The 123,857-nt window shown below is 39.3% G+C and overlaps 15 protein-coding genes and 1 long non-coding RNA gene across 28 annotated transcripts; 5 read left to right on the top strand and 11 right to left on the bottom strand.

Moving 5' to 3' along the window:
* Positions 1–8,565: 8,565 nt before the first annotated feature.
* Positions 8,566–30,190, bottom strand: LOC140349506 (calcium-independent phospholipase A2-gamma-like). 2 transcript variants are annotated; one of them, XM_072435865.1, is made up of 10 exons: positions 30,136–30,190; positions 28,603–29,665; positions 28,021–28,170; positions 27,232–27,383; positions 27,038–27,132; positions 25,818–25,989; positions 25,488–25,545; positions 24,924–25,118; positions 12,811–13,006; positions 8,566–9,106 (listed from the first exon to the last, which is right to left on the bottom strand). In XM_072435865.1, exons 2-10 carry the CDS (start codon positions 29,476–29,478, stop codon positions 8,832–8,834), a joined length of 2,169 nt encoding a protein of 722 aa, XP_072291966.1. In that variant the 5' UTR covers positions 29,479–29,665; positions 30,136–30,190; the 3' UTR covers positions 8,566–8,831. The 2 variants fall into 2 exon arrangements, with proteins under 2 accessions (XP_072291966.1, XP_072291964.1); XM_072435863.1 differs by lacking the exon at positions 30,136–30,190 and having other exon boundaries at positions 28,603–29,820.
* A 1,098-nt stretch (positions 30,191–31,288) lies between these two features.
* On the top strand, positions 31,289–32,498 carry dnajb9a (DnaJ heat shock protein family (Hsp40) member B9a). Of its 4 annotated transcripts, none has more exons than XM_072435870.1 (3): positions 31,289–31,417; positions 31,692–31,909; positions 31,993–32,498. In XM_072435870.1, exons 1-3 carry the CDS (start codon positions 31,395–31,397, stop codon positions 32,421–32,423), a joined length of 672 nt encoding a protein of 223 aa, XP_072291971.1. In that variant the 5' UTR covers positions 31,289–31,394; the 3' UTR covers positions 32,424–32,498. The 4 variants fall into 4 exon arrangements, with proteins under 4 accessions (XP_072291971.1, XP_072291973.1, XP_072291974.1 ...); XM_072435872.1 differs by having other exon boundaries at positions 31,292–31,419; positions 31,684–31,909; XM_072435873.1 differs by having other exon boundaries at positions 31,307–31,431; positions 31,690–31,909.
* Positions 32,499–33,518: 1,020 nt separating this feature from the next.
* Positions 33,519–40,144, top strand: dnm1l (dynamin 1-like). 4 transcript variants are annotated; one of them, XM_072435867.1, is made up of 20 exons: positions 33,519–33,714; positions 34,845–34,989; positions 35,112–35,141; positions 36,013–36,059; positions 36,442–36,513; positions 36,589–36,675; positions 36,755–36,917; positions 36,991–37,111; positions 37,203–37,334; positions 37,423–37,629; positions 37,743–37,863; positions 37,944–38,099; positions 38,173–38,262; positions 38,353–38,445; positions 38,535–38,588; positions 38,720–38,789; positions 39,070–39,218; positions 39,357–39,466; positions 39,554–39,713; positions 39,791–40,144. In XM_072435867.1, the coding sequence occupies exons 1-20, from the start codon at positions 33,613–33,615 to the stop codon at positions 39,845–39,847; spliced, it is 2,166 nt and encodes a 721-aa protein (XP_072291968.1). In that variant the 5' UTR covers positions 33,519–33,612; the 3' UTR covers positions 39,848–40,144. The 4 variants fall into 4 exon arrangements, with proteins under 4 accessions (XP_072291968.1, XP_072291967.1, XP_072291970.1 ...); XM_072435866.1 differs by having other exon boundaries at positions 38,720–38,785; positions 39,063–39,218; XM_072435869.1 differs by lacking the exon at positions 38,720–38,789 and having other exon boundaries at positions 39,063–39,218.
* Positions 40,145–40,981: 837 nt separating this feature from the next.
* tnnt2d (troponin T2d, cardiac) lies at positions 40,982–44,119 on the bottom strand. Its single transcript, XM_072434478.1, has 10 exons — positions 44,030–44,119; positions 43,178–43,437; positions 43,056–43,113; positions 42,862–42,978; positions 42,709–42,786; positions 42,107–42,199; positions 41,930–42,042; positions 41,773–41,863; positions 41,661–41,698; positions 40,982–41,587 (listed from the first exon to the last, which is right to left on the bottom strand). The coding sequence occupies exons 2-10, from the start codon at positions 43,240–43,242 to the stop codon at positions 41,542–41,544; spliced, it is 699 nt and encodes a 232-aa protein (XP_072290579.1). The 5' UTR covers positions 43,243–43,437; positions 44,030–44,119; the 3' UTR covers positions 40,982–41,541.
* A 266-nt stretch (positions 44,120–44,385) lies between these two features.
* Positions 44,386–56,675, bottom strand: LOC140348544 (uncharacterized). Its single transcript, XM_072434479.1, has 17 exons — positions 56,559–56,675; positions 53,008–53,110; positions 51,911–52,042; positions 51,201–51,510; positions 50,932–50,976; positions 50,212–50,865; positions 50,088–50,123; positions 49,930–49,991; positions 49,459–49,711; positions 48,368–48,493; positions 48,251–48,294; positions 48,099–48,177; positions 47,886–48,017; positions 47,670–47,810; positions 46,567–46,638; positions 45,512–45,546; positions 44,386–44,686 (listed from the first exon to the last, which is right to left on the bottom strand). Exons 2-16 carry the CDS (start codon positions 53,079–53,081, stop codon positions 45,520–45,522), a joined length of 2,187 nt encoding a protein of 728 aa, XP_072290580.1. The 5' UTR covers positions 53,082–53,110; positions 56,559–56,675; the 3' UTR covers positions 44,386–44,686; positions 45,512–45,519.
* A 1,327-nt stretch (positions 56,676–58,002) lies between these two features.
* bpgm (2,3-bisphosphoglycerate mutase) lies at positions 58,003–59,861 on the bottom strand. Its single transcript, XM_072435596.1, has 3 exons — positions 59,763–59,861; positions 58,665–59,286; positions 58,003–58,204 (listed from the first exon to the last, which is right to left on the bottom strand). The coding sequence occupies exons 2-3, from the start codon at positions 59,263–59,265 to the stop codon at positions 58,029–58,031; spliced, it is 777 nt and encodes a 258-aa protein (XP_072291697.1). The 5' UTR covers positions 59,266–59,286; positions 59,763–59,861; the 3' UTR covers positions 58,003–58,028.
* Positions 59,862–60,386: 525 nt separating this feature from the next.
* LOC140349200 (troponin I, slow skeletal muscle-like) lies at positions 60,387–61,920 on the bottom strand. Of its 4 annotated transcripts, none has more exons than XM_072435453.1 (7): positions 61,856–61,920; positions 61,625–61,654; positions 61,360–61,404; positions 61,107–61,238; positions 60,931–61,020; positions 60,692–60,865; positions 60,387–60,574 (listed from the first exon to the last, which is right to left on the bottom strand). In XM_072435453.1, the coding sequence occupies exons 2-7, from the start codon at positions 61,634–61,636 to the stop codon at positions 60,491–60,493; spliced, it is 537 nt and encodes a 178-aa protein (XP_072291554.1). In that variant the 5' UTR covers positions 61,637–61,654; positions 61,856–61,920; the 3' UTR covers positions 60,387–60,490. The 4 variants fall into 4 exon arrangements, with proteins under 4 accessions (XP_072291554.1, XP_072291553.1, XP_072291555.1 ...); XM_072435452.1 differs by having other exon boundaries at positions 60,387–60,577; XM_072435454.1 differs by lacking the exon at positions 61,856–61,920 and having other exon boundaries at positions 60,387–60,577; positions 61,626–61,646.
* A 389-nt stretch (positions 61,921–62,309) lies between these two features.
* Positions 62,310–68,233, bottom strand: LOC140349201 (troponin I, slow skeletal muscle-like). The gene is made up of 4 exons (XM_072435455.1): positions 68,102–68,233; positions 67,944–68,033; positions 62,983–63,159; positions 62,310–62,884 (listed from the first exon to the last, which is right to left on the bottom strand). The coding sequence occupies exons 1-4, from the start codon at positions 68,198–68,200 to the stop codon at positions 62,798–62,800; spliced, it is 453 nt and encodes a 150-aa protein (XP_072291556.1). The 5' UTR covers positions 68,201–68,233; the 3' UTR covers positions 62,310–62,797.
* Positions 68,234–68,450: 217 nt separating this feature from the next.
* Positions 68,451–69,591, bottom strand: LOC140349202 (uncharacterized). Its single transcript, XR_011924522.1, has 3 exons — positions 69,470–69,591; positions 68,661–68,686; positions 68,451–68,492 (listed from the first exon to the last, which is right to left on the bottom strand). It is a non-coding gene; the product is annotated as an uncharacterized lncRNA (long non-coding RNA).
* A 3,314-nt stretch (positions 69,592–72,905) lies between these two features.
* LOC140348494 (interleukin-17 receptor A) lies at positions 72,906–75,210 on the top strand. The gene is made up of 9 exons (XM_072434430.1): positions 72,906–73,033; positions 73,100–73,218; positions 73,294–73,414; positions 73,485–73,532; positions 73,611–73,768; positions 73,856–73,921; positions 73,989–74,058; positions 74,123–74,233; positions 74,346–75,210. The coding sequence occupies exons 1-9, from the start codon at positions 72,910–72,912 to the stop codon at positions 75,185–75,187; spliced, it is 1,659 nt and encodes a 552-aa protein (XP_072290531.1). The 5' UTR covers positions 72,906–72,909; the 3' UTR covers positions 75,188–75,210.
* Positions 75,211–76,056: 846 nt separating this feature from the next.
* Positions 76,057–80,076, top strand: LOC140349353 (uncharacterized). 2 transcript variants are annotated; one of them, XM_072435651.1, is made up of 18 exons: positions 76,057–76,166; positions 76,243–76,357; positions 76,422–76,596; positions 76,663–76,774; positions 76,881–76,987; positions 77,087–77,213; positions 77,288–77,408; positions 77,478–77,563; positions 77,657–77,784; positions 77,850–77,909; positions 77,984–78,047; positions 78,114–78,208; positions 78,285–78,413; positions 79,027–79,141; positions 79,204–79,341; positions 79,440–79,606; positions 79,699–79,781; positions 79,870–80,076. In XM_072435651.1, exons 1-18 carry the CDS (start codon positions 76,085–76,087, stop codon positions 80,057–80,059), a joined length of 2,094 nt encoding a protein of 697 aa, XP_072291752.1. In that variant the 5' UTR covers positions 76,057–76,084; the 3' UTR covers positions 80,060–80,076. The 2 variants fall into 2 exon arrangements, with proteins under 2 accessions (XP_072291752.1, XP_072291753.1); XM_072435652.1 differs by lacking the exon at positions 76,057–76,166 and having other exon boundaries at positions 76,427–76,596.
* A 161-nt stretch (positions 80,077–80,237) lies between these two features.
* On the top strand, positions 80,238–87,840 carry cnot4a (CCR4-NOT transcription complex, subunit 4a). Of its 2 annotated transcripts, none has more exons than XM_072436023.1 (12): positions 80,238–80,485; positions 81,608–81,809; positions 81,980–82,177; positions 82,309–82,395; positions 82,488–82,589; positions 82,662–82,909; positions 82,984–83,193; positions 84,337–84,394; positions 84,472–84,727; positions 84,909–85,403; positions 85,502–85,735; positions 86,080–87,840. In XM_072436023.1, the coding sequence occupies exons 2-12, from the start codon at positions 81,636–81,638 to the stop codon at positions 86,397–86,399; spliced, it is 2,382 nt and encodes a 793-aa protein (XP_072292124.1). In that variant the 5' UTR covers positions 80,238–80,485; positions 81,608–81,635; the 3' UTR covers positions 86,400–87,840. The 2 variants fall into 2 exon arrangements, with proteins under 2 accessions (XP_072292124.1, XP_072292123.1); XM_072436022.1 differs by having other exon boundaries at positions 80,239–80,485; positions 81,589–81,809.
* A 5,529-nt stretch (positions 87,841–93,369) lies between these two features.
* LOC140348456 (potassium voltage-gated channel subfamily A member 1-like) lies at positions 93,370–100,221 on the bottom strand. The gene is made up of 2 exons (XM_072434390.1): positions 99,489–100,221; positions 93,370–98,968 (listed from the first exon to the last, which is right to left on the bottom strand). Exon 2 carries the CDS (start codon positions 98,763–98,765, stop codon positions 97,287–97,289), a length of 1,479 nt encoding a protein of 492 aa, XP_072290491.1. The 5' UTR covers positions 98,766–98,968; positions 99,489–100,221; the 3' UTR covers positions 93,370–97,286.
* A 433-nt stretch (positions 100,222–100,654) lies between these two features.
* Positions 100,655–103,667, bottom strand: LOC140348457 (shaker-related potassium channel tsha2-like). Its single transcript, XM_072434392.1, has one exon. The coding sequence runs from the start codon at positions 103,181–103,183 to the stop codon at positions 101,747–101,749; it is 1,437 nt and encodes a 478-aa protein (XP_072290493.1). The 5' UTR covers positions 103,184–103,667; the 3' UTR covers positions 100,655–101,746.
* A 9,340-nt stretch (positions 103,668–113,007) lies between these two features.
* Positions 113,008–114,406, bottom strand: LOC140349484 (galanin receptor 2a). Its single transcript, XM_072435835.1, has 2 exons — positions 114,300–114,406; positions 113,008–113,932 (listed from the first exon to the last, which is right to left on the bottom strand). The coding sequence occupies exon 2, from the start codon at positions 113,914–113,916 to the stop codon at positions 113,008–113,010; it is 909 nt and encodes a 302-aa protein (XP_072291936.1). The 5' UTR covers positions 113,917–113,932; positions 114,300–114,406.
* Positions 114,407–116,396: 1,990 nt separating this feature from the next.
* On the bottom strand, positions 116,397–117,760 carry pthlhb (parathyroid hormone-like hormone b). The gene is made up of 3 exons (XM_072435507.1): positions 117,395–117,760; positions 117,118–117,222; positions 116,397–116,781 (listed from the first exon to the last, which is right to left on the bottom strand). Coding segments are annotated over exons 1-3 (492 nt in total). The 5' UTR covers positions 117,397–117,760.
* Positions 117,761–123,857: the final 6,097 nt, after the last annotated feature.

The raw sequence follows: 123,857 nt of genomic DNA on the forward strand, positions 1-123,857 counted from the left end.
GTGCAACAGAGTTTCCTTCTTTTTCCCCATTTACTTTTGATGTAGAATTGTCAAGATCTGAAACAGTTTTGAGATTTCCCCTGGACATTTCTGATTTATATGTGTGATAAAATGTGAATATATGATTATATTTCTGTGATGTATTTTATCTGCATAATAGTGATATTTTATCTGCATCATTAGTCTAAGAGAAGAACGGGTGTGTGACAGCATTTGTTTGTGAAGGGGTCGTAAAGATGGGCCAAAGGATGTTTACCCTAGGGGGGGGTGATAACCCAGAGGAGTCTGGGTAATGTTTACCCAAGGCTTGATCTCTACGGAAAAATACCAAGTGCTTTGATGTGAGGCTGACCAATGAGAAATGTGACCCGCCTATTCCAGAATATCTAATAAAACCAACCAGCATGGGAAAAAACGAGGTGAGACGCGGGGGTGAGACGCAGGAGGGTCAGCCAGGCTCCTTACAACGGCTTGGCTGACACAGTCCCCGCGTTTTCTCCCATGCATGCCACACAAATGTCTGATGTTTCTGTGTCGTTTCATATTCTAGGTTGAATTGTGTTCTCTATGTGTTAAGGAATAGCATCGGTGTATGTCTAATTCCATGACATTTTCTGGTCCTTCGAGCCGGATGACAAGCTGCCCTTTGCGGAGATTGACGGGTGAATCGGTGAAGTCTGTGCACAGCTGAAAGAAGTCCACTTTTCCCGTGGCCGCCCATCGCACCTCATTCTCCGCGAGGAGAGCACGTCGTTTCGAAGCAGCAGGAGAACACAGGCGACAAAGAAGGTCAGACAAAATTTTGTGTGTGAAAAAGAGTTAGCAATAAAACGTTTTTATGCATTAGTTTGATATTTACTGGAAAAATATTGTATGCTTTTATGCGCAGTTAGGTATTACTGAGGAAATACCCAGTTTCATATTACTGAGGAAATATTTTAGGCAGTTAGGTATTACTGAGGAAATACCCAGTTTAGGTATTACTGAGGAAATACCCAGTTTCATATTACTGAGGAAATATTGTAGGCTTATGGACGAGATAAGTTTCTCACATAAGCAAGGCAGTTAGGTATTACTGAGGAAATACCCAGTTCAATATTACTGAGGAAATATGAGTGAATGTAAGCGCTGTGCACGAGCGAAGTAAGTAAGAGAGAAGTGTGAATGTGTGAATGAGGATTAATAGTGATTAACTAACGAGTGTGAGAATCACAATTAATCATACAAGGGTCACAAGGCGTTATTCTGAGAGATCTAAAATTTGCAGTCACGGGTGAATCTTAAACACCACGTTTATGTCCGGAGGAATCTAATAAGGAATTTTCTCTAGAAGCTTGACATTAACCGTGACTGTAAAGCAAGTAGCATTTCTCTCAGACGACCGAGGCCACATAATGCCAGAATTATCACCCCAAACTGTAAAAAGACAAAGGAAAAGTCATAAGAGGATTTTGGAGGGAGACTTCCAGCATGCTCAGATGACGTGGCAGAGAGGGGGAGATAAGGGGGGTCAACAAGGCAGGAGAAAGGGAAGAAAGCAGTTCAGAGGACGCTCTGAACTGATGAAATAAGTAAAACTAAACTCAGCTGGTTTTAAATTTTAGTATTTCAACAAATTTAGGGTTTTGTTTGATTGACAACAATCAATTATAAAGATTGTATTAAACTTGATAAGAGATGAAGATTAATTCAGATTTTCATAGATGGCCAATTTTTTGGGGAATGTGATCACAGACAGGACACTTCCTGTCCCCGACATAGAAGACAAAAGTCGTGTTTTTTGTGTGCACAGAACAAAGCCACGTTTTGTTTTGTTTTATTTTTGGACTTGACAAAATTATCTTTTGGACTTATTATGTAACCATAATGCATGACTAGATGAAAGTACAGGACGAAAAGACAGAAGGGTTTTTAAATTTAGGATCAAATACAGGCACAGGCCTGGAAGTGATAATGTGGGTAAATGGGTGACTACTGATGTTTTTGGACATAGAACGGGCAGTAAGTAAAGTGATAGTAAAAGTTATATCAGTAACTTATTTATTTGTATTATCATGAGGAAACCTCGTATTGCATGTAGACGTAAGCAGGGAATAAGTTAAATAGTGACGTCAAATGCCCTCCCAGGAAAGACATGACTGTGTGTCATTAACTAAGGCAATTGATGCAGAAGTGGGGGGACATGGGAGGATATGGGTCATAAAGATAGCCAGAGATAACAGGGGCTATTGACTGGCAAAGAATCTGGAGAGGACTCAGGATGGAGCAGATGTTGTTATCTTTACGGATCACAGGGACACCAAGAGGTTACACCTCAGGGGGAGGGTTGATTGATGAGTAATAGGGAAAAGTTAAAATTAACAGCGAAAGAATTTGACATTCTAAAGTAAATATCTGAAGGATTGTGGAGATTCAATCAAGAATTGAATAGATTTAAATTAGACAATATCATCTAAATTTAGACGTTATAGAAGTTATGAAAACCAGTGATAACAGGACTTAAACATTATAGGACTCAGGACGGAGGCAAGAGATGGTTAGACTGATAAAATGATGTGCCTTATGTACAAGGGGAAGGTTTAGGATCATTTTGATTTTTAATACACATATAGACTTGCTAGAACAAACTAATGCACAATGTTTGTAAAGCAGCACATGAGCAGGTGTGAGAGATTGAGTTTGAAACTCACCTGAAGCACATATAGAAGATTAGCACATATTACATTAGATGTGTGACTTTATGCAGGCCACACAAACAGAGGAGATGTGAAATTATTAATTATGTGAAGAATTCTAAGTTGTGAACTGACCCTTATGGCCAGCTCAACGGGGGAATTATTGAGATAATTATTATTGTTTGATGTATTTGAATCACACACACACACACACATACATACACACACACACACACACACACATACATACGCGCGCACACGTGGAGACCAAACATTTAGAGTTTGAGACATTTAGAGTTTGAGACATTTAGAGTTTGAAACTTTTAGAGTTTGAAACATTTAGAGTTTGAAACATTTGGAGTTTGAAACAAATGGTGGTAAAACAGATAGGTTAGGGCAGTGTCGGATAACAGACACATAGACGGATTACAGACAGGGATGTGACCACTGAACTGTGAAAGGTCAAGAGGTGACATTGCGGAGTGGAAGACAGACGCAATTCCATCTCTTCCTTGATTACATCCTGGATTAGTGAACGTTGTAAACTATCTGGATTATTGAATTTTGTTTAAATGTAGAATTGTGTAGAAGTTTGAGAAATGGGCAAAGCCATTTATCAAATGGAGGGATATACGTGTAAACAAATATTCCGAATCAATAATTACTAAAAAAAAAAATTCAAAAAAAAATTGTAAACAAGAAAACTGTTTGAAATACACTGAATTGTCGAAAAGACTTTGTTTATCACCACAGCAGAACGTGTTGGAGATGTGGTGTTTACAGAGACGAGCCAGGTGGACGAGCAAAGTGGACGGAGCCACACCGTGTCGTCCTCACACCGACCATTGGAGGGACGAGAACATGGGTGCTCTCATGGGAAAGTGAGAGAAATGTCTGGACAACACAGCGGCAGATCCATAACATCGCAGACGCAGGACTTCGTTTGTATGAGTTTTGTCCAGAGTCTACGGTAGAGTACGATACTCTGCTACGATGAACGAGAGCCAGAGGCTACGGTGCGCAGAGTACCATACTCTGCGAAAAAGAATCAACAGTTATCATCATCACAGCGATGACGGTAATATGGGTGCTGAACACCTGTATTATACAATCGGGACAATCGGGACAATCGATCAACATACACAGACATGGGAATATAGAGGGAAGAAAATAAGTGATCAACTTGAAGGAAGGTTATGAAATGTATAATGTATAATGTACAATTGACATGACAGTAGCTGAAGAAACACAATGGCATATTACACCACAGCCACAGTTGTTTGCACTAACTAAGAGAGTTTTTTTTATCTGCTACAACATAACTACATGTAATGTTAATGAGATTATGAATTGAGATGGGAAATGTACCAGTTCATATGTGTCATAGGTGTGACCGAAGCGAGCAGCGGGAGGAGGTCTCTTAAGGAACCAAGCGAGGACGTATGGTGGTGTGGGGACACTTGTGGGACGTTGTGCCTATGTCTCTTTTGTGATCAGCATCACCCAGAACCATACCGCAGGGTCAAGGTCGAGAGGTTAGTGGACAGTCTGGTCCCAGTAGCACCTGATACTACGTATTTGATTCTATTGGGGTGTCCAGAGAGGTCCCTGACAAGAACTGACTGACCAGAGAGCAGTGGGTTTAAGGGCTTTCCGCTTGTACTTCTATATTTCCCATCACACCGCACCAAATTATAGACAAGATAAATTGTCTGTTCGTCAAATTACAGAGATTGACCAATCTGACTCAAAATTTAGGACAGTAATGCTGTAGAAATGTTGTGGGCCGAGAGAAAAGAAGTGTGTTCAATGTTGAGAAATGTGCATAAACTTTTTGTGTGTAAAAGTGTCATTTTAACACCAATATGAAAGACATGTTGAAAACTGAAAAGAATAATGTGTTTGGCATATGATACAGTAGACTAATGCTTTGATAAACAGGAGGGAAATGTGATAAAATGTGAATATATGATTATATTTCTGTGATGTATTTTATCTGCATAATAGTGATATTTTATCTGCATCATTAGTCTAAGAGAAGAACGGGTGTGTGACAAACTGCATTTGTTTGTGAAGGGGTCGTAAAGATGGGCCAAAGGATGTTTACCCTAGGGGGGGGTGATAACCCAGAGGAGTCTGGGTAATGTTTACCCAAGGCTTGATCTCTACGGAAAAATACCAAGTGCCTTGATGTGAGGCTGACCAATGAGAAATGTGACCCGCCTATTCCAGAATATCTAATAAAACCAACCAGCATGGGAAAAAAGGGTGTGAGACGCAGGAGGGTCAGCCAGGCTCCTTACAACGGCTTGGCTGACACAGTCCCCGCGTTTTCTCCCATGCATGCCACACAAATGTCTGATGTTTCTGTGTCGTTTCATATTCTAGGTTGAATTGTGTTCTCTATGTGTTAAGGAATAGCATCGGTGTATGTCTAATTCCATGACAATATGCTTCACTCAGAGAGCTAGCGCTGTTTTGTTTAATTTCCTGGTTGGAAGTACCTGTAAAAGTCTTGTTGCTCAAAATCTAATTTTAGTAGTTTACTAATTTTAGCTAGTTTTTGACCCTATAACCTGGATAAATGGAATGCATCAAGGTTGTGATGAAAAACAAAAACAAAAACAGATTTTAAAAGTGATTGAGGACAACAACCGTGTCTTTTCAAAAATGGATTTCAAAGTAATCAGAGCAAACAGGAACAAGGCTAAGATACAGATGATCACAAATAAGCTACACCTTTTGTGGCCAACAAAACAACACATTCTAGCTTTGTATTTAGAAAACCGCTCTTTACTAATGCAACTTTATCAACCTTATCCAAGTTAACATATCAATGGTTCATTATGATCCTCTTGCATTCTAATGGCCATAATCTCTGTGCATTTATGATAACAGCTCATGATAGTGTGGAGGGCCGTGTGCTTTCATAGGCCTTTGTGGTGAGCTCAGGCGTGTAAGCAGTGCAGAGCGGTAATACAGGCTGCTGTAGATAGGACAGTGTCTGAGCACCGCCTGGCCAAGTCATTTCATCTGGTTGTACGAGGTTGGCAGTTAAGGTTTTACATTAGCTGTTATACACAAAATAGTGCCTTTTCTGGAGGTGTAGGACAATAAATGTTGATGTGGAGTGTTATTAAAGTGATGGTCGCATAAGGCCAGAAATGTAAGTATCAAAGCAAAGACCAAGGTTCAAGAATCAGTTTATACAAATTATTTTATGCTGTCACAACACCAAACTTTTAAACTTGATTTCAATGCTAAGGATTATTTTGATAGCCTACTACAATAAAACACTAATATACAATGTAATTTATATAAAATACTAGTTGTTTATCTATATCACCATGTTCATACAGTAGATTAAAAAAAGGTCCAAATTAGTTTTAAATATTTTTTTTAAATTGTTGTTATCTGCTCAACTCTAGCTTTGGCGTTGCATTAGTATCAATTAATTACTTGGAATGCAACAATATCGATACTGTTTATTATCAGATATTGGCACCGATGCAGAAACATTTGCCGGAGCAGGTATCGATCGATTCCACAATACCGGTTCAGTTGATGAATATTTTTGGGATATAAGAAGACATTTACTAGCTAATATGGGCTCAGAAAGTCTCACAAAGTTTGAATTTCTTATTTATACAGAGCTGTTACAAAGTAATTACTTGCAGGATCAATAAAAGTTACATAACACAACTGGATTCAAGTGTATTGAGGAAAATAATTCAGTCCCTACACAGGTATCGGTTAACAGCAGGTATTAACACATAATCAAAGTATTGTATCGGAACTGAAAAATCTGGATCTGTACATGCCTCTAATAAGTATGCATATACATTTTTTACTAATTACACCTTGTGATTTCCAATAATTCAAACGAGTTGCTAATTAACAGTCAAATTGAGCTGCAGCAACACTCTGTTCTAACAATTAGACCTTTTTTAATTGAGCTAGCAAACTAATTAACAATACTCCCCTCCACAGAATGGATGTGAACAACAAGTGTATCAAAACAAGGCGAGAAGATGCAGAAGATACGACATGACAAGTTTTAATTATGTACAGTTTTCAAAGGGCAAAAGGAAAAACAGTTGCGTTGTGCTTGTGGGTGTGCGTGTTTGAGTCCATTCTCTTAACAGTACTTCACCAGGTGGTTCGGGACATTAACATCTGCAGTGCAATTCAAAAATAAAATTAAATTATAAATACATGTGCCCATTTGAAGTATGGTTAATCAAAAAGCGGCAGTCTGTCTGAACTAGTCCTTTCAGAAGAGTGTCGGAAAATGAAAGAGTGGCCACCTCCAGGAACAAAGGGGAGAAATAAAAGGCTTTTGAGACGAATGCATCAAAAGAGGAAGTGGCCGGTGAACAAGAGCAGAAATGTGTAGTGCCTGGAGGGGGAAAAGAATCAAATAATAAAGAGGTTTAAATCTATGTAGAGTAAAATACAGTACAATACAATTTCAGCTACTATAAAATATACTGTGACAGTGGTACAAGCACTAATACAGTACAAATATAAGCTTTTTTTTCCAATTCACAAAGAAATACTTAGATAAAGGGATGTTAAGTGAGTGTACTTCCAGGGCCCCTCCAAAGCCTGGATGAACAAACACAAACATTCACTTATTGATTTGACCGAAATATAGGCAAAATCTGTATGTACATCATTACTTGTCAAGAGGTTTACTGTGGTCAAAACAGAAATGAAATGACACGCCGCTCATGAAATATTAAATCATAAACACTCATCTTGTTCAAACTTTGAATTGATAGCACCAGCAGCATTTCAATTTCAAAAGCAGTGTCCAGATGACTACCTTTGAAGCCTTTTCTAATTTGAACAGAACAAACAACTGAGGTGAGACTATTATAAGTTGTGTATTCTTATAAAATGCAAAGTTAAATAAATCAAGTATTATATAAACAATGGATGCCTGATAACACAATAGCGCAATATACGCAGCTGCAGGATTAAAAAGTGCAATATTCAGTCCTCAGAGCTAAAATGTGCCAGCAGGAAGTGCTTGAATTACCTTGATAAGACCGTTTACAAAAGTAGGAACAGTTACTAGTCTGTGGCTGCTCTATGTAACGTTTACTGAACAAAAATATAAATGCTTTTGTTTTTGCTCCCATTTTTCTTTTCTTTTTAAACTTTTTTTAAGAAGGCTTTATTAGACAGGAAATGAAAGTGTGAAATGGTGGATGAGAGAAAGGAGGACATGCAGTAAAGTCGGGATTCGAACTCACGACATTAATATCAATAATCCATCCCACCTCACACGTTGTAGAGTATGGCATGAATATTGCACAGATGGTGCCTTAGGCTGGCCACAATAAAAGGTCACCCTGAAATGTTCAGTTATGCTTTATTGGGAGGACCTGGAGAGGTCAGAAAACCATTATCAGGCACGAGCACCAAAATGGCCACCTTAGTTTTCTGGATATTGGCAGGAAATGGAAAACTCTGTAGTTTACGTTGATCCTGAGCATCCTAAAACATGCTGTTAATAATAATATGAATTGCTCAGTAAGAGAGATTTAGTCAAATTTGTGAACATTTGAGAGATACCGAAACATAGAAAAAGTTTCATATCTGAAAAATGGGAGAAAAATCAGAAGGGTTGGGTTTATATTTTTGTTCAGTCTCTGCCTTATGGTCTAATGATCTAATTAAATCAAACGGTTTAGAGCATTTACTGGCTGTCACATTGTTATGTATAGTACCAGTTTCTAAAATGTTCAATATTTCATTCTTAAATATTTAAACTTTCTACATATTTACTGTACGGTTCAATTACATTATGTTCAATTGTGTCGTTAGCTTCATAACAGCAAACACAATAACCAACCATAACTCAATAAATTGCTATAATCAATTTATATTCATTGTTGAAGTAAAACTTCAATGTGACTGACCAAATTAAATGATTAAAAAGGTTTTAGGATTAGGCTCAGTCTTAGGTAAATCACAACTTACAATCCAATTTAAATTTGATGAAATTTACAGGATCAAAAAGACGATGTCATTCATTCAACATCACATATCTTAAAATTCTACATCACATAATTTAGCCCTACTTGGATCATTTCTAAAAAATCACAAGACTCACATACAAATAAATATGAGGTATAGTTGTGTGACTTATGCTTTGGACGAATAGGGAAACCCATTGAACATGTCGGCCCTGAGCTTGGCCCACTCGGACAACCTCTGCACAGAGCCCTTCTCTCGGCTGAGGATGTGAGCCACCTTTTTGAGTTTCTCCTCGTTCCTTTCGAGGTAACGCGCACACTGTGTCTGCAGCAGGTTCAGCTTCTCCTGCCTGTTCTCATCCAAGGAGACGTCTTCACTGATGTGGGGGTTGAATCTAAAGTAGGTATCTGGAGGCAGGAAGGCATCCATCATGACGTGGACTTCTGCGAGACGAAAGCGTGAGAGGTTAGATCAAATTTGAAGTGAAAAAAAGACAAGTTTGACATTTAACGAGCCCAAAATAATAAACAAATAATAGGGCCGTTAATAATCACAACGTGTACAAACATTTACAGATTATGTTAAGAGTGAGTGGAGCGTGAAAAGTCAAAACTTCAAATGCGACGCAGTGTGAGAATGAAGCAGACAGAAGGCTCGGGGCTCAGAGTGCAGTTACACCCTGTGAAAATGTGTTTTACAGCAGATTTTAGCTTCATACTCCCAGAGGTGTAAACATCAACAACATAGATTTATACAAAGTTCCAAATTATACCAAAACATGCTGCAAGGAACTAAAAAGATGTGTAGCCTCAATGAAAACAAATAAAAGGTTGACTAGAAGACCATCAATGTCTAGTGGCAAATCAGTGTTTGAAAATCATGTCGTCTGTTTCAATATTGATGTTTTGATAAAATGTCAAGATATTGAGGTTATAATGTGGACATTCTAAATTATAAGCAGCCAGTTCTCACATACAAACGGCTACAGATGTTGAGCTTCTCTTTGGGATTTAAAGTTCATGAATGAGTGTATTGGATGGACAGCTCATGTTGTTTGGAGGAGGTCAGAGGTCAGAGGTCAGGTTCAGAGGGTTCTGGTCAGAGACATGAAGAGAGATGAGGTGGGAAACACAAATGCAGTAGGAGGAGGTGAACTTTACTGATCCTTTACCGATTGCTTTGCCTTGAATATTCCACATAATATGGCATTAAACTCTTCTATCTCTATGGAGACAACCAGGTGGCGCTACCAGGCCATATTGCATGTCAGATCTGTGGGGAAGATGTATGTATGACGTATGCTATTTGAAAGCATTAACACACCTGCCACATTTAATGAGACATTCCAGGCAAAGCCACAAAATCACAAGCAGGTGGCGGACCCTCCACTGGAAAAGTTGCATAATGTACCTTTAAATGTGACCGAGCAGTGAGTTAGGCTTGTCCTGGAACACCAAGCTGGAGGAGTCACGCTTCATGCATGTTTTGGCTACATGACACAGGTAGAATTTGATTTGGCAGTAAGGTGCTACATACGACAATGAATACGGTAATAGGAGAAACAAATCTAGAATGATAAAATAGGGGCATGCAAAATAAAATATGTGTACGACGAAAAAAGATTGGCTAAAATCCATATACTGTAAATAGCAGAAGTGTTCTTGATGTGAGAATGCCACTGTGCAGCGCAGATGTGGGTAAAGTAGACAATCCAAACGTTACTTCAAAATAATATTAAGATAAGATAAGATAAGATATTCCTTTATTGTCCCACATGGGGAAATTTCATTGGTGCAACGCAGGTAGATACAGAGGTAGATACAGAAGAACAGATCACTTATAGGAAGTCTGAAAAACACTTTCAGTAGAAGATCTCCTATAAATAAATAAAAAACTCCCATAGACAAATAAATAAATACATAAATACCATTGCATGTATTACGGTACTCGAATATAAGTGATGGTAATGGTCAAAGATATCAATTAAGTAAGAGTAACTTTAAGAGTAACTGTCTGGAAGTAACATCTGATTTATAAATTGAAGCTAATATAATTGGAGTGAGAGAGCCTTGAATAAAGCACAAAATCTGGTAATGTCTAAGAATAGAGAGAAAAGAGAGAACAAAAATCATAAAACGTTTTACTAGAGTAAGAGACTTTACTTCAATAAATATATAACTCAAATAGGGAAAAGAAGTATAGAGTCAAAAAGTTAATCCAAGAAGTAAATGTCATGTAAATGTAACAGTGTGCTGCCCGGTGGTTGAGTGTTTAAGGTGTCAAAAGTTCAAGTCCCAGCTCTCTCTTGCTGCATGCACTCCTCTTCTCTCATCCCCATTTCATGCTAAAACTGTCCTGTCTTATAAAGCCTACAGGCAGGAAAACTCCAAAGAGTACTACCCACCCGGTGCAGAGTGACACCAACCAGTGAAAAAGTAGTAAATTGGTGTTATAACAACAGAAATAAGCTATCTCACAGCATACTTGGAGCTACGTTTTAAAAAAGGAAATTTGTATATAAAATCTTTAATTAGTTCCCTGCAGACATATTATTGAAATGCAGCCGCCTTGACCTGATGTAGGGTGTTGAAAATTATGCACATAACATACAGCATCAATATTTCCAGAAATGCATCTATATTTCATCAGCCATTTACATAATATCATTTATAAAATATAAATGCCGTTTATGTATACTATATACTCTAAAAATCTATAAAAAGGTTGAATCAAAATAGAAAAATGTCTGGACATTTTTTTTGTAAAATGTAATTGTGAACCACATGTTTTTGTTTTTATTTTCTTTTGCGTAAAGCCCACTTCAAGAGACTTATCTCACCGCCAAAACAAACTAAGTTTTCTGATAGAGAAATAAAGCCAAACCAGAATGTCGCAACAGTGAAACAAGGGAACGTTTGAAGGGGGTAAATCTGTGATAGACACACTTTGCTAATCTGCTCCTGCTAAATAACAAAGCGGTTTGGAGAGCTGGGAGGGATTAATCCTAAATACAGACGGAATAGCATCTAGGTCAGACTCCACACCCCACAGCAGTGGCGCTAACGGTAACAGTGAGGGGCCTGAGCCAAATGTGAGCCCAGGAGAAGTCCCCGTGTCCAGAGATGATAAGGACATGCAACTGTCCCACAACAGAGGCACAATGGGAGACATCAGAATATAGTGGACATACAGTGAAGAAACATGTCTAGAAAGAAAATACAAGCGTTGACAAGCTTAAGGGACATTATGCCAAATGGCTTTATAAGAGCGTTTAACCATGTTATAATTATTTTCCCTTCTCATTTACACACTTGAAGTTGTATTTAGAGTTATTCATGCATGTTTGAGTAATGCTAATTACGCCGTTGCTCCAACAATTATGGTTTTCCCCTACCCCCATGCACGCAATTATTATTTTTTAACAAGGATAAACGTAGGATTCAGCAGTGTTGCGTAGTTACGTTGGCACAAATGGAAATAAATCTGCTGCTCCCTACTGTGAACTGTAGACTGCTATATAAGGATTTGGCAGAACTGCACTTTGTTGTGATGACGTTTAATCAGCGGCGCACATTTCAATCAGAAGTCAGCTGACTTGTTTCTGTTTCTGTGAAGTCATTTTAGAGTATTCCAATTGATGCCCAAAATGTAAAATAATAATCCATGGGTGTCACAGACAATAACTATATAGTAGACAAAAGTCTTTGTTAAATACTTTACAGTTTTTTTCTAATAACAGTGCATTATTCTAATATAACGATTAACTCAGATAGGACAGTTTGTTTACCAGCTTTACATGTTGTAAAAAGAAACATATGCAAAAAGCAGGTAGACAAACTAATCCATCTGACAAAAATAAACAGTTGTTAATATCCCGATAAGCTATAACTCAATGTTTTACAATCAAGAAAAGAATATTCAACCAAAAATGTGTACAATTTTAATTGCCGTGTAAATATAGATGTAGAGGAGTCTAAAGATGTATATGCATGAATAGAAAGTGTAGTCTTTCTTTGTGAAGGGTTAGTGGTTTCTAAAATGCTTGTTATGGTGAAAAAGGACTTGAAGGACTAAACCATATATTTTGAAAGAACATTAGTTTTATTCAGCCACCTAAAAACAAAGAGAAGTTGTTGCAGTGTCTTACCCTCTGTGTCCGTAGCGCTGCTGATAACATTGGTGAGTTTGGTTCTGAGGCTGGTGTAGGTGACGTTATTCTTGTTGGGATTCTCAAAGCGTCCCGTCCCGAGTGAGACCACACATTCAAGGGGCGTGTCAGGCCACAGACAATTTGACTCATGCACCGCCAGCGAAGTGGGGTTGTTAATCAGCAGACCACCGTCCTGCACAGAAAACAGAACAACATAAGAAACCCCAAATAACCTGATACGAAATAGCTGGCAAAACATTGCATGGATTTTAACGTTTAACAAATTGCAAAAAGCATGGCGAGTTAACTGTTCCTTTAGTTCTTCCCCATCATGGTTTGAGTGAGGCTGCCTTTGATATTGACAACTGCCCAAGAGTGCTTTTTCTTTGAGTCTATAGTCGTCCCAAGGTGCAGGGAGTGTAACTGGAGCGACTGGAGGGGACTGTTGAATAGACATGAGGCAGAGGGGCCGTGGGCTGAGGGCTGGCAGCGAGATCAAACACAAGGGCCTCCTCTCATTAAAGAGGCCAGATTTAGGGGAGGGATGCACGAAGGGGCCCCCCAAAATATCTAGAGATTCACTCAGTGCCTGTTTATGGGACATTTGAGCATGTGGTATTGACCGTTTCTGCTTTAGAATCATGATAATAATAAGGATGAATGGATCTTTGCCTGATAAGCTCCAAGGTTACGGAAGAAAACAGCAACAACTTTATTGTTTTTAAGCCGGCGGAGGAGGTAGGATGTAGAAGGAGGTAGAAGAGCTGAAGATAGATTCTTGTGAATAGATAGAATCGATAAGAAATGGCCGAGGTTTTAGAGAAATCCTGCACTGCACAAGTTAAGAACCGTCAGCACCACTGAGCAACATTAGCCTTCTACTATCGCAAACACAAGCCCTGCGCTGATATCCTTTGTGAATTATGAAAACATTTATTGTCACATCAGTCAGAAGATGAATATAGTTGGCAGTTAATGTGCCTCCTTAAGGTGAACTCCTTGCTGGTTGCGAAGAGCTTCCTGGAGTGCCAAAAAATGAGACACGGCGCTGTTCAGTGGTATAGGTTTATGTATCGGTACTACACTGATGAGTACAAGTCAAGCACAAGGTATAGAGCCGATAAACAACACTGATACCTGTGCATCCCCAGTCGGCGCAGCCATGCAAAAAGAAATAACAAGGTAGCCATATACAGTCTATAAGAGGGCTGCCCTGATTATTCAACTGAAAGAAGTGTGGCAAAAACAATCAAAACTACAACGTATCACCATGTATCTAACCCAAACTGAACTCAAAAGACTTTAACTACACTGTTTTTGTTCATGCAAAACATACAGGGAGGTACTAGTATGTTGCATGTGTATGAATTAAAATAATGATGCACTCCAAAATCTACAGCTAACTCACTTCATTCTATTTTTTGATGCGGTCTCATAGGAATCCTTTTAAATCAAATACTTTAAAAAATGTCAACTAATACCAACTTTGGTTGACAAAGACACCATCGACTAAATGAGTAAAGGAGTACAGCCTTAGTCTATAAGAGAAGAGAACGATCAAGGACTGTTTTTTGCAGTGACAACAACGAAAGCGAAAAACAAAAGATGATAATATATGTATGCATGGGGGTTTCTTTAAGAAGCTTTAGGACAGCAAGACAACTAGATCCCACCGGTTTCAGTCCTCGCCAGGTGTGTCACAATGATTTCACATACCTTTACTGTACATTTGGAGGAACACACAGTGTAATGGGGCCACCTACAAAAGCAGGCGCCTGGTAATTGTCAGGGGAGCAAGACAAAGAAACTGCAAAATCAATTCAAGAACCATGACAAAGGAAGTTGGATATGGAGTCATGTGTCATGACTGGTAAATGGAGACTATCTACAAAGTCAGATATTCCAGGCATTTGAGACAGAATAAATAAAAATGATAAGTTGTATTAATCATTCAAAACCTCAGCTCATTCTGACTGATGAGCTCTACAGGGACTATATACTCAGAGGGCATGGAGAGAATGAATGTAGCACAATTCACAGTTTAATACTGCCACAGACCGAAGGGAACGGCTGAGGTGGCCATTTGTCCAAATCAGGTCATTATACAGCGGCACAGACTGTCAAACCACAAAATGAATCACAGACAAAGTGTCGGTAATGAACGAGCCTGCTAAATGACTTAGGATCAAGTTGTACCCAGGCTAAAATAGATAAGCCGTTGTCATCCATATCATCCTGCAGAAAAAGTGTTCAACTGTCCAGACTGCTAGTTATGAGTGCTTTGTGTGGATCGCTGCAGGCAAGATTCTGCTGCACAGAGCGGCCAGAGCACAAATAACTGAAGCATATAACGCTAAAGGCAGTCAATGCTCTGGTACAGCTGCGGATAATTCCCAAGTAAGTCACCTGCTAAGTACATAAGTATTTAGTATACGATCAATTCAGTGTGCTCTAATAATATGTTTTACACATACTGTCATCACTCAATTCAATAGACAAGCATGGAAGTTCACAAGGCAATGCACTTCCTCAGCTCAGCCTGAATAAATGAACAAAGTATCTGAAGAAGGTTTTGTGTCAGAGCTACATTTAACCGTGCAAAAGATGAATAGACAATTAGAAGACATATGACGTACTGGTGATCTGAAGGATAGACTAAAATGAAAGAATAATTCCGCAGTCAATGAGTTCTAAAGCTCTAAACATGTCAGTAAAAGCATGTGATTTGGAGAAAAGGGCAATCGAGGCTCTTAATTGTTTTTAGTTCAGTAAATTTATATCACAAACCATTTTAAATAGTTGATAATAAAGTGTTTTTTTGGACACTCAAAGATGACTTAAATTGCATCATTCTCTTACACTTGGTGGTGCTACTTTTATAACTTATAAAGGGCATGAAGCAAGTTTTTTGGTGGGAGATTCAAAACCATTTAATAAAAAATATTTGTTATATATTGTTTGTTAATTAATCCTGCCACCAAGCGAAAACATAATATATTTAAGGTTTATTGCAATGGCATATACAAAGACAGTAATTTGACACTATGAGTTGTTCTAAAAGCTACGGAAAGTCTTGGTGTGAGGCAGTCACAGCGTTAGCTTTAAGTTTGAATTATTTAGAGGTTAATTTGCATCCATCATCTTTTCCACAGTCGTCAAGAAAAAAAAAGTGAAAAAAGACTCTGACACTGAGGATAAGCTGGAGCATTGGGATGTTTTTGGCAGATGCTGCGACTCTGCGAGTGTCTTCAAACTTGGCCCAGTGCCACATTCAGTCACAATGAAATGCAGAGTCCAGAGCATATTTGAATGTCAAGCCAGAGACGCAGCAACAGGGACAAGATGGAAATAAGTTGTGCAAAACTAAAAGGGGCTGAAGCTGTCTGTCAAACACGCAGCACGACGCCAGGCAAAGGTCACTCAGATTTGCGGGGGATTTGAGTTGTAATGCTGCTCCAACTTACTGGCTCTACAGTGTAAAAGAGGCCATATGTTAAACAGAAGATAACCACCATCACACAGCAACACGAAGTCCAAGTGATTACTGCATACAGTGACCAGAACGCCATCACCACTTCTGTAATAGTGGTGGTGGTTATCATAATTTGCTAAATATAAAACGCTACACGAAGTGACATTGCATCCATTCTAAAAGATACAATAATTTAAGCTACAGTTGTTAAGTCAAATCTGCACAGGCCTTCACTCCCCTTTCATTAACTGTAGAATGCATGGTTGTCAGAAAAAAGATACACAGATTCTAGTCAATTATGATACTAGTATTAAATCATATTAAATAAATGATACTGAATAAATTATATTTTTAGTGGTGAAAATTATAGTCTATTGTTGAGAGTGTTTTAATCATCATTGTGGTATCAAAATCTGTATGTTGCTTTTAGAATAGTATTTGAATGTGATCCTATGTACAGTAATATCTGTTTCATTTGTTCATGGTATTTTTTCAATATACATTTAATCTGCATTTCCATTATTTACATCAACTGGTTCAGGCACTACATGCTATAATCTGGCACCATCATATTTCCTATGACTTGTGTATTGGACAATATATTGTTGTGCACTGTCACAGTACAAATAAATGCATAATAAAAGCATATCATACCATACTGAGCCTTTTCCTTGGTATAGAAATAGTTTGAAAATTTCAGAATTGTGAAACGAGTGGTAAACCTCTGTTCCTTACTTGGGACAACTTTTGATAGACAAGAAAACCCAACAAGAATGTGTGCCATCGCAATTTGACCCAGAAGTCAGAAAATGTATTTGTCAGTGACCATAATCTATAGTCTAATAAAACACATCTGAATAGACAGTGTTCTTGGTAAATGGTGAATTGTTGCAGTAATTGTTGTGAAGCTAGTCTATTCTCCTGAGGATTAGACCTTTTCTAGTCTAGCCTTTACCCTTCAGGGTCTAGTGCTGAATCACAAACTACACTACACTTTCCTGTGGCTAGAATAAAACATATTTTCATCCAATTAAGAGTTTTTACACTTCAGGGAGTACATTTCAACAGCCAATTAAACCAAAATACAGAAACCACATCCAAAATAAACTGCTGAGCTGATAAATGACAGAAAAAACACAATAGTTTTCAAATAAAGGCAATATTGTGTTTCAAACGTCTCATTGTTGTCATTAACTTAGAGGGTTTATCTATATTGTAGCCGTGTTTAGGGGAGTGTTGATTTGAATAAGAAAGAGCTACTATCGTCAGAATCACTAAAAGTCATTTCACGCGCCAGTGTATGTCAGCTCCCATTAGCAAGGACAGCAAACTTCATCATCTCCATGCAGCTCATGCCCCTGGCTACTCGCTCCAATATGGATGCTAAGTCGAGTCTTGTGAAATGATCATTAAGTCCGATGTGGCCCTAAACACATACTGTATCAGTAGCATTTAGCATTAGCAGTTCAATTTTAACATTGACTGTAGGTTGTTGTGGCATTGTTTAAAAGTTCTGCCATTGGGTATCATGAGTGCTTGTCGATGAGGCTCTCATCTCTCAAATTATAAATAAGGGAAAGCACTGTATAAGTCAAAGTCAGGCTATTGCTGTCACAATGATTCAATATTTGCGTGCCATTTTTAATAGATGAAGATCACAAATTGTCTCTGTCTTTAATACAGAAAATAATAATCATTGTATAAAGGCACTTATTCCATTGTATGTTCTGTCACACAACTGGGGTAAATTCTTAAATACTATAAAATGGCTAATTGGTAATACATTACAAGCTAGAAATATAAGATTTAGGCCTGTCACGATGATTATCTTGACTTTCTGGGGCTCAATGTAAGGTATGTACAAATAAGTAACTTTGGCTTTGTATTTGTTGCAGCTCAAGATATTGTGCATTTAGAAAATAGGTTCACGATTATGAAAAAAGGTTAATGTGTAGTTTCAATCTTATGTCGATGTAACAATATATTGTACTTCACTCGTTATTGTGACAGGCCTATTCAGACCAAATGCAAAAAAAACAGAATGTATAGTTGCAATTGACTGGTTCAAGGTGAAAGACTACAACAATTCTCTATATTCAAATTGGCACATCTTAAAACATCGTCAGCATATCTTACTGCATTAGATGACCTAAAAGACAGGTTTTGGTGAACTCACAATTCATTCCCAAATCTCAAGATAACTCACTCCATGGCTTCTCCGGTCTGTTGTTGTGAATATACATATTTTAAAATCCCCCCATAAGAAAAAAAAGACCTATGCATCCAATGTTGTAGTAAATAGTTGGCATATGTAGAGGTTGTTGTCACAGAAGTGCAGCTACAACTGTGTCAGTTCGAGCAGATGTGGAGTACAAAGCGAATAAATAATGCTTTATAAAGTGTCTTGAAAAGCTGAAGCCTAAAATGGTGGTAACTAGCAAGCATATTTCCATTAATTAAACCAATTGGGATGACAGCAACCAGTCAACATAAAGGCTAGTACTGTCAGCAACAACCTATAGGTCGTCTGGTCAAGGTTAAAGGTTGTCATGGTATGTTTTCACCATTAGAACGACCAGTTTTCTTCACTTTATACAGCCCCAAAGGTCACATTGAAGTTCAGGCTGTCAATAGAAGTGGGACCCATCTGTGCGACTGCAGCATTCGCCTCTGGGGCAGGTAGCAAATGAAGATCTACAGCACACAGTTGGCCGTTCCCACGCATTTTTATGACTACATGACCACAAGTGTTCAGCGGTATTGAGTCAATGAATCACCCCAGCTGGCTGACTACCGAAAATTATACTGTGACAATTCAATCTAGTGTTATAAACTGACTCAAATTCTCTGATTCATATTTACTCTTACTATTTAAGCTACAATGTAAATATTTGACAAAAATCATAATTTTGCTGTCTATACAAAACCAAGGGCCAATTTAAAACAATTTTCCTTTTGTGCGTGAGATATAAGTGACTAGACGCCCACATGCATATCAATACAGCATGATTTATTCAGAGGGGTTTCAGCCAGAGCCCGCTGCAGTGAGAAGCCTGCTAATTTGCAGTGTGCGCTCTGGGAAGACAAGGGGGTTAAGGGAAAGGCAGAAAGTCAGGCTCTTAAACAGTGCTCGGTCAGTAAGTGGACACAGGCCTAATCCCAAACGAGAACGTCGCCACAGACCAATCACATAAGATCATGGAGAAAACGGAGCCATGGTAACAATGGGAGTCCGCAGTTGAGTGATTAGAATCCAGGGACAAAAAAAAAAACAGTGGCAGTGAGGAAAGGGGCAGCCGGGGCTAAAGGGTACGCTACATCCTCCATCAGTCCCAAGGCCGAGCTCTGAGGGCTGGACACAAGAGGAGGAAGGAGAGAGGAGGAAGCTGCTAAAAGCTCAGGTTGTGTCCATCTGCCCTTTTCATAACAATCCATGAAGAGCAATTACGCAAAGTGGAAAAATAATAAGAAGGCCGCAGTTTGAGATCTTGACATCAAAATAGGAAAAAGTTATGCAAATTACAGAAATAAATACACATTGACAAAAAGACAATTTCCTTGCGATTTAAAATGGGAAAATGCAAAGTAAAAAATTGCCACATTGTATTGTATACTGTACTTTAGGGAAGGACATGTACTGTATACTGTAATTTAGGGAAGGACAATTTATCAGTTCCATTACAGATATTGGCAGAGATATTTTGTGGGCAGTGCCGCAGACTGTGTGTCCATGTGTCATTCCCAGTATGTCCTCAGTGCTTCAGATTTGTCTTTTTGAACAGACTATGGAGTAAAATAAAAACAGAAGGGCAATTTATTTATTTAAGGATAGCCCCTTGAGATGGGTCATCTCTTCGAGGGGGGCATAACAGAAATTATTTTATATCCCAGATAAATACATTGTTATTACCGTACTTTAATTTTAGTTAATTTGTGATTTTACTTCAACTACAAGTTTAGATTTATAGACCTTGCTATAGATTTAAAAATTTAAATATCAAAAAATCCATATTGGTCCATCCCTATTTGATATTTAACCATGTCCAAAATGTGATGCAGGTCAAATAATCTGAGCAGATAATTAAAAATTATAAGAACAAAACTGACACAGGACAGTCAGCACTGCCTTGACGAATCCATAGTCATGTACGCAAGTCCAAATGTTAAATCTATATTATATTGAAGTGGTGTCAAAGTAACTCACCAAAGAGTTGGCTCAGCTCACTCTACAGCAGCCCCAGGTGCATAATAAAAGATGAGTAGCACAAAATTCACTAGTGAATCCAAAAAGCCAAATGGCTTATTTTAGGGGATCAGTGGTTAGAGCATAAATATTGGTTAAAGATAAAAAGTGGCCCTCATAAACTTTCTATTACATGCTAAAAGTTTCCATGTGTATTTAGGCCATCTGAACTACTCAACTACTGAAGAAAAGTTCACTAAAAATGAACACCACTTGGTCACACATCATTTATCTTCATTTCAGAAGTGAATTTGATTTGCCTGGAAATAATAGAGTTGTATTAAGCCACACAATCTGAGGTGATCAGGACCTCAGACCTCACACTGGGCAGGACTGACAGATGGATCTTGTGTCTTTTATCAAACACGGGCAGAGACAGTTACAAAGCATTCCCTCACATTCCTTACCATCGATTCGGGAGATGCCATAGCTACCGGATCAAAAACCTGGGCCTCCACAGTTAAACATCGGACCACTTCACAGGTTAAGATCGATTTGGACACAAAGGGATTGCAAGAAAATGAATCCAATTATAATCATTGTGCAAAAAGTATTCAATTTAATACTCAAAAAGTATTAAATTGGTCATATCATCCAATTTATTTACCCTTAACACATTTCTGGTCTAGTCTAACAAATAACACACACAACATCAGACCACAATCCTGAAATTGTGTTCGAAAATGGTGGCATTTGCTCAGTGCATAGTGCAACGGCTTTCTAGCACTCACCGGTACAAAAGGCGGATTGTCTGAAACTTGAATTAAGTGGAAAATTCAGTGGGCGTCGGTGGAAAAAAAGAGAAATGACTCGCTCTCAAGGGAATCCTGACATCATGCAAACAGCATGTTATACTCGCGACCTGTGGAGTGCTGTGATGCCCAGTAAATAATTACCTCGGGCTGGGTGGCATTTTGGGTCAGCCACATAAAAGAGTCACGATCAAAAAGGGTATTTGATATTAAACAATATAGTCAGAATTCTATTGTATTCTGTCCATGTAAATATTTGGACTTCTTTGGCTTTTCATGTCAAAACAATATGTTCTGGGGGAATAAAAACCAGACTGACGTCATTACCTGGCAGCTGAAGTGAAACAGGTTATTGCTTCTTCTTCAAACCTATTGATGATAGATTGAGGTGAATAGATCAAAAGAACACCTGAAAACGCAATACAATAATTGTGGAGAGTCACTCATCCATTAATTTATCAAAAGGAGTTTCTTCAGTGAAAGGGTGGGCATGAACTTACATTTATTTTTTATTCAATTCACCTTTATTCCGGACACAAGATATATATATAGATATAGATATAGATATAGATATAATAGAAGAATAAACAATTATGTTTTAAAACGAGAGCCATACTCACATCTTCCACTGGTGGCGTATTGCACTGAATCTTACATTAGTGAGTGCACAGGATTTATGTTTCCGTCTTATTCAGGTTACACATAAAAATTGTACATTTGAGTTCTTAATACAGCTTGTAAAGATTTCACACGAGCAGTGACAAACATTGCTGTTGCACTTACTATTCCATTGTCAGTGTTGTGCCTGAACATAATTTTGGTGAACGTGAACTGAACGAACGGTATTACTGCTGAAGAACGATAATGTGAACGCGTTCCTTCTGGTGTCTGTGAACGGCACGTTCGTTCTTTTTAATTTCGTTCAATAATGTGTCAGATTTCTAGATACTTCTAGGCGAAAAAGACACCGTTATGTTGCCCAACAAGAGCCTAGCAAGTGTGAGAGCTCCGAAGTTGTAGAAGCCGACAGCGCAGACAGAGCTTTTGCATGTTGCACCACACTGCGAATGCGCATCAAAACAAAAAGCAGCATGGACGCGACAGCAACAGAGCAGCAAGAGTCGCCCTACGACCAGTTACGTGAGTTTTATGATAGGCCGTGGCTGCAGAGCCGCGGCACGGTCAAATGGCCCAGCAGTTTCAGGAACCGCGGCACTGCCATATAGCCTCATGGCTAACCCCAACCTTAACCTTAACCCTAACCCTAACCTTAACCCGGCGCGGTCTAAAACGGCGCAGTCAAATAGCGCAGCAGTTTCAGGAGCCGCGGCACAAAATAACATGGCAGTTTCGGCCGCGCGCCGCGGCTCTGTAGACACTCCCTTTATGATAAGGTCGGTGAGGATGGAACAATCTGCATTTCTGTGTAAACTTTGCCTCTATCTGGGGAAGTCTGTCCCTTCAATGTGAATGTAAATCCTGGTTGTGTAAGGATTCAAAATTGGATATGAAGATGAAATCTGACACATAGTTTCAGCATTAAACTAATACAATAATTGCTGCCTGTGGTTGTATTTGGGCTGTGGAAATAATTTAGAAACATTATAGCATAATATTGAAAAAAATAACTGAACTAGTTCATTTTTTGGAGCTGTGAACTTAGTTAAAAATTTCGAATTATGAACTATGAACTGAACTAGTTCATTTTAAAATGTGTGAACTATGAACTGAACTAGTTCATGTAGAAAGTGAACTTTCCCAAAACTGTCCATTGTGGTCTCAAGAGCACTATGTGATTAAATGTTTTTATCTTTTCTACAAACTTTTCACGTAATGTTCTTAAAATGTTCTGATAATATTAGTTTTTTTTAACATCTCACAAATATTTTTGTCTTCCTTCTTTTTTAATGTTGTTAAATTGATCAGATTTGTTTTTAAATGCGCACACAAAACATGAGCAGAAATAAATTTTAAAGTAGTAGGACTCGATATCGGTCTTCAGTTTATTCTTCTTCCACATTAAATTACATTTAAATATGTCGGTCACATTACTGCATTTAACACATATTACGCATCTAATGCGGCCTCATCTTCTCACAGTATGAGGCTTCCTGCCGTTAGCTACTGCCATGGCTACTGCGCACAGTTAGCATAGCACTTCCATGTCTGTCTTGTGTTTTTATAATTAGGCAGATGTAGCAGCAGTTCGCATAAGAAGATAAAATTAATTTATTCATCTCAGAGTCAGAAAAGACAGCGAGCTGCAGAAATCTGGCCCTCCACAGGGGTTTCATCAGCCAGTCTGTTTCATTCAGTCCCCCTTCACTTTTCTCTCACCTACACATCTCCCAATTAAGAAAACGGGTAACGAGTCGGTGCGGTGTAGTTCCTTTGATGCAAACACGTGCTCAGTGATGCGTTTTAGAGACATCTGTGCAGTGAATGTCAATCCAAGGAGCTACTGACAAAATGTGATGGGTCAATGACAAAAACTGAACACTCAACTGTAATGATTTATTGGCCTCGTTTCTCTATTATTCATTGCTCATCTGACAACCATTTTTAATCAAGCTCAACATTTCAGACTTCAATTATTGTTTTGAACCAATCTGTTTTTTGAGGTGTGCAGATTGTGTTATTAACGTGCCGGTCAGAGACTGGAGACACGTATAGTGAAGATGCATTTAAAAGTGCATCACCGCCAAGGAGCTCTCAATGTCAGAATAAAACCACCTGAAAATGAACACTGACAGGAAGGAAGTGTCTGTTCTGTTTGCCAGAACTTTTCTCATTAAGTCCACAAAATCCTTGAAACTTCAGGCCTCCTATACAAACTGGAAAGATCCAACTGTTCTACAGCTAAATTATTTATTACTGAGTTAAGAGTACAAAAATTTTAAACAAAGCTAACTTTCAGACACAATTCAACATTTACTCATGTGACGATGTAACAATACAAGTGAAGTGCTGTTCATTAAACTGCTTTTTCTAAACCACTAAGAAAATTGAACAAGTGCTAGAAATGTTCAGCACTGCCAATGATTGATCTCTAACTAGCATTTGAAGATATTATGATCCTATTGTTAAGTCACACCAAAATCCTTAGACTTGGGAATGTTTTCAAATATTTTGGACAAACGTTCACCGTCTCCTTCTTAAGATGCTGATCTTAATTAAAAGGAGACATAATGTAAAATGTATTTTCATGGGCTTTTAACCATGTTATTACTGTGTTGTCGAATCATTAACTTTCTCAAAAGTTGTAATTTGTCTGTGAGTAATCATTCACTGTCTTGCATTTGAGGCTTGAGTGCTCATCATTTGATTTTTCGAAAATGTCACATGGCTATTTTTCAAAAATAAAAATAAGTGAATTAATACCAGCAAAAGCAATTGTGCAGTTTAAAACAATGGTCTTGTTTCGACTAAAAATCCTTTTTGCAGTTGCAGTGTCCAAGTAACAAAATGTCAAATCAATACCAACATCAAAAGGTACAGTTAAATACTAAATATCCAAAAAGCATGTTATAGTTAAGTAATGTAGCAACTGAACTGAACAGTTAAAGCTAAGCCAATCTTTTTTCAATCTTTTATAAAGAAAGGCGAGTCGGCCTCATCTTGTTTATCAGCTGACTTGACTGACCTGGTGGAGATCCTGGCCCAGAGTGAACTCCTGGAAATAGCCTGGGGCGGCTGATGTGGCGCGGATGGCCTGCCACACCCGGTGATGACAGCCTCCCAGGTAATGAGAACGCACCCCGGGCAGCAGGTTGTAGTTCCTGAACACATAGGCCTTCAGGGGAATGCCCCTGTTCACGATGGTGCTCACGGCTGACACCTACAGGCAATAACAGAAGGTAATCAATGGATATCAATTCAATTTGTGGCCCTTGCTTAGAAGATATTGGGAAGATATTGGAGAGATATTGGGATTCTCCTTTTAGCCATTTCAGCAGCTATAAATACATGTTTTTTTAATAGAACGCATCACAAATATATGTTACTCTTTTGTAATACACCTAAATACTGTACAAGAGCCATGCAAAGACCTTCTAAAGATCTTCTAAATTCTACATTTCAGAGCAGCAGAGCGCTGACTGAGATGGATAAAAGTATTAGAGATGTGACTTCCTCGTAAATTAACTGAACATCCACAGCAAGAAACAGCACGGGAGAGCAGAGAGTCAGCCCATCTTTGAACACTCACCTTGGGGCATAGGGGGTTTCTCGCCGTCTCCACCAGGATATTAGAGCCCATTTTCTCTCTGCAGAGGCCAAATGGATGTCATGTCATTTTCCGCTTTTGTGCTTTCACTTTGTACATTTAACCTTTTGCATATTAGTAATGAAAGAGAAAGGCTATAATATACAGTAGTGTGCATGTGAGTGTGTGATGTAAAAAAACACAACACTGTAAAATAAGGTTTGATTTTTGTTATAACATTAAAACATGATCAATTCTACTCTTCCTTGAGTGGTGCAAGCGTACCGAACAACAACAAAATAATTTATCACTGGTCACTGTTGTCAAACTTACTTGAGCAAATTCTCCCAGGCCTCGCTGTCATAGAAAGCGTGGTTCCATCCCATCTTCATCGTGCCAACAATGACATTCTGTTTAAAAACGTCCGAGCCCAGCTTTCGATAAAGGCTATCACATTCACTTAGAGGAACTTGGAAAATACCTAATAAATATCCAAGAACGGCACCTGCAGAAATGGGTAAATTGCATAACTTACTACAAAATAATAATTGTTAGAACGTCTTAGAGAAGCAAAAATAAGTCATTTCAATTCAATGTATCCACTAATAATGTAAACTTAAACGTTAGGCTTAGCCCAAGTGCTTTTTTGTTATATAATCTTATTGTGTCAGCTTTACTTAATTATTCAGAAAGTATGGTTTCATTAAGTTAGTCACACACTAGAATGGTGATCTGTTTGACAGTGTTAATTAATGTGAATTAAGGATTTCCCTGTTCTTGTGTCATGGTTGTGGTGTTTTATGATTGCCCCTCACATTATTTGTAAATTCATATTGTGACATTCCTAGTTTTAGTATTTGTTTATTTAACACTGCCATCTTGTGGTAGTTCAAACTATATCCAGTGGCTTGGATTGAACAGTGCTCCATGAGATGTTCAAAGCTTGGGATCCTTGTTTAACTCTTCTCTTTCATGTCTTAAACTGTTTTGTGATTTTTGTCATGTCTTTGTGATTTTAATACATTACTTTCCTGTTCTGTGAAGCACTTTGAATTGAAATGTATATGAATTATGCTCTACAAATAACCTTGCCTTGCCTATAACTTCACACTGCTTAAAACTTCTCCACAACTTCAGCCCTGACCTGGTGTGTTCCTTGGACTTCATGATGCCGTTTGTGCCCCAACCTTCTCTTTTCAGGGAAACTAGGCAGAATACTTACATACTGCACTTTTCAGGTTTTTTAAATATGGAAATCACCTATAATTTTCCTTCCACTTTGTGCGGCCCTTTTAAACAAAATACCAATATAATTTATTTACGTTTATTGTTGTGATGTGACCAAAGGTGGAAAACTTTTTACAGCCACAATAAATAAATGTACTTATTTTTAATTCAGTACATTCATGACATCAAAATCCATTATTAATGGTCCACACCTGACAATGTTATATACTACAGAATATTTAATTATGGACACTGTGCTACATGATTAAATTGTCCAAATTGATATACTGCACACTAAAAACGGTATGAAATATAGAACAACATACCTGTACTGACACCACATATGTAGTCAAAGAGTTTGTGAACGGGTTTGCCAGTCAGAGCTTCCAGTTTGAACAAAGTTTGCAGGGCAACTAGTCCTCTGAAATCAAACAAAATATGTTTTTGTCAGACAACAGCAAAACCTAAAAATAACTAAACAGAAAATATAAGAACACAGAGTTAGGAGTGGAAAAAGGACCTTAAACCTCCTCCATCAATAGACAGGATCCTTATTCCACGGCCTTTAACAGCTTTATGGTATCCCATTAGAGCCAAGGCTGCACGAACAGCAGAGCGTAGGCCGGGGTCACTGGCCTGTTTCAGTCGAAGCAGACAAGGGATCACCTTCTCCTGGAATAAAACACACACAAAATGTGCCCAATTAACGGTATATACATTTTGCAAGGTAATAGTTGCAAACTATCACAAACAATATCATGCGATTTTAGAATCAGAATCAGAAAAAAGGTTTGCTGCTATTGTCAGTGACCAAAAATTCACAAACTAGGAACTTGCTTCAGCGATAAGATACAATATTTACCACTTCATAGCACATAGTTTCATTGGAAGAGCAGTAAGTGAGAAATGTGTAGGATGTGTACAGTATAATCAGTGTCAATGGTATTTCACAACATGTACCACACATGTGACTATGTGGCCTCTGTTTAAAATAGAAGCAGGCTGAATAAGGCTTTCACACCACCTCAGATAAGGTAGAAACATAAATAAATGTTATGCAGACACCAGACAGCCTGTATTGTTGTGTCTGACTTTGACACAGAACAGACGGTGGCCTTTAGCTCCAGAGATATGTCGGCTGACAAAACTGCCATTAAATGTGCATGTGATATACTGAACATTCTGATACTCCTTGTGATTCTAAAACGTTGTGATATAATCTGTCATTGCACCAATGACATATTGTGCACAGTAGGTACATTACTAACAAAGCCGCTGAAAACATTGCAAACCCTATTGGCAAGCTCACCTTGATCGCGACCCCACGAGTCTCTGGAAACTGAAGGAGGTGATAGCTGAGGTCTTCTACTCTGCTGATATACACTCTCACATCTGAAGCTCTATGGAGGGCCTGCACCAGAGCTCGGGTCCGATTATCAACACTCACCCTGGCTATGATCTAACATTCAGGAAAAAGAGGGGACATTAAAGTAAAACATGTTCTAGGGACTCGTGCAATACAGAGAGTCACAAAGGATAATGTTTATTATGTTCATGTCCGCACATAAAAGGCTGTGTCCATACAGTATTATCTTCAGCTTTATGTAGGCTGTGTTTATAAACCATAAACACTTACAGGTCTCCGAGCTATGTGGTCCCAGAAGCGGGAACATAGCGGCGGGCTATTTTAAAAATCAGATTCCTAGAAGGCAATACTATTACATGTACAGAGTATCAAAGGTTCTGATGAGCGTGTGGACAGCAGCCAGCTTCATATTCAGAATGACAGGTGTCCGAGGAGGATAATGTTTCTCTCCATTATAGACACGGTTTATGGAATATGGATAATCAGAACAATATTAGTATAAAACAAAATATATATGCCACAAACCTTTTCTCTTTGGAGCAGAAGTCTCTTGGCTTTCTCATCTTCTGCTTTCTGCTCTTGACTTATTATTTTAGCATCAACTTGTTTAGCCGGTGTCACATCAGGAGTCTGCTCTTCCACTGGGCTTTTGGATTCTGCAGTCCTAAACCGAGGGACCAAAGGGGCTATGTAGCTACCAACAAAGGCCTGCACAGTCGGAGCCGAGTAGGATAAATAATGCCCAATGCTCTTTTTGGATGGGGTCACATCTGTTTTATCAACAACTGATATGGCGTTATTGTTTAGTTTACTATCATGATCTGTCTTTTTGTCTTTGTGTTTTGTCTTGCTGCCAAAGTATGAGTTGATGTGGTGAGCCAAGCTGTTGTACGTTTCATCCAGGCTGACTGAAAATGTACTTGCATGGAAAAGTGGGGTTGATTGACTCTCGGTTGCGCTTTTGATTTGAGTATCAGTCGTGGAAGATATTGTTTCTTCATGTTTTTTAGCAGAACCATTTTGAGCAGTGGCGACGACACGTTTTAATTTTGGGAGCTCCCTGGGATTTTGCACTTTTGTCGTTTTGGCAATTTGTGTAGAGATGGTAGATTGTGTAGGAGTGGTGTTTTTTTCAGATGTAGCAGCCGACACAGAGGTAGTAGAGGACTTTCTTACAGGTTTAACTGTGCTCTCTCCAGTTGTACAAGAAGCTTCTTTTGGACTGCCCACTTGTGGCTCTTTAATTTGCTCAATAATTGGCCCAGATTCCACAATTTCAGCATTGCTCTTGCCATTTTTAGTTGCTTTCGGTTTTAGCCTGGCAATTTTAGAGAGTATTTCTGTATGAGTCACACTGACAGCTTTAGAAACTGTTCCTAGAGTATTCTTGACTCTTGACATGTTGAAACCAGTGAACCAACGTGAAATAGAAGAATTAAAATGCAAATTACTCGTGTAGAGTAGTGTCCGTTCAGTCTGGGTAACTCCAAAAATCCATTCTTTTTGAGTCTTGACTCTTGAATGATGGTAGATCCGTCTTCGGCTGAGAAAGGCAAATTTGCAGCTGCCAGAATGTTGCACATAGACCCTGCAGTGAGAAGTACCAGAGAGAGATGATGGCCCAGACGGATAAGCATGAAGATGACGCCACAACACAAAACCTCTACTTAAAGACGCCAGCCTACGAATCATTCTTTCAGATGGTGGTGCCGTTTATCCCATCCAAACCATTATAAAGCTGACCGGTTAACCAAGCCTGATGATAAAAAAAATAAAGACAAACATTGAAGAATGAACAAGATAAATGAAAACAACAACAATAAATAACGTTAAAAACGTAAGTCGTCTGAATATAAAGTCTGTTATGCCACATTACGGTGACTAACGGGCCAACTCAAGATCCAAACCGTTTTTTCTCTTTTTCTGTCAAAGACTAGAGCCTTCTGCATATGATTCTATAGTTATAGTATCTTCTAGCTTTGACGTTAGCTCAGCCAGCACCGAGAAGCTAACCCTATACGCTAAGGGTCTTAGAACAAGAACAGAGAACAAACATACCTTTTATTGAACTCGCATCTTCTTAGAAGGAGTACCTAATCCCTCGGGTTATTCGTTCTTTCACTTGATGTGTGATGGCAAAAGTAGGCTCAGTGTCACTTGACCTGACTTGATTTCCAAAATAACGTGACGACGTCAGGCGTGAGGTAGAAGAAAAACAAGCATCACGTGTCTTTTGTGTGTACTGTGATTGGCTGTTGGGTGCGTGCCTCTCGAGGGTGAATGTTCATTGGTTGAAGATATTCCCACCATTGAAGCCTGAAGAATTAAGACTAGATGTACAACTACAGTAGGTGGCGGTAATGTGCCACTTGGATACCAGCAGCCATAAAACACCAAAGGAGAAGAAGAAGAAGAAGAAGAAGAAGAAGAAGAAGAAGAAGAAGAAGAAGAAGAAGAAGAAGAAGAAGAAGAAGAAGAAGAAGAAGAAGAAGAAGAAGAAGAAGAAGAAGAAGAAGAAGAAGAAGAAGAAGAAGAAGAAGAAGAAGAAGAAGAAGAAGAAGAAGAAGAAGAAGAAGAAGAAGAAAATGAAAATTAATGCAGGGTAATTTCCTAATGTGATGTATGGTGTGCTGTCATCAATTTTAAACATGAAGTGAAATTACAAACCTAAAAAATGTGCAATTATTTTCTATTCTTCTTCAATTCTTCAATTTTATGACTGCATTTTAGTTCAATGAGTGTTCCAATCTGCCATAGGCACTTTAAGTCCAGGCAAGAATCAGAAGATTGCTTATATTTACCGAAGGGCATGCAGGGATTTGGATTTTGGACCGTTTGAAAGCAAAAATATAAGACACATGGGGCGTGGGCATAATAATAGCTCCATGGGTGTGGGGGGCTTCAAGACAAGTGAAGTACAAGGACCTTTCCATGGGTTGTTGTTATGTTTGTATTGTCCACCAGAGGACGACATATCCATCACTACAGTTTGTGCCGGTGATTTTCATTGCATAATAATGCTTGAAGAAGAAATATCATCGGTGCACTTTATTTTCATTTCCGTATAACACTCATTGATTTTATAAACTAACTCATCTCTCGATTATAACATTCTCAAAGGTATAAATAATTTACTCCGATACAATAGGTGGCGGCACGCCTCTTTTGTTGGCTTGTAGCCCACCAATAAACCCATAGAAGAAGAAATTATATATCCGATCTCTCCCTTTACCATTCATCAGTTAACTAGTTTTTCACCATGGATGTATAATATAACCTTACAAACTATACCAAGTCCCATGACTCTTGGGCGCTAAATGTATCATCGGAAGAGGGAGTGCTCTGCAAAGGTAGGTTGTCTGGCGCTATAGTTTATTTTAGCTAGCTCCGTCTAAAGTAACATTTACTTTTATTTGCTTTTTCTGATTTTATTATAAAAACTTCCCAGTCATTAAGTATTAAAACGGACCGGTACGATACATGTATTTAGCTATGTGATTGTATTTTGTCTACATGGAGTAAAAACAAAAAACGTTATAGGTGTATATGTGTTATGCTTATGTATGTTGGTGAGGAAAATGACTGCTTCTTTCCTTTCTGTTTCACAGGGAGACCATGGCAGCTGCACAGTCTGCTGTAACAGTTGCAGTTTGCATCCTGGTGATAACTGAACTGATACTTGCAAAGAAGGACTACTATGACATACTGGGTGTACCAAAGGATGCCTCTGAGAGACAGATAAAAAAGGCTTTCCACAAGCTTGCGATTAAATATCACCCGGATAAAAACAAGAATCCAGATGCAGAGGCAAAATTCAGGGAAATGGCAGAAGGTATTTTTTTTTTCAAAATTGTTATGTTGTTGATATTGAAAATGATTATTGGTGTGTAGTTTTATGTGTCAATCTTGTCCCAGCTTATGAAACGTTATCAGATGAATCCAAAAGAAGAGAATACGACCAGTTTGGCTCTACATACTTCTCTGGAGAATCCCAAAGTCGGCAAAGGTCCAACTCGCATCAACCTTTCAGCTTTAACTTTGATGACATGTTCAAGGACTTTAATATCTACAGTCAGAACAGACATGCTCGTCAGAGAAGACATTTTGATGAGCACTCCCGATTCCATAAGGAAAGCCACAGCAGGCACAAGAGACACTTTCAAGGAAGTTTTGGAGGAGGTGTTTTTAGCGATGTGTTGGAGGACATGGAGAAGATGTTCACATTCGAAAGACATAATAAGCAAACTGGAAGAAGATTTCATGGACCCTCAAAACAGCATTGTAGAACGGTAACACAGCGTAGAGGAAATATGGTAACAACATACACAGACTGCACAGCATCCTGAACTTCTACATACATAATAACTCCAATATTAGATCGCTTTAAGAAAATCATGCTAATTTCTTGTGGTGATATTTTTTTTAGAAGACACAAATACCTAATATTACACTGGTGTCATAATTGGCTTGACTAAACTTATGAACCACAAAGTTTTTGGTCTTTAATGTTATTGTATGCTCCAGGTTATTTCAAACAATACTGTAAATATTTTGACAGTATTTCCAAGTTCACTTTTCAATGTGCATTCACTCTTATAGGTCCCTTTGTTTGTTTTGTAGGGATCACAATGATGTTAGGACAAAACCAGCTTTTGTGTAAAAATGTACGCACAGTGTCATCACTTCTGGTGGTATCTTTTGCGGATTTAACAAAGGGTTTTAGAATATAAATTGTTGTAATACGTTTAAAAAACAAATGCCCTTTGAATCCGATGATGTAAAATTATATGTATGCAAATATGTCTGAATGTTTATGGTAATTCTTTTGTACATACATTTTCTATATGAAACATAGTTATAATATAATAGATATTGTATTGAAATGTTATTCCAAAACAACATTTAGATTGAATGTACTGACATAATGTAACATAGTTTTTTTTTATCGAAAACAAACATCTTGGACATTGTTGATGTTTTAAAATGCAAAGCATATCTTCAGTGACCTCTTACCTGATTTGCGTTGTAGTAGTTTATTGATATGTATACAAGTACTGTTCAAGTCTTTGTGTTCTATAGTTTCTGCACTTATACTTTTGTATTGCCTTAACAATGGTGTATGAAAAGTGTTTTCTTTTGTAAAATACTTTTCATCTATATTTGTAATTGTATGGTTACTTGTGTTATCTTCCAAACAGCTAAATATTTAGCTTCGTACCTTGGTTACTGTTGCGAGGCTGTTGACGTCATGGATCTATTAAACGTACATAAACCACTGATAATATAATACATCCATCCCACTGAGTCATAAAAGACTCTTCTTCTGGTTCTTCTTCTTTGGTGTTTTATGGCGGTATCCAAGCGTTAAATTACCGCTATTTAGACTTGATTCTTCAGAAGACTCATTTTCCCATGATGCAACTGTGGAGCGTCAGTGTACGCAGTTAGCCGATCCAGTAGCCGTGGCACATTGAATGACTTTGTACTCTGAGCTGCGCGGATTTTTTTGATAGATTTGGAAACTTAAAGTTGCTCATGGAGGCCCTCATTCCAGTTATCAACAAACTACAAGATGTTTTTAACACGGTCGGCGCGGATATCATCCATTTACCACAGATAGTTGTAGTGGGAAACCAGGTGAGATAGAATGTCACTTGCTTCAAGGCTAGCAAGTTATTAGCCTGCACCAAGTTACTATATCCTCTTCTTCTGATTTAGTATCGCTTTTATTTTCTATTTTGTACAGCTATTGTTAATGTATGACCTATTATTAACGACAAAATATGATTTTGTAAAACGTTGCGTGGTCATGTCATTGTCAGGATCAAATTAACTTCAGTATCAGGCATGTAAACAATGTTAGGGTTTTGGTTTTGACCGTCTTTATTAATAGTCGCCCTACCTAAGTGCTTCAAACTAATAATGCAATTGGTGAAGCATTTGAATCTAAACTGCTGTACTGCCAATTTAATTGTTTGGTTGTCTGACCAGCAAAGACCACACGCTTTGAAAATAATTTACAAAGAAGTTTTCTGCCTTCGAACAGAATGTAGGAGGGACTGGCTGGTCAGGCAAGCACATTTGTCATGTTTTACCCAAGTTCGATACAATGTCCCCTTGACCTGATTAATCACAAGTTGAGTGTTCATTTATAGCCTTACTGCTGCGCCATGTTGTGTAATTTAGAGTTAAAGGGGTTTTAAGAAGTGGCAGACTTGTTTACTATTACGATCATACTAATAGGATGTGACTGCTCTGGACCTTTTGGGCAAGTTCAACATTTTAGAGTCTGCATGCAGTCTGATGTAGAGGGGAGCAGATGACACAAATATGGAGAATATCATCAATATACTTTGTTTTAAGATATGCAAATATTTAATATATAGGACATTGTTTAATGCTGCAAAAATGGCTGACTAAAAATGAAATGGAAATGGAAATTTTAAACTTCCAGATAAGGGTATAAAGTGATATTTCTTTCTTCACATTTGTTGATCATTATCAGGATACTTTAAAAATATTGAGATTCTTGCCAATATTGCTAATCCCTGTTGTGGTACCAGAGATTGACAGTGACCTTCTAGGGAATGGTGACATAACAAACTGGCTTGCAATTCCTAGAGAAGTATCTAACAAGGATTGCCAATTTTACATAAATAGTTTGTATTGGCAGAACACACAAATTTGAACATGAAGAAATAAACATTTTCCGTCCATCTATTTTTGAGTTAGTTTGTTTAATGTCCATCGTCACTTTTTTTCCACAGAGCAGTGGAAAGAGCTCTGTTTTGGAGAGCCTGGTTGGGAGGGACATCTTGCCCCGAGGCACTGGCATTGTCACACGGCGACCCCTCATTCTTCAACTGGTGCACATAGACTCAGATGATCGCAGGAAAAGCAATGAAGAAAATGGTAAAATTATGATAATACTGCTGATTATGACTTTAACATACGATTTCTTCATTGTGTGTTTATACAAGCAGGCTCTTATAGGTGCTTTAACTTTATCTTTTGTCATCTCTCTCTAACAACAGAATCAAAGGAAAATGGACGACTTTACAAAGGTCTCCCTTTCTCAAATGTATACTTCTTGTACATCCCCAATATTATTTTAGAACTTTCCTTTTCACATTCTTTTGTCCACTGCACTTTGGCTTGTTTCGTTGAACTATTGGGGGGAAAATAGAGAGAATTTGGTGATTTATTGTTAAGTTATATTCCATTATCCTTTTTTTTTAGCTTATACGAATCTCAAAACGACCATGACTTTATAAGGAGACACATTATGCTTTTAAGGGCACTTAGTTTTCTACAACATAATAAAGACAGGTCCACTGACTTCTAGTTCAAATGTGCAGAACTGAAGAGCCCTGCCGCTTCATAGTGAATTCACTGTAAGAAACAGCCGTGTTTTTGAAAAGTAGCTACGTTTTAGACATTTAAAAACCCAACATGTGTCAATTGGAGTCTAAACTTTTAAAATAATCCCATCGAAATTCAGGGATATGGGCAAAATACGGGATAGGTGAGAACAGGAATTTTCTGAGAACTCAATCCTCTGTTGCAGGACAATACAGGATTACTTAAACATGGAGGAATCAATCAAAATACAACTCTGAGTAAACTAATAATGTGGAAACACTGTTTTTACAAGCTCAAGTTGTATAATGTGTCCCCTTTTAATATTTAGATCATTGAGTGCTGTTTTATTATTTTTGCTTTGTCTGTGCATAATTAATTTGCTTACAATTTTGTTTTCCCATGTTGTCTTTTTCACTTTGACCAAAAGCAGTGCACCTCTGGGGAGTTTTGCTTCCTGTAAAAGGGCAACACAAACATCCCCTCATGAAACATTATCACAGCAAAGATATTTAATGTAAAACTGATAGAAAGGCTACTCTGAACCAGTTTTCGTTTGCATGTGTTGTGTTACAGGTATTGATGGGGAAGAATGGGGCAAATTTCTACACACTAAGAATAAGGTACTCATTTTAATTCAGCTTTTATGTTTAAATATTGCTCTAAATGTGCGTCTTCCTTGGTTATATATCCTGCATTGACCTACTCATTGGCTGAAGAACATTGGTCCATCTGCAGCTTGTTTTCAGCAGTCTGTGTTGCACGTAACAAGATATGACACAGCCCTCTGTAGCTAAAAATATTTATAGTCCTGTAGGTAAATGTCTCTAAGGCACACATGACCTAAAGTGGTTCCACAAAGAAGTGATTATGTACACTATGAACAAGATTATTTTGTGATTATATTGTTTTTATTGTAGGTTTTTGTGTCATTGTTGTTTTTACAGTGGATATTAATGATTATTAATATAAAAAATATATAAAAAATTGTTCCCTTTTTCTTAGCTCTACACAAACTTTGATGAAATCCGACAAGAAATTGAAGCAGAAACTGAAAGAGTATCTGGTATTAACAAGGTAGGTGATTTGAGGGTTGTCATAGGCCCATTATTGACAGTATAACAGTAAATGTAACTTGTAATTTTGCTTTAGGGCATTAGTGATGAACCCATTCACTTGAAAATCTTCTCGCCACATGTTGTAAACCTTACATTAGTGGATCTACCTGGTATTACTAAGGTACAAATCTGTTTCAATTACTTTTTTGTTCAGAAATGTTTTCAAGCTTCATAGTTTTATCTGTATTTGCCATTTACAGGTTCCTGTAGGAGACCAGCCCAAAGACATTGAGTTTCAGATCAAAGATTTGATCTTCAAGTACATTTCCAACCCAAACTCTATTATTTTAGCCGTGACAGCGGCCAACACAGACATGGCAACGTCAGAGTCCTTAAAAGTGGCTCGAGAGGTTGATCCTGATGGTAATGTGATTTGTTTGTTCCCATATCTGCTTTGTTTAACATTATTATAGGTGTTTGGTCTGTATTTTCACAGGCAGGAGGACATTGGCTGTTGTCACAAAGCTGGACTTGATGGATGCGGGGACAGATGCCATGGATGTCTTGATGGGCCGCGTCATACCTGTCAAACTTGGCATTATCGGGGTGGTCAATAGGTATCACAATGTTGTTTTTTTACTGTTGATACAGTAAATAAAGATACTGTTGGTACAGTACCTCTAACCTACAATGTTACTGTCTCATTAGGAGTCAGCTGGATATCAATCAAAAAAAGGTAGTAGCAGATTCAATCCGGGATGAATATGCCTTTCTACAAAAGAAATACCCATCCCTCGCAAACAGAAATGGGACCAAATATCTGGCCCGAACGCTGAACAGGTTCGGTGTATGAATCATCCACTGCTGAGGTATTCACCTCAGACTTATTCATCGTAGAGATTGTGCAACATTGTTTACACTGTTACAGGTTACTCATGCATCACATCAGAGACTGCCTCCCTGAGCTAAAGGCCAGGATCAATGTGTTGTCAGCTCAGTACCAGTCCCTGCTAAACGGCTACGGTGAACCTGTAGGAGACCACAGCGCCACGCTGCTGCAGCTCATTACCAAGTTTGCTGCAGAGTACTGCAACACAATAGAGGGCACAGCCAAGTACATTGAGACCACTGAGCTGTGAGTTATACTGTTGTAATACCAACCAAGGACCACCTAGGGGTTCTCTTGGATCTAAATGACTACAACATTTTGTCTCAACTGTGTTTAGTCATACATTTGATGTGTTTCAGATGTGGTGGAGCAAGAATCTGTTACATTTTCCATGAGACATTTGGTCGCACACTGGAGTCTGTGGATCCTCTGGGCGGTTTAACCACAATTGATGTACTCACAGCAATCCGAAATGCAACTGTATGTTTATGTTAAACCTTTATTTATAGTGTTTGTTCAAATTTATGTTGGAAGCTTAACATCAGTTTGTGCTTTGATAGGGCCCTAGACCTGCTTTATTTGTGCCAGAGATTTCCTTTGAGCTGCTTGTGAAGAGGCAGATCAAGCGCCTGGAGGAGCCCAGTCTGCGCTGTGTGGAGCTGGTCCATGAGGAGATGCAGCGGATCATCCAGCACTGCAGCAACTACAGCACACAGGTGCCATAAAAATACATCTCAAGTCGATGTAATAGCGGAAAATGGCAGTAAATAATCATGCCCATTTCTTCAGGAGTTGCTGAGGTTTCCAAAGCTCCATGATGCCATTGTCGAGGTGGTCACGTCACTCCTTAGAAAGAGGCTCCCTGTCACCAACGAAATGGTTGGGAAAAGTGCTTTACTGGACATTGAGTTCTATCAACATTAAATAAAGGAAATATGTCTTGTTTGGTCTAACCAGTGTTGTGTTTAGGTTCACAACTTGGTTGGTATTGAGTTGGCGTACATCAACACCAAACATCCAGACTTTGCTGATGCCTGTGGACTCATGAATAATAACATTGAGGTAATTATCAATTACAACCTCACGAAAAACAATCTCACTCTTCAAACCTATCTAAGTTTAGCTAATAAAATATTTTCATACTTTTGTAGGAACAAAGGCGTAACAGAATGAGAGAACTTCCTTCTGCTGTTCCCAGAGACAAGGTAATGTCTAACAGTCATATTTTCTTCTACTGTTTATGTCACGTCATAAGTAACCGTTAGGGTCTTCCCCACCTCCTTTTCCGATCCTTTCATGTTTCCCTCCATGTTTCCTCTGGTGTTCTCTGTTGTAGTCACTTAAAAGCCCTGGTGGGCAGTCCATCTCTCCCTCTGAGCCTCCTGACACTGAGGGCTATAAGGTTTGTGCTTTCTGCATAACGCCTGCTGATGCCTGAACCGTGGCAATGGACTTAATATGTTTGTTAACATAGTTGCATGAACACTGGCGATGGGAAGGTTTTGTTGTATGGACATGGTTCAATCCTAAGGATTTATCAAATTAATCAAACTATGTCTCCTATTACACCATGTTTCCCAACCTTCCCAACCTATTTTTAGCAGTTTTATGATGTTTCAAAAATCTTACTATGGTTGGATCCTAACCCTAACCACATACTAACTTTTTCTTTCAAACAGGCGGCAGCAGGCAGTTCTCAGAGCAGCTCGATGAGTGAACAGAATGGTGATGGTGGCTCTGGCAGCTGGAGAGGGATGTTAAAAAGAGAAGAGGGAACCTCTGGTCCACTTCTTGCAAGTTCACAGAAGGGCCACGCGATCAACCTGCTCGACGTGGTACGAACATGATGACTTTTATTTCTCTCTTTACCTGTGAAATTATTAGGCTCTATCTACAGTTGTCATACATATATTTAATCACAGAGGTTTGAAAAAAAATATATAAAAGTGAGTACTGTATACTTTTATTCGCAGCCCGTTCCTGTATCTAGAAAACTGTCTGCCCGAGAACAACGAGACTGTGAAGTGATTGAGCGTCTCATCAAGTCATACTTTCTTATTGTGCGCAAAAATATCCAGGACAGGTGAAGACGATCAGATGCCTTTGTCATTTTTATAGATTATGACAAAACACGATTGATCATAGATTGTTTCTTGTTTTTTGGTGCCAGTGTCCCAAAGGCGGTGATGCACTTTCTGGTGAACCACGTGAAGGACTGTCTGCAGAGTGAGCTGGTGGGACAGCTGTATAAAGCAGCTCTGCTCAATGACCTGCTCACGGAGTCTGAAGACATGGCCCAGAGGCGCAGTGAGGCCGCCGACATGCTCAAGGTACATTTATTACACATGCACTGTAATGTCTGTAATCACTGCATAGATACAGAAATAAACTTATTCCTTGTATTTAGGCGTTGCAGAAAGCCAGTCAGGTGATTGCAGAGATCAGAGAAACACATCTTTGGTGAATCTTGAGGCAACAAATGCCATCATGGACATACAATATTACAGACAATCCATCTATGTATACAGACCTGCTGTCTCAAATGTGCAAACCACAATGCAGAAACCTCCAATGCACTGCTTTCCAAATGGATGTATTATAATGTAGTTTTAATGTACAGTAAATGCCAGCTGTCAAACATTGTACATTTTATAAACATAATAAATATGTAAAACAATAAATAGACGATGTTATTCCTAAATACATGAAGCTACGCTGGATTATGTTTTTATTGTACATTTCAGTAAATTTTTTAAAACCATTGCCTTGCCATTTTTTAACCTATACTTACATTTGTATTGATTATTAAAACAATGCAAATTACCGGGATGCTTTTGAATTTTAAAAGTGCACTACGTACATTTTCTGCTGGACGGCACGCCATCTGCTTGTCTCCATGGAGATGTTATTGTTTGCCTGTAATGTGCCTCAGTACAGTATTAAACTTCTCCATCTTACGATCATTTAATTACTGAAATCAATAAAAAACTAAATAATTGCATTCCACTGTGAGCAGGGTCGCCTCTCCACAGACCTGACCCCTATGATAGTGGTGATGTCACCTGCTTGAGCTTTTACCTGGGTAACATAAAATGTGATTAAAAACGACCACACGATTTGACGCCTTTGGACATACGTTGATTCTTTATTAATCTGCATTTCCTCTAAAACAGACATGATTTATAGTGAGTCACATCATAGTCACTGTACAAACACCAACATGGAGCGAGAGTACTTCACAAGTATAGTACACAGAAGCAGGTAGAGTAGCCCAAATTTGTACTAGTAATAGTAGTAGGTTATTATAAAAGAAATGAGTATATATATACAATTTGGTGACAAATAATTACTCAAGAGTACAAACATATTTGAAGAAACTAGTACTGAGAAACAATTTGGACGTAAAATGTATTTTGTTTTTAAGATATATTTTATTTGCAATTTAATATATTTGTATGTACTGTTACTGTTATTTCTGGTTTATGAGTTACAGTAAAAACAGTACAGTAAATACTGTGCAGATTCTGGTATTTCCAAAGAATAGATACAAAAATGTAAAAAACGAGTCATATCTGAATGAGCAAGTGCAAGAAAAACAAATATTTTAATAATTTAATGTTCTTATAGAGAAAAAAATATTAATTTATATTCATTCATTCATTCATGCCCTGAAGAAGACCCCACGCGGCCGAAACGCGTTGATTTATCGCCTTGCTAATAGTTAAGTTTAAGTTGTTGGAATGCCTCTGGTTTCTCTTTTCTTTGGTTGATCTTGCAGTGCTTGCCTCACTGTGATCCTGAAGAGCTGACTTTTTCACTCCATCAACCCACTGAAGCACTCATCTTTCTTATGCAAAGAAATATTTATTTGAACTCACAGTGGGAAGATTAACTAAAACATTTACTCAAAATATTTCTCAAGTAGGAGTAAACGTCAGAAAACTACTCTGAAAAGTACAATTTCAGCATAAAACTGTAACACACACCTCTTGAGTATTCATGGGTTTCAGGACTTTTTCTCATACAATGTTTCAAAAATAAGACATTGTATTTTGTTTAAAATAGTTGATTGAGTTGGAAACCATTACATTTTGTCATCATTCTTAAACCCAAGGATAAAACGTAAAATCATGAATCAACAGCCTTTTGTCCAATTCTTCATCTCAACCGACCGCCCAGCTTCCCCTTACCACGACCTTTAGCACTGTAAGAAATCACAGGAGGAATTAAGCTCCACAAAAACGTCCACATAAATATAATCTGCAGTGTTTACTTACTTCTGATGATCGTGGACACGTGCCAGTAACACGTTGATCTGCAAAAACATTCAACAAGGAGCTTCACAACTGCTTCATAAACACAATGCTCTTTACCGTGCCAACACCTTACGTCATATTTCTGCCTTTTAAGCGTTTCTGTCAGCTCAAATTTCTCCGACTCAAGTCCCATCAGCCATGTCCACAGGTCGTTGGCTTTCTCCCTAAAACATAAAACAAGATTCAAACCCACTCTTCCGTTACATTTAGTTGTGTGCATCTTTGTTTACTTGAGTTTGTCCTCGTTCAGATGATCAACGTTCAGAGGCTTCTTGCGATCAGACAGGATTTTCTTTTTCTTTTCTCTCTCTGTCTGTTTCTTTCCACCTTTTCTGTTGTCAGTCTGTTTAAAGAAACTCTGGTCTGTAAACACGTATGCAGTTAGGCCACACAATTGTTAAAAATACCTTTGGTCCCATGTTGATTAGGACTTTCTTCTTCTTAGCGTCGTCATCCTGCTTCTTGCGTGCATCATCTTCCTCTTTGCGCTCCTTCTCCGCCTGCAAATTGTAATGAATCCAAATCAATCAATAGTATATAATAGTATAGCATGAGTTAAAGCGGCACTGTGTAAGTTTTTAGGTGGAGGGTCCAAAACCTGCTGTTCTCCATGGAGATGTTGCTGTTTTACCCCAAAATGTTCCACAAAATTGCACAAAACTGTGTAATTTCCATGGAGACAATTAAGCAAATGACACCACCAGTGTTTTTTTAAATAGACAAGCTTGTGTTTTAATAAATGAAAGATAGACAAGTTTATACTGTACTGTTTAACATTCCTGGTAAAGCAATAACAATTTCACGAGACAAGCAAGTGAAAAAAGTGCACCTTTAATGTCAAAATTCTAATGGAACATACCGGTATATAAATGTTTTCAGTTCAATGACATTTATGGCTGAAGTGATTTATTACTAATACTACTCTGCTGTTCTTTAATAATACAGTTTAATTAAAAAACAATATAATAATAATCCAGTTTGTATAATATTTGCATGGACATGATCTTACCGCTAGTCGGATCTGCCTCTCCTTCTCTCTCTCAGCACGTTCCCTTTGCTGTTCTGCTCTCTCTGCACGACGCTTCTCCTACAAAAACATAATAACATTAAAACTGGAAAGGTAGAAGTATGCTCAAGGTTGTTGTTTTTCTGATGGCATTACAATTCTGTTGACAAGGGCAATGAGTTCTTCCTCCTCTTTCTTCCTCTGGACAAAGTGAGCCTCGATTAGCGACTGCAGCTCAGTCAGATCCTTATCCTGGCGCTTTCTGTGGATGTCCTGAAACAAAAATGTGGGAGCAATTACATTTTATAGATGCTTGCTAACAAAACCAAAGAGAAGACCAGCTTACGTACATCAAAATCCACTTTGTCCCCATCTGGTATCTTGGGCACTGAGACGTTTGTCATAAACCTGTCGAGAGACCATGATAAGATGACTATTCCAAGTGTTCTGTGTGTAAATGTAAAACACTTACTTTGGCTTGGGTTTTGAATCATCTAGGAACAAAATAAGTTTATATAAATAATTTATCCAAAACATTTGTGGACTAATAGCTACAGGCTTTAAATGGACATGTGTTTACTTACCTTCCCCCTCCCTGTAAAGAACAAAGTAATTAACACTGTAATATAATTCACTTCTGTAATAATATAATAACTTTGAAAGTCAAAGCAGTTACATACTGAACATCCTCCACAAAGTCTCCTGTGTCTGACATGTTATGTTGGATGGACTCTGTAAAATGGTTCCATATTAGTCTAATTATAGACACACGGCTTAATAGACGGGGCAGATACAATTGCAGCAGTCATTTATTCACACTGTGTAACAGGCCTCATCGTCAGCGATAATATTGGGAAACATGAATTGATGTTGGTTGTTTTAAAATAATATGTTATGACATTTTTCAAATTACATTGTAATTATCTAAAATGAAAATCAACATGATGATGCAAATAATTTCAATTAGTCATTTGGTGCAGGGTCTTACAGTACCACAACCAAGAAACCACATTAACAACATGTTTATATGACGTCTGTCTCTAGTAATCATTTTATGCCATGGAAAGAAACTCTGGAACACAACTAAATTGATCAATCACGAAATGACATAGCATGTAATGCAATAGTCTATCCAAAATGCACGTTTTATTGAGCACTAAGCAGTCATCAACAGAATGTCACAGGTATGTTACCAGGTAATACATCTTAATAATAATTTCAAACACTGCACTCTTGTGTCGTAACAATAATTCAGTATAACAAATATGTTTTTTTTATCAAGTAATCTTCATGAGTAGCTGTTATAGGTCGAGCTGGTCCTTACCTCTCAGACGGAGCTCAGAGTGCTCTCTGCTCCTTGAAGTTGACTTTAAGGTTGATAATAAAGGATCTTCACTGACTCCAGTCCAGCCCTTGGAGTCATGTGACCATCAGGTCCTATGATCCATCAGATGTCTATTGTTAGAGCTACACGCGAAAACACAGTGCAGTCTCTGTCCTTATCTGTTAAGGCTTTTGCTCACTCCTCTGGTGTCAGCAGCCCATATTTCACATAAAAATAACAATTTTAATGCATTTAAAGTTAGACGCAAATACAGATAATTAATAAAAAATGGTAAAACATACTTGGTTTATCAATACTTTAATACTCACATCACTTGAAAACATGCTAAAAATTCAGATTCTCTGCTGCTTATTTGCTGAGTGCATACAAGCTTGATCTAGCACTTTTAAAAAGGCTGCCTAACCCAGAATGTGCTCAAAAGCAGTGATACCTAAAACTAAATGATACCAGCTCATGAATGCAAAACAAATTACTGTAAATTATATAAAGAAAAAAATCCAAAACATTTTAACAATCAATGAATAGATGGCAGAGGGTGAAGTAGTAGTGACGACTTGACATCACTCTGAAGTATTTGTACTGCACTGGTGTCTTCAGTGTCAGAAGATGCTTGGTGTCATCAGTCATATTGTAGGTCTTGCACAAAGAAGAAAAAATATATAATTAATATAAATAAATACTGTAACAATAGATGTGTGATCACACTGCGCCACCATTAAAGTCTATTTAGAGGGATTCCGCTCGTGAGAAAGAACACCGCTTGGGTTTTGTAGTGCCAGATAATTGGAATACATAGTAATGAAACATAATGCAGAACACATTGCCAAACTTTAATGCCTTGGTGGCCTGTGTTTAATATGATCAATTTGTAGCTGTCACTTGAACACAGTCAGAATGCAGTTACTGTCTGGCTCATGTGGGGCGTCAAAACAAATATTGCTTATGCTCCAGCTTGAAAGCTTAATGGCCCATATAAAGACAGTATAGAAGGACCTAAGCATCACATTCAATACGCTTTTCTACTGAGCCTGGTTTGATGCTTGAATAGTTAGTAATCCTCATGAGCGTTTAGTTGTAATGTGAAAATTGTGTAGCTCCAGTAGAGAATGCTTAGCAGCCACCGACATTGGATGGCTGGAAAGTTTGTTCATGTTTTTATATTGGGAAACAAGGTCAAGGTCTTTCAAATATAGACCTTGGTGGGACACAACTCAAAACCTCCAAGCAGCAGGTTTGATTTACAGGGGACCACTCGCCACTCAGAGGGAGAGAGGCGATGAGGGATAGGGCCCAACGGCATTGTCTGAATGTTCCAGGCTGTGGTTCTAAATCAAAACTGTTCTTCCTCCAGGGCTTATCACAATCAAGACTTGTTCATAAAATAGGCTGCAACTGTCAAATGTTATTAATAAACTAATTAATGTCACAATGTAATTACTATTCTGTACTCAGAGAACTTACCTTTATTCTCACCATCTCTTAACTCCTCCTCCCAACTGTAACAGAAAAAACACATTCAGTTCACAACAATTTTACAGGTGCATTTCTCGGCACAAAACTTTGTCCAGGCTTAGTGACCAAGGGGTGGGTAGTACTCAGTTACTTCTTGGAGTAATTTGCCAACAGTATCATCTACTCCTAATTAGTAATATTTGTATTGAAGTAACAGTACTCTTACTAGTGATAGATTTGGTTCTTCTTTCTCTGAGTAAATCTACACGTGACAAAAGCGTTATGTTGACAATATCAAATGATTTGAACATCTGCGTTTCTTGCACCGCTCCGTCCGATATTATTTAGTTTTCCACATGTTTGTGTCTATCTTTTGAAAATAACAATATATTTTCTCCCTTTAATTACATTAACTTCCAATTATAAATCAGAGGTCACACCCAGACAGTTACTCTTACTTGAGTTGTAGTTTCCCCAAATTTACTTTGTAATAATAGCAATTTATGTGCAATTTATGAGTGCTTTGAACTTGAGTAATGATATTTTGAAGTAACTTTACTCTTACTTGAGTATTAGGATACTTTACCCAGCTCTGCAGTGTACAACATAATATATAACCTTCTCTTTTTTTCCAATTTGTTTATGAACAGATAGGGAATTACGTTTCTTTATCAAACAGGCCTTTATTTCAGGGTTTCTTAATCTTTTTGACCATTGCGCCCAATTTTTGCAGAACAAAAACAGTTTTTCATGTGCAGCCCAAGATGGCGCTTGCAGCTATACTATTGTTAAGCATTGCCACCTTATCATTAAAGTAAATTACTTTAGTTTAATTCTCATTTAACTACTTGTCAGTTGCCACCACATCTTGAGCTTGGGCCATGATCAGGGGTCGCTGGAGCGTTAATCTAATGAACGTGTACGTTTTAGGTTACCATTACACTATATCTATTTTTAGCATAAAATACCATCATAATTCTCTCACCATTTCAGTGTGCTAGCTTGATACAAGTAAATCTATAACCTTGACATGGTCCGTTAGCATGGCAATGGCTAGTTATTACCTTGCCAGGTGTTGAGGTCTTCTTGGGTTCCCACATGCCACGTTTGTTTGCATTCTCACTTGGTTTTACATCCTGCAAATACAATGCAATGTTTAATCACTCTTTTCATGTTAACTTTAGTTCATTTAGTGCATTTTACTCTATATCATATCATTTTTGTATTGCAAATTATGTGTAAATAAAATATTGTGCAAACTACTGCACCACATGTAACCACATCTTCTGGCCTCAGTGCTCGACACTTAAGATATTTCCCCCATAAACGTTGTCAGAATAATGCTATTTATCGCAGAGCATGATCACACAGTGAAATGTATCCAGAAATTGCACTGGGATTAGCGCAGTCCTACTTTAAGAAAAGAACACAATGTGTCCCACACGCCAAGTCTAAAGCTGCTCCTTTCTACTGTCCTATATCCGGTAACATATTCACCATGTCACTTATATTTAAATGTTTTGGTAACAAAAGTGTCCCTTTATCATTTTAGAAATAAAGGTGCTCATTGTCTGATCAAACTGACCTTTTTGATTCTAAAAAGGAGTTTTTGTCATGGCCTAAAGATGTCACAGCTGATGACTGCATGTTTGTGCGGTAAAGCTCAGAGGGATCAATAAAGGGGTGCTGACAGAGACACTGGAGCTGTACAAAGGTCTGTGCTCTATTTACGCAGCTGTAAAATGTTTGTTTTATCAAATCTAACAACTGAAGCTACAACAAAAAACTAGAATGAAAGTTAAAAGGTTTTAAAGTAGAAATAATAATAATGATAATAATATTAGTGACACATTTTTGTCTTTTTCTTTTCTTTCATTGCAGTACAATATATACCTGTTTTGATTTAACTTGATCAACACATTTTGTATTCAGGCTCCTCTGAGTCTATTGTTTATTCTTCTCCGTGTGATAGTGCCACTCTCCAGAAATCATGGTGGACAAGTTTTATAAGTCAGTCAACAGCAGCAGACAACAAAGGACTTGCATGTGGATGTGCAAATGAGTATTTAGAACGTGGAAAATATCAGGATTAGTCGATCGAGCTAACAACAGTGTCTCAGTTACATTAGCTGCATATAGAGAGCAACACGGGATTCAAAAGGCTTACCACAGGCTTTGCTGGTGTTGTCTGTGGTGGCGGAGATGCTGCCACTTCTGCAGTAGGTGGTGCTGTCTTCTCTGGCTCAGCAGGTTTCAGCATCCGACTGCTCAGACGCCCCGGAACACCTACTTTATTACCAGAAGTCTCCTGCAAAAAAAAACAGGAAAAATACATGTTACAGTCTATTGATTTAGCCATACAGAATGACTTTATCTCTGGTACTTTATTAGCAGGAACTGGAGTTTCATTGTTGCCACTGATGTTGCCTTTCTCCCACATGTTCTTGATGCTCCTCGCTCCTCCTGTAGGGATGTCTGTCACAGTGGGTTTGGGGGATTTGACCTCTTTCTGACCCTGTGGCAAAATAAAAATGATTTGAACTTGCTGAGAAACATGAAAATGTGAAATGATAGAGTAATTGGATGGCAGTGTCACCTGTACGGCAGAGTTGAACTGTTCCATTCGGCTGCCAATCTTGGAGACAATGGGGGTATGAGAGATCCTGCTTGGTGTGCTGTGTACAAATATAATATAGTAATGGCTTAATGACATGTTTTAAAGGGAAAAAAATAACTTTTTGAGCTCACGTCTTTTGGGTTGCTTTGTTCAGAAATTCTGCCTTCTCCCCAATCTGTGCGAAAGAAGTTGTGAGAGTTAAAGTCCATTATAAGTAAATACAACATTTAAAACCAGTTTGTGTCGACCTTTGAGGATCCTTTGGGGCTGATGGCAAACGCAGGTTTATTCGACTCCTCTCCCAACTGTTTCTTCTTCTCTGCTGCCTCTGCTCTTCTCTTCTCAATTTCCTCCTTCATCCTCTTTCTCTCCTCCTGTTAGAATCAATTAAAACCTTTTTTGGTTTATTGAATCAAGATGAAGGCTATTGTTTGTTGTATGTTTTGAAATATCCACTGTATTGATTGGGTTTTTGTTAAAACCCATTCTAGGGACTGGTGTTGCGGATCAGCCATGGCTATAAACACTGTGATACCTGCATCAGATTACGGTTAATCTACGTTTGTTGTATGTCTGTCCCCATCAAATGAATAATACATAAATAAATTGTACTACACTGCAAGGGAATAATGTGTAACTTGTATGTCTATGAGATTGAAAAAGCCACCTTTTCTCAAACAGTCATTATCTGAAGCTGTTTCTGAAGCCGCTAGTGTTTATTTTACCATTATTATTATTATTATCTTGTCTTACGCTAGCTGTTTTTATTTTATTTTATTTCATTATTTTATTTTATCTTTATTTTTCCCCTCCATTCCTTATTAGGAAATGAGAGGTTTTGTCTATAGGAGTTTTTGTTTATAAGAGTTTTGTTTATAAGAGTTCTTCTATTAAGAGTGTTTTTTAAATTTCCTGTAAGTTATCTGTCCTTTTCCTCTGTATCTACCTGCGTTGCAACAATGAAATTTCCCCATTTGTGCACAATAAAGGAATATCTTATCTTGTTGTGTATTGTTGTATATGTATTGTTCGCTGTAAGTTTTTTGTGTTTTTACTGTTTTATTCTGTGTTTTTTGTGAAGCACTTTGTGACTTCTGTCTGTGAAAGGTGCTATATTAATAAAATTTACTTACTTAAGAAAAGCCAGGCTCATTGCTTAATATACAGTTAACCATTAAACTATGAAATCAGACTTCCATTCTTAAAGACCAGGCTTAGTTCTTGCATACATTCTAACCAAAATTACTGGCACCAAAAAACACAAAAGTGACAGACACTTCTAGGTTGAATAATAGGCCTGTGTCAAAGTGGTGTAGTACAAACTGCATTTCCCGCTGACCTGTTCTTTGGCCTTCATGTCTTCCAGCTCCTGTCTCTTTTGCCTCTCCTCTTCCTCCAGAATCCTCCTCCTCTCCTCCCTCTTCTTCTTCAGCTCCTCCAGCTCGGCCTCTGCTCCCTGCTGCTTCTGCTTCATCTTCTCAATCTCTTCGCTCTCCGCTTCGTTTCGTCTCTGTTTCAGCTCCTGCAGTTTCCTCTCTGCCTCCTTTTTCTCTGAGGCCTCGGACTTTGAGGGCGAGGAATTTTCCTTGAAACTGAAATCATTTCTCATTGACACGTGACTAGCCTAACTTTAAAGGGCCTGTACCTTAAACTGTATATTGTGAAAGCAGTTAATTATGATTATGATTATTACTAATATTAGGTGTTGTTTGATGAGAATAAAAATGAGAAAAGGGACAATGTGAGTACTACAAGCCCTTATATTTAATACGGTCTATATGTACATGATCTTTGTGTTGAATCATCTTACCTTGGCTTTTCTGTTTTTTTAAGTTTACTCTCAAAGGGCGACTGAAGCTTTTTGGGCTCATTCTGAAAGAAGAAAAAACTAAATATAAACAGAACTTTACACTCAATATCAAATTATGCCTAAGATGTGTATATTATTGTTATTAAGTTGTAGTTTACCTTTTCCTTAAGTCCAAATTTCTTAGATTTTTCTTCCTTTGTGGAGAAGAAATCATAAAGAATAGGTAAATGTGTCTTTTATTGCCTTTTTCACAGATTTTTTTTTGTTTACTCCTGCACATACCTGTTCTTTTTTCTTTTTCTCCTCCACCTCCATCTTCTTGCGTTTCTCCTCATCCTCCTTTTTCCTCTTTTCCTCTACTTCTCTCTTCTTTTTCTCTTCCTCCTCTCTCTTCTTTTTCTCCTCTAACTCTTTTTTACGTCGATCCTCTTCTTCTTTTTTCTTCTTTTTCTCCTCTTCCTGTCGTTTCAACCTCTCATCTTCCTCCTTCTTCCTCTTCTCCTCCAGCTCCTTCTTCCGTCTCTGTTCCTCCTCCTTTTTACTATTCTCCTCTTCTTCCCTCTTCCTCTGCTCCTCCTCTTGTCTCCTTCTCTCCCCTTCCTCCTTCTTTAACCTCTCTTCCTCTTCTCTCATTCTTTCCTCCTCTTCACGTCTCCTCTCCTCTTCTTCCCTTTGTTGTTCTTCCTCCTCCCTCTTCCTACGCTCCTCTGCCTCTTGTTCTCGCTGTTCTTCATTCTCCTGTTGCTCCTCTCTTTTTGTCTCCTCTTCCTCTTTTTGTAACTCTTCTTCTATTTCCTGTTTCTGTCTTTTTTCCTTGTCTTCTCTCTCTTCTTCATCTTGGTCAACACTGGGAGTCACTTCCTCTTCCACATCTTTCGCCTGAGGCTGTTCTTCTCCTCCTTCATCTGTCGCTACAGGGTTTTCAGCAGCGTCCTCCTGTTGTGTAAGTTTGATTCGTTTGTCTGTTTTACTCAATTAAAAAACAGAAATCATTTATCGTACCTCATTCACCGGGGCAGGAGCACTTGTGTCTTCCTCAGGTTGCGGCTGTGAACAAAATAAGCACGGACAATTCATATTTATTTTTGTAAATCTCATTATCAAAAATAACCCTGCTTTAGTACAAATTAGCACATCAACAGACTTGGCATACTATTTCATATGGTTAACAGTGGGTTTTGTTCGCATTCACTAATGCTCAATATTTACAATAGTATTTTCTGGACTTATATTACTTATATGAATTGCATGGAATTTTCTCTCATTGTTACCTCTTCCTCCTCTTCCTCCTCTTCCTCCTCTTTCTCTCTGTGAGTTGTGTTCAGCTCCTCGTCCTCCTGGGCTGGCCCCTCTTGTGCCTGTGCCTTCTCTTCCTCACCCTGAGCCTCTTCTTCTGGTTTATGGTCTGTCCCGTCACCATTGGCGACAGGGGCCTGTTCCAGCTCAAAAGACTTCTGCCTCTCCATGGCGTCCTTCATCCTCTTCTGCCTTCGCACCTCTCTCTGGGCCAAACGCTCAAGTAAGGCCTGGTCATCGTCTTGTCCCGGGGTTAAGCCAGTACTCGAGTCTGTCTCTGTCCCACTGTGAAAGGCACAACAAATGCATTCTTTGACGGTGGTTAACAAATAGATGGTGCTATCCTTGATGTGAATCCTCATCCATTTTGTTCTAAGGTAAGGAGGTAGAAAATGTATGTACAGTATTTACAGAACAGACAATCTGAACAATCTTTTCCTATATATTTGATCTGAAAACATAGAAGCCAAATGTGAAAGAAGAAAATAACTAAATCACATTAGCTTTACTTTTGAAAGAGGTTATTTCCTATTCATGAGTTTCTGCTTCCATTTTATTTTTCACTATTCAAAATATGCAGTCGTTTTGTTAGTTATCGTAAATTGCTATGGCAACAGTGGCACATATTTATCACTTTGAAATAGCGTGTTTTGATGGTGAAGTTGTCTGTAGTGTGATACTGTACTTATTTGTGTCAATGACTTGGTCGTTGGCTCCTGTCTCCTCTGGCTCTTTCATCTTCTTCCTCTCCTCTCTGGCTCGTCTCCTTTGCTCTCGAGCTTCTTCTCCTTCTTCATCCTCATTTGCGGTTCCCGTCCTGAAACATTGAAACATACACTCTGAATTTACTTTTAATTTACTCTACAGAAAATTGTTTTTGGCTACTGACTTTTAGTAAACAATCACTGTTTATTTTACCCTGTTTTGTGAAGCACCCAAAGGCAAATAGCATAAAACAACATCTCCAGAAAAGTAAGGCAAGGCAAGTTTATTTGTAGAGCACATTTCATACACAAGGCATTTCAAAGTGCTTCACACAGCAGGAAAAATGCATTAAAATCACGAAGAAATTACAGAAACAGAAATACAATAAAATCAACTAATTAAAAACTTTATGTCTTAAAAGAGAAGAGTGCAAAGAAGAATCCTTTCAGTCATATGTGCAGCTAAACAAAACTGTTTTTAGCTTAGATTTGAACATTGTTAGAGTAGAAGCCTGTCTCACATCTTCAGGAAGTCTCTAATAATAGCCCTGAATATTACACATTATGACATTAAACAGATTTATCTCCATGGTGATAAGCCGACGCCACCTGCCCAAGTTACAGATCAGACAGGTTTGTGGGAAAGATCACAGTACAATTAAATGTTTTCAATATAAAACTCCTGTAAGGAAATCAACACTAGACAGATGTAAGCTTAATGACATATTGTGGAACATTCCATGAAAAGCAATATAACACCACACAAAGTTACATTGTGCACCCATGTGGGATATGCTACGTTAATGTTTTGCAGCTTGATAATATGCATTTAATAAAACATAAACTATGAAAATCTAAATCAGGGAAAATGACTTGCCAATGAATTGCCATTTAGTGTGAAACATTTTTTTTCCGCTTTCTCTCAATAGTTCTAGAATGAGCAATGGGCTTACTCATGACTGATGCAGCATGAAAAAAAGAAATCGATCTATGGACCTTGATAACAACTCAACATGTGCTTGATTAGAAAACTCGTTACATTGTGGATAATGGTAGATTAAGGTATAAAATAACTCACTTATCAGCCTCCTGCCGCATCTGCTCCCTCCTCTGCCTCCTCAGCTCCATACGACGGTCAAAGTCGTCATCCATGATGCCACAATTCAAGACGCAACCTCTCACTGTGAAACGTGAAAACAATCAATAGTCAAAATCTCCATAACTAATAATAACACTAATAACAGTATGGCCGAAGTGACTTTCAGATTACAACTGCTCAAATACCTTGGCACTGAAAAATTACTGACCACGAACAGGATCAATAAAGTCAACCTAACTAATCTAATTTTACTCAAAGAGAACATTAGCTTTTCTTCTGTTATTTAGACATCAAACAGTTAAGTCTCTAATAACTTCCAAACACATGATTGATACATTACAGCAATCAACAAAACACCACGGCCATTATTTTTAAATACCTGAAAAGAGTCAGAATTTTGCTCCATGGAAAGTAGCGTCAGCCTGGACTTCATATATCAGCCTCACTGCACTGTCTGTTTTTTGTCTCACCCTGTGCTGCACCAAGAGTCCCTGTTGGTTCTCAGATGGGACTATACCAGAAAAGGCAAAGGCTGCTGTGAGCTGCTCTCGGCTCTTCCCCAGCCTCCTCCTCCTCGGTCTGACTCCTGCTCTATCTCACTGTTGGCCGTCACTGTTTTTAACCGTCAAAAAAACAAATCTTACATTCCTTTTAGTTATTACTTCTTTAAAGTGTAACAAAGAGCAAAGGTGGGTGACTTAATACAAAAAATACTCTGGTCAAACTGTAGTAGATTATCAAACTTCCAATTCCTGCTTCTTACTATTTTGCATGCTTATAAATGTGAAAGATCAACTAAAACTACTCAGCAACTTATATGTCCACTTCAACTACACTTTTAAGTTCAAATACAACTTCACTGAAGGGTTTTTATTTTGCAATGTTAATAATAAGTAATACTTTCTATAGGTTAGATGAGGTGGCTTTTAGCAGAGAGTACAGTATATTTTATCTTCAGATCTGACACAGCCCACCAACAATGACAACTATGCAATAGTTTAGTTTTCACTGTGGCCATCTCCATATACAGTCACACTTTGATGGCAACATTATGTTCAAGTGGAGCCTGTTTTAAACATCCTCAGACAGCATTTCTATGGAACAAAATAGTTTTGCAAACACAGCTAGTTGTAAAAAGAAAAAGAAAAATGCTTTACAATCTAATGATTATATTCTTTTTTTTTGTAGAAGATACATTTTCACAAAATAATTAAAAAAATAATCAAGTGAGACTCACAGCAGATCTAGGAACTTCTGGTTCTTTTGAAGTACAGTATGTCTTCGTGTTATGCAGAGAGTAATATCTACGACATCATTCATCCACTTCAGCCAACAACCAAGAGCACAAATAATGTCTACATTTAATTAAAATGCAATTAACAATGCAACTTGTAACATTCCTGCTTGAGTGTATTTGTGTTACATGAACGTCACTGGTCTGTGACATCAGTGACATTTCCATGTCATGGGACTGGATTTGAGCAGTAATACCAACTGATTTCCCTCTTTGTCATGTGAGATGTACTGTATATAATTTATCAATCATTGGAAAGTTTCTAAAACTGCTCTGTTATTATGTATTTATCTAAACAGAACAGTTCTACCATATTCACATCTTAATAACATTATATATTTCAGTACGGGGCAAAATAATTATGTTACACAAACACATAAAATGCATTCTGTGGGATAAGCTTTTAAAGTCTCATGTGTTAAAAAGATTGGGAAAGTACTTTGTACAGAACACATTTACAGATAAACAGCGAGAGACGATTGCCATCAATCAAGAAGCCATGACTGCTTATTCCATTTGACCAAACATGGTCACATATGTAACAGTCCTGACCAGGAAATAGATTCCACTCAGTTTACAAGCCAAAACAGAGCTGTCGTTTTAGGGCTCATTAAAGAAGTTTGTGCACAGTTTGGATTAGATGCAGCATTCCAGCATCCAAACAGCTATGGAATTGTGCAGCACTGAAAGTCTAAAAAGTGAAATGGTGAATGTTTGATGATTTTGTCAACAAGGGGCAAACAGTTTAGTGCAGTACTATGAAATACTGCGTACAGTACATTTGGGAGGATACTACGGTACTATTCAAGCCAAGTTACAGTTTCCCTTTGAGTTGGTCTAGAGCAGAAAGATGCAGCACGGTTCACTCCCGCTCTGCATCCCGTCGTGGAGTCCTCCTTTTAAGGAAGAGAGCAGCTCTGTTAGTGTCACTGCTTGGCAAGGTGCAAGGCCAAAGACACACAACATGGTTTATTCTAACAAAATACTTGCTGCTGGAGACTGGCAACCCCAAAATAACTTATTTCCACATAATATAAATCTGAAAGACTACATGTGGAAATGGGAAAGAGGTCTAATGGATAAAAAGTTGAATACATTTTTTTAAAAACACAGCAAAAAACAAATTACATAAACTTATTTTCCGCATTAAATGCTAATCATGTTATTGGTCCCAGTTGGGCAGTTGAAAAGAAAGTAATCAATTCATCTGGTCAAAAGTAAGTGAGTATACTGGTAAACTCAATCATATAAACTATTTTAACTACTATTACAACTCAATTTAGACCTCAGTCTTTACACCATCTAAGGAATAGAGAGCCCACCTAGACATTTTTTCCACAGTCACTTCTTTATGAACAAATTATAGTTGTCAGTTGTCAAATTATACCTCTCGTTTATCTTAGGGAGATGGAGTGCTAAACAGTGTTAAGCTTTAACGGATTATGCTTAAAACCTCTTAATTTAGGTACAATGCATTTGTGATGTTTGTGCTACAGTATGGCACATTCTTCTATAACATAAACATGTAGCTTTTCCCTTTATTAAATCATATAATATTGTGTAAACAACTAGAAAAAATATTTGTGCTTCAGTTTGTGGAATAAGACTATGGAAGAGTTGGCTAGTGGCATTAAAAGAAAGTATAAATATAAATAAATTCCAAAATACAAAGCAGTTTTCATGAGATATGAGAGTGCTAAGGATAATAATGTGTGCATTAAACTGACAGTGAAACTTCTCGGAATGAATATGGGCAGGAAAATAATTGATTGTAATTGTGATTTAATACTTTAAAAAAAATCGAATTATTTGAAAATGGAAGGTATAAAAATTATTTAAAGAACAATGAGGAATAAAGGGTAGGATTAAATAGGTATTTCCCCTTATTGGTTTTCTTAGGTGCCAAATGAGTCCTGAATCAGAATGTTGTTGTCTTCATTATTTTTGACTCGCTATTTATGATAAAGCACTTACTTTTTTTTTAATAATAAATACATTTAATTTCTTTAATGTATTACTTATAATAATATAGCAACATATTGGATACAACTTTTGACACTTCTTCAAGCATTGAACAATGTCCTTACCCACAAGAAATACACACAGTACATCAAAAAATATTGTGAGAGTAACATACAAAAATAGATTATTTTAAATTAGATTTAAACTAGATCTTTGAGAAGATCAAAAACTATACAAATATAAAAACACTAATAATATATGTATTTAAACTTACCAGGCCAGTAGTGATAAATTGTCAGTTTCTTGCAAAGATGTGTTCTGGGAGAGTCACTGGACGTTTATAAGACGGCATCAACAGCTCCGCCTGCCCGGGCTGCAAATGAAAGAGGTTTACACTAACATAGACACTGTATTTGGAAGTCTGTAGAGAAAAGTACGAGGAGATATGGCATTGACTATCAATTATCCTTTTACAGTAGCAGAGTGCATCCTCAAAAAGTCACAGAAGACAGTTTATTCTGGATCCAAACCAGTAAACATGGAGAAGTATCCCAGGTAAAATAAACGGTACAACTTTGGCAGTCAAAAAATAGTGACTAAATATAAATCAATAGCTCATCAAGCAATGCGAACATCAAAAACACAATCTGAAAATTGGAAGCACCAAATTATCGAACACTATTCTTATTTTATGTTGTTTCTTCCGTTGTTTCCCTTCAAAGCCAATCGTGCAGCACATTACAAGACTCTCTATGGCATTTGATGTACCATTTTATGAACAACAAAGAAATCAGCGTGAGGCAGTTGATAAAATTATAATTTATTTGAAGCTACTGGGAAGTCTGACACATTTCACTAGGTCACTGTAAAAAGTAAACTTATATTATAAACGTATATAGAGTGTTAGATATTAAAATAGGACTGTTTTGTCAACATGTTACCTGCAATTTATACCAAAAAAGAACATAACTTGCAAAAATATAAGGCTTTTAAGGAATCAATGAGAACCAACAGCTTTGCATTGTCCAAACTTTTTACTATCAATTGAACCGTCTGAGAAAAAAAATAACATTAAGGATTCACAGTCTAAAAAACAAAATACATTTAGAACATAGCAGTGATCAGCAGACAATGGCATACAACAATATACAGTAACAGTAATGTCCTCAATTCAAGTAACTTAAATGGTAAATGGTCACATTTATATAGCGCTTTTCTACCGTCAAGGTACTCAAAGCGCTTCACATCAAGTAACTTAGTAGTAGTAAGCAGCACATTTGTAATTTAACAGCATGATGCAGATAAAAGGGGAAAATAAAAACGCATTTAAAAAAAATGAGTGTTACAATTTGCTTAATATGATGGATAATCTATAAATATCTAAACCTATTGTAAGTTTTTAAAAATGGAAAAACAGTGCAAAAACAAATGGGTCTTTAACTTAATACATAGTGCATTAGCTTATTTTATTTGAAACCAATAACGGTACAAATCTGAAATGAATAGACATATAATAGTTAAAAAAATTAACACATTCATTTCCATAGCTTCACTTATACAGAATATTCCTGATAGTGCTAAAATATTTCCTCTCAGCCCTGAAACAGCTCAGGGCCTAACAACACACACAAACTCACAGTAACATTGCATCCTTTGACGTTACAGTAACAGCTATCCTCTTATTAAATATTTTCACTCTCCCTTTTATATTTTGTAAATCTAATTTATACAGTAACATCATAATTCAAGTTGATGGTTTCACTTTGCCCTGGTCTTCCACCTTTTTAATAGCTGCCTGGATCTTGACTTGGTCTCCCAGGAGCTGACGAGGTTTGATCGGCCTGAGGTTTTCATCCAGCTCCAGCAGCACAGGAATCCCAGTGGGTAAAGTAACATTGACAATATCCTCATCTGATATTCCTGTTCAACGATAAGAATGACACGTGTGAATTGCAAATCGGTGAAAGATGATAGTGCAAAAGTTACAACGCTTTGCTTCAATCTAGTTTCAGTCGTTACGTTTACTCCTTTAATTTACACGTTTAAGAATTGAACATGTCCAAATGCTACCCTCCTTTAGTTTTGCTATGCTTGCTAATAGTTTATTGCATATTCCACCCCTTTCTAATGCTGTGAATTACTATTTTAAAAACATGTTATATAATCTGGGATGGCTATGCCTGCCATATCACTGGTGTCAGTCATAAAGGTCAGAGTTGACGATAACTGTAATTTTAACTCGGTGGCCTTTATGAGAAGCTGTCTGGGGAACTGAAATTCTTAGAGCACTTCGTTCTATATAACCTGGCAATAAAATACAAAAGCATATAGTAAATGTCAATATCCAAATATCAAAAGCAAACGCATTGCAGCCATGTACCTTCCAGATGTTTCAGAAGGGCCCTGCAGCTGTTCCCATGAGCAGATATAAGCACCGCGTGGTCTTTCTTAATTTCTGGAGCTATTACATTGTTCCAATATGGCAGCAGTCTGTCCAGCACTTCCTTCAGGCTCTCAGCTCGGGGTAGTTTATCTTTGGCCACATCGCAGGTGTTGTATCTGCGATCATTGAAGATTTCGTGATAGTATGGGTGCGATTCATCAATGGGTGGTGGGGTGATATCATAACTCCTTCTCCAAAGCTTCACTTGCTCCTCTCCATGTTTCAAAGCCATTTCCGTGCGGTTTAGGCCAATCAGGGAACCATAGTGCCTTTCATTAAGTCTCCATGACTTGACCACCGGGATCCACTCCAAACCCATAGTCCCCAAAACGAGCCATGCTGTTTGAATGGAGCGACTTAGTATGGACGTGAACACAATGTCAAACTTGTACCCGTGTTCCTTTAACAGTCTGCCACAGTCCTGGGCCTCTGTGACTCCATTCTCACTCAGTTTCTGATCCACCCAACTGCAAAAGCGGTTTTCCTTGTTCCAGGCGCCTTCTCCATGCCTCAACAAGAAGAGTTTGTACTTGGACATCAGCAGTACCAATGAAACAACCTGCAGGAGCAAAGCAAGTGGAAGTGTTTATACTAAAGCAGAAATACATGAACAATATGAAATAAGCAGTCCACTAGAGACTCTAAAATGCTCTTTGCTGCAATGAGTTGTAAATCGAGTCCCCACATTCATTTGCATTGAGAAACAAATATTTCAAATGTAAAGGTGCTTGCAGGCAGGGTCAGCAAAAGGTTAAAGGTTCTCCCAAATGGCAAGCTAATAACCGCATAGGCAAACACCAAAACCTATGCAACAGGATGGAATCTAAATGTACAACTAACTGCATTTTCTATAAATACATTACACACCAGGCCGAATAAAGCAGTGTCTTCTGCAACTAGCTTGAGGGCTGGATCATGGCAATGTTGTTGAATGACTTAACGGCGACTTAGTTTTATGCATATTTCATACCTAAAAGGGCTAAATAACAAAATCCTAGAGACGAGCCGTGTACAGTCGCTGATATACACTCTTACCTTTATTCGGTTTTTAGGTGAAGCTAAAAGAGTAGCGCGTACAGCCTTTAATGTTGTTATTCTGTCAATGTACAGAGCACTGAGCAGCGGCACTGAGCAGTTCCCATAGACGTATCTACATTGCTTTATGACATTTTGCTCAGCCAATCACGATTGAGGCTTTGAAGAAGGAGTGCGGTGATTGGTTCGTGTTTTGCCCATATTAAGAGACGTGCTATAGCTTTTCCGTCTGACAGAGCATGCGCCCATCACCACCTGTATAATGTACTTTAGGCACATATAAGCTCATAGCCCTGATGACAAGTGTTTATTCTCCCTTCCACCGAGTGTAGAATCCTAACATGTTTTTGTGCTTCATGCAATTGGAGAAAATGCATCTTCTGATCATCATAATTTACATTTAAAACGGAAAAAGTTAAGTTGCCTGCTAAAACGTCTTTATAGTGTCAATCTATCATCCAAGATTAAGACGCACTCACGTTCTATAAAAAAAACTTGTATCTTTCTTTTTTCAAACCAATTTCATATCTGATATATTTCTTTCTCTGATTTTATGTAATTTCATGGACAAACTATTATTATAATCTATCCACCAACCAGCTCTGAATTAAAAACAAAGCAATGTAACAATTGTATAATATACATTTATATTACGTTTGGTGTGGATGTGTGCACACAAATGACATAATCAAGAAATCTGGAGTTCAATCATAGATGTTTCCTTAAATTCACTGTCCAGAATTAAACAGCTTCTTCCTTCCCTCCATACCGGACATGGCATCCACATTTTTACGCCAGTCGGTCACTTCCTCCTTCTGTAGGGACAAAATACACACATTGGTATACAAATCACAATCTTTTTTTCATCTTTCCAATTTATTTTCTTTCATTTTCTTTAATTATTGCCTGTGAGCATTTGTTGACTGTACCTTCTCATCTTCCTTCTTCACTGTTTTCAGATTGGCCTTGAAGTCCACAGACTCCTTGACCTTTGCCCCCAGCAGGGCACCGAGCATGGCATCGGCAGAAACTCGTACTCTCTTCAGGTTCGGCCTCTTCATTTTGCCTTTCAGCTCAATTATCTGCTGAGACAAGTCCGTCACCTGTTTTCAAGGGAAAGCACACGTCAAATTGGAATCCCATGGTTTATTTTTGCACCCTCTCTTACTTTAAGACTATTAATGGTCACTTTGGCGGCTATGTCATATCTCTCCTCATCAGCGGCGTCAATTTTATGATGTAGCTCTTTGCAAAGATTCTGTGGATGAAACGTTGTCACAATTATGACATTATATACATTACAGTAATCTTATAACATTAAATGGGCTATACTACAGTTTGTACCTGTAGGTCTTGTACGGAAAGGCCTGAGAATTGCAGCCCTGGGACTTTCTCAGACAAGACTCGCTCCCGTTCTTCTTTTAACGTCTGTTTTTCATTTTCCCACATGGTCACGGCCTTTTTCAACAATTTAGTCTGAGCACAAGACATAATGGAATATTTTATTAGATTAAATTCTATTCTTGACAAATAATGTGTAGTCTATTTTAAAATAATATAAAAAAAATGTGCATGAAATGATGAACAATAGTTTTACCTTTAAGAAGAGTCTGCGAGATGCAGAAATCTTTGGCTTTGTATTCTGCGAAAAAATAATACAGGACATTGATATTTAAACTTATTTTAACTATAATATTATTAAATGGAGCTTACCCTGGTCAGTTGGGTTTATGTTAATTGAGAAGGAAAAAAGCAGTGCAGTGTTAATAGAATATTGTGTGATTAATCAAATTGAGTAGAATGATAATAATAATAATAATAATAATAATAATAATAATACTAGAAAATATGAAAAATACTTACCCTGCCGACATTATTGTTTGTTCTTCCTTCTGAATAAATTATAAGCACATATTAACTTTTACTAAACTTAAACAACAATGTTGGGCATTCAGAACATAAAAGCTCATACATTTTAGAATGTTTGTATTGGATTTCAATGTCCTTGAAACAAGCCTAATCATGTATTGCATACATTTAATATAGTACCATACAGATTTATATTAATTAAAGTGCATTATTTAAGGCCTTACCTTGCACCGTGACAAATAATCTTCTGGCTCTTTCACTGAGCTGAGGTGACTGGACAGTGGTAGATTCTGTATAATGTACACTGAGCTCCTCTTGTGAGTGGGTCTCTAAAATAGTCTTCGACCTGTCCTCACCATTCCTGTTCCACTTCACACGTGTCTGAGGTGTGAAGGTTTTTGTTGGATTCTCCTTCAACCGTGTGGACACTAATGGCCAAAGTCCCTGCTTAGATCAGTTGATAAATACTGGGCATTTAAATCATTTCTGTTGAGTTAAAAAAAATAAAATTTCAAGTTATTAAAAGTTAATTAACACAAGTTGTACAGTTATTAAGAGGTTTTATAAAAAATAAACCATTTCAATTTCAACTGTTTGTTAGAAGAGATTGATGCTGGAAACTGCACAAATAGATGAGAACAAGCAAAACATTTTGTTTAAATGTTTTATTGCTTTTAGGTTGGCACAGATGTGTCATAGTAGTAGTGCAGTACATTCTGTAGCTGGGCCATAAACTTTTAACGAGGTATTTTCTTGAGAGTCACGAGGTGTCAGTGTTTGTCTTGATTACATTGAGCTCTCAGTGAAATCATGACTTGTACAAAGGCACAGAGAGGAATAATGAATGGTTTCACTAATTAATGTTTATTCAGCTGTAAATAGTTTTTTTCTCAATTGTTTTACCAAGAAATATACTCTATGTGTATCTCAGTAACATGCAACAATAAGTATAAAGTTTACAGTAAACTAAGGACTGTTTCATGTTGAAGTAATTTTGCTTTCAGATTTCTTTTTCACTTCACTTTTTTAAAATAGTTATATGTTGACAAATTCCACTCCAACAGATATGAAGACATGTGGGCAGCAAATATATAGTTCTTGAAGCTGAAAGGCGCCTCCTGCTGTACAATACAATTACTGCAAGACTTTAATGGGGCAACTTCTCATTATTGTCCAGCATTAAACAGCTTCTTCCTGCCTTCCATTCCAGACATGGCCTCCACATTTTTACGCCAATCGGTCACCTCTTCTCTCTGGGGACGCACAGCCCAAGACATTTTTGATTATGATCGCATGCAGCGTGTTAATAGTGGGTATAACAACAATAATGCTGTGTTTTGTAGCTCCCCACCTTCTCGTCCTCTTTCTTTCTTTCCACTGTCTTGAGGTTGACTTTGAAATCCGCCTTCATCAGTTTGGACGGGTCGTTGTAGGCCCCCAACATGTCGTCTGCAGTTTTCTTCACCCTTTTTAGGTTCGGTCTCTTTAAACCCTTTAGCCCAGTCACCCTCTGGGACAAAGACTGGATCTGGAAACAGTGTTTATTGTTTATTTAAGTAATGTGTCCAATCAAATGTGCGCAGAGCTTTTTTTTTAACTTAACATGCCAACAGATCTTAATTGTAATTCTAGATGAACTGCATGTAGTCAGCCTGAATGACCCAATGATCAGGCTGTATGCGTGTATGTGGTCACAGCACAAAGAAAAAGAAAAATCCTGCTGAAATTACTGCTGAGAAGTGCATAGGTTTCTCTAAAAATTGTCTTAGAGGTGTCAGCAGGCCATTGTCATACTTTACACTTCAATATTTCGGCTTCTTCAACCAGTTGTTACTACCGTAATTTTCCGGAGTATAAGTCGCACCTTTTTTCACTTATACTTATATTTATACTTAATAATAATAATAATAATAACTTTTATTTATATAGCGCTTTTCAGTGACCCAAAGACGCTGAACATAATAAAAAAGGGGGGGGGTATTTACAGACAGAGGGGACAACACGTACAGAACACATTAATATACAGATAAAATGAACAAGACAGAAGAAGTAGAGAGAGGGGATGTAACAGGGGGTAGAAGTGTAGGCAATGGGGTAGAGGAGGCTAGGGGTAGGGGAGGTCATGGGCTTGGGTGAAGAGGTATGTTTTTAGGCGGGATTTGAATGTTGTGAGTGAGGGAGAGTGGCGGACAGGTTGGGGGAGGGAGTTCCAGAGTCGGGGTGCTGTTCGGGAGAATGCTCTGTCGCCAAAAGTTTTGAGTCGGGATGTTGGTGCAGTCAGGGTGAGAGAGGAGGAGGATCGGAGAGCTCGGGTGGGGCGGTGGGGGATGAGGAGGTCAGACAGGTAGGGGGGGGCAAGGTGGTGAAGAGCTTTGAAGGTGAGGAGGAGTATTTTAAAGTTTATGCGCTGCTTGATGGGGAGCCAGTGGAGAGAGCGGAGAACGGGAGTGATGTGAGAACGGGAGTGATGTGATCACGGGACCGGGTGTGGGTGAGGAGGCGGGCAGCGGAGTTTTGGACCATTTGGAGTCTATGGAGGGAATGGGAGGAGATGCCAGTGAGGAGGGAGTTGCAGTAGTCAAGGCGGGAGGAGATGAAGGCATGGATGAGGGATTCAGCAGCGGGGAGGGTGAGGCAGTGTCGGATTTTGGCGATGCGGCGGAGGTGGAAGTATGAGGTCTTGACAATGTGGCTGACATGGGGAGTGAAGGAGAGGGTGGGGTCCATGATGACACCGAGATTGTGTACCAGGGTAGAGGGGGTGATGGTCGAGGTGTCGATGCTGAGTGAAAAGGGACCAGTTTTATTGAGAGTGGATTTGGTGCCAATGAGGAGGAGCTCTGTTTTGTCACTGTTCAGTTTGAGGAAGTTGAGAGTGAGCCATGATTTTATTGTAGAGATGCAGGTTTCAATGTGGCTGAGGGGAGGGTTTTGGGTGGATTTGGTGGTGAGGTATATCTGGGCGTCGTCAGCGTAGCAGTGAAAGTCCAGGTTGAGTTGGCGGAGGATGTGACCAAGGGGGAAGATGTAGCAGATGAAGAGGAGGGGGCCGAGGACTGAGCCCTGGGGGACCCCCTGCGTTACTGGGGAGAGGGTGGATGAGTGACCGGAGAGGGAAATGAACTCTTGCCTGTTGGTGAGGTAGGATGTGAGCCAGTCAAGTGCAGAACCCTCAACACCCAGTTGGCGCAGCCTTTGTAGGAGGATGGAATGGTTTATAGTGTCAAAGGCTGCGTTGAGGTCTAGTAGTAACAGGATGTTGAGGGCCCCGGAGTCTGCAGAGGTGAGGAGATCGTTGAGTACTTTTACCAGGGCTGTTTCAGTGCTGTGAAGTGGGCGGAAGCCAGATTGGAGGGGTTCATAGAGGTTGTTTGACTGGAGGTGGGTGTGAAGTTGGGCGGCGACGATGCGTTCCAGCGTTTTTGAGAGGAACGGCAGGTTGGAGATGGGGCGGTAGTTGGAGAGGTTGGCGGAGTCTAGGGTGGGTTTTTTGAGGATGGGGGTGATGGAGGCCAGTTTGTAGATGGAAGGAACATGGCCGAGGGATAAAGACTGGTTGAAGAGGGTGGTGAGATGGGGGATGAGAGCAGGGAGGCAGGCCTTGGTTAGAGTCGTTGGGAGGGGGTCGAGAGAGCAGGTGGTGGTTTTGGAAGCGGTGATGAGGTCTATGATATGAGAGGAGTTAACAGAGGAGAAGGTGGTGAGGGGAGGGAAGGGTGGGTGGTCAGGGAGAGGAGGGGGGGCAGGGGTGGGGGTGGTGATGGAGTTAATGGAGACGGCAGTCATGGAGCTGTTGATTTTGGAAATTTTGTCATTGAAGGCAAGGAGGAAATAGTTGCAGAGGTCAGGGGAGGAGGGTGGAGTGATGTCCGGTGGCTGGAGCAGCTTGTTGACGGTGGAGAACAGGGTGCGAGGGCTCCGGTGGGAGCTGTTGATGAGGGTGGAGAGGTGGGCAGATTTGGCGGCTTGGAGAGCGTCACGGTAGGAGGAGATGTGTAATTTGAAAGCTTCGGCGTGGACGGTGAGGCGGGTTCTTTTGAGGAGTCGTTCGAGTTGGCGGCCAGTCTGCTTCATGGTGCGGAGTTCAGGGGTGTACCAGGGGGCGGGGTTGATGTATGAGACGGAGGAGGTTTTCCAAGGGAGTCGGAGAGGGTGGTGTTGAGCATGACAGCATAGTCGTCGGGGGAAGAGGGGGGGGAGTCAGGGGGGAAAGCAGAGGATATGAGCTGGGAGAGCGTGAGGGGGTTGACTGACTTGATATTGCGGTAGGTGATGGTGCGTTTTTTGGGGTTGTGGGGCGAGGGTAGGGGGGCGGAGAAAAGGATGCAGAGATGATCAGAGAGTGGGAAGGGGAGGGGGTGGGGCTTAGATATGGGTAGGAGAGAGGAACAGACTAAGTCCAGAGTGTGGCCTTTGGTATGGGTGGGGAAGTCAATATGTTGGGTGAGATGGAAGCAGTCCAGGAGAGAGAGGAAGTCGGATGTCAGTGGGGCGTTGGGGCAGTCAATGTGGATGTTGAAGTCACCAGTGAGTAGGAGGCGGGCAGAGAGAGAGGATGCGATGGTGAGGAGTTCAGACAATTCAGTGAGGAAAGAGGGGTGGGGCTTTGGGGGACGATAGATCAGGATAGCGGTGATAGAGTTGGGGAGGGAGAAGGCGAGGTATTCAAATGATGAGATGGATGGAAGGTTGAGGTTCAGTTCAGTGATGGATGTAGATTTTTTATGAATAACAGCAAGACCTCCCCCACGCCCGGAGAGGCGGGGTTTGGCAGTGTAAGTGTAGTTGGAGGGAGTGGCTTGGTTGAGAGCATAGAAGTCCAGGGGCTGTTGCCATGTTTCACAGAGGAGAAGCAGATCAATGTTATTGTCCAGTAGCAGTTCAGATATAACAGGTGATTTGTTGGCGAGGGAGCGGCAGTTCAGCAGTGCAAGGGAGATGGATGGGGGCGCGGAGATGGATGGGGGCGCAGGGGTGGGGGGGCGGAGGTTGCTGAGGTTGGCAGTGCGGCAGGTGGGGGTGACAGGGGGGCGAAAACTAGTCCAGAGTGAGGGGATAGGTGAGCCGTCGTTGGAGTGTTGGTTATGGGAGAGACCAAAGCCCCTGTGGATGTAGCGGGGCCGGCGAAGGATCCCAGCTGAGCTAGCTGCAGAGGCAGCAGCAGCTGGGAGACGGTGGTTATGGTTGAGGAGGTGAAGGTCAGCAGCGGTGTAGGTGAGTAGGCGAGAAGTTGGTGGAGCGGTGGCCTGGAGGCGTGGGAGTGATAGTCCGAGGAGGAGATGGAACGTAACAGCAGATGAGAGTAATCCAGTTAGAATGTTGGCGGTGGCTAGAGGCTGGTTAACTAGAAGCTGGTGGGCAGAGAGTTGTGAAAAAGCAGCAGTGGACCGGGTGTTGAAGCTGGTGGAGTGAGTGGCGTTGGTTGCCCCAGACCTTGTCTGCACGGCAGGGAGGCCCCGCGATACCATGACGGACCTCCGCAGGTGTTAGGCCAGCTGTTAGCTGGCGGCTAGGGCAGTAGATAGTCCAGGAGTGAGGGAGGAGATGAGCGATGGATGGTGCAGAAATGTCCGATGAAGTTAAGGAACAGGGATGTAGACAGAAGACAACACAGAGACGCGGGAACAAAACAAAACAATGGAAACGACTAACAAAACAAAGACGTTGGGACAGAAGCGGCAGTCCACATACCAGACGCCGGCGTTGCTCTAGCCCAATCAAGACGCATTTGAGTCCAGTTTTGTGACCAGATCGCCCCCGTCTGTGGAGCGGGGAAAGCAGAGAAACGGGGCTGTACCTTGGTTGTATGGGGCTGCTTTTCTCCGGGTGGAGCCGGTGCCCCGCTCTCCGTGTCTGCTCCTGTGGCGGGCTGGGGCCACACCTTCGCCCAGGTACAGACCTCCGGGGCGGCGGGTGCGGGAGCGCGGAGCCGGTGTTCGGGCGTGGAAACGCCGGTGCAGCGGAGGAGAAGCGGCGCCGCTCGCTCGTGGTGTGTGCGGCTCGTGGCGGTGCGTGCCGCTCATGGTGGAGCCGGTGATCGGACACGGAAACGCCGGTGCAGCGGAGGAGAAGCGGCGCCGCTCGCTCGTGGTGTGTGCGGCTCCTTATATACTTATACTCCGGAGCGACTTATATGTGATATTATTTGTTATTTTCACACTTGCAACCGCATTTCATACTCAGTGCGACTTACATAATATGGAAAATATGGTAGTAATAAGAGGCTTATTGGTGATATTTTAATCATTCCTGAATAAATAATATACCAAATATTGCACTGTAAATGCTGTGTCTTTCCATCAATAGCATTACCTCGTTATCTGTCTTGACCACTCTGGCCTCCATGTCATATCGAGCTTCATCTACAACATCAATTTTATGGTGTAGTTCTCTGCAGAGCTCCTGTCACGAGAGCAGCGATAAATAACAGAGTACATTTTCTGCAGTCCCAGGTGGATCAGGGCTCGTACCTGCAGTTCTTGGGCCGACAGACCTGAAACCTGCAACGGAGGGAAGCTCTCATTCACCGCCCGCTCTGTAGCTCGTTTCTGCTCCTCTCGCTCAGCCATCAGCAGCTCCACAGCCTTATTCAGTAATTTGGACTGCAAGATGCATTTAGGGTTATTCATTCCAAAAACAACACTTTCTATGTTAGCTGATGAATGGCATGACAGTAACATTTCAAATGCCTGTATCCCTGTTGTCTCCTTTGCTTGAAGGTTTTTCAAAATGTGTTAAACCTTTATTTGAATGTGACGGAGAATGTTCATTATAGTGTTAATTACGATAAATTAGAATAAAAAGTTTACAAACACTTGCCTTCAAAAGCAGTCTGCGTGTAGCTGAAACCTTTGTCTTTTTCTATGGGGAATATTAACGTGTTTAATTATAGCCACTATGCAAATCTTTTTTATAATTTCACATTTTTCTTTGACATACCGATCTTGAACGGGTAGCACAAAGTCAAAGATGAAGACAAAAATAATAGTTAGAAAGTAATTTAAACATAATTTATTATTTGTGTGTTACTCACCCCTCAGACATGGTAGCAGGCCCTGTGGAGTAAATGAGAATATAACTTATCCAGTGGCAGCGCAACGTATTTGACACGACGATAAATTAATTAAAAGTCTATTTTGTCTTTGTAAAGTAGTTATCCATTAATAGGCATCTGAAGCACTCACTGGATAGCAGACTTTATATTCCTGTAGATCTGAAGTAATCGTAGCTATTGTTTCTAAAGCCTGTGAAGAGCTATATTTGGCTGCATTGTCCCAGTACTTCTGTGTCCGACCGCTGGTGCCGACTTGTTGATGCCAAGCCATTGATGCCAATTATAAGTGACATTACATTTGAACAACACTGTGTGACACGTTTTCATGACCTTGCTGTTACTTATTATTAATTCGATCAAATGAACGTGTTTCTTCAGCTAGTTTTGAGAACTGTGAACTTTTTAAAAATATAATTTGTAGTAGGAAATTGCAAACGCACATTGTATTAACACAATCGTTTGTACTTTGTTTTATGTCATATGAATCAGGCTACAACTGCATTTATTAACTTGTCTAGTATTTGTTCGGACTGAGAATTTAAAAGTTATTGACACTTATTTTAAAACTGCTGTTCAGCTCAAATGCCCAATTATCACAATTCTTTGACTTAGTTTCATGTTACACAGACTTGCTCAAAGCTTAAAGAGATCACCATAAACCTTTACATGTCATAGTCAAATGGAGAATCCCATTCGAAAGATCTTGACAAATTAGCTGAACATACTGCGTACATGTCACCAGCAACAGTATCCAGGACAAATAATTAACCATAGAGAAGCTTACCTTTTAGAAGAATCAAACCAAAAGTATCAATGCAAATAATATTGTAGAGAAAAGTAATGTATGCCTTGTTCGAATGACTAAAGCTAAATTCTTTGCTCGAAGGGACGTCAGTCTCGTGTCTGTCAGCTGTCTGTGTGCTGTGCTGCTTTTCATTGTTAAGGCCAGCCACATCACCTGTTATCAAAGTTTGTGAATCAGTTTTATTTATAGACCTTTGTACAACTCTGATTCTACGTCTTTAGGATTTAAAATAACCTTTACCGTCTCAATTTGAATCACTGCTTTGTCATGTGTTCTGCTCATATTTCAACCGCATATATGTTTGCCTAATGCCATTTCAAAGTGGTACGGATTAGCACTAGTCATAGCGTCATGTTGGGGACCAAGACACTACAACTGGGAAAGGAATTCGTTGGTATATTTGGAACGTAAGAGCTTATAGCGTTTGAACCCTCGATGTGTTTGGATTTGTGGGTTGATTCCCTGACCTCCGATCTGCACAGAGGTTATATACCGGTATGTAGAATGTAGTAGTATGGACTCACCCATCCCCCCAGCACACGGTCCCCCTGCCAACCACTGACTGTCACAGCAGCACAGGTGAGGAGTGAGCTGAAGAGGATTAAAGTGAGGAAGGCAGCAGGACCTGATGGCATCAGCCCCAGGCTCCTTAAGTCCTGCGCAGATGAACTGTGTGGAGTTATGGAGCATGTCTTCAACATGAGCCTGAAGCTGAGGGTGGTACCACAGGTCTGAAGACCTCCTGTCTGGTACCTGTGCCTAAGACACATCGCGCCCCAAAGACCTCAACAGCTTCAGGCCAGTGGCTCTCACGTCCCACCTGATGAAGACACTGGAGCGGCTGGTCCTGGACCACCTCCGCTCCACCATGAGCTCAGCCATGGACCCGCTGCAGTTTGCATATCGGTCTGGCATCGGAGTGGAGGACGCCGTCATCTCCCTGCTGCACCGCTCTCTCTCTCACCTGGAAAAGCCTGGCAGCTCTGTAAGGATTCTGTTCTTCGATCTTTCCAGCGCCTTCAACACCATCCAGCCGCTGCTCCTGAGGGACAAGCTGGAGACGGCTGGTGTGGAGTATGACCTGGCAGAGTGGATCCTGGACTACCTCACAGACCGACCCCAGTTTGTGAGAGCCCGGGACTGTGTGTCTGACACTCGGACCTGCAGTGTGGGGGCGCCCCAGGGCACTGTCCTCGCGCCCTTTCTCTTCACCCTTTACACTGCAGACTTCAGACATGACACGGACAGCTGTGTCCTGCAGAAGTTCTCTGACGACTCTGCCATCATCGGACTCATCACGGACGACGATGACGAGGAGTACAGAGGACTGGCGCAGGACTTTGTGGACTGGTGTCAGCGGAACCACCTCCTCATCAACGTGGGGAAGACCAAGGAGATGGTGGTGGATTTCCGCAGACGCCACCCCACTGCCCCCTCGCCAGTGAACATCCAGGGACGGGACATTGAGAGAGTGGACTCATACAAGGACCTGGGTGTTCATCTGAACCACAAACTGGACTGGACTCATAACACAGACGCACTGTACAGGAAGAGCCAGAGTCGGCTCTACCTCCTGAGGAGACTCAGGTCTTTTGGAGTGACAGGGCCACTCCTGAAGACCTTCTACGACTCTGTGGTGGCATCAGCCCTCCTGTACGGTGTGGCCTGCTGGAGCAGCAGCATCACAGAGAGGGAGAGGAAGAGGCTGGACAGAGTCATCAAGAAGTCCAGCTCTGTCCTGGGCTGTGCTCTGGACTCGGTGCAGGAGGTGGGGGACAGGAGGGTCCTCTCTCTCCAAAACCCTTCTGATGTACCCTTTCCAAAGCCTTGCCCCACCCAGAGGCCACAATCATCTGCTAGCTCTGTCCCCTTACTTTTAGTTAACCAACAGACTAAATTACAATACATTATTATTAAGATTAAATGTACTCTTACTAAATAATAATAATGCATTCATCTAATAAAGTAATTTGGTGCATTATTCATTCATTTCATACTTGATAGATTTAGTAGAATTGTCCCCTTTGAACACACACCCACACCACATTCTCACTAGTCAAGGAGGGCTGAGGTATTTAAGTATTGTCTGAGGACACGGTGACAGTTACTGCTGCCCCACTGTGGCACCTGATAGTCCCAGTGGTCTCCCATCGTAGCACTGACCAGGCCCAAACTGCTTAGCTGCTTAGCTTAGTCTAAAATCGGACAAGATTTGGCATTGATAAGGTATGGGCCAGATGCAGGTAATTTAGATATTTTGAATGCTTTGATAACAAATTGCTACCCATGTGTGATGGTGAAGTGCTGTTACATTTGTCTTGATGATGTCTTTTTTTCCACATGATGCCCTATTTTTACTGTATCGATGTAATGATACATTAAATTTACATTAATATTCTATTCTACATTCAAACATAGCTTAAGCTAGTCCAAAATGTAGACCTTATATAATCAACAGTTGACATGCATCATCAGCCATATCTCTTTGGTCTTTGAAGCTGATTTTGTTTCCTCCACGATAAGAAGTGTGACTTCACAGGAAATGTGTTCAGATGCCACGGTCTGATTAAAACTGTCTCTTTCTGCAAGAAGACAGTTAGTACTTTAGATAGTTACTTCAAACTTGCCTCATGTTTGCCATCATGATCCAGATATGTTTCTTCTGGTTTTGTTTGACAGTTTCTTCTTCCCTCAGGACTCACATCCAACGCACCAGCTGTTCTCAACCGGTGAGTTCTAGATGTTATATATGATGGATATACAATAAAAACTGTGATATTTACGGTATGTTATTGGTTTGTTACAGGGTCTTGACAACTGCAGAATAGGTAAGATTATTACACATATTGTAATAATAGTATGTGTTTAGCACTGACAGTAACAGTACAAAAGTAAGTAGTAGGTAAAAAATCTAAATTGAACTCTCTGTAAAGATCTCCGTAAAGATCTCTGTAAGGATATCTGTAAAGATCTCTGTAAAGATCTCTGTAAAGACCTCTGTAAGGATCTCTGTAAAGATCTCTGTAAAGATCTGCCAGTGCTTAGTTATACCAAATAATTACTATATTATCGCTACTATTACATTGGATTTTGACAAGGAATGTTCAAAATAAAATTCCACAATTGTTGAAGCAATCTTATTCTTATTATTCAGCAGTTCGGCTTAGCGCATAATTTGAATATTAACACTTTCATAGGTCAATTGAATTAAAATAGACCTATTAGTCTGTCATCTGAAACTGCAAATACTACGACCACTGCTATAGGTCTAAAACAGATTTTACTTATCATTTGAAGTTACCATATAGTCAGTATGTAAAATGGTATGACTCATGGTAGACTTCATTTATACTGGTCATACTGCATCATTTCAATATTTAAAGAAATGTTTTTTGTCCTAAGGAAACTGTTCTGAGCCAATGAAAGTGAACATACTGTGTGCCCCGACTGCTCCAGAGTGGGCCCCGGAGCGGATGGCAGTCGTCCTTGACAGAAAGCAATTCACGCCGGTTTTAAGCGTGTCATGGACGATACAAACCACTGGTGCGTGAAACTTCTTTGCGTTTTTGACTTTTTAAGCATTTTAATATGCCAAGAATTTTTCTATAGGCAGCTTCAAGTTTCTTCGAGGATCGCAAATACTTGTCCGCGACGAAAGATCTAATGAGACCATGTGTTTGAAGTATTTGTACAATTTATCCAGTGCCGTGAATCCTAATTATTCAATTGTAACAGCATTTCTCTTTGCCATTTTTTTAAAATTTGTGTATGTTTTAAATTTCTGATGATTTTTCTTTTATTAGTGGACGTTTGCTCTTGAAGGTTTGGTGGTGCAGCCTGAGCATACATATGAGGTGTCTGTTTATAATATACCAGAACCCAATTTTAGAAATGACCGAATTAAGAAGAAAATTGGCATACCGGGTAATTTTTAGATTACACAGATTATACATTTCTACAATGTGGCATAAATGTTGCATTTTTATATGTCTAGGATGTAATGACGAGATAATAAAACGCTCCCAGAAGTGTCGTGAAAATGGTACACTTTTGTATATGAATTGTCAGTTAAACAGTGCTACAAATAAAAAATGCTTATTACTTAGTACTCATTTTACAGGTAGCCTGTGGGAGCCACTGATGAGTACTAATGCTTCTTTGGACAGGATTCAAAAGCTGCTGTCCATTGTAGTTAGTTTTGACACGTCTGAATACTCTGAGAAGTATGATGTGTCTATAAAAAGCCCTGGTGATTTGTCCACGGTGACAGTTTTACAGGTAGTGGTCCACCTAACCTGCTTTCACAACAGTAAACATTTTATGTATTTGTGTGAATATTAAAGAATAAATGTGTTGTCTTATTAGGAAAACCAAACCTCGCTCAATGTGAAATTTGAATTGAGGCCATGGCGGTGTAAATTTGAGATTAAGGTATGTATTACTTCACATTGCCATATCTGGATGCATGATTAAAATGTTTCTTTTTTTTAATTAAAAGATTCAACCATTTTTCAAACATTGCACCAATAACTGCTCGGCCGCTGAGAAATCCTTTGATTACTGCTCCTGTAAGTGATTTTTAAAAAAGTTTTTAATCAAAGGAGATCAAACGAAGTGCATATATTTTTTTAGATTATCCACCACGTACACTGCTTGTGAAAATGGTCATTGGCGGTGTGGTGGGCGGCGCTTGTCTGGCTTATTTTCTGTTGAGCACCTGTGCTACATGTTTTCATCCACTTAGTAAAGGTAACTTAAAATAACTTTGAAGTATAAATTTGAAGTTTCAAAATCATTGAGATTTTGTATTTACATTATTAATTTACATTACATTCATATTTACTTTCAGTGCAAGAGTCCACATCAGAGTCCACATCACTGTCTGCTCACAACGGCACACCGCAATGTACTCAAAGGCCGACGCGAAGACGATTACTGATCATCTACTCCCTGGACCATCCCTTGTACAAAAACATAGTCCTGAAGCTTTGTAGTTTTCTCATGACTAAATGTGGCACTGAGGTAGTACTGGACATGCTGGACTCCGCTAGACTCGGCATGATTGGGGGCCTTCAGTGGCTTGAGTGGCATAAACAGCAAATAGAAAAATCCTCAGATAAGATCCTAATTCTTTGCTCAAGAGGTGTACAAGCCAAATGGAGCGCTATGTGCACTGGGAAACTGGTCCAACTAAGAGAAGACCTTCACTCAACTGTTGGGGATATGCTTGTCCCTGCTTTCTGCCTCATGGTCCCTGAATTTGTTAAATCTGCTTCTTTTGAAAAGTACATTGTCGCCTACTTTGATAGCGTGTCCACTGAAGATGATGTACCGTCGCCATTTAACATCACAGTCCGGTACAAGTTGATGAAACACTTTGAAGAGTTGTTTTTTAGGATTTTGGGTAGTGAAAAACATGAGATGGGGCGAGTGAATAGGATAGAGGGCCTATCAGAGAGTGACTATCACCTTTGTCCCACTGGAAGCGCTCTAAGAACAGCCATTGAGGATTTTCATGCATATCAAATGGAGCATCCGCACTGGTTTGAAGAAGAGTTGATTGAAAATGTAGAGATGGACATTGACAGTGATGTCTCTGTTTCACAAGATGAGGCAGGACAAATTAAGGATTTAGTGCACGAAGCAACAACAATTCTTTTAAGTGAACAGTCAGTGCATATGAGTTTAAAATTGTGATTTAAAACTGGATTCTTTTTTTTTTGGTCGATATTTTAATTTGGTAGTGATCTTATTGTGGTACTTGATAATATTTGATTATGCAAACATTGAAAGATACCTTGTTATAGTACTGTTGTAATTGGTGATTACTTTGGGGCTTGGTCTTCATTAGAGTAGTAGTCCTACTCTAGATAAGTCCTGTTTCAATGTTGATCAAATCCGATATATTTGTTTTACTTCTTGTCTTGGGTTGATTCCAGAACAATGTAGTTTTTGTAATGCTCTTTTTATTGATATTACAAACTCATTTTTAAGGCAGCTCCACATCTGGGCTTGATTCTTCAGGGCTGTATAAACATTCTGTGGGTCAAAGTTCAACTTTCTGGGCAAAGTTTTAGCATTTTTGTGTCTGTGGAGAAGGTAAGCACATCTCCCTTTTGCAGAGTCATGCAGCTTTTAGATGTATGCTTGTATTAAATGTGTTATACATTGTGTTTTTGTGCTTTTGCTAAATTGAATGAGGCTGTTGTTTGAGGATCTGAATAAAGCCATTGGGAAGAACTGTGGAATTTCTGTCGGTTTCAGAGAGCGCCGAGTGTAGTGGGAATGTGTCACAGAAAAGAACACTAAAGCAAGTGTTATGCAATGCAGGCCTATAGTTTAAATGTAGACTTAATTTTATATCCATATATGCAGAACTTGAATAACATTTTTGAATTGCCAAAATGGCTTTCAAGCTGTTGAGCCATGTGCACAAAGTAGTATAATTTATACAATTGTACATTAAGTTTTTATTTTTACATTCATTTTTAAATGTGATTTGAAGGGATTTCTTGATTTGATTTTCTTGCTGACCTAGTATTTGTAGAGCTGTGTGATAAGAAAGAAGCTGACATTGCTCTAGTGTAGCGCCTGATGCGGAGGATGGTGACTAGAGCCTGCACCCTAATCCTGAGAAGAGGGATTTCAACCTATCCCAGCAAGCTTTGCAAACATGGTAAAACCTGATCATTTGATTCATGGTGTGTTGAGATATCTAATGCAGAATATGTACACTGTTTTTTGCTTCTTAGACAGTCTCTTCAGAGTTCACCCATCTGTGTCACAAGCATTGGCAGGAAACAGACCTGTGGTGGCACTGGAGAGCACAATTATAACCCATGGCATGCCCTATCCTCACAACCTGAGGTACTTGTCTTGACCTAAAAAGCACAATTTTCTGTATTATATTTAGATAAATTATTTTGTGCAGCACAGCCAAAGAAGTGGAGGCCATTATACGGGCTGAAGGAGTGACACCCGCCACCGTTGGGATCATTGAGGGTAAAGTTCATGTTGGTCTTTCATCAGAGGAGCTAGACTTCCTATCGCAGTGCAAGACGTCTCTGAAAGTGTCCCGAAGAGATCTCCCCTATGTCATCAGCCAAGTAAGGATGCAGTGCACATGTCATATATTAGCATAAAGGAATAGTAATGTTTCCCTCATGTTTTAGAGGCTGTCTGGAGGGACCACAGTTTCAGCCACAATGATAGCAGCGCATCGAGCTGGTATCCCAGTGTTTGTGACTGGTGGGATAGGAGGAGTCCACCAAGATGGAGAAAACAGTGAGAAACTTTGTCACTCATAAAAGTGAAAATTTGAAGTAAACAGCACTGTAGATAGATTGTAAACATTTTACATATGTGTATATGAAATATGCCTTTGCTGTAGGTCTGGACATCAGTGCAGATTTGACAGAGTTGGGCAGGACCCCTATTGCTGTGGTCTCTGCTGGTGTCAAGTCCATCTTGGACATTGGTCGAACTCTTGAATTTCTTGTAAGTGCCGGTATTTTAAATGAGGCAAGTTCTGAAGTTGCCTGGTTTGTTTATTTAAAATTTTAATTTATGTTATTATCTTTTTACTGTAATGATTAGGAGACTCAGGGAGTCTGTGTTGCCACATATGGATCATCGAAAGAATTCCCAGCTTTCTTTTCTCCCCAAAGTGGTTTTAATTCTCCACACCAAGTCTGCAATCCAGAAGAGGCTGCAGAGCTTATAGGTAAGCCAGGTTTTATAACAGTTTGTATAGCATAAGTTTGTTGCAGAAATCTAAAAACAGACGTGTTGCATCAGCCAGTACCCTGTCTCTGGGTCTTCAAAGTGGGGTCGTATTTGCTGTGCCAATCCCAGCAGAGCAGGCAGCAGCTGGACAAGAAATCGAAGAGGCAATACAAGCCGCTGTGGAGGAGGCAAGGTAGAAAAATACATATTTATATGATGTTGACTAAGTCTTTTGAAAATCGTATCTGTTTGTTTTGCTTAGTGATAAAGGCATCACAGGAAGAGCCGTGACGCCATTTATTTTGCAGAAAGTCAATGAGTTGACTAAAGGAAAGTCCCTTCAAGCCAGTATCCTACGCAGTGTTGCTGCTTTCTAAAAATTAACTTATTGAAAAAAATGTGTCGCTTTTATTTCGCCATCCTTAGCCTATATGTTGTTAGACATTGCTCTTATTCATAACAATGCTAAAGTTGGTAGTCAAATAGCATGTGCGCTGTCAAAAAGACAAAATGAGAAGTCAAGAAGCACAACGAAGCGGAAGGAAAACTTGGATAAAAGATCCAATATTGTGAGTAGTTCACCAACACATAACTTCAAAATCAATATTTTGTACCAATAATTGTTGTTTTGTAGGTTGTAATTGGCGGAATAAATGTGGATTTTATTGCCAAAGGAAAAACAGACGTATTGCTTGTAAGTAAACCTGTTGGTAAACTGCAAAATGGCATATGGCGCCTTGAAGCAACTGTAAATTGTGTCTCCCACAGTCTGGACAAACTAATCCAGGTAGTGTCTGCCAGTCGTTTGGTGGAGTAGGACGAAACATTGCTGGTGTGTAAAGTGTACATGAATATAATTAATTATCAACCGTTGTCTAACAATTTTTTTTCTATTAAGACGCATTAAGTCGGTTAGGCCAAAATCCCCTCTTCATCTCAGCTACTGGAGCTGACTCTCATAGTGAAGCTGTCTTCAGTTACTGCAAACATATGGTAAATCTCTGTCAATTGAGCCCAATATTATTAGAAATGTAAAAAGTAGAATTTATTTTACTATTTTTTTTTCCAGAACACCAGTGGTGTGGTGAAACTGAAGGAGAGGAGCACAGCCACATACTGCGCTGTTATCACTGCAAGTGGAGAGCTGAGCCTTGGACTGGGCGACATGGACATTCACCAAGAAATCACAGAACAATATGTACACGCTCCATTCAATTACACAGACACTATAATGATTACAATACTCTGCCTGTTAAATAAAAGTTGCCACAGGAAAAAAGGGTTGCACATTCCAATATTTCGTTGGACAACTTTTGTTTTAAATTACAGCACATTATTCACTGGCATAGTTTAACTAAGCTTCTACAATATTCAAAGATGTATTTCCATCCAGTGTGTCATTATTCCTCACACAGATCTTGTATTGATGATGTGAGAGAGTGACCACTGTACAAAGCCTTCTCCAGCTCGTCCCAAACACTCTCACTGGGGTTCAGATATGTAGTAGATTAGTTTTTACTTCTCCTTAAATTGTTTCTCTGCTTGATGCCAATGATTTAACCCTTCTCAAACAAACTGACGTATTTTCCATGACCACAGGATTTGTCTTTCCAATTGGTTGTTTTAGAAATGAGAAGCCACTCACTGCATCAGTTGAGTTTAAATACTGTGTTGCAGTTGAAACATCATGTATCAAATATCCAGTGGGAGGCTCAAACCTTTTGTATTTGCTTAGTTGAATCCAAGTGGCCACTTTTTTTTTTTTTTTTTGGACAAGCAGTTTACTTAAGTTACATTTTCTTATGTTGTAGGTGTCACAGTTTGAAAATCAGCTCTCTTGTTCCACTCTTGTGTGTCTTGATGGAAACCTGCCAGACACAACTATAAACTATGTCTGTTCTTTAGCTGAAAAGCATAATATTAATGGTAAGTACAGTAAAAATGTGTATTATGAGAATATACAACTTTTTACTTTAATTCTTTTTCAGTGTGGTATGAACCAACAGACTCAGATAAGGCAAACAAACCTTTTCTTTCTGAGGCATGGAAATCGCTGTCCTTTGCCTCCCCAAATTTGGCAGAGCTGTGCACCATGAATAAAACTTTGGGATTCCCAGTACCTCAAGGTATAATAATATGCCCATTTTCATTCTCACATGTTTGTGTTGCCAAATTGCACTAAAACCGAGGATTCGATTTTGTCATGTGTCTTGTGATGTGACAGCACTGCCAGACTCCCTTGATGAAGTGTTGGATGTTGCAATGGCTCTCTCACGCCCCCTTCTGCAGCATATACACTGTCTGGTAGTGACTCTTGGAGCTTACGGGGTTCTGATTTGTGGTGAAAATAAAGCCGGGTCAATAAACCTGCACCCAAGAAAATGGAAAATTGTACGTTGATTGTATATAGACTATAGATTATTATCTTCTTTTTTTTTCTTTTTTTTTGCATTAACATTATGAAGTTGTTCTGTTCCCGACAGAAAAGACAAGTCGGTGCATTGTACTATCCTGCCCTGAATGTGACTGCTAAAGAAACCGTGAATGTCTCAGGAGCAGGAGACAGGTATAGATGGATTTTTATTTGTTGGTTTATTTTGTTTATAACATCTTAAACATTCCTTTCATTCTAACCCGTGAGCCTTCTAATACAGTCTTACAGGCGCACTGATAGCAGGAATGCTTCAGGACAGAGATATAGACAGTTGTGTCCGAATGGGTCTTTTGGCTGCTCGACTATCATTAGCATCTGCACACCCCATCGCTCCATCTCTGACTATTGATGCCATAGATCCCAAAAAACACCCAAACTGGACCAGGCCAACTTTTATAAAAATGAATTAAAAATGTTTGGTTCTACATTCTATATACTCTTTGTAGTTTTCTTTTAATGACTAATAAAATGTGCAATACAAAAGTGTTGACTTCTCAATAAAACGCAGGAATTAATTAACACTCTGGGACTACAGTACCCACAATGCATCTGCACAGGTGCGCAAACTCAGTGGTAGTGAATACTTGCCCTACTCCCTCCTCCCTATTTCAATGCTAGCTAAGATGGTGGTTTGAGCGTAAATTGTCTCTACAATACCAAGACAAGAAAGGGGCAAAACACTTTTATAGCCTTTACACTGAAACAGAACAACACATCTGCGGTCATCTTTAGTGACCGTTCACACAGGATTTCACATTTTAGGCACATTGGCGTACTGTCCCCGCCCAATTTGGTGTGACTCCCTTGAAGTGGAATCTAAGCTAAATACGGACAGGGTAAGTAAGACTAATGTTAGCCAGGCAGCTAACAGAGCTAGCTCGATTTAAGCCTTACTCTGAAACTATAGATGTCACTTGTGGATTTATGGCTCACACCTGCAGTAGTTTGAAGATGTGTATATGGGTGTCTGCTGAATGTCTGTGTGGTGAGGACATTGTGGATAACTTCACTGCAGGTTCGGCGTTAGCCGTAGGCCGCGTCTAAAGCTTGGCTCCAAAAACCTCATACGATGTGATGAAAAAGTAGCATGTTAGCTACGACATATGCTAACCCTTTAGCACAAAACAAGCTGTCAGTTATTAGACAGAAGAAAGTTCCGTTCTATGACGTATTTTCAAATTCTGCAATCTATTCATTACGTATTAAAGTTGTGTCGGCTTTATTGTTTATTTATCAGCCGAGTTGTTTCTGCATTTGAACACGCCGCAGACCGGCTTTCTGTCACCAATCCTTGGCTACTGGTGGCTAACCTAGCGTTGGTCAAATAACATCTGTCATATTGTACAATTCGGTGACGTAGACTGAAGTTAATTGTCTTCTAACGTTAAACAGACACAAGCGAAACGTCTAACGTGCACACAAACTGTAACGCGTTTCTGAACATTGTTTCCAGGTCTGACTCGTATTGAGTATTTATACTGTCGGCATTTCCCTGTTAGTGTTTATTATAGGCTTTCATTATCGGCCTTTATCAATCTGGGCATGTCTCTGAATTCCCCCTTGTGTAATGGTGTTGTCACAGTTAAACCTCCTTCTTGTTTTGTTGCAGCACCAGACAAGTAGTACAACGCTCTAGTCTTTGATTTCCGTTTTACCATTTATTTGTTGTGCTTTGACAATACGCTACTCATTAGTTCTTGTGGTATCATTAGTCTGTGTGCTTCAGAGTTGTTCATTCTTTGTTCAATTTTTATAAAATGCTTATAAATGTCATCTCGACAGTTTCTTCAATCCTAGCTTCATGATTTGAAATACTATTATATTACTCATTCTTGTTTGTTCTCTTTCTGTAGACAAGTACTGTGTATTTTGTTAATAATTTAGAGTTTGTGTAAGGTATTTGTTATTTAAGTTTTTTTAGTAATTGTCCCATTTCTAGCCTGGTGTTCTGCGACCAGCTTCAGCACTCACCTGCGGCGCCATAGGATGTCCCACAGCCCTGAAATGAAGGACGACCCTATGGAGTGCCCCCTGTGCATGGAACCACTGGAGATAGACGACGTCAACTTCTTTCCTTGCACTTGCGGCTACCAGATCTGTCGCTTCTGTTGGCACCGCATACGCACAGATGAGAACGGCCTTTGTCCTGCTTGCAGAAAGGTTAGATGCATCTAAAGTCGCACAACTTCAAATCACATGAGGCCTTATGCTGTTTTATGCAGACCCTTTTTAATTGTTCTTTGGGGACTAATACATTTCTTTGAATTGCAAAACTATGTTTAACAATACTCGTTACTTTGTTGCATTGGCATTCTTTGCTTGTGTTGCAGCCATACCCTGAGGACCCTGCAGTCTACAAGCCCCTGTCACAGGAAGAGATTCAGAGGATAAAGAATGAAAAGAAGCAGAAACAGAATGAGAAAAAGCAGAAGGTGACAGAGAACCGTAAGCATCTGGCCAGTGTCCGAGTGGTGCAGAGAAACCTGGTGTTTGTGGTCGGTCTTTCACAGCGACTCGCAGACCCAGAGGTAAGAACAGCATTCACACTAACAAGCTCACTGGTTTATGTTGTTGCTGACACTGTAGTGTTAAAATTGTTGGTATTTTGTTTAGCAATTAAGTAGTTTGTAGTTCTGAGAGTGTGTTCATATATCCACAGGTTCTTAAAAGACCAGAATATTTTGGGAAATTTGGCAAAATTCACAAAGTGGTCATTAACAACAGCACATCATATGCAGGTTCACAGGTGAGGCACAATAGTTAATTAACACACAACATATGCTTCTACCATTTTCAACAAAGCATTGGAACTGTTTACTTGTGTTTCGTCTTAAATAGGGACCCAGTGCCAGCGCTTATGTCACCTACATCCGCCCGGAGGATGCTCTTAGAGCAATACAGTGTGTAAACAATGTAGTGGTTGATGGCAGAACACTCAAGGTGAGCCAATGAAATTAGTTTTATTAACACTCAAAACACAAGATATTTAATCCGTACATTATTTTTGAACAGGCTTCCTTGGGGACAACAAAATACTGCAGCTACTTTCTCAAAAGTATGCAATGTCCCAAACCTGATTGTATGTATCTACATGAGCTGGGGGATGAAGCAGCTAGTTTTACAAAAGAGGAAATGCAGGCTGGAAAACATCAAGAATATGAGCAGAAACTTCTAGACCTTTGTAAAATTAACCCTAGCTTTCAACAACCCCCAACATGTGCCACAGAGAAGTCAAAGAGTAAAACCAACTCTACACAAAGGTTTGTTTCATATCTTCTGAAATTATCATCCAATTATTATTAGAATCTCACTCTTGTTTTTTTATGCTCACCAGAACCAATAATAGCAATGGGAAAGATGGGTGGCCAACATTGTCATTGGGGCATAATAAATTGGTTAACGGACTTTCAGAAGATCGCAAGTCCCCTCCACTTCTAGACTATCTAGACCAAGAAGGTCTTTCATCAGATGGTCTAGACTCAGAGCTCGCTTCAGTCCAACGAACTACTCTGTCCCCCTTCTCTTCAAACTGTGATAGTAACAGGTAACTAACAAGTTACTAATTTAGGCCAAAGCTTTACAATTATTGTTTTTTTAAAAATGGCATTTATAATATTTAAAGCCATGGCATGAAAAGTTGGTGTTTTCACACATGTTCCTGCGCTCCGTGTCCCCAGTCCGCACTAGGTTTAGTTTCTTCACTTAACTACCCACTTTTGGGTTGGCCCTTGTTCACCAGCAGTCAGGGTTAACCCTAACCCTGACTGCCGAACTTATTTTCATGACAACGGGCTTCAAAAGACATAGGTCCCATGGATACATGCTGGTGCTACACACAGGGTTTGTTTTCTTTCACCTGTGGTAAATGTACTGAGAGGGTGATGGAGGAGGCAGAGGAAGTGTTCTGAGCACAGACTTAACTGTGCAAAGGTAGGAGAAGGACTGATCTAAAGTTGTCTTATTTTTCCTCATCAGACACTGGTCGCGTGCATAGGCTACTGACCTTAATCCGCCCCGTCCACTTTTCTCTCATTTCCCACATGATCGGCACTTTCGTTGTAATCGCACTGCCGGTCCAGGGGGAACTCTATTGGTTTAAATTGAGAATGAGGGAAAAGTCTCTCCACTAAAATGTGCTTTAAAGTAGATGGATTTGTGTAAAATATTTAATGTTCACGTGACCAACAAGTCAATGCACCGATTCCCTGGGTGGCCCGAAAACTGCTTTTTAGTCTGTGTAGAACTTATTTTCTCTCGAGGTCGGTAGCCCTATGTTAACTAATACAACCAGCAGAAGGATTACTTGGCGTATGTTGGCACACAGACAGGCTTCTGAAATAAGGTGAATAGCCTATGGTGCAACTGCTTTTTTGTTCAAATTCCAGTCGCTTTTACTACCACTGACGGCATGGAAGGCTGGTCTGATTTCACACCACACTCTCCTCGGTCCAGAGTGCGGGAGAAGCCACTCCAAGATCACCGGTTTATTGCTACCTCAGAGCGGTCGTTTAATGCAGTTGAGAATCTGGCTGTTTGTCATTTGTTCGAGTGTACCATTCTCAGATCGAAAGCTCTTTAACTTCAACCTAACTAGTGACTGTGTGAAAACGACCTTAGTTTTGCTGCAAATTTTTCAAGTTTCATAGTCCTTACTTTGGGATAATTTCTAAATATTTTTACTTCTTAGCCCCAGCGACAAACCACCAGAGTCCCTCAGTTTGGTTAATGGAGAGACTTTAACACAGGTAACATGATTTTGTTTTAAAGAAATGCATCACCTGTTGTGGAGAAGCCGGCATAACAATATTCTTCCTTTTTGTAGATGCCCACCAGTGACTCCCCCTCCCCTCCTCCTGGTTTGACAAAGCCCAGTTTGGTGGTGCCCATCAGCATCTCAGATCTCACAGCCCGCTCGCCCTTCGAGGGGGCAGCTGCTGAGTCCCAGTCCCTGTTTTCAGACAACAGTAACTTCAGACATCCAAATCCTCTCCCCGCCGGCCTCGCTCCATTCCCCAGCTCCCCTCGCGGCAGCTCAGACTGGCCCATGACGCCTGAACCACAGAGCCTCTTCACTTCAGGTACATGTAATTGAAATGTTTTTTGTTACTGCTTGGATTGCTTCTAAACTAACATCTTGACTAGAAAACTAAAGCAACAGTTAAAATTGTGTTACAGAAAAAAATAATTTCTGGTTTGCTGTGACGGATCATAGTTTGTTAGAGTTTGTATGATAATAACAAAACTGATTTGTTTTTTTAGACACAATACCAGTGTCTTCGTCCACAGACTGGCAGGCAGCCTTTGGCTTCGGCTCATCCAGCAAACAGCAGGACGATGATCTAGGCTTCGATCCTTTTGACGTCACCCGTAAGGCCTTGGCAGATCTGATTGAGAAGGAGCTGTCTGTTCAGGATCAGAGCCCTTTGTCTCCGGGACCCCTTTCTCACGGGAGTAACCACGGCCTAGGTCTGCACCCTCTAAATCCCAGCAGTTCACACCACTTCCCAAGTGGCCTGCCGCGCCACCCTCAACTCCACCACAGAGCCATATACAACTCCTTTAGTTTTCCCGGAAGTCAGGTCAACCAAGCCAGTCAACAGCAGCCCTCGCCCCGACACCCGTGGATGAGCGCCTCCACACGGAATAATCTCACACACTTGAATCACTCAGCCAGCGCTGCCTCACACAGTAATTTCCTGGACCTAAATCTGCCCCCTCAGCACAACACAGGCCTGGGAGGGATCCCCATTTCAGGTACAAATCCCTCCATCAGTGAGCCACTTTAATTATATAATTATAATAGTTTTATCATGTAACAGATTGCCGACTGAGCCGTGTGTTGTCTCCCACAGAAAACAGTGGCTCTATAGACGGCTTAAATGTGAAAGAGTGGCAGGATGGTTTGAGAGCTCTATTACCAAACATCAATATCAACTTTGGGGGTCTACCAAACTCATCGTCCTCTTCATCGTCCTCCTCCTCCAATAGTGTTAATCACGTTGGTGGGCCGACAGGGCCGGCAGGTATCTCCCACAGCCTCAGCTGGGACAGTACAGCCAGCTGGATGGATCCTGCAATCATCACAGGTAGAATCCCACTTCACACCTTTTGCATTACTCTTTAGTCATTGCATGATTTGCTTAAAAGCTATATCGATTCTCCATGACAAACATAATGAACAAATGAATGAAACATTCACAAGAAGAATTATTTTTATTTATTTAGTTTTCAGTGGGACATTGTACATTAATGTACATCATAAAAATGTAAATTAACTAAAATTAGCAAAAGGGCTGGTTTTCATTGGCAGTTCTGCTGCCAAATGGTAATAGAAAGTGCATGTTTATTCTAGTCTCTAATTAATCATTTTACTGACCCTAATTAGCTGTTGCTTGTGTCTTGCTCCTTGCATCTCGCCCTCTCCTCAAAGGTATCCCGGCCTCAGGAAACAGTTTAGACTGTCTTCAGGACGATAACCCCCCTCACTGGCTCAAGTCACTGCAGGCTCTCACAGAAATGGATGGCCCAGCCAGCTCAGCAGTGCCCACCCCCGTGCCCCTCCACAGTGGCCTCCTTGACGCTCATCTTCCCATCCCGCACAGAGCCACTGGCGGCTGGGCTCCCTACCTGCCTCCCACAGCCAACCCCAGCCAGTTCCACTCCCCGCCCCCAGGTTTCCAGACGGCCTTCAGACCCCCAGGACAGCCTGCCACAGAGCTGCTACAGAGTGCCGCTGTGGACCGCCACTGAACAGACTTCAGCAGACACCCATTTGTTCCCCACTACCACTTTATTCCCACTCATCCTGTACCTCTTCCCTGTCCCATCGCAATACACACAATCTGCAGAGTATAAAATGATTAACAAAGTAACAGACATGCTTTCTTCTTTTTCTCTTCCCTTTTTGTCAACTCAAAAGGCCTGTATGTTTTTGTTGGTGGCACAAATTTATTTTTGCTACCATCATCAATCCTTAGATCTAGTCTTGGGTAAAATGTTTTGGATCCATTGCATAGCTTACTGGAGAGCACAAGAGAATGTCCAGAACGTGTGGGTAATCAAAGTCTAACTACAATTAGCAGTAAAACAAATTAGCTTGAGAGGTCCGTTTTAAAACTTACTAATTCTAAAGCATGAGAAACATTTGTGTTTGAAAGTTGAAATTGTGATTCGTTTGTAAGGAATGATGCAAGCTGTGAATCTGCTCTAGAAGCTTTGCCCCAAAGGGTCTGTGAAACGATTAGCCCTTACATGACAATAATGGGGGATGTCAGCACTGGCTTTTTAAGATTAGCTTTCTAAAAACTCAACTAATCTGGGTTGGTTATAGTGAATGCATATTTCACAGGGTAGTTGAGGATGCAGGCTTTGGATGGGCTCCCTGTAGGGTAGGGACACAAATCGCCTGTTGAGAGGCCCATATTCCCTTCTGTAGAAGGCCCCTGTGGCCCCTTCTTGCTGAAAGGGAGAATTTGCTGAACCTCTGTATCAGAGGATAGAGCACTGCCTAAAGCAGGGAGCCAGGGCTTTGGGAGATAGTGGCGCATCCTGAGCACTAGGGTTAGATTCGTACTCACAGTGCCACTATGTGGTAGCTGCAGTAGTTGGCCCTGTCAGACAGCCACCCAACAAACCAAACCACGATGACAGATTATCAGTCTAATACTAAGGGTAGCGTTGTGTAACGGGTCCTTGTGTTCCACCAGGAGGGTTAAACGAGGCCTTAACTTGGACAGATGAGAGAGGAGCTTGAATGATTGTTGGTGGAAGTCTAGTGTTGGTGACTGCTGAAAAATATGCAAAACTGTATGACTTCAGCAGCTGTTTGCAAGTGTCTACTTAGAAAGGTGCTGAAATAAGACCATACCAAGCACCACAGCGTCCATGGACCTCTCCGCCTTTAGAATATTATATTGATTTCTTCAACCACTGCCTTTTCTTTTTGAAGTCTTAAGTTCAAATCTGTGTTTGCTCTGTCCCTCTTGCTCTCCCTTGCCCCCTTTGCTCTTCCCGGTTTACCAGTATTCACATAATGAACATGAACAAATTCATCCAGGATAAATCAACACAGTGATACTGTGGGTTTTAACAATTATGTAACAAGAAAAAAAAATACATTGAGGCGCTTAAAGGAAGTAAACTGTCCTCTGCAGGTCTGGAAGAATGAACCTTAAATAAAACTGAAAACTCTTGACGTAATATTTAGTCTTCTGTGTTTTTTCTACATAGGAGCCGAACATTATTGTGTAGTTCTTTTGGACCGCACTAGAGGGCAGATAACTTTACTGTCACTGACAAAGCTCTGCAGTCAAACTTCACTTAACACATGGTTATTTATAACTCACCTCTACTACTGTATTTATTCAACTGACCCGTTTTCTGCCATATTGACAGGACATGTGTTCATGATATATATATATATATATATATATATATATATATATATATATATATATATATATATATATATATATATATATAATTTTTTTTTTCTTGAGCTTGCAGTTGTACAGCTAGGACAAAGTGTTCAGCTCTGCACTCCCCGCTCATTGCAGCAGCAGCAGCAGAAGACACTTGCACCAAGTTTTTTTTCTGTCCTGATGAAGACTTGTGATGGGCAGCAGTGACAAGGGACAAATCCATATCTATCTACTTGTGCACATTCTGTTCAGAGGTAGACTGACTAAGCAAAGAGGCAGCATAGTCAGATTGTGAGTGCAAGTTCAGTAAATGAAGGCCTTTGAGGAGCCATGAGTGTATGGCTGATGCAGGATTCACAGGAGTGTGGGGCTTCGACAATGAGTCAGCAGCATCTCATACAGGAAGAAAAAGTGTGGTATATGTGTCTATAGGTTACTAATTTTCATTGTGGCCCCAGCACCATCTCTGACACAAATAAAGGACATTTAAAATGTGTTCTGCAAGGTGAGCCATTTATTCCTGAATTATTCCAGTGACTACATTGACCCAAAGGCTGACAACATATTGAAAACTGTCAAAGTTCAGTTAAATTTGAATCATCCCCAAAATGTATAATTGATACAGAAAAGGTGTAGCTAAACCTTTTTTTTAAAATCACGTTCCATTTGACAATGTTCCCATTTCAAAACTCATTTCAATCAGATGGCCAGCAGAGCAGACGCTACTGATTAAGCATATTGTGAGGTTTTGCTTTGTTGTTTTTTTCTGCTTTGCTGTGCATATTCGGTGGGTTTATTGCTTACACAACAGAAATCTTCAATATTTACAGATATCCGTTTCTGACAGAAGCTATAAAACTAATGAGTTTATATAACTCTGGTTTGTTTTGAATAATAATATTTTAAAATGCTTTTGAGCTTTACTCTTAGAAACTGAACTGTGACTTGATCACCAATGTTATTATCAGTAACATGGTTGTATGCATGAGCATTTACTCTTCATATTCATTATGTTGTGAACAGAGCAGTCCACTGCAGGGTTTCGTTGTAGTAAACTGCTGAAATGTTGCTTTCCCTCAAAGACTGCAGCTCCGAGGTCTTCTGGAGAGGGCACAGCCGCTGCAGTGGCTGATGCTGATGCTGATGCTGATGCTGATGCTGAGAGCTGCACACTTGGACAAAAAGGTGCTTCATCAAATATGACAACATGTATATATTTAAACTATGTGTGAACTACTCTTTCTTGGACTTGGAGTAGTAATTTATCTATGATCCAGGCACATGCCACTTGAATGCCTATAATGATACATGTGTGTGATAGATCCACATGCATGACTTATTTTGTTAACATAATAAGTCATTATTTCATAAGCTTTTTGAAGCCTCCTGCCTGCATGCATGGGAAACCTGTGGGGACTGCTCTCAGCAGAAAGCACTATCTCCATTTGTCAGCCTCTGACACTCTCTTACACCAGTGGAGACTCCAGCCCTCCTAACACTGCTGCACTGTAGAAATAAATAGATAAAGAATATATTTGAGTTTGGCCTTAAATTTTAACTTGAGATCATACATTTAGTCAGTCAGTCTGGACTCTGATATAGGACACAGTGTTTTCCTTTGAAAGACAATAGGTTGATTTAAGAGCATCTCCCAGTACAATGTGTGTGTTTTTCTTTTTTATAGTGTATTCTCTACATTATTCTCTGCAGAAGCTTTTACTGTACATTTGACCAAGGAAAGATGAATGTGTCTAAGACAGGCCAAAAAAAATGACATGACATGAGGCTATCAGAATTCAGAATATGATGCATGAATAAGGCAACAATGAATGTGTTTTTCTCATATACTTTCAGAATTTCTCTCTATGATTAGAGAAGTTTCTATTTCTAGTGAGATAAGTCTGAATTTGTTTTTAAAGGTTTTACTTCATATGCTCAACTGTTTTTTTTTTTCACTACTACCTTGGATTCAAATATTAAAAACACAAAATAGTTTTTCTCATGAGCCCTGACTGACCCTGAAGATACCAGCTGTAGTGACCTTGCTGAAAACATGCTGCCTGAACAATGATGCTGAGTTGGTGTGTACTTGTGCAAATGATGTGAAGATTATATCCGTTTTGTGGTTTTGTGTTTGCCAGGCTCCTTCAGTTATGATGTAACTGAAGCAGGAAGGTCACTGCGATGCTTTTGTGATGTTAAGTTTGGACCTTCTCCTCCGACAAGACTGCTGACACAGCACACTGTGCTGAACCATGTAAAATGAGAACAATTCACAAGGGCAGATAGACCAGAGGTGCTAAAACAATATGTTTATTAAATCACAAATGAATCAGCATTATTTTGATAATAATACTCCAGTGCCCTTTTCTGAAATAATGGTATTAACAACAGTATAAATTCACTTGTTTTCTTTACCACTTTTATTGAAAATAGAATATCAGGGACCAGCTTCTTTAGAATAAACAGTTTTCCTGTTTGAGGTTTATAATTATAATATATTATTATATACCGGTAGTTGGATTTATATCACACCTTGTAGATACAGTAGACTAGACGCTAGATCCACAAAGCACACACAAATATCTTGGATAACATATCATAATTTGTTCACTGTTTTCTCTCATCCATAAAAAGTTGGAATAAGCCATTGCATTTAGCATATTTTTATTTCCCTGACAGCATTACAGTGCATACAATAAATATAACTTGTATGTGAATGGCCCGTAGCCACATACATGTACATTGTATATCCAAGCATAACAAAAGAGATCATAGATCAGACACAAACACACACGCAGACGCACGCACACTCCCACACACTCGCACACACACGTACGCACACTCCCACACACGCACACACACGTACGCACACTCCCACACACGCACACACGCACACACGCACGCACACACAGTAAGGCAGAAATAAATTTATTTGGCCAGAGTTTCACAGAGACCATTTGTGGACTTCCACAAGGATGAGGAAATTATGGACATGTCCTTAATTATTAAACAAGTGTGTCAGCAGCTGGCCTGATGGAGGTAATGCAGAGGAAGTGGGCCAGAGAAGGCCATGGGCTGGGTTTGGACCTGGGGGTGGGGTGGTGTGAGGCCTCAGGGCTTTGACTACAGCATGAGGATCCAATACTGCTGCCAAAGCTATTTTTCCAATTGTTAACGGCCTGGGCTGAAATGGGGCCTTTCGCAGGTACGCTTTGGTCCGAGGAACTGCAGTGGGACACATGTGATTTGATCTCAGGCTCCACCTGATACTGTGCAGGGCCAGCTGATCAGGCCTGAGCGCCAAAGAAGTTTTCGATGAGGTCGGCAAGAACAGAATTTTCAGAGGATACAGGATGAGTCTGTCCTCGAGGCATTGATCATGGGATATCAAGTGAGCAACTTCTGACTCAGGAAAATCTGTTGTTGTTTGTGTGTGATATGTGCAGGCCAATACATGTTTAAACACAAGTATGGCTGCAGTCAGTCACACCTTGAAGGGAGCACAATGACTGTACAGCAGCTGTGGAAATTTACTATTAATCATGGATGTGTTCAGCTGGCAGCTACAGCCGTTGCAAAGGCATTCAGTTCGATAAAGGGCCAATGCATCACCAACCGACAGCACTTCAACTAGTCCAACATGCTGATCAGGGATTACCACGACAGGAGCCTAAACCACACTTTCAATTACACCTGTCTCATTGAGAGTAGACAGACACCTGTCACCGCCTTTACATTCCCATATGGGAAGAATATCACAGAGTTCAATCACAAGTTGAATTTCGTATCTTCCCTTTTAATGCAATATTTGTGAGGGATAACTGTGACTCAGAATAGACAATCAGAGGGTTGTGATACATTTTTGAAGTCACCAAACACCTGGTGTCAGATTGTACTGTCCACTGTCCTAGAGAGAGAGAGAGAGAGAAAGAGAGAGACACAGTGAGAGAGAGAGAGCCTGGATGGGCCCGGCGCCAACACACCCCACCCTTACTGCTGCCTGCAGAGCCACAAGTACTGCATTTCCTGAGGGCAATGCAGAGGACAAGCAAGACAAGGTTCACTTCTGCTAAGGTCATGGATATCTCACTCAATGTTGGACAGTGAACAGACAGATTTTGGATACTAAATTAAAACATAATGCATATGTATGAGTTTGTTTGTTTTATTTATTTAAGTATTCTTGGAAAGTCTCAATGAGATTGCAATCTCACTTTGAGGGGAGTCCTGGCCGCGGAGAGAATATGTATTGTGCAGTCTTAAAGGACCATCAGTGGTTTATAATGATTTGTATGTACACTCTTTCTTATATGCTCCTCCATCTATTGCAGTACTTACAGAAACAAGGTTATAAATGAACACCAACACAGACTCTGAATACCTCAGAAGTACAAACTGCATCACAACATTTTAAAGCAGATAGACTGATTTATACATAGATCACATCAAACTACACCTAAAGCTGATATTGAAAGTCAAGGTGGCAGATGTTTATTGCCAAGGTAACCACCAAGTGCTGTGATAGAAGTGTCATAGAGCAGTCCATTTGACTTTGTACTGAAGTGCAACTTGAAATAAAGCTTCAGAATAAAGCATATCCAATTATGTTCAATTAAAAATCAGTTACCTGCAACTATCAATCCACTGAGCAAGTTGTACTAGGCCCAAATTCACTGCATCGGGTTCCTAAAACTGCAACTCCTATTGAGAATAAATGCACATTAATGAATTAATAACTTTGGTTAAAAATATTGTAATAAGGAATATAATTAGCTAATATTTTTTTGAGATTATAGATACAAAATCCATATAAAGGTAGTAAATGGCTTAACATTTCCATCCCTATAATAATATTACTCTCATTGTAACACATAAAGTAGGACTGAAGAAGAAAAATCCTCTCTAAAATTTAAGTGCTCAATTTCAGAGCTGTGAATCCAAGCTGAGGCCCGGGGAGGTGTGTAACAACATGCATGGCAGTGGTATAAGCGCTCCTCTCATGGGACGTCCGGATTAGCGCGGGACCATTACCTTAGCCCTGTGAATCACTGCTAATGGGCTGAGTGAAAGGATAGCATGAGGTAGAGGACACATTAGGATTGAGACCGTGAGTTGGGTATAACACGGCACACTGCAGCACTTTTCTGCTTCTGCAACAAGGCTCTTTGATTTATACCAGTCCGTCGATCCACACACGCACACACACGCACACACACGCACACACACACACGCACACACACACACACACACACGCATAAACCTCTAGGCCAAGAATCGAAAATGAGCGCACACCAAGAGATCCTTAAAAATTTATTGAAGTTAATGTAAAATAAAAACAAATGTGATAGAACAAATAGTTACACTTGCATAGATTGCAGACCATGCCATGTCATTATCAACCAAGAAATTAAGAGAGAAAAAAATTAAGATGACAATGATGGCAATAGGTTAATTTGACAGTCCATTTACTACAGCAGCCTAAAACATCTTGAAAACAAACAAATACATTCAGACAGGTTGTCATCTTGTGTTTTACTGGAGCGAGGCTTGTGGTGAGTGAGGCACGCACTATCCCAATATTCAGCTGTGATCCATGCCTTCTCAGCAGGCAAAAAACTAAAGAGCTCCTGTTAAGACATTTCTCCACATTCCGCATTACAGTCAAACAAAGAGTCTGTTCAGTAAGCTTTGTTCCAGTAATAAATATTGTTTAAGGAACTAGCCCTTGATGTCCTTGCCCACATTCAAGAGCTCCACACAACATGTCTTCAGTGCCATCTTTACACCTGGAGGTCAGCACTGGTCCAGCTCTGAACGGGGCTGTGCACATGAAAGCAAGGGTTTCTTCTGACAATGTATAGTAGCTGATCCACCATTTGAAAGGCTAAGCTCATGCAGTCTTCTATCGACCATGCAGTTTTTGCAGTTTGAAGAGTAGATTCATCTTTAGAAGTTGGCAAGATGTAAACATGTTATTTTTCACATTATTATACATTATGCTTTCAGTGAATACAAGGAATATACTGGGCTGCCCCGGGAAGCATTGTCTTTGATAAGTCCTAACATATGGCATGGCCTTCCTAAATGTAAAGTTGCATTATTAGAGTTTCACACACAAAAAAGTACATTTGATTTGGGTTTGTTATATTTCTTGTGTGTTTAAAGAACAGTATATTATGGTAACTTGAATCTATCTTATTGTTAAGCTAAATGGCATTGAGTCTTTTTTCATTTAATAGTAATCCTCTTGCTTGTTTACAGAAGCATAATGAAACTCTAAACACACATTTAGGCACCCTCTCCCGCTGGTGGTTCAGTAGTCTCACAAAATTCTTCTTTTACCTTGATGTTCTCTTCCACAATTCAGGCCACTACTGGATACATTTAAAATTCTTTGTTAAAGCCACTTCTTTACTATTATGCTTCCACAAAATTCACTCCTTGTGTCCAGTGTCTAGCGCTTGCTCACATTCATCACAGAAATATTTCTGTGATGAATGTGAGTAAAAGCAGCTAAAAATGTGTGCACATTTTGTCATATTGCTGAAAGAGTACATGTTGTGTTGAATGTATATGCATAGCACCATCCATTGATGCATTGACAACATTAGGAGCAAGCTCACAGTGTCCTTCTCACCTCATACAGCTGTGTCTTGCAGGACACATCAATAGGGGTAAGCGTCCGTCAACAAGGAGCTTGTAACCAAAGCACACTTTCTAGTCGCTGCATTTGATGATAATATAAAGTTATTCTTATATGTACTATCCTATAACTACACTGGCATAATATTATGTAGTGTTGGTGACACAGATGTGCATCTGCTGTTCTTTTTTGCTCTTGAATAGAGATACTGACTTTGAAACAAGGTTCCTAAACTGTAACCTTGCTTGTGGCAGAATACAGTACAAAGATCAACTCCAACGAGCACCTCCAACTAATGACACAGCCATACTTTTAAAACTCCTAGAGACAAGTTCAAGGATGTAGGTTCTAGCTCCACAAGGTGAGACGTCATAACATTTAAGTTCATAGTCCTGTGCTAGAACCACAAAGGGCCTATGGAGAATCAGAGACAATGATATTCAGGAAGCTCTGCAAGATATGAGTGTACAGTACAGTGAATTACAAAATCTGTTTATCCTAGAGCTGTACAGCAGCTGAAATTATTCAAGTACTCTTCATGTTTTGCTTTAAGTCTGCAAGCTCATAAAGCCTATGTAAAGGGCCACATAAAATTAAAATGACTCAGACAGAAAATAAATTACAAAAAACATTTGCAAAAAAATATATACCGTATATAATAGCCACCCGTCATTTCACACAATAATGCCCATAGGACAGATCTCAGACAAATTGGACACACAGAGATGTTAAACACACAATGGTTGTGTTCAAACAGACTAACTAACTAACTCCTAAAAGCAAATTAGTGAAGGCAACTACATTGCACTGCTAATTTATACTTGATTGTGCGTAGCTTTTTGTGAAAGCAGCAATGACTGTGGTATTTGTAATGAGACCTCGTGAAGAAAAGAATATTTTTGGAAGATCACATTCAATACTGCTCAAATGCAGTTTTACACTTTTGGTTCCATTTTGCTTTATGGGAGAGGAAGGTGCATGCATTGAAGCTTGCAGCACTAGAGCAAGTTTGCAATAACCTCACAGAGGTAGAAACCCTGAAGAAATATGTTGTGGAAAATCAATATCAGGAACAAAGATTGTAAAAATGTTTGATGAAAATGTTGATGGAATTTCTATTTGTTTGTGTAGGAAATTCATAAACATGCAAGTAGGACACGCTTCTGCTTCACGGATTAATTAAGTGCATGATAGTCATGGATCAATGCTTGTCCGACCTCAGTCACCTGCTGTCAAACTTTCTTAGCTGTCTCTAGGACATCTATATAATCTGTAAAAACAGACAGTAAATCATTTTTGCTCAACCAGTGTCTACCAATATACACAATAGGCACTTACACTGGGCCTGTTAGTGAAAGGGATAAAGGCACTAGCAACTTATGTAAAAATCTGTGTTATGAACTTCATAAAATGCCCTCCTCCATTGAAAAGAAAATTAAAAAAAACTCTAACATTAATTTATATATATGTAATGCTTTTTTGTTTAAAGAAAGTTCATGCACTGCACTATTGACATAATATTGGTATTTTGTACCTATTGTGATTATATGCATTTAATAAGTTGTATCTTGACTACTTTTAAACTACAATCTGCATCCTCAGAATCTGTTGGAATATATCAATCACAATTCCTAAAGGTAGAGTTTAATTTCCTTAGTGTCCCTGACAAAGGGCCATTGAAGTGCCTGAATTGCAACAAGCTGTATACTCATGTCATGCATTAAATATACCAGGATACAAAAGTACCTTAGTGGATAGATCATAATGCAGAATATTTTGTCATGCTATGATCTCATCTATGTACTGATTCCTTAAGATTTTTCATTCAATTTTACATGTAAAGCCAAACTTCAATAAAAACTCATTCAGTGCACTCAATACTGTATGAAAATTGATGAGGAGAAGTGGAGGGAGGAATCCAAAAGAATATCCTTCCATTGCGTGAAATATGTTTCATGCATGGCAATATCAAAATGGAAAGTCTGGTCATGCTTGTGGGAAGCTCACTTTTATCATTGTGTTGTGATGCATCAAAAGGGCATGGCGTTGAATCACTTGGTGATTTCAGAATTATGTATCTGCTTGAAAACAGCAGCATTGCAGATGTCCCAAAAAGCAAGAAGAATTCAGTCTATTACATCCACGACAAAGAGACCAGTCTTCCTCCAAATAAGGTGCTTGCTGTGTAGTTGATCTTGGAAGGGCAGGAAAGGTGAGGAAAGGCGAAGGGTCAATGTCCGGGTACAAAGGCTGCAGATGTTTGTGTGTCTCTGCAGATTTATCTGCTACAATGTGCGACTTGTAGAAATGTAATTCCATGCAAAAGATTTAATCTTGTTTGATGGAAAAGTACATCTTGTTTCTGAGTCCTCTATGGCGCTGTTGATGGATATGCATTCTCTATTTTATTACTTATATATTGATAATCTCTAGAATTAATTATTCTATCTACCTGTAATCTAAACCACTGATGATTTTCCATTCTACATAATTTGGCATAGTATAGGCCTAGAGCCATAAAGCGCAGGACAGATTAATAATTGGCTCTTGTATTTTTGAAAAATACTTTGTCTAAACATCGGTAAGCAGCTTGCTTTTATTCACACAGTTTTGATTGGCAATAGTGCAATTACCAGTTCTTAGATTTGCCTCCCTAAAGTTGTCAATGCTATTATTAATGTCTCCATCAATCTCCATATATTCCGATTTGCTGACAGTGGATGAACTGCGACGACTTGAGTTAGATTCTGAAGGGATGTTAGGGTTGCTGACTTTGAGTAGCTGGGCCTGCTCTTCTCCCTCTGTTTCTCTATGGTAGAAGTAGTTGAAGTTAGACACAATGACAGGGACTGGAAGTGCAATTGTCAACACTCCAGCAATGGCGCATAAAGAACCTACAATCTTGCCTCCTATGGTGACTGGGACCATGTCCCCATAGCCCACAGTTGTCATAGACACTACAGCCCACCAAAAGGCATCTGGTATACTGCCAAACATGGACCCTTCCTCCTCTGCCTCAGCAAAGTACACAGCACTGGAGAATAAGATCACTCCAATGAACAGAAAAAAGATCAACAATCCCAGCTCTCTCATACTGGCCTTGAGAGTCTGGCCCAAAATCTGGAGACCTTTTGAGTGTCGGGACAGCTTGAAGATCCTAAACACTCTAACCAGACGGATGACTCTGAGAATGGCAAGAGATGTGGCCTGCTCCCCGACGCCCTCAGTGTCATCCTCATCTTCTGCCAACTCAGTGCCCAGGGTAATGAAGTAAGGAATGATGGCCACTATGTCAATCGTATTCATCATGTTTTTGAAGAAGGCAGGCTTGCTTGGACATGCCAGGAAACGCACTATCAACTCAAAGGAGAACCAGATAATACAGAGTGTCTCAACGACAAAGAAGGGGTCTGTGAGTATATTTGGCTTGTAATAAACAGTAATGTTCCCTATAGTCTCCATCCGTCCCCTTGGATCCTCTTTGAGCTGTGGTAATGTTTCCAAACAAAATATAACTATCGAAATGAGAATGACCATCACTGACACAATGGCAATCCCTCTGGCGGTGCTTGAGCTTTCAGGATGCTCAAACAAGAGCCAAACCTGACGCTGAAACTCCTTCTCTGGTAAAGGCCGCTCTTCTTCTTTGATAAAACCTTCATCTTCGCGAAATTTCTCCATCGCTTCTGCACCCAGTTCATAAAACTTGATTTCTTCTGAGAACATATCTAATGGGACATTCACTGGTCTTCTAAGGCGACCTCCAGACTGATAGTAGTAGAGGATAGCATCAAAACTTGGGCGGTTCCTGTCAAAGAAGTATTCATTTCTTAGTGGGTCAAAATATCGCATCCGCTTTTTCGGGTTTCCAAGCAAAGTCTCTGGGAATTGAGAAAGAGTTTTCAACTGCGTTTCAAAACGGAGACCAGCTATATTGATGACCACCCTTTCGCAGCACTCATGGTCATTGTGGTCAGGGGGGTAAGTGTCCTGAGGGTGACCGGGGACAGCCGAGGTCTCATCCATGTTGTCTCCTGCTACTACGGTCATTTTGGGAAGAGGAGTTGCTGAACAGGGAAGCTGGTTATTCTGTCAGTGAGCAAGTGGATTTTCCACTCCTCAGCTTCCCATAGCACTTAGATTGTTGGAGAGTCCCCAGATGAGAGGGGCTGGCTGGCTACTCTGCCTCAGTGCGGCTCCACTGCGGTTCTCGCTGACTTGACCATTGCTGCTCCCCAGTGCATCTGCTGCCGCTGCTCACCGTAACACAGAGAGGGAGGGAGAGAGGGAGGGAGAGAGGAAGGGAGGGGAGAGTGAGAAATAATGGGATCAAACAGGCAAGATTTCTGCTACCTCAGCACTATCTTTACTTTATTTATTTAGGAACGGGATGCTCTCCGCTACAATTAACAGTGTTTACTAAAAAAAAAGAAGCATAACTGCTCCAGATCCAGCTTAGTTATGATTTCTTGTATTTGTGTAGTTTAAATTGTATTTTCCTGTAATTTCACATTACTTAGATATTGTTTTTGTCAAATAGGTCAGCTGTAAATACCCCATCTTTTGAGGAGATTGTTGTGCCTTAAAATTACGTGACCATGATGTACACTATGCTGTTGAGGTCTGTAGCTTAATCTACTGTAAAGTGACGCATACATTTTTTTTTTACAACTAAGTCCCATCGTAAAGACTCTAGCAGGTAAGCATAATGCAGATAACTGTTATATGTTACAGGCAACAAAAACATAAAGGCGCTGGTTCAGCCATTCTTACCAGTAGCTGATGTTAGAGGCTCTTGAAAGTGTCTTTTATACTGGAGTAAAAACATCCATCCGCAGGGCTTCACTGCTGTCATTTGCCAACTTCACATCACACTCCGTAAAAAATACGCGGCTGTGACAGTCATGCTGGTCCTGCCCGGCGTCCGTGACAGACTGGAGCGTGTGAGAGTCAAGGGACTGCAAAGAAAAACCCGGTACAAATCAAAGGGAGAACCGCAGCGTCCGAACACAGCACTGATAGGCGCAGGAGCAACTCCAGTTCTGCAACTCAGGGGGGAGATACATTAAGGGGCAATGAGCAAGCCCTTGACATTTCCAGATATCACTGCATCAGCAGAAATCTGCTGCCACAATAGAGAAAAGCGCGATCACTTTCCGCGAAGAGCTCAAGAATATGGGACTTGGGAAACTGTAGAGCGCAGCCAACGGGGAGTCCAAATGTTTTCTCACCAATGTAAGACATGTTTTGATGTGCACTGAACATACGAGTGCGAGGAAGTGAATGGAGCGAGAGTTGGGGAGGAGATGCGAGCAGGAGAGGGGGTCGAAGGAGGAGGAGTTGGAGGCTTTCGACGCAATGCAGACTGCTCCATACTAAAGCACGCCGCCACAAGTTCCCCCACACGCCACACAAACAGCTCCAGAGAACCAGCACTGGCGCAATCGCGGCAAAATGCAGAGAAATATCCCATCCTGGTTATCTTACAAAACGTTCTCATAGGAGTGTGTTTCCTGTTTATAAGTAGCAAATATTAAAAACGCCAAGGTTTACACACATAGTACCCTCATATGATTCTTTGCATTAGCCTTTATCAGATGCTACAAGGTTTAATTTAGTAGTTTCAGCACCAGGGACAGCGAAGGAGACAACTGCTCAAAATCAGCCGGAAACTTGTAAAGAGGCAAGCCTCTCTCGCGCTCTATATATCTCTATATATCTATATATCATTGAATTGGGTTATTTTGAAATAAGAATTACATTTGGTTCACAATGATTTCGTGTCATGAAGAAATGCCCTTTAGTGCTTAACTGCAATCATATTATAAAGAACAATAGTCAATAGTATCCCTTTGTAGCAGCAAAATACAAATTTATAATTTACAAAATGGTTACACACACATTCCATAATGAGTGCTCATATGTACACTGTACAAAATGATCAAACAACCAAAAAATCTCCTTTGGTTTTAAGAAAACTCCAAAAGTTTTGGACGAATCAGACACATTTTCTCCTTAAAATTTGTTGGCAAACTATTTGTTGGACTAACAACTTAAAAGCCATTAGAAAGGATGACAAGTGCCATAAAATAATAAGCATGTTTAAGTTAAACTTAAATGCGTGTAAAATGCACTGACCAACATTATATTCTTTCACAAGGCTAGTCAAACAAAGTCCTAACTTGACGACAGCACATCACTCTTTCTCAAGAGAAAGTGTCACGTGATCAATGTGTTTACACGGGATCGTCAGCTTGTAGTAGTGTAAGCGTTGGGAGGTAAAGCGCTTCTGCTGCTCTCACACTTGACCACTACTGTGAAGTTAAACGGGATGAGCCCATGGCTTAAATAGTTTAAACCAGTCGTGGCAGCTGCACAATCTGATGTTGCCTAATGCCCATGTCCTTAGCAGAACCGTATCGTGCAGAGACATTTTCCTCCACAGAGAGGCGCTCAAAGCTCATCTATGTTCGAGTTCATCACACTGTGTTGTTGTGGAATAGAAGTTAGTCCTGTGGAAGCAAACAATGGATTTTTGGCTTTGGCAGTATTTATTAAGTGATTGGAATAGCATAGGAACCGTATAGATTTTGATTTTAAATTTCATAAACCTGACCTTTCTGTTTCCCAAGATAAGAGGTAAAGATGTTCAAATGAAATGTCACTTTTACAGATAAAAATCGTAAGGTTGATTTATTCTTAATAAATAAAACATTGAACGTGATGTCCAAGTTGGTTCCGATCTGAATGGTCACGTTGCACCTGCACAAATCATGAATCGTGACTAGTGCAGCCTCTGCAGCTCAGTTAGGGGGGTTCCATGGCCTGTCCGCAGATTCCACACGGTTCCTTTAAACACCAAAACCTGTTGCATCCATGTGATATGGTCAGATTACGAGGTATTCCATTGCTCGTTGAAAATTCCTTATCATCTGAGGCTCCACAATAAGCCTGTAGTAATAAATAAGGATAGCACATGGTGTCTTGAGGTAATATTTCCGTCTGTCAAAACATTCACATTAAAGTTCATCTCAAACAACAGTTAGCTTCCCGCGGTAGGTCTCTTCTGGGGTTCGAGCTGGATACGTCAATGTCTCTTGGTCTCCTTCGTTGTGGTAGGACTCTGACTTTGAAAGCGACTGTGTACTTTTATTAGAGTCAGTATCAGCAAATGAGGGCTGCTCCTGTTGCCCACACGTCACATGCACATACTGAAGATTTTCTTCCTCTTCGTTTTCTCGATGATAGAAATAATTGAAGTTAGACACTATTACTGGGACAGGTAGAGCTATTGTTAAGACTCCCGCTATGGCGCACAAAGAGCCAACAAATTTACCCCCAATAGTGGATGGGCACATGTCCCCATAGCCCACAGTTGTCATAGTTACAACTGCCCACCAAAATGCGTCAGGTATACTGGAAAATCCTGACTTTGGGTCCTCCACCTCTGCAAAGTAAACCGAACTGGAGAATAAGACCACTCCAATGAGCAGAAAGAAAATCAACAGGCCCAGCTCACGTAAGCTTGCGTGAAGTGTCTGTCCAAGGATCTGGAGACCTTTGGAGTGTCTTGAGAGTTTAAAAATCCTGAAAACCCGCACCAAACGGATAACCCTCAGGATGGCCAAAGACGCCGCTTGCTGACTACTGCCTTGGTGCTCCGCCAAGTCAAGTCCCAGTGTAATAAAGTAGGGTGCTATGGCTACTACATCGATCAAGTTCATGATGTTTTTGAAAAAAGCAGCTTTACTGGGACACGAGAGAAATCTCATGGAAAATTCAAATGAGAACCACACAATGCAAAGTGTCTCCACCATGAAAAATGGGTCTGTGAAGGGATTCTGCACTTTGCTCTGTGCACTACCATTGACGTTGTTCTCTGACAACACTGGGACTTCTCTGAACTCAGGTAAAGTCTCCAGGCAAAATATAACTATAGAAATAAGAATAACCATAACAGACACAATAGCGATTATCCGTGCAGGCCCTGAACTCTCGGGATATTCAAACAAAAGCCATAGTTGCTTCTGGTATTCATGGGTGGGCAGTGGACGCTCTTCTTCCTTAGCCAGGCCCTCATCGTCACAAAATATCTCTATGGCCTCTTGCTCAATTTCATAGAATTTTAATTCTTCTAAGAAAATGTCCACTGGAACACTTACAGGACGGCGTAATCTACCTCCAGATTGGTAATAGTAGAGGACAGCATCAAAGCTGGGCCTGTTTCGATCAAAAAAATACTCGTTTCTAAGTGGATCAAAGAAGCGAATCCTTTTACTTGGGTTTCCCAAAAGAGTTTTGGGAAACCGTGAGAGCGTCTTCAGTTGTGTCTCAAAACGCAGGCCTGAGATGTTGACGACGACTCTTTCACTGCACTCTTGGTCTGCTGCCTCCAAATCCACTACATCTTGGCACACAGGAGTGACGACCACAGTGTCGTCGTGATTCTCTTGGGACACAACAGTCATTTTCACCACTCACAGGGCAACTGTCGCTCACTTCCACAGTGCCCTTTGGACAGGTGTCCTCCAAATTTCTCCTCTCATGTAGCCTGTATAAGTAAAATCCAGTTATGTTCCAAAGATCCAGTGTGATAAAGGTTTCAAATCCAGAGTGATTCTTGTTTTTTCAAATAGTCCTTTCGTCAGATACTAGTACTCAGCTAGCTTTCAACAGAGCACACAGATTCTACTTGCATGAGCAACACCAATGACTTGTGGTGGCTATCATATTCACACCATTTTAAACTCCGACGCCCTCCCTGGGTTGGCACATGAGCTAACACTTGTTGTTTCCGCTGATGTCCCTCTCACGTTAGCCGTAGCTCTGCACAGATTTCTTGATCAACAGTTGAATTCAGTTTTGTACAAAACTATAGTTCCACTGTAAATTCCAAGGGAAGAAAAAGGACAGCTTCTCTATCCGGTGGCTTGAGCGAAGTGCAGCTTGTCACCCTACAGGTCCCTCATTCATGAAATCACAGGGCTATTCTTGTCAGAGGGAACCTCCAGGACCCAGCCCATGGCTACTTTGGGTCACAGTTCACCATTTTAAAAACCTGGATGAAGGCGACAAATAGGTCAAGATTGTAAAGCACAGTAATTTCTGCTGCATATAACAATTTCAAATCAATACAATAAAAGTATTTCAATCACCGAGAGAGACAGCCAAACAAATAAATATGACCTCCTGGGAGGACTGTGATGAAGAATTCTTACTATACAAGAAGATATGTTGTGTATGGTAAGGTTGTGGCACTGAGACTGTAGTTATATGTGCACCAGGACCATATTCTATTATTAGACATATTTTTTTCCACTTTCATTTCAGTGATAATGATGTATTAGTTATCTTAGTCAACTATAATAATAGCACTGAGGCGATAATCAGTGTTACTAAAACCAACCTGGATGCTTTGCACTATAACATAGATGAAGGCAATCGTTCACAAGCGTCACATATCATGACAACCTTTTTTTTTTTTCGAGAATTTAATTTCTAAGAGATTTATTTAAATTTTTTCAGCTGGGTTAACAAGCAGAGGATCCAAGAATTTGGCCTTGTCTTTGCTGAACAAAGGCTTAGATTTCAGTGTCAAATGTCAGTGTCAGGACATTGCTACTAATGTGTTAGCACACAGCCCGCAGTACAAAGTGGCTAGGACTGGCTGGGTTAAGGCATGGCGCCCCTTGACCGTATCCATGGAAACAGCAATAACAAACAAGCTGTGGAATTGACACCTGAGTCTCATATGTTAGACAAGATAAAATGTATAAATTCTAAAGTTATCCACTGAGTTGTACAGAGCAATGGTGTTCCCGTGTTTTCTCAATTCGGTCTGTACGTGCACATTTATTTATATGAAGTGTGTGGGGTGCATGACAGCAAGGATCACTTCAGTTATTAATGGCTCAACTTGTGAATTGAGGAGACCCCATGTAACATGATAAGGCGAATCAACTCCTAGCAGAGCAACTTTCCAAATGTTTTTCAAGTATACAAACTAACCGTTTCATCTTTAATTTCTACAGTGACAATTTAGGATAAAATTTTGTTTTTTGTGCATTTCCGCTTCCTCAATGTTAAAATAGACCCCCATCGTCTAATGGATTACTTCACATGCTCAACAGTCTAAACATAAGCTCCAGAGGTTCCTCTATAGCTTTTTACAGACATGAGGTAACCAACTTATGTCAGTGACTCCCATGCACATCCTGCAAGCACAGCTAGGGCCAACTGTTTACAAAGTGTACGCCTTTGGCCTGAAGGCTAATTAATACTTCAGTCAAGCTTCATTTAATGCTGGCTTCATATAGCCATCCTGAGCCATTAGGATTGCAGTGTTTTATGTTTTTGAATCCTTCTCTAGCATATTTTACAATTACATGAGGCTTGTGTGCATGGATGTTCATAAGTTTCACCTGCAGTCCTATTTTATTATGGATCGACCAATCACAGCACGTGCTACACAGCACTTTGACGACAAATACCAAGGTGGTTGTTGAAGTTCACAGTACAGTAAGATCACCAAGCTTTCAGATTGGTGGTCAGGTTTATCACAGAACTACACAGAGTGTATCCGCTTTGTGTGGAGACTATAAACCTTAGGATGATGTGAATTACTGCATATTAATATCTGTGTGACAGCTGGACTAATCAACAACTTCTGCAGAAGTTTATTTTCACTACTAGCTACTCAAACTGTGATGTACACAAGTTCTATAACTAAAGTATATTGAAGAAACATCAAATTCACCTAAAGTTCTATGAGGGGAAAATACATCTTCACTAGTGACTACACAAACTACTCTATAGGTTTTGGTCAATTACATGCAAACTTTTATAAGACTTTATATGACAATGTATTGTCTTATTAAAACAAACAATAATAGCTTTCATCATTGACTTCCTGAACATTAACAAGTTTTTTAACAATACCTGTAGTCATTTAAGTCTGAGAGAAGAGAATTGGTTTAAGAACTCTCACTAAAAATCATTAAAGCTGACCATTGACAGTTAGAAATAACTGAATCTCTATCTGGATTACAATTGAATAATTTGCAGAGTCCTAACTTGAGGTAACGGTATCAGGGCTTCACCACCATCCCAGGATATCTACCCACACAATGGATATCTTTGCAACATACTTCGGGCAGCTGGGAAAAAGGCCATCTCAAAAGAAATATGACACAAATCGCACCGATGATTAAGGACTGCACCAACATTCTAATCAACATATGCAATATGGAAAAAGAAAAAGTTTTTGGACTCAATCTGATAATGGACAAATTGGACAGACAATTGACTAAATGGGACTCTTAGTTTGCATTTGATATGCTTTAACCTCCTTTTCTTTGGATACCACCCCATTCCTTATTTTCACATTTTATCTTTTATTATTATCATTTTGTTTCTCGCCGGTCCTTCCCGGTTTTGTTTTTGTTGTTTTATGTTCTTAAAAATATTTATATAATAAAAAATAAAAAACTTTGGAAAGAGGAGACTACAGCTAAGGTCCTTGCCACTTCAAGCCTTTGATAGCCACTAATTTTAGCCTGCTGTCATTTGCGGTTGATGTCCATGTTTTTGCTGATAGGTAACATGGCATGAAAGAGACACTGGATACCTCAGATCCGAAGGGAACGGTGCCTTGGAATTACCTCCTCCCAACCCATGGATTATAATTTCACTCCTTGATGAAGACCTTCTACTTTTAGCAGACAACGCTGTCCTTAAGTCAGGAAGGATTTAGAGCAAATAAAGAAGTCCAGAAAATAAACAAGATTATAAACACGAGCTAATTGAACAAAAGGCTTATATCATCCTTCAACACGGATATGTTATAAAAAGCTATAAAACCATGATCAGGATCTTCCTCCCACTCCTTTTCGACTTCCCACTTCCTTATCGAGCTTGAATAAGAAACCCCATGTCTAAAATTTCTTTTTTGTTTTTGTTTTTGTGACATGCATAATGTGCATGTCACAAAAACAAAAATATAAACATATTATGTACTGACTTGCTTGAAATAAAGAAATAAATATAAAAAAAACAACATAATAAAACTGTAAATCCTGCAATTGTGTTTCCCAGACAGACTCTTAAAGACTTTTTTGCAAAAATGTCATATTTATTACTCTTTATAGATTAACATGTACAACACAAACATTGTGTATGAAATTATGATTAATCAAACTTATATGCTCTCTTTGCACACTCATTTAATAGTTTAGCCATGCTTTATGTCTAACAGATGTATAATTATCTGTGACAAAGTTGACGTACATCCAACTCATCCCTCCATCTCAAGTAGATTCTTTAGACATGTAAAAAGGTTTCCAAGTTTGCATTGACCAGCTCAGTTGTATTAGTCTTCTTTCAATATGCAAAATAAATGAATAAGTCTATTGTCATCTAACAGATATTTTTTTTGGGTGTTGTAACTATTTGAAATCAGATATTTTTTTTGGGTGTTGTAACTATTTGAAATGCTGAATTCTCTGATTCTAGGAGGTCTAATGTATCCCATTATTTTCTCACATTTAAAATGTGTTTGTTTGTTTTTGTTCTTGTTGTTCTTTAAGTTATTCTCTAAACCTCATCCTGGCCATTACCTTCACTATAGTCCTAACCATAATCCATAAATCCTTAACCTAATACAAGGCCCTAAACTTGTCTTGTCCGCAAAATGTCTCTAACAAACAACATAAGCTGCCCCCAGACCTAGTTGAGTTATATTGATTGGTGGTATATTGCAATTCATTCTTGTGGCTGATTATATATTATTTAATAGTCACCAGTAAATTAGTGGTAAATAACATAAATAAAACCCATTTTACAGCTATGGTCGGCTGCATCCAAAATATTTCAATACCAGACATTTCTAAGCCACTCATGTTTGCTTGTTTATGTCTGTATAGGTGCTGTAGCCTATTTTTACCTTTCACCAGAACTGTAATTGAAACCAGCTGAACGAGCAAGCCTCTGCTGTGGAACCTTAGAGAGACTCCTATAAATAAACAGGCAACACTCCTTCAACACTTGCCTATATGGCACATGGAATGATTAGCTCATGGCAAGAGCCCTCTGATCTTACAGTGTGTAGCCACAACTATTTTCTGTCAGCTATGTGCACAGCTTAGCTCATAGACTGTGTCAGGAATACAGTCTCTGAGGAATTTACTAAATCTGGTCAGCCTAGCCTAACCTTGCACAAATGTGTTTGGATGTTCCATCAATATTTGAGCCCTAAACATGAAAAACTGTCAAGTGAACATCGGTTCATCCCATGTCACACTTTTATCAGCTCTGTTACTCGGATGTTAATTAAGTAGCCTATCAGGGATATAGTTGAGATGTGTCAAAAGTAGGGGTTGTTAAGTGATGTTAAGTGAACTTTTTTGGGTGCTTCTGTGTCCAATTCTAGCCTCATTTTGATGATTTGTTTTGTTCAGAGTTTTGAACAAAGCTGTTTTGAAATTTACAACTGCACAAAAGATACATACATTTATTTAGATACATACATACATACATTTAGACAGATACTTCAATATTTTTTCATATATACAGTATATATGACTGAATATACACTTTGCCTTTCGAATCATACTCCGTTCATAAATTAATTATATTGTATAAGCTGGTTGTTTGTCAAAGTACGGTAGTAATCACATGAAGACCGTTTCAGGTTTTACAAGCCTTTTAAAAGAAGCCAACATGTTCTTAAGTTGTACATTGGTGAAACACAAGAAAATAACTATCAAGCTCCTGGGAAGGTCAAATTAAAAAAGAAAGAAGCAACACTTCCTGGGAGATTTTAATCCACTTTTAAGGGAGGGAGAGATGAGTAAAAATGGAAATGTTTTTTCAGTGCTAACCTGTGTAGCTGTACCAATACTAGGTCAGCAAGAAAATCAAATCAAGAAAACTCTTCAAATCACATTTGAAAATGTATGTGAAAAAACAAAGAAACTTAATATACAAATATAGCCGCAAGCGGCAATGATCGGCCCTCGCTACGCCGCCGCCACGCCGCAAGAGGAGGGGGCGCTAACGCGCCCCAATTGTCCTTTTATTACGCCTACTGCTGAATCTGTGACTCTGTCACATCTTCTCCCCTTTGTTTTACCATCAAAAAGCAATTTTATTTTGAATTCTTGGCAAAATGTGCGGCTTTGCCACACAGACACCGTGACTCTTAGAATAAAAATGTGGATACCTTTTGATGGTCCTGAAGATGAGTCTCACCAAATTTCAGGTTAATATGTCTAACGCCCTGAGAGGAGTTCGTGAAAGTCTAAAGTGTAAACATGTTCTGGCGATTTCCCCATTGGAATAACATGGAAGGTTTCGGTCATCGTTACGGCAACGCCATAACAATTATGACATGGGTCTCATTGACTTTTTTGATGGGGATGCTAAAATTGAGTTGTGTGTCAAATTTCATATAATTTCGCAAAACTAAATATTTAACCTCCATATAAAATCTGTAGGGGGCGCTGTGGCTCCAAATTAATTTATTTCACTTCAAGTAGGTTTAGGGCAAAGAGTTTAACAACTGATTCTAATTTGACGCAATTCGGACTTTATCTGCGCAAACGGCAGAAATGTCAAATTTGGGAGATTTCTGAAATTCTTCCTACAGTTTGCGGCTTTGCCGCACAGAGACCGTGAGAGGTATCAATGTAATTTGGATAACTTTTGATGTCCCACTCCTCAGTAGCATTTTCACCAAATTTCAGCTTTTTAGGGCCACCGCCCTGGGAGGAGTTCGTAAAAGTACGACGTTTGGAAAAACTCCGAAGTCATGTTTAGCCATTTTTGAAGCAATATGGCCGACATTTGGTTGGGCGGACGGCGTTGCCGTAATAATATTTTTTACTTCTCTTGTCACCATCTACCTCTGCGCCAAATTTCATGATTCTACGATCAGATTTTTTTTGGGTCATTTCCCATCTCTCAATGCATTTTTGGTACATTTGGGGGCGCTGACGCGAAGCGGTCGTCATCCCAATTTAAAGTGCTCGTTTAGTGCGTACTTTTGCACGGGCTTCGCCCGTTTACAACGGTAAAGTTCCATTTTCCTACTACTAATTAGTATGCACGGGGCATGCGTGAGTGAAGGAGTGCGTTAGTGAGTGTTTGGAAGTGGGCGAGCGCTTCGCGCTCGATTTCGTGCGCACTTTCGCAGCCGTGCTTCGCACGGCCTTACGAGATTAATAGGCCTCTCGCCAGCTTGTGGCGCTCGGGCCTAATTATACAAAAGTTTGTGCACATGGCTCAACAGCTTCAAAGCCATATCATATATAGCCAAATCTACATGTTACGGCATAATACTCCTTAATATCCATGGTATCCAGTCCAGAGTGGCCATGAGCTCCATCCTACCTCCAGCTCCAGCTCACCAGCACGGGGTTACTGGCTGCGCAGAGATGACTGGGTTTCCACACAGGATTATGCAACACAATAACAACAGAAAAGCATCAGATTTATACAAACAACTGCATCAGAATGAGGATGCAGATTTTCTGTAGGTGCCATTGGTGATGCGGAGGCACATTCTGGCAGCCGGCTTGCCATGACATAATGTCAAGTATAACAAGCTCCTACCTCTCTGAGGTACTACTACTATGTTTTCTTACTACTACTTAAGATCCTAGCCCAATGTAACCCAGCGAGAAAAAAAGCTTTGTCTCATAGTTGACTCTAGTATGTTGTTTGCCAGAGAACCCTGCCTTGCTTACCTGGGCAAGGTGGAGTGTGCAGAGGTGCGAGCTTCTAGGCAGGTGGCCTAGAAGGAGGGGAGCGACCGATGTTAAAATATGATACAGCTGATTTTTATTTAACTGCACGTTTGACAGTTCGGGGTTGCCGTAATAATTACTAGTGGTCCAGTGGAAAACGTAACCTAAAAAAACACGCTTGTTTTGGATTATTATTATTTATTTATTTATTTTGTATTATTAGGATATCTACATTGTAACGATCTAGTCCCAGCAACCATGTTGTGACTGTAATATTGTAGTAATAATAATACTATAATAATATGAAACAACTACATTTTCTCTTGCTTTGATATTTATTTATTTATTCTATGCCCATATTCTACTGTACTAATATGAAAACAATCAAAAATATTTTTTGTGAAAAATTCCTCTTGTATAGTAATTCTGTGAAGTAAACAGAATAATTATCAGTGGTTGTGTCCATATGGTTTATTGATAGACAGTGTTTTTAGGGTGAATATTGATTTTCATAATTCAGACAAAATTGTCCTGACAGTTACAGGCAGAGTTCCCGGCAATATTAGGACTACAAACATACTATATATAACTGTCACAGCAACAGAATCCATGATCTCTCTAGCCTTTACTATTCCTCATTTGTTTGAATTTGAACTAGGTAATTTAAGGTTTTGTATTTTTTCGGAACAATTTTGCTATAGGAAAGGAAACTGAGTGCTGCCTGGTGGTCAAGTGGTTGATGCACAGCAAGTGCAGCCGGCCGCAGGGTTGTGAGTTTGAATCCCGACTCCGATGGTTTACTGCATGTCCTCCCCTCTCTCTTATCCCCCATTTCAAGCTGTCCTCTTCTGTCCAGCCTACGGTCCAGATTTTTTTTTCTTCTTTCTTTTAAGAAAAGGAAAGGAACTGATTGCTATTATCAGTCTTAGATCTGAATGGTATTGGGTATCGTCGGACACTTAAAGCCAAATTATCAATATTGGAAAGATGGATTGGTACATGATAGAGCCGTAGTGTGCAGGTTGCGCTCCAAATGCTTGTTATTCTAGTTGTACCTTAATGTAACTTTTCTGGTCAAGGGTCCATCGCCTCAATGTCTCTACAGATCTTATCGCTTTTCAGAAATGTTTTTGCTCAGGTCGATGTTGCTAGTGGTGCTGCAAGGCTAGCCCGCTGGACTCCGCAAGACCAGTATGGAGGTGTCTTGAGTGGTCAGGTGCGGTGTTCCCCGGCTTGTCTGGTGACAATGGATGCTGAGTGTGACAGTTTGTTTCTATATACTTTTCTGTCTTGGATTTGTTGTTCTTATTGTTCATAAAATACCTTGAAAAACATGCTAGCTCACCTTTCCATATATCTGACTCTAACTTGGACTGTCTCCATAAAGTGTCTCCATGGAGATGGAAACCTTTATTGCAGCTGTGGAACAGCCCATGGAGACAAGCAGGTGGCGCCATTAGAAGATTTACATCGTGCACCTTTAACATTTACAGTACACTACATTGTCTAGTTATCAAATAAAATGAAATGTGAATTTAATTCAGCACAATATCATTTGTTATAAAAGTGTTATATGAGTCTCCAAAAATCAATTCAGCCGACTAAATCAACGATTCAATGTAAGGCATGGTGTGTTTGTTTAGTTTAAGAAGAAAATGTAAAATTATTATGCTACTTTTTGTATGTTTTCCATTCTTTTGATAGTCAGATGAAGTGCATTATAGAGTGTGAATTTGCAAGAAGAGGCATGTGGTCTTTATTGCATCACTATATCCAAGTCAAGTATAAGTCAGGCCAGCTGCTTTGGCTGTATAATAAAGAGAAGGTCAAAAGTCATGGGGTGGTTTGACTGAAGGTAGTGAGTTGACTGACACGGTTGTCTCCAATTACCACCAGGAATCAGATCAGACATCTTTTTTTGCTTTTACTAAAATAACAAAACTCTACTACATTAAATATATACAGTATATATATATATATATATATATATATATATATATATATATATATATATATATATATATATATATATATATATATATATATATATAGTAGACATTTAGTAGACAAGGAGACATTTATATAAGCTTTAGTTGTACTTTTTGTTTAATGAATGTGGAAGAACATAGTAGTTGGATAGCATTTACTTGATGACATATTTTATACATTTAGTACAACTTGATGTGAACCGATACAAATGAAGTTTGCTGATTGGTCCATGCAATGGAATATCTTGCAAAATACATATTAATGCAGGTATTTTGTATTCTGAAACTAAATACATATTCAAAGTCTTCTTCCTAACACTGGTTAAAAAAAAATCACCTATGAAACATAAAGAACAGAATGTTTAAAGTATGTTGTCTTCTTTGAGCTGTCATTCACCAGGTTTTGTGGCAATGTGTACACATTAATGGTTTATGTTTAAATCCACTTAATGAATAAACACACAAGAAATGATAGTTATCATCAGAATTAGGAATAGATTTGTAAAATAACTTAAAACATAAAACTTAAAGAGCCATAATATGCAGCTAATTGTCTTGAGTCTAAAGGCTGTCTGTGACACTGATGACTTGTGGCTGTACTCTGTTTCTGTTGAAGAGACAGGTCGCCCTCCGGTGGCGGTAGCGTTTGGAGAGAAGCACATAGAGCACCGGGTTGATGCAGGGGTGAAGGTACTGCAGCACAGTGCAGATGAAGTAGAAGATTTCCCAGGCCTGTCCGTGTCGATACTGTCCCAGGTAAACACACAACTCCAGCAAATAACCAGGCAGCCAGCACATTGAGAACGAAGCAGCAGCCAGAAACACCATGAGGGACGCACGCCGGGTGTTCCTGGCACTTGACACTGACATTACAGGGCTCTTGTGAAGAAAAACAGCCAGGCGCACATAGTTGTAGGCAATGACCAGCATTGGAATAAAGTAGTAAAGTATAAACTGGCTGAGAACCACTTGGTAGTGATGCTCATGAATAGTTGGAAGGCAAAAGGTAAAGTTGGCCAGACTCAAGCTCTCTTTGGTGGCAAACATCCGCAGTGGCAGGCTAATGAAGAAGCTTAAAGCCCAAACCATTACAAACATAAAGATGACCAGATCCATTGTGGGGGGTTGGTAGGGGTTTGTGATGATCATTGCACGTGTCATTGACACAGCACACAGTGAATAAGTGCTAGCTGCCAGGCTGAAAGCTAGAAGGAACTGGTACACTTTACAGGATATGTCACCTAGAGGCCACGAGTAACTTACAGCTGAGTGCAGGGTGAAGGGGATGAGCAGGAGGGTGAGAAAATCTGCCAGAGTCATGCTCAGGAGCAGGATATCCAGTCGGTTTTTACGCAATGAGTTGTTTTTGGCAAACAGAGAGAAGACCAGGAGGTTCGCACAGAGTCCAGTGCCCAGTATAATGCCACAGGTACAAGCAAAGATGAGTCCATAAGTGTTGGGGTTAGCCATATTCCAGTCTTTACACCTTACAGAAATTAGATATATTGTATTATATTCCAGCATTTGTAAATATTTCATAACCAGAGACAACAATAACATGTGGAATTTTGATGATCTCTTCAACACAAGTAAGTAAATAGTTGTAAATATCAAGTAAGCAAGTAAATATCTAAATATCAAAACTAAAGAAAACATTCCTAGATCAATCTGTGGTTAAAATGCAACAACATCACATCTAAATCAGATCTGTATTAGTATACAGTATCTGTATTATTTCAAAATGCTTTTGTATTTATGTCATATAATTGAATGTAGGGTATTGAAACACTTTGCCTAACTACTCAATAGTTCATTAATTAAGGTTCCAAAATAGAATGAGACTGTATGCTTACCATTGTTGTTCTCAGTACCACGTTGTTCAAAGTCGCTTGTTATGAAGAAATATCTTAATATTTTGGACTTACTTTTTCCGTGTTTCCCATTCTTCTAAACATTAGCAGCGACTGCTTGCCAGGATTCATTTCAGAAGGTGAACGTGAAGGCAAACATTGCTTGTGTCATATTGGTTATGGTTGACTTGGCTTTAAGAGATTAGACCAGCTGTTGGATGAACAGAGACTTAGAGAGAATATGTGAATATAGACTATACCTTTTCCTCATGATTGATATTTTTTAGTTTTTGTTTTATTGTTTCTAAAATAATAATAAAAATGTATTTCCAAATTTACTGTCTCTAAATCTAGTTGCAAAAAAGTGATGTTTTATATGTTTATATATATATATATATATATATATATATATATATATATATATTGATATATATATATATATATATATATATATTGATATATATTGATATAATGTATATGTTTATTTATGGTATAAATATGGTAAAATATGAAATAAGAAGGAGACTAAGCCTGCGTTCATTGTTTGATTGATTTCTTCAGTGTGTGCTGCAGCTCCTGACGACAGCTTTATCAGGCTGTGCACAGTGTTTATGACTCTATGTCAGCTAATGGTGCTTGCTGTACTGCTATTCTTAGAGCAGGATAAGGCTGACGCTGATGCATTTGTTTCCCCCTCCATTTCCAGTGTCAATGTTGTTAAAATGTCTGAAATGGTCAAAAACTACTAAGTGATGCTTACATTTTTTTTGTAATTGTTTATTTTACGTTTTACATTTTTATATCTAAAGTTAGCTTACAATTTGAATGCTTGATATAAAAACAGTTACTGTGAGCCAAGCTATGCAATTATTTCATTTCACGTGTAAACACCCGGGCACATCCAACTCAGTATGATTTGGTTCAGTTGATTAAGAATGATGTGGACCCATGTTACTGCTGGCCTCCGCCCACCACATGCCCCATTACTTATACAACACTGCCAATTGTATCTTTAAAGGGAACATATTATGTCAACTAGAATTGTATGATTTTTTAACCATGTTAGAATGGTTATCCCCTAATAGTTTAGTCACTCTAACTCTATTTCACTCTTAAGTTCTATTCCAATTGATTGATTGATTGATTGATTGATTCATTCATTCATGTATGTTTGAGTAATCCTATATTGTCCTGCATTTGAGTACTAAGACAACTTTTCACCTACCCCCTATTCTCACCCATATTCTTGTATTTAGTTGTAATTATTTAAAACAAATAAATAGATATATCAGACTCCGGGTCAAACGTGTAGGGTTCAAAAATGTCATAAAGATATTTTTCAACAATAAAAAAGTTCATGAAAATCTGCTGCTTGCTACAGTGAAATGCCTCTATGAAGAGGTGGAGCCTATCACTTCTGCAGTTTTGAACAGGAAGTCAATGGACTTGTTTACAATGAACCAAACGTAAAATAATGATCTATGTACGTGATAGTTTAATACTAAATACAATAAAAGCACAATGTGTCTTCTTTAAAAACTTGACACTTTACACACACATATCAATTTATAAATGTTATAAACATTATACTGTTTTACTATTTACAGTGCCCTCAGTGCATTATTATAACTGAAAACTCCAACATTGGGGAAGTAGATAGAGACAAACCAAATAAACAGTCCAAAAACTATTTATGATGGCAAAAAAATAAAACAATGGTAAACCGTAAACTTGGCAACAATAAACAATTCAAAATAAAGTGCACTTTTGATTCAGTCAGCAGCACCGTATACATTCACAAAATAAATAAACATATTAAAAGTATTATGAATGAACAGATGACTGTGCGATATGATTTGTCAGAAAATGAAAAAGCACAGTGTTGTGCATCATGTACTTTACCCATCCGGATGAAGTCATTATTTTGAATTAAATATGGACCAAACACATTGGTTTACATGTGTCATCCAACTGTAGTGATCATGTGTAATACTGTAACATACGGTGATACAATTCACTTTACCTGCTAATTATTATTCTGTCCACCTACTTTGACCTCAGCCCAGCTGAACTTTTTTTCAATTGAGGCTCTATTGAGGTTCATCCAAGACCTTCTGTTCTGACTGACCGCGTTTTTCGCCGTTTCTTGTCACTGTCTCTGCGTCGGCCAAGGCGTGCTTTTTTCTTCTTCTTCATGGCCAGCTTTAATGTTTGGTCCTTATATGACACAGCCTTGTTGGTCTCTTGAGGCAGTACAGGGCTATCCGGCCCATACTTCTCTGAAAGGTCTTTGGTGGCCCCCTGGGGCTTTTGAGGAACTGAACTCCCACTGTAAGTTTGGCTTGATGTCCTGCTCATGTGAGGATCACTTTCACCAGCCGTATGCACCTTCTCCAACAGGTCCTGTATCCACAAGCGACGCGTTAACTCCTGCAAGGTGCGCCCTTTGTCATGCATTAGCTGGGCATGACTTACAGACCTCCGACTAAACCACACAGAAAGACAAGTGAGATTAAATATTTGTATCATAATACATAAAACGCTACCCAAGCATTAATCTGTGCTTTTTGAACAATCCTATAACATTACATACTGTTCACATTTTTATTCATACGAGACAGGGGTTAACAGCTACATGTAATGTGCATGTAAGCAACCTCATTAAAGTAAATACTGTATCTAAGGATCTAAGGATCTTCAAAGTTTAAACTCAACCCTTAAAAAAGTATGCAACCAAAATATTCAAAACTAGTATATAAATGTTAATAAATAAATAAATACATTAAGAAAATGTACATTGTTTTTTTACATATATACTCACATTCTGTTCTGATATGTATCAAATGATCTTCCATAAAGGCTCAGTGGAGCTAATAAGAAAAAGAGAGCCAAGCTCCACTGATGTAGATGGCTCACAGTGCCCAACCTAAATATAACAGAGCACAAAATTATTGTTTGAATTTACTTCTTGACTTTTTGAATTCATAACAATACAAGCATGTTTCTTCTGCTCCGCATTATAATGGACTATATACATTTTATATTAGTAAATTGCATAAATAGATCGTTTTTAATCCAAACAAAGAACATACACTTACATGTTTGCCAAGCTGTAGAGGTTTCAAAAAGTTATTTTGTCCAACATTGTTCCATTTTTAAAAAGAAATTGAAATCCATTAATGAGATGAAAATCCAGGGAATTCTCCTGTGAAGAAGCTCCATTCATTTGCCTCCCAACAGTGAGTGTTGAGCTATATATGTCCATCCAATGCCCATTTAAAAGTAAGATATAGATAGAAAGAGCATTAGCAGTCCCTCAGTTACAGAGCAGCTCCTGCGCTCCTTTCTGCAGTCATCTCATCAGTGCAGCGCAGAAGCATGTGTGGCAGACTTCGAGAAGAGCAGAGAGTGAGGTCCAACACAGTGAGTGTGCTCTTTCTGTCGAACTGTGGGACCGATAGAAAGTTGAACTGGTCTGTAGTACTCCTGCCCATTAGACCAAGTGCTAACACCTCCCCAACCACCCAGCCCTCAAGACCTCTTCATCCCCCTTCACTCACCTGCTGTGACAAGAGGGTGGTCTTTTACAGCAACATCCAAAACCTGAATCATAATGGGTGACTGAAAGTTTTAAAGATTGATTTTCATAGTAATAATTTGATAGAGGTCAGAATTGAAAAGTGTGCAGTAATGGAAGCAGCCATAAGTTACCACACAGGGAGGGTTGAAGGGGAGGAGCAGGGTTACTCCAAAGTAAAGACGAGCCTAACCACTTTCCCAGGGGAAAGTGACCATAACCTCAAAGAAAGTCAAGCCACAGTCGCTCACTGCAGACCATTCAATTCTCTTCCCTTTGCCTTAGCAAACCAGCGCACCAGGTTTTGTGGCAATGCACACACTCTTTTGGCAAACATTAAGGTGAAAACATATAGCATCTTGCTTGCAAAATTACCTTTTTGGCAGCTTTTACTGCTGGTATTAAAAAAGTACATACCGATTTAGGGCAACCAAAAACCTTTAAACCAGGATAGAATGAAGTAGAGTAGGACGCAATTAAATGCCATAAATTCTGCCTCATTCAGTGATAATTTGTGAATTGAGCTAGATTGTTTTCCTACAGTTAGAAGCCAATAACTCATTACAGGCCTCACTATTTACTTGAGTCAAGACCCAACAAATGCTCTATAGGAGGGTGGGTATAATATGCTTTGGTCCAGCTAGCTTTTTCATTTTCATTTCATTGAGACTGCTTTAAAAATGATATACCATGAACAATGCACCTGTGAGAATAACACACCAAATTCACCCCATTATATTTATTTATTTATTTATATTATTTGACTGCCTTTATACTAGGAATCTCTTTAATTTGAGAGACCTTACTAGCACACAATAAACTAAAATAATCTCCCAATATAAATTATAATAATTCTATACTATTTGCGTCAAAACTCAATGCTTTGATCACTTCGAATCTGGGCACAAATGTTGTCCTGGAAAACTTTCTAACTTGACTAACTGACTTACTGCAAAGTTGCAGAGCTTAAGGGTTTTTTAAGTTTCATTTTCACGCAGCTCAATAAAGGCATGTTTTATAACGTTGTATTGTGGGATAATCATTCACACCTTCCAATCATAACTGTGGCCTCAGGAATTCCCTTCATACCTAATTTCAGCACCTACCAAGCTTTAGTCTTATAAGTGCATAAGGCAAATATACTTGTAACCAGAATGTGGTTATAGTTTTTTTAAGAATTTAATATACTATACATAAATAATCCTCTGACTAAGTATTATTTGTGCCTCTTTTCTAAGCCCAGTGGTAACTTGATGGTATGAAATGGATCAGGTTTTGGGGGATTTCACAAACTTCTACGTTTAAGCCATGTCTTCAGTTCTATCTTCAAAAGATTCATTCATTCATACTTATAATGGTTTTACTGTTTACGACTGGGTTCACTCGAATTGGGATAAACATACATTTCCTTTGTCCGTAGTGAGTTTGTCAAATACACAGGGCAAACTCCTAATTTGTTCTGTGATCACGCTCTTCATTAATATTATTATTACTTTACATTTTAAACATAATTTGACATTTTCTCTACAATGAATGTCATTTTAATCTTTTATATTTGATTTACTTGTACCGGTAGCAGTTGTTTTTCTTTTCTAAATCTTGAGAACAGAGAACTGAGGTATCTATGTAGCAATGGTTAAGTATTGAGAAGTTCTTAAGAGGCATACATCCTCTGCATTACCTCACCCCTCTCAGACTCTCTGGTTTGATATATGATAATATTGCAGGTAAAGCTTTTGGGCTCATTTTTTATTTACAACTTTTTCTTTTTTCATGTTAACCATAAATGTCAAGCTCCTGGAAACAGTAAGTCTGGGAGGTCCCACTTGGACAAAAGCATGTTGTCCAGACTTGGTCTTGAGCATAGGTGCATTAAATTATTATTTCTCAGACAGGAAATATCTGCCATTGGACATTTTGCCAGCAGAATGCATTGCTAAGATGAAATGATTCCTACCTGGCAAAGCTTCATTCTCATCTAGCTGAGTGTTTTAACACTATGATTAAACCATGTGTTTTATTATGTTATTTGTTTTACACAAGTAATGTTCCTGCTGTGTGAAGCACTTTGAATTGCCTTGTGTATGAAATGTGCTCTACAAATAAACTTGCCTTGCCTTTATAAACCTAAACTTGATGCTAGCCACAAGAACATCTTTGTTTTGAATAAAATGTATTTCAGAGACAATGAACATCAGTGTATTCCCTTTCCAATACACTATTTGCATATTATTCAATTACTAAAATAATAATGAATAAAGAAATATGCACCTGAAAGAACAGAGCAGATTAAATCTAACAATTATGCCAATCTCTTTGTAATGCAAGCGGTACCCCACAAAGTCTCCACACACACCTTTGCCTTTGACCTATCCCCAAAACATTACCATAAACTTGTGTGTGACTGCCAAGGATCACACAGCACAGCTTACATTTTTACTCTGCTCTGCTCCTCCTTTCACAGAGAGTTCTGTCTCAGAGGCAGAAGGGGCTAATGGTGAGGAGTTTGTAACGGTGGCATTTCACATGCGGTGTGAAACTAACTGTGGTGTTTTATGTTTTCAGTTTTGTGGTGGCTTTGGCTTGGAACATGCCTTAATCTCCTGTGTGCTGCCACTACCTGAATCCTATGAAAAATCTGAACTATTTTGAAAGTCTCCACAGGAGAATTCAGGGGACGCTTTTTCTTTTTGCTATAGTTTCTATGAAAATGTAAGAATGTATAGAGGTCTAATTGAGTCGACCACACGCACATGGCGTTACGGTAATGACAAGCTCAGTCTGTTTGTTTACACAAGTGAAGAGCAGGCTCAAATCATTAATGAGTGCTTTGCGTCCAGCGTGCAGCCACAGCTTAGCCACTGGGTCAACAAGGTTGGCCAGACAAACCACTGTGTGTTTCTGAATGGATCTTAAAACATTTTTAAACAGCATTGTCAGTACCTCAGTTACTTTAAAAAAATGCTTCTATAAATCTACTGTTTAAACTTGTTTCTCTAATTAGTAAAAACATTTTTGCACGCATTTTTAGAAAATATAATTGTACAACGCTTACATGTACAATTTCCAGATCACTCTGACGCGCTCTGTGAGCCAAGAGCACTTCACCAACTCAAAGCTGATCCATTTACTTTAAATGAGCTTGTCTCTGCTGGTTTCCTGACCAATTACTGTACAGTGAACCTGGGTCCTGTATTTATTTATCCATTAGTTATTTTAAATGGACTCGACTCAATGCATAGACCTTGTTGAGTGCTCTTGTCCTCTCTGCCGACCCGGGACATACTAAGGGCTAGCAGCTCTTGGCAGTCCAATATGAACACTGAAGACTGCCTCTGGACAGCTTTTTCCTGCCTTAAAAAGGGCCACCCGCCTCGCACTCACCAGGGCACAGGGACTGGCATACATATACCTCGGCTTCAGTTTGCACCTCTCAATTTTCAATTTGGGAAAATTTTCAAAAGATTATGACTGTTCTGCAGAAATCCCTAGAAATCCACTCTCAAGAAGAATGTAATTTTTTGTCATAAACTAAACATACAGATAGCTTGTAATTTGCTTATGTGTATCTGCTAGCTAGGGGTGGGGTATCTAAGCAAGAGAAAATACTACTTATTCTAAATTAAATCTAAATTATCTAACACCAGGGCTTAAACATTATGTTCCAGATGGAGACATGTATTAATGTACTCCTAGTCTATTTGCAAGCCATTTTACAAGCTGTGGCCAAATGGTAAATGAACTGGGTGTGTTATATGTGGTTCTGTGTCAAGCAGCTTGTTTTCTGTCAGAATCTGGTCTAAAATATTTTACCTTATTTTACCCATATTTCTCCAATAATAATATTAATATGTAAATACTATATCTTCTAAAGCAAAGGAACACTTGCTTTGACAACCCTGACACACAGGTACTTGCGCAAAGAAATGCCCCATATGAGCAAGGGGAAATTAGCATTTGAAGTTTGTTTAGTAAGACCTGGGCATTAAGTCACTGTTTCAGGCTTGGATCCTGAACTCTTGGATGGTTGGTGTGAGTTGCTTTGGAAACACTGAGGCAAGCTTTATATATTCATACAAAGGTGTCTCTGAGTGCAAAGCTTTAATGTGAAACCAGGATTACAGAGTGCAAATTGACCCTTCAGTGTTTATAGCTGGAGCAAAATAGCTGCTTTGGTGTGATGAGTTTCACAAAGATAGTGGTCTTTTTAGTCTGTTATTTGATTAATGTGATTTTTTCGGTCTATATGTCAAGATAATGAGGTTAATCGATAATTGTGATTATTCAGGTCACAATATAATTGTAAGAATCCAAAAAATAATAATTGGCAAAATTGTGTTTTTTTTATTTTTAGTCAAAGTTCAATTCCATAACGCCGGTAAAAAACTTGAGGAATAGTAACATGTTAGAGAATGGGAATTAAATAAGATTAAAGATGTAACTGCGAATAGGCATTTAATGGTGGTGTTTATTCTCACAATAATCGTAATTTTAGGGCCCAGCATAATGGTAAGAAGTAATTTCAATTCAAGCTATACAAAAAGAAAAAATAAATTAATATAAAAAGTGTTTATACTTTGCTGTCCATTCAGGTGAAGTATTTACATGATACGTAAAGGTCTTAACATGCTGCCTGTGATTATCCATCGATAACTCACTCTCCGCTTTGAGTTAATTACCGTAATTATATATTTAATTTAGCGAGACTCAGCTAATTCTCCATAAAGAATACATTTTTAACACAACCGGAACTAGCCGGTAGGTTTCATGAAAAGGGCCCTGGCAACAACATGGTCGTGACCAAAGATTCATGCTTGTTTGGGTTAATGTTTAATTGTCCTGCTTTGAAAAATGAATTGTTTTTAACTACAACCTATCCACGCTCACTCTTCTGCACTTTCTTGTGATTATTCAAAACATTTGGACTTCAACTCAAACAAGTAGGGGCAAAAAAAAAAAGAAAAGCAAAACATATGAGGGGCAGGGTTTCACAAAACAAAAAAATTCAGTGATCTACTTGCATATTTAAAATAACTGAAAATGTCTTTAAAGACTAGAACAAAGACAAATCAAAAAGTTGTTGATAGATTGATAGATTGTTTTAACACCTTTGCAGTTGTTAATCTGTTCTAATCTCTGTCTGGACTTGTGTTGTGCCCACCTTCACCCTCTTACAGTAATGTAGCTCTGTGGGCACGGGCATGTGCTACTTGGACACAGCCGTATATTAGTGTGTGTGGGCGAGCATGCCTGAGGTTGCTGAGCCTTGGCCTTCTCTTCAACATTAATAAGGACTTCCTTCCTACCAGACAGTCAAACACCTGATCATTTACCAGAGAAGACATGCCCACGCATCCCTCTGTGCTGGCAGTCTGCAGCTCCTTTATACACTAATAAGTATTTGCCTTTGTTCTCTGGTTGCCCATCCATCATGTTGATCACATGCTGGACACCAATACACAAATCATGTTTTCTCTGCTTCCAGAAGCCTTGCTCCACCTTTCATGTGTGAGACTGTGTTTGCTGTACTGCTAAACTTAGATATCATGGGTGGTGCCGACTTTCAGGATAAAGTTCTAATAATTCCTCCTAAGCACCAAAAAGCTCAAATCTTGTTTTCCAATTAAGTTAAGACTAAATCTATATTGAGATGCATTTTTCAGGCAACCTTTTGAAATCAGTTTGTTTTTGCTTGTGCCAGCACTTTTTCTGTTCTGTCTGGCAGCAGCACATCCAGCCCACATCCTGTGGCAACTGCTGTTGTAAATTGAATTGAATTGAATTGATTTAAAGGTCTGGATTCCCCCATTTCCAGTTCAATTCATGGGATTCAAATGATGTCAAGTTAGGATGGTTGCCTTTCAATAATCAATTCAAAACGTTGCTGTTGCATCAGCGGTGGGAAAGTTTCCAAATCAGAACATTTACTGAAACCTACTAAATAAGTAAAATGTTTTTTTTACATAGCTCATGGGATATTCACA

Source organism: Eucyclogobius newberryi, unplaced genomic scaffold, assembly GCF_026437365.1.
Source record: "Eucyclogobius newberryi isolate DKJ021-1_F unplaced genomic scaffold, fEucNew1.0.hap1 SCAF_7, whole genome shotgun sequence".
Classification (NCBI taxonomy): domain Eukaryota; kingdom Metazoa; phylum Chordata; class Actinopteri; order Gobiiformes; family Gobiidae; genus Eucyclogobius; species Eucyclogobius newberryi.

Bases quoted from the DNA above. Each gene is read 5' to 3' on its own strand.
- LOC140349506 (XM_072435863.1), bottom strand. From the start codon at position 29,769: ATGATTCGTAGGCTGGCGTCTTTAAGTAGAGGTTTTGTGTTGTGGCGT. The intron at 28,171-28,602 runs GTTTGTGGCATA...CCTGAATGTTAG, and splicing joins TTCTGCTCCAAAGAGAAAAG to ATCATAGCCAGGGTGAGTGT. The intron at 25,990-27,037 runs GTATGTTGTTCT...CCATTTCTGCAG, and splicing joins CATATGTGGTGTCAGTACAG to GTGCCGTTCTTGGATATTTA.
- dnajb9a (XM_072435870.1), top strand. From the start codon at position 31,395: ATGTATCATCGGAAGAGGGAGTG. The intron at 31,418-31,691 runs CTCTGCAAAGGT...TCACAGGGAGAC, and splicing joins TATCATCGGAAGAGGGAGTG to CATGGCAGCTGCACAGTCTG. The intron at 31,910-31,992 runs GTATTTTTTTTT...ATCTTGTCCCAG, and splicing joins ATTCAGGGAAATGGCAGAAG to CTTATGAAACGTTATCAGAT.
- dnm1l (XM_072435866.1), top strand. From the start codon at position 33,613: ATGGAGGCCCTCATTCCAGTTATCAACAAACTACAAGATGTTTTTAAC. The intron at 38,446-38,534 runs GTAATTATCAAT...ATACTTTTGTAG, and splicing joins TCATGAATAATAACATTGAG to GAACAAAGGCGTAACAGAAT. The intron at 39,467-39,553 runs GTGAAGACGATC...TTTTGGTGCCAG, and splicing joins CGCAAAAATATCCAGGACAG to TGTCCCAAAGGCGGTGATGC.
- tnnt2d (XM_072434478.1), bottom strand. From the start codon at position 43,242: ATGTTTTGGATAAATTATTTATATAAACTTATTTTGTTCCTAGATGAT. The intron at 42,200-42,708 runs GTAAGATCATGT...TACAATTTGCAG, and splicing joins AGAGGCAGATCCGACTAGCG to GCGGAGAAGGAGCGCAAAGA. The intron at 41,864-41,929 runs GTAAACAAAGAT...TTTATGTTTTAG, and splicing joins CTGAACGAGGACAAACTCAA to GGAGAAAGCCAACGACCTGT.
- LOC140348544 (XM_072434479.1), bottom strand. From the start codon at position 53,081: ATGGATGACGACTTTGACCGTCGTATGGAGCTGAGGAGGCAGAGGAGG. The intron at 50,124-50,211 runs GTATGTGCAGGA...TTCTCCACAAAG, and splicing joins AGAAAAAGAAAAAAGAACAG to GAAGAAAAATCTAAGAAATT. The intron at 49,992-50,087 runs GTAAACTACAAC...TTCTTCTTTCAG, and splicing joins AATTTGGACTTAAGGAAAAG to AATGAGCCCAAAAAGCTTCA.
- bpgm (XM_072435596.1), bottom strand. From the start codon at position 59,265: ATGTCCAAGTACAAACTCTTCTTGTTGAGGCATGGAGAAGGCGCCTGG. The intron at 58,205-58,664 runs GTACATGGCTGC...ATCGTTGAACAG, and splicing joins CCTTCTGAAACATCTGGAAG to GAATATCAGATGAGGATATT.
- LOC140349200 (XM_072435451.1), bottom strand. From the start codon at position 61,428: ATGTCCTGTATTATTTTTTCGCAGAATACAAAGCCAAAGATTTCTGCA. The intron at 61,239-61,359 runs GTAAAACTATTG...TCTTGTGCTCAG, and splicing joins CTCGCAGACTCTTCTTAAAG to ACTAAATTGTTGAAAAAGGC. The intron at 61,021-61,106 runs GTACAAACTGTA...TTTCATCCACAG, and splicing joins TTTCCGTACAAGACCTACAG to AATCTTTGCAAAGAGCTACA.
- LOC140349201 (XM_072435455.1), bottom strand. From the start codon at position 68,200: ATGGCTGAGCGAGAGGAGCAGAAACGAGCTACAGAGCGGGCGGTGAAT. The intron at 68,034-68,101 runs GTACGAGCCCTG...CTCTCGTGACAG, and splicing joins TGTCGGCCCAAGAACTGCAG to GAGCTCTGCAGAGAACTACA. The intron at 62,885-62,982 runs GTGGGGAGCTAC...GTGCGTCCCCAG, and splicing joins GAAAGAAAGAGGACGAGAAG to AGAGAAGAGGTGACCGATTG.
- LOC140348494 (XM_072434430.1), top strand. From the start codon at position 72,910: ATGAAAGTGAACATACTGTGTGCCCCGACTGCTCCAGAGTGGGCCCCG. The intron at 73,219-73,293 runs GTAACAGCATTT...TTCTTTTATTAG, and splicing joins TGAATCCTAATTATTCAATT to TGGACGTTTGCTCTTGAAGG. The intron at 73,769-73,855 runs GTAGTGGTCCAC...TTGTCTTATTAG, and splicing joins CCACGGTGACAGTTTTACAG to GAAAACCAAACCTCGCTCAA.
- LOC140349353 (XM_072435651.1), top strand. From the start codon at position 76,085: ATGCGGAGGATGGTGACTAGAGCCTGCACCCTAATCCTGAGAAGAGGG. The intron at 76,775-76,880 runs GTGAGAAACTTT...CCTTTGCTGTAG, and splicing joins CCACCAAGATGGAGAAAACA to GTCTGGACATCAGTGCAGAT. The intron at 79,607-79,698 runs GTACGTTGATTG...TGTTCCCGACAG, and splicing joins ACCCAAGAAAATGGAAAATT to AAAAGACAAGTCGGTGCATT.
- cnot4a (XM_072436023.1), top strand. From the start codon at position 81,636: ATGTCCCACAGCCCTGAAATGAAGGACGACCCTATGGAGTGCCCCCTG. The intron at 82,910-82,983 runs GTTTGTTTCATA...TATGCTCACCAG, and splicing joins AAAACCAACTCTACACAAAG to AACCAATAATAGCAATGGGA. The intron at 85,736-86,079 runs GTAGAATCCCAC...CTCTCCTCAAAG, and splicing joins GGATCCTGCAATCATCACAG to GTATCCCGGCCTCAGGAAAC.
- LOC140348456 (XM_072434390.1), bottom strand. From the start codon at position 98,765: ATGACCGTAGTAGCAGGAGACAACATGGATGAGACCTCGGCTGTCCCC.
- LOC140348457 (XM_072434392.1), bottom strand. From the start codon at position 103,183: ATGACTGTTGTGTCCCAAGAGAATCACGACGACACTGTGGTCGTCACT.
- LOC140349484 (XM_072435835.1), bottom strand. From the start codon at position 113,916: ATGGCTAACCCCAACACTTATGGACTCATCTTTGCTTGTACCTGTGGC.
- pthlhb (XM_072435507.1), bottom strand. The intron at 116,782-117,117 runs GTGAGTATATAT...TGTGTGGTTTAG, and splicing joins GATACATATCAGAACAGAAT to TCGGAGGTCTGTAAGTCATG.